This window comes from Lissotriton vulgaris, chromosome 1_1 (assembly GCF_964263255.1).
Source record: "Lissotriton vulgaris chromosome 1_1, aLisVul1.2, whole genome shotgun sequence".
NCBI classification, from domain to species: Eukaryota; Metazoa; Chordata; class Amphibia; order Caudata; family Salamandridae; genus Lissotriton; species Lissotriton vulgaris.
The window spans coordinates 1,574,575,214-1,574,719,392 of record NC_141685.1 but is presented as its reverse complement, the minus strand read 5'-3'; positions in this window follow the sequence as shown (position 1 = coordinate 1,574,719,392).

Below are 144,179 nucleotides of genomic sequence, written 5' to 3'. Positions count from 1 at the left end.
ATCTTCAATGCACGTAATCAGGCAGTTCGTAATGCAAGAATAATGCAATCCTCAATGCACGTAATCAGGCAGTTCGTAATGCAAATATAATATGGCTGAGATACCCGCCACCCCCTCTCAACACAATCCCCAAGGATGGGAAACCGGAAACGGTTCTGAACTTTTGGAAGACGGGAGGGAGTGACCCTCCCGGCCGTATTTATTAAAATATGAAACAAAATTAAAACATTAAAATAACAGTTTCATATTATGTACAATTTCATTTCCACATTTGCGATGTTTGGCTAACCTTAACATATTCTCTAATACAAAGGTTCACCTAGCCGATCTAACATCCTACAAGACATTTAACTTGAAATTGTACATCCTAACGTTTAAGGGCCAACGGCAAGGTCGTAACCGGTGTCAGATCCCTAAACCAGAAATATCCCCCTCACTTGTGAGGGGCGACCGCACAGAGGTGTACCTCAAGTGCATCTACCAATTTCCCTTGACTTGACGGGGGCCCCAATAAACTCGACGCCATTTACAGGTCGTCCGAGGACTCGTGTGAGGTGTCTAGAAGGTAGCGTAAACCCCCTCCCAAACCCCACACAACTTACCACATCTGCCGTCGCAGATGTCCTGGCCCCGGGAAATTCCCCAGGAGGGGGCTGTAGCCCCTCCTACCCAGGAAGGGGCCTTGACCGCCTTTCCTTTCCTTTCGGCGGCCCATCCTTAGAAGGGACCGCCTCCCCGTTGAGGGGCCAATGGCCACCTCCCCCGAGCGCTCCCATCCGTAATGGGTGACGCCCACCCATAGGGATCTTCCAATTACTGCTCACCCATCATGACCTTACCGCCCGACCAAAAATAAATACGACAATTCTAACTAAATTCTGAATAACTACATTACTACATGACAGTAACAATTACCACTTATTAAAAAGGCATGATTACCTATCAACACTGGTGCAGAATTACTTTATTTGCAAAAGAAACTAAATTTGACCATTCTTTATTGCATACTCAAAGTTATCACGTTAGTCATCACAACCTGCAAGAAATAGAGTTACCACATCAAAACTTTATTCGTAAACCACTTGCTGTCCTCAGGGGCTGGTGGGTGGGTCAAAATTGGCTCTTCGTTCCGTCTCGAGCTCACGTGCAGCGAGGAGGTGCAGCTTCAGAGCACAGGAACAAGAGGATGCTTCCTTGGCTTGTTGCTCCCTTTATCCGTCTTCAGGGCGGGCGTAAACCCACCCCTGCCTGCCCCAAGGGCGTGGCCGGTCGCGTCCGTGTCTAGGCCAGCCCACTCCAGGGCGGGAAAAGGCGCGCCCCGGCTACGCCGCTTCGGGCATACCAGCCGAGCCGCGCCTCCCGCCCAAGATGGCTTCCCGGGGGGATCGTGGTACTCCACCATACGTTCGGGGGGACCGAATGGTCGCCCCTTTCCATATGGCTGAGATACCCGCCACCCCCTCTCAACACAATCCCCAAGGATGGGAAACCGGAAACGGTTCTGAACTTTTGGAAGACGGGAGGGAGTGACCCTCCCGGCCGTATTTATTAAAATATGAAACAAAATTAAAACATTAAAATAACAGTTTCATATTATGTACAATTTCATTTCCACATTTGCGATGTTTGGCTAACCTTAACATATTCTCTAATACAAAGGTTCACCTAGCCGATCTAACATCCTACAAGACATTTAACTTGAAATTGTACATCCTAACGTTTAAGGGCCAACGGCAAGGTCGTAACCGGTGTCAGATCCCTAAACCAGAAATATCCCCCTCACTTGTGAGGGGCGACCGCACAGAGGTGTACCTCAAGTGCATCTACCAATTTCCCTTGACTTGACGGGGGCCCCAATAAACTCGACGCCATTTACAGGTCGTCCGAGGACTCGTGTGAGGTGTCTAGAAGGTAGCGTAAACCCCCTCCCAAACCCCACACAACTTACCACATCTGCCGTTGCAGATGTCCTGGCCCCGGGAAATTCCCCAGGAGGGGGCTGTAGCCCCTCCTACCCAGGAAGGGGCCTTGACCGCCTTTCCTTTCCTTCGGCGGCCCATCCTTAGAAGGGACCGCCTCCCCGTTGAGGGGCCAATGGCCACCTCCCCCGAGCGCTCCCATCCGTAATGGGTGACGCCCACCCATAGGGATCTTCCAATTACTGCTCACCGATCATGACCTTACCGCCACAGGCCGGATAGTTGACCGGCTATCCGGACCCCCCCACAACACTCCTGCCTAAAGGTCATGTCATAAAGTCTTTAGCCAAGCTATCAGGTCGCCTATGAGTAACTCGTTCCCCATCCGGGACAAATGAACACCATCCCCCAAATACATATTGTCCCCTTTAATACAACCATGCGAAATAGAATGCAGTGTACTTGAACGGAACAATCTACTCACTTTATTATTAATTTTCCTTACTGAATGATTCAGAGCAGAAACCGAAATAGCCCCCCGCCACACTTTCCGTGGGATCATATGGGACCATGCAATTGTGCACCCTGGAACTCTTCTCGCTAACCAACTTACAGTGGACAGCATCGCCTCAAGAAGAAGTCGTCTACCAGTGGTCACCAGATCGTTGCCCCCAAGATGTACTATAACTACAGACGGCGGTGACCTTGTCCGCCCTAACAAACCCTCGAAAAATGATTGAAACTGGTCAATACAGAGTCCGCCCTTTCCGTAGAAGGACACCCTGTACCCGTATTCCCCAGCCACGTGAATCATGTCACCTGCTTTGAATACGTCCGCGGCACGCCTCACGTATGAGTGGCCCACGACCCACACCTCCTTTTTCACAGCCGGTGATGTATGACCGCTGGCCCCCCGGTGTCGGGTCGACTGCACAGTCCGCCCCGCCTCGCCGGCTTGCGTAACTGAAAACCAAACAAAAACAAGAAGCGTGAGTACATCATTATAGCTTCACAACATATGCAACCGCACATACCTCTTAAAACAGTTCGAGGACCAACGCCCCACACGTTTTACTTGTTCTACATTCAGACCCCTGGCCGTAGCCTCTGTAGCAGCCCCTATCCGAAAGGAATGGGTCCCAAACTCGCCGGGGTTCAAGCCCGCGGCTGAAATCGACATCGCAAGCACCCGCTGGAACTGAAACCTCGTCAGTGGGGTGGCGTCAGCGTGTTTCAACAAGGTTCCCCCCCATGATGCCACTCTTTGCGCCAAATATTCCTCTACGCACACTACAGGGCACATGGAAGACCCGGGCAACCTTTGTATGATTATGTGGTCCCCAACCGCACCCTGATCGGTCTTGGACTTGACAAACGAGACAGTCATTGTCTCCCCCCTGACTTGAACGTGCTCCCGGCACAGTCCCCCCATGGCATCCAGCTTGTTCTTCGCCACTAGTTCGCTCACCCGCATAGCCCCATGGAATGCCAGCGAAAAAGCGGCTCGAAATAACACCGTTTCATACTGGGATGAACATGTTGCAGGAAGTACAGATAATAACAGGGCCAACCTATCCAGACCTATCGGGCGCCTTTCATCTACTCTGCGACCCTCAAGGCGTTGCCACCCACGTAGCGCTTTTTGCACAACGAAAGACGCAGTCGGGTCCTGGATCCCATGAGCCCTTGCCATAAATGAAATGGCTGCCCGGTGCCTCTGGGCCGTAGCCACTGATTTGCCTGCCCGATGCAAAGACAGCAAAAATTTTACTACCAACTCCTCTTGGCCCCAAAGCTCCCCCCTGGCAACCCCCAAAAAGGCCCAATAGGAACGGAACGCCCCTTCATATGCCTTCCTCGTCCTGGGTGCTAAACTCTCTCCCACGAGGTTTTGTAGTTCGGGGCACCGAGAGACCAGAGAGCTTCGTGAAAGGGTGCCGCCACCGGGTCCGCTGTGGGCAGAAAACCCCAGAAGGCCTGCATATGAAAACGAGAAAGCGCATCAGCCGCTTTGTTCATTACCCCCGGCACATGTCTTGCTTTAAATAGCACATTCAATTGCATACACAATAACACGATTTCTTTGAGCAATCTCAGAATCCATTTGCATCGTGCTGCCTGGCTATTGATACACTCAACTACGGTCATGTTATCAAACCAGAACACCACCGAGTGATCTCTGAATCCCTCGGGCCAAGTTTGCAGGGCCACCAGAATGGGGAAAAGTTCAAGAAAAGCAATGTTACTTGTCAGTCCACACTCATGCCACCACGACGGCCATCTTTGAGCCGACCATTGTGTGCCGAATATGGCACCAAAACCAATGCTCCCGGCCGAATCTGTCCACAGCCCCAGCTCCTCGGAGGACACCGCCGGTTTGTTCCAAACAATTCGACCATTGAAATCCGCCAGAAATGCCAACCAAATGCGCATGTCCTGGCGGACCTCTGCCGATAGCCTCGTGCGATGATGACCCTCCTTCAAGCCGACCATGGCTTGAGCGATCGAGCGGGAAAAGGGGCGGGCCATCGGCATTACTCTCAGCGCAAAATTCAACTGGCCCACCAATTGTTGTAATTGATGCAGTTTAACCTTAGACTCACTAATACACATTTCAAGGGATGCCCTGAATTTTAACACTTTTACTCTAGGTAATCGGAAACAGCCTTCCTCTGAGTCGAGCTCGATCCCCAGAAACTCGAGGCAAGTCGAGGGACCCACAGTCTTACCCGGTGCCAATGGCACACCAAAATGATTCATTAAGACACAAAATTCGTTCAAAGCCCGTCCACATTCTGGATCCCCGGCTGCCCCCAGGAACAAAAAGTCATCGAGATAATGCATAACATGTTGAAAACCCGTCCTCTTTGTGAAGACCCATTGTAGAAAACAACTGAACTTTTCAAAATAGGCACAAGATATAGAGCATCCCATTGGCATACATCTATCCATGTAGTAGTGACCCTGAAACATGAAACCAAGGAGACGCTGATCGTCTGGATGTACCGGGAGCAACCGGAACGCTGACTCAATATCTGACTTTGCCATCAGCGCACCGGGCCCTAAGCGATTCAACATGGCGACGGCCTCATCGAAAGATGCGTACCGCACCGAACACACTTCCGGGTCTATCGCATCATTCACGGAAAGACCACGTGGGGCTGATAAATTATGTATCAGCCGAAACTCACCCAGGTCCTTCTTGGGGACCACCCCTAAAGGGGAACAAACAAAGTTAGGCATTGGTGGCACATCAAATGGACCGGCGACTCGACCTCGAGTAACCTCCTTCCCAATCTTTTCCTGTACCACGGTCGTATGTTGCAAGACCGACAGTTGGTTCTTACACTTTGCTACACCCTGAAAATCCCCCACTGGGATGCGAAAACCATATGAAAACCCGTTCCGCAACACCCCAGCGGAAGCATTATCCGGGTATTCGTTGAGCCAAGGAATCATTGCCATGGTATCAATCGGAGTAGGTAAAGGCGCCCCTCGGACTATTTCAGACCTGTTTGGCGCTTCCCCTACCACCGTTATCACCCGTTTTGGCTCTACACATGGACTCAGGATGGGATGGCTGCCCACACCCTCCACATTCGTGTCTAAACTTGCATGACCCCTGGGGCCTCGTACATTTACCCCTGTTGAAATTCCAACAAATCCCCCTTTTACCTGCACCGCCATTTGGCTTTGAGTGATAGTCGTTACCTGCACCCGACCGAAAGGGTGTCCCAGCGTATTGGCGGGAGGATTCACCCCCGCTACTACCTAACAATGGTACTTTTAACATTCCTGTACTCTCCATTTTTGACCATGAAACGGAGTCATAACAGTCCCAAGTCAAGTTTTTGTCGTGCTCCTTCGCTTTTCTAAAAATATTATCATAGCAGAACCACTGGTTGCCCCCGTATGATACATAATACTCCATGATCCGTGACTGATAAATAGGCAATTCGGTCAGCAACTCGGGCCTACGTTCGCCCATGATGGAGGTAAAGATTCCCCATGCCCTGCCCCAATTGCCAATGTTCTCATCGACCTTAAAGGCGGCCATTTTTGCGCGCCAAACACTCGGATGCATGAGCTCCTTCTGGCTCTTAACATGCTCCATCTCATAATGGTCGGTAAGCAAAGAAAAAATGTTTACATACTCATCCGCCCACATCTTTTCCTTAATTGCCAGAGGAACATGCTGACCCACCTTCGCCCTACGTGAAGGTGCAGACCCCTCCCTCGCAATCGGCAATGGCCGCTTACCTGAACCAGAAGCTGCATCTGCCGCCGGACCTGGGCCTGTTGCTTTTTCTGCCGCCGGAGACAGCGGGGTAACTGACAATGGTGCCTTCACCGCCTCCCTAGTTTCACGCAGTTGTCTCATTAACACCCGGGCGTCGTCAGCCGTGGCGCCCTCGCTATCTTTCCCCAACCACGCTGCCAATTGTGCTGCCAACTCGGGAGGCATATCCTCCCCGGATACGGGAGTGACCACCACGGGAATCGGATTCCCCTCCTTCGGCACTGGAGTTGGCTCTTCAAGTGGGATATCGGGAACCGGGGTTCCCCCCCCAGCTGCCCCCCTTCTGGGCCTCTTGCCTTTCCCTCCGGGGGCTGCTCCCGACAAAGGTCGTTTCGGTCCCCCTTCCCCGTCCTTAGCCGCCATCTGCTTCTTCAGATCGGTTACTTCTTTCATGAGCATGCGGAGCATCTGATCGGTACTGACCCGCTTTCCGACTTTCTTGGGCATTCTCAGACAGAGTATCTGTAAGACAAAAAGAAAGATTACCACGCTCAAAATTGGCTCTTCGTTCCGTCTCGAGCTCACGTGCAGCGAGGAGGTGCAGCTTCAGAGCACAGGAACAAGAGGATGCTTCCTTGGCTTGTTGCTCCCTTTATCCGTCTTCAGGGCGGGCGTAAACCCGCCCCTGCCTGCCCCAAGGGCGTGGCCGGTCGCGTCCGTGTCTAGGCCAGCCCACTCCAGGGCGGGAAAAGGCGCGCCCCGGCTACGCCGCTTCGGGCATACCAGCCGAGCCGCGCCTCCCGCCCAAGATGGCTTCCCGGGGGGATCGTGGTACTCCACCATACGTTCGGGGGGACCGAATGGTCGCCCCTTTCCACGCACTCCTTAATGCAAAAAGCGCTCCGATACCCTCGGGTCTGGCCAGCGCTATAGAAAACTCCAAAAATAAAATAAATAAATATTAATAAAGTTCGTAATGCGAGAGTAATTTAATCTTCAATGCACATAATCAGGCAGTTCGTAATGCAAGTATAATGCACTCCTTAATGCAAGTAATAAGGCAGTTCGTAATGCACAAATATATCAATCCTCAGTGCACATAATCAGGCAGTTCATAATGCAAGTAATAAAGCAGTTCGTAGTGCAGGAATAATACCAGGCCAATCGAAGCAATTAGCTTGGGCACCACTAGGCCCCAACTACAGACAATAGTCCTGAACTTCCGAGGGTGGCCCCAGTACTGCCGGGCAGGTCCAGGCCGCTCAAGGACTAAGCGCGTCTAACGCTATGCAGCGGGAGGGAGACAGGAGCACTCCTTCCCAGGCCACACACGCTTGCGGCTCCTAAATGGAGTCCAAACCTAACCTGGGGTTGCGCTACCTCGCTCACTCGCTCTCCCTGCTCATCGGACATCCTGCTGGGCACTCCAGATGACGAAGCAGCTCCAATGCAAGGCGACGCTGTAGCTGGACAGGTTATGGCACTGCCTCCTCCGTTGCCGATGATCTTGGGCAGAATCCTCTAGCGAACAATGAACAATGATCACTATTACCCCACGACTTCCTTAGCCTTACGAAATCCTTCAGCACGTTGCGGCTTGGGCCGGCGGCGGCGATCTCGATCCGGCTGGACACGCACAATGCGTCGCTAAGACTCGGTTGAGTTTCGGGCCACAGAGTCCCGGGGCAATGCTTACAAAGGTCTCAGGTTGCAAAAAACACACGCACACAGTGTCGCTGAAACACATTTGGAATATTTGATGTTCCTGAGTTTCCACAACAGGGAGCCAGCTCTTCTCGGGCTTAGAGACAAGTTACTCCGTTACACAGCACACAGCAATGTCCTTTTAAGCAGGGGGACACAGTACATAGCAAAGTCCCTTAGCCTCTCCTTAGGTAAATCAGCAAACTGCAGACCAGCTCCAGAACACACAGCAAGGGTCAGTCCTTCTGTTCAGTCTCTTCAGCTGTACTTCTTTGGTAGAGGTTCCTCTTGACCACAAAGTAGGTTTAATCCCTTTCAGGCTTGATCAGTCGAACATTCAGGTGTTTCAGCTCTCATAGTTATAACCCTAAATGTCTTTGAAGTCTTTGTGTTCAGGGGACACTGACCCCTGTCCAAAGCAGTTCTGGGTGTCTCCCTGCCAGTGACACCTTCTTCCTTTGATAGTGGGGATGTGGGTCATATTATCAAGGGAGTTTATCTCCGCTTTTTTGGCTTTATAAGCCAAGAAAGCGGAGATAAAATTATCTCCCTATGACCTAGCTGTCGCTAACACCAGTTAGCGACAGCTAGTAGGAGATAGCGACCATCTTGGGCCCCACTTTGCATGTCAGTGAAATTTATCACTAATGACATGCAAAGTGGGCGTGCCAAGATGTTAGCGACTGGAAACAGTTGTTAACATCGCTATCTCCTATTACCAACTTTTGGAGATATTCGCGCTAAGCGCAAATATCTCCAAAAGCTAACACCTGCCCTGAGCAGTTCTTAGCCATGTTATCCAATGGGAGGTGGATAACATGGCTAAGAGCATTAGTTCGGTAATGCATGAATATCGCTGACTTTACAGCGATGTTCATGCATTGCGGCCGATTTTTATCGCATTTGCGATAAACCTTGGTAATACCAAAGTTTATCTGCGATAAAAATTGCCGCAGCTCTGCGGTAAATTTTTGTCTCTAACCAAGCAATAGCGATAATTATCGCTATTGCTTGGTAATATGCCCCCTGGTTCCTCCATCACTCAGCAGGAGGTGGAGCCATTCTTCTATGGCAGCAACCCAGGCCTCTTCACATCCAGGGGGCTACTCCTCCCCCCTACACTCCAGATGCAGGTCAGCCTGTTGCTGTCTCACCTACTCCTCCCCTGGGTCAAGACGTTTCCCAGATCCTATCACCTTTAAATCCAGACAGCCAATCCACAACCAGGCAGAGACACACAGAATTGTTAGAACAAAAAAACAGCCACTTCTAAAAGCAAGGTTTCTAAACACACAATTCAAAAACCACCTTCACAAAAAGATGTGTTATTAAATTGTGAGTTCAGGTACACTAAACTTCACTTCTCCATCTTAAGCCTATGTGAAGATAGGCTGGAAACATATTACACAGCTTTCCCCATTCTGTCCTATGTGCAAGATGGCCTTGCTAGAGTGAAAACAAAATGGAGAGTATTTCACTGTTAGGACATGCTACATACCGCAGTACATGTCCTACCTTTTACAGACACTGCACCCTACCCAGGGGGCTACCTTGGGCCTAGTATAGGGATGTCTGATTTTCATGGAAAGGGAAGGGTAAGGCCTGGCAAGTGGGTGCACTTGTCAGGACAACATGGCAATTAGCAAACTGCACGCAGGCACTGCAGTGGCAGGCCTGAGTTCCCTCTTTAGGGCTATTGTGTGCGTGGCACAATTAGTGCTGCAGGCCCACTGGTAGCATTTGCATTACCAGCTTTGGCACACATGGTGCACTTTACTAGGGACTGTACTAATAAGTCAAACATACCAATTATTGAGAACAATTACCATAACACTTTATACAGGGAGCACTTGCACTTTGACACTGATCAGCAGTGGCAAAGTGCTCAAAGCATCTAAGTCGGCAACATAGGGGTCCATTAGGATGACGGGGGGACTTCAGTCTGCCTGCGACCCTAGCTGTGCTGTGACCGGCTGCCAGTGGTGAGGTGGTCCCGCACCGCCAATTAGGATGTGACCGCCACCCTGGCGGTTGCATCCCGCATATTCAACATTGAGGCGGGTGCTGCTCACAGCGCTGCCCGCCTCAATGTTGAAAATTCATGGTGTGCAGTGGCATGCACAACATGACAGGCACCGCGAGGTGCCTGCCACCTTGTGTATGCCTAGTGCGGCCCCCCACCCACTCGGGGGCCCACAATGGGGCCCCAAAGAGAATCCTGCATGCCTTTACATGACAAAGTCTCCACCATGGAAAGGCATAACACTGCCCACATCATTATATGGTTGGCGGCGCCTGCAAGGCACCGCCACCATATTGTAGGCCTTTTCTGACCGGCAGGTAATCGTGATGATTGCCTACTGGCGGAAAAGCGGTGGACGGTCTTTCAGTCCGCCGCGGTACCACCCGCCATGCTAATATGGCAGGGGGTAAAAGGCCATTGGAGGGGGTGTTTTGGCAGGCAGGTCGCCATGCTAATGGGTCCTTACATGTCAGAAAAAGGTCTAGGAGGAATACAAAAAGTTTAAGGAACTTTTGACACCAAGGGCCATGTCCAACAGGCATCGTCAGCCATGGCGAGAGTGCATATCTTCAATCACCTGAAACACATGATGGAAAGATGTGTCCATTGGTATTTGTGCCTGCTGTGTTTGCAGAGTGCCTTTTTATAAATGTGTGCAGTGTGCAACTTTAACTTTCTGGTATGTCATGTGGAGCTTCAGACAATTAACCTGCATCACTGAAATTAACTTGCCTATAATTGAGAGCCTACACATTACCATGTTGTCATTGTCCGGGTCCTATGTATTACCTCCATGTTGTGACTTTCAGGGTGTATGAGTCACTGAAAAGAGATTAGAGTTTCTTTACAGGCCCGCTGAACAAACTGGAAGTTTCCTGTGCACATATTTTATTGGGTGCACCTTTGGCACATGTGACTGCTGAAGGATCCACCTTGATTTTTTGATGATTACTATGTTGGAACATCAGCTAGATACCTCATTGGGAGTGATTGTGCTGAGGGTAGCTGAGAGCGAAAATCCTTGTCTGTTAAATGTTGAACATATTGTGGGCTCTTTACAGCCAGCTTTCCCCCAAGGTGGGTTATTGTTTAAGTGACAGTGGCACTGCTACCTGGTGCACTTGACTTACTGGGGCATGTGAAGACAACATACATAGGCATTGATATCCTTGTGCATGAGTTGACTTTGACTCTGAATGTCTGCATTTTGGGGTAATACACATCACGCATTATCATTTCTGAATTTGTGCATCAGATTGCTACACCTCACCAGGGGAGTCATGTGGATGCACAACATGTAGTGAGATTGTGATTTGAATTGTTTATATGCTCTTCCTATGCATGCTCCATTATGCAATGGCACTAACTGATGTTTATTCAACTTTGGTGATTATTTGTGTGCTGTTGGTTCTCCCTTCATGGAGCATTACTTGCAAACCTATGATTCAGTAACACTCGCTGCATGGTGGATGGCTGACTATGGTTTTGCATGTCAGCTAATTGTGCACCATCACATGTGAGAGCAGGGTGATCTGTCATCTTGTTGTACACATGGCACATGTGTTTATTTCAAGATGTATGTAGCACAGCAGAACCATATATGTGCTGTGTCATGTGCTGCATTGATTATTTAAAAATGTTGTCTGATGAGTTCTGCAAAATCTATATTCTAAGGGCGCCATAGTGGTTTGTGTGAGATTTTCTAGGTTAAACCCTTGTTGGGTTGTCTAACATAGATGTTGTATACTTTGCATTGGGTGCTTGTGTATATTGTTTGGACCTGTGCCAAGGTATGTTGTATTATATTGGCTACATGTGCATTCTCACACATTTGAGCAACATGATTGTGTACTGGAGGTGTGTGCTGTGTTCAATTTGTACTTACCAACAAACAGTCCATTTCAATATGTGCCATTCTCAAACTGCTGGTTGTTGATCGATTGGCAAAAGATGTAGGAGTCATGCACACTCCCAGGAAACTTAGCAACAACATTGATGAACAGACCCAGGTGGTCCACAACTGCCTGAACATTCATTGAGTGTGTGTGCTTCCTGTTCCTGTATATATGTGTAGTGTTTGCAGGAGGCACAAGTAGAACATGGGTGCAGTCAATTGCCCCTATACATCCGGAAACCCAGCAATTTCATAGAAGCCCTGCTTTGTGTCAAATTGTTCCTGCGCAGTGTTTGGGAAGAGAAGGTGCTGTGGTGTCAGGCTCATAATGGCATCAAAGACAGTAGGGGGAACCTGGAGAAGACTGACTGTGAGACTACACCCCCTCAGGCAGTGGTTGGTTGGAAGTTACCAGAGGCCAACATGCAGCACTGCAAGTACTGTGTCTGCAGACGGATGTTCGTGCAGCGCTGTAATGGAGCCTGCAGCCTTGGCACTATCTGGGTGAGTATGTGTAGGATGGAGATCCTTTTTAGCTTGTAGTGGGCTATCACATCCTCTGGCCGGAGGTCTATCAGGGCGATGTGCTGGCGGTAGACGCATTCTCTTCTGCGGCGCTGCCTCTTTACTGGTGCTGGTGTCGGTGGTGGTGGTGGTTGTGGTCGTCTTGGAGCTCCAAGCTGCAAGAGTAGCACCTCCATGGCGTCATTAGGTAAGCAAATGAGGGTCTGGGTTAGTCTCCCTTCTGTACAGCTTTTTTCTGGTCTTAATTACCAGCTGCTAACTGGCCTTAGCAGCAGTTATTTTTTATTATCTCTGTGCTGTAAATTCGTTTTAACCCCTTCAGCGCTGCACAAATTTTCGCGCTGTGCTGAAGGTTCTAATGAGCATATCGGCTCATGACGGAACGGTTCCGTCATGAGCTCAGCTCAACCGACGCTCATGACGGAACCGTTCCGTCATGAGCATGGAAGGGGTTAAATATCGTGAAGTGGGGTTAGTGGCAATTTTTACACCGAAACGCCCACCTTGCATATCATTTTTGTTAAGTGCCACTAACAGAAGTGGCAATCCTAAAAATGTAAGTTTACACTGGAAAGCAGCCGCTAACTGTAGTTAGCGGCAACTTGTAAGTACGGCAATTAAAAAAAGCTGCTGTAATGCCATAAAATTGGTGCTACGGTGGCGTTAACTCCTTCTACATATGCTCCTATGTTTATAATTTGATTGAAGCAAGGAGCGTGTTTGCTGGACCTTTATTGCTCCTGGTTCCTCTTCTTTATAGACATTATCAGTTTGAGCCACCTATAAGTCATATCCTTTACCCTATAGTAGAGGGGCCGTTGGAGTCTCCTGTCCCCCCTTTGTGATCTGCCATAAGCGCACTCAATAGGTATCCACTTCTACCCCATGTCTTTCGAGAACACTTCTCCTAATGTCAATGTAAGGGGTAGTTACCTGAGGATCAGCGGCCTGCTATGCCATTTATAAGTCCCCATAAGTAAAGGTCCTAGATATTGGCCCCATCAGTCTGCAAACCATGCTGCTGCTTGGGCCATGAGTTCAACATTTTTAAAGAAAGAATCAAGACCCCCCCCCTTTGTACTTCTGAAGCGCCACTGATGGCAGGGTGGTGTGACTCCTATGTTGGCCCAGTAAATCAGCCAGCTTCCCTAGGGCAGTAGCTTGTATTTGTCCCTGAATAGTTAAGGCTTTGTGAAAGTTTTCTCTGTTCTCTGCAGCCGCAGTAAGGTACGTTTCCATGACTGTTTCCAATTTCTGTTGGTTTTCCACCATATGATTTACCCCAGTCTCTATATTTCCAGATCTCACTTCTGACACCACAAGTAATAGGAATGGGTGTATATCAGGAGGACTCAGAGGATGGTTTGATATACTAATCTTGTTGTTTGAATTGTAGCACAGTACTGAAGTAACATGTATGGATGAGATCACAGGTAGTCTTCTAGGTAAACGATAGGAAACACTGCTATTGATGTGGTTTTTCTCTTCTTCTCTGTAGGTTCTTCCAGGAGACTGTTGCCACCAGTAACGTCAGGGAAAGAATAGGGTGTTAAATATGTTGCCCTTCAATAGTTTGATTCACCAATCACCAGCACCCGTAAAGGTCTTCCTGGTTTCCTAAGGATCAGTGTTAGGGATTTCCCGGTAATCAGTGGAGAGAAAAAAAACTTTACCCACCTCTTACACCATAAATCTCCTTAAAATTAGGAAGAGATCAGAAGCGTTTTTTCCTCTAACAGTAAAAACAACACAGCAGAACCCATGATTAAACATAGGATGGTGGAACATAGTGTAAAAAAGGCATCACATCCAAAAGAAAAGGTGCCCCCCTCCTGTCTTATCACACTGCTGACAGTCTGTCTCAGTGTTTTAAATCCCAGCACTTTCAACTCTCAGACCTATTAACTAACCCTTGATGAGTCACTCGCCATGGAGCCATAACTCTCCTGAGGTGTGGCAAGTGGATTTGCATCCTCCAGCAGCGTACACCACTCCTTGGTTCACATCTCTGGAGGCTCCTCAAGGGCGTCATTGTATTTTGTCTGGACTCCTGACTCTCCTTCTCTGCTCTCCAAGTAGCCTCATTGTCCAGCACTTCCTCAGAACACTCCACCAGTCTTCTCCTTACTCGTTCAACACCCATCGCCTTCTACCTGCTACACTCCCTGTCCTTCTTTCAGTCGACGCTTTTGAGCTGTAGGCCCGCCCCCTGTGAAGAACCAAAAGTCCTTACTCTGTGTTTGTGTTCTTACGTGTGGTTCTGCGCCTTCTTACAGTCTGTTTTTCCTTTCTCCCTCCCGGTCTGCTGTTGATTCTGGATGACGGAGGATTGGCCCCCAGTGCGCTCCTCAGCTAATTGGTAGGGGTTGGGGAGTGTTCCCCCCACAATGGCTTAGGCCTTTTGACAGGGAGACCTGGGTGTGAGGTATGTCACACGTAACAGCTCACGAAGAGCAGGTGGGAGGGTTCAGGAACGTCATTACCTTGAAAGGGATCAGGAGGCCTGCCCAGTCATAGGTAAGTGTAAAGGGATACCAGGGGAAAAGAAGCATTTGATTCCTGGACTCTCTGTGGCGAGCTTGGCACCAGTCCAGTGGGATAAAGAAGTTGGTCTCAGAACCAGTTTGTTGTATCTGAGAAGGAAGGAACTGCTTGTTGTTATAAACACAACCGCAGCTGGCACACAAGTCACCTCCAAGGACTGGCAGGGAGTGCCAACTTGGATTTTACTTAAATCAATGAATTGTGGGATAAATGTAAGGAAGACAAATGGGATGTGCTGCAAAATTGAAATGAGTTGCCCTTTGGAACATATTCTCATTGGTTATGAAGTGTCGAGGAGTCCCCCCCTGCCCACTGACCAGTACTTCCTACAAAAGTGCTACCAGAAACATAGCTCATCAGAACGCTATCTGTGGAATACCAGAAGAAGACTGGACTTACCATTTGAAATCTGTGGAGACCTGAAGGGTTGGACCTGCTCCCTCCTGCTTGTGCCCTGGACTACACATTTTAATAAGTTAAGCCTGTCTGCTCTGTGAAAACTCTCTAGGAGGTTAAGACCAGGTTTAAATGATTAAAGCTGTGTTTTACCATGACAAATTTGTAGTCTTATTCCTTGTGATAGAGTCAGTGGCGGCTGGCATGTACTGAGGGTGATGAGCGGGCGACAATAAAAATGAATTAATAAACGCACCTTTCTCTGCGATGCGATGTGGTCTCCTTCGGTCTTCTCTGATGGCAGGATCCAACAAGTGACCAAGCCAACTCCCCTAACCAAACCTGGCGCTGCTCTCACCAGCATGAGGGCAGTGCCAGGATTTGAAGTGAGCGGCCTCACTCAGCATTCTCTAGAGCACTGGAGGCCTTCACATTCTGTAACGCAGCTGTCTAATATATCTAGGTTAGAGAATTTTAAAATGTGTATGTCTGTCTGGCTGTCGCAAACTGAGGAGCCGACCCTAGATAGACTCACATCCACCGCAATTAATAACCCATGTTTTTACGCAAAAAGAAATAGCAAATATTCAAATGTGTTGAAATATCCAACATTGCAAATTAGCAACAACTAAAATATAGCACCCGCTGAATGTTCACGCATTTTGACATACATTTTAATAAAATGCTATCCATGAATATTCAACATACTATAAAAGAAGCTTCATACAATGTGTCTGCAAGTCTTTCAAATTTCTTTCCATTCAATAAACGGGGACTACGAGTAGACCAACTGTCCCTCCCCGCACAGGCAAGAAGTTGCATGGGATGAACATGTATAAACCAATTCACCAAAGTACTGGAGGTAGCACACGTTTCATCACACACCCATTGACCTAAGTTACATCAAAGGAAGTGATGTCATTTGACATTTGACCCTGTATCTCACCTATGACTAATATCAACTGACCATAAAATCATCATAATAATTGACATTTCAATTCCATAAAAACTGCTTTATTAATATAACAAAGGAACCCACGTACAGGTTTATTTTACATAGTACCTTTTAATTATTGTGCGGACATGATATGCTGTGGAACACTTTTTATTTCTCTTCGTCTTACCTACAAAAATATGTGTTCATTTGTAGAGGATATTGTGACACCAAATACAGAACATTAATGGGAACCTGCATTATTTATGCCGCTAATGGTCATGATTTTATGAGTTCCCTGGTGTATACCTTAGTGATGTTAGAAAAGTGTTGATAAATAACGGGCAGAGGGAAAAGAGATTACAAAATTAACCAATATTAGTTATGTCCACTGGTTCAATTGATATGGACATAGGATCTATTCACAAAAGTAAATACAGTGGTAAACATAATGGGCCTTATTTACAGGTACACAGTCAAAATATCGAGTCTTAAATATCGACCTACCAAAATATCGTGTTTGATATTTCGAAGGTGTAGAATATCGATGTCAAGAATATCGTTGGACAGAATATCGACCCTAAGGTAAGTAATATTGAAATTCTATATATCAATGTAAGTATTATCGAAGTTAGTAATATCGATAGCATATATATCAATGTTACTAATTTCGATGACACTAATATCGATATATTTTTTTTTGTTTTTTATTATGTATGTGTTGTATGTTTTACTAAAGTATTTAAAATAATTAATATTATATATGTATTAATTTTATATATTAATACATTTATTTATAAGCTAATTATATGTTTTAGTACTGGAGCGGGTTGTGGGTTTATAGGGGAATAGGGTGGGAAGTAATTTAATAATGTTCAATTGATTATTAATTAGTAGGATTTATTAATAACATTTAATTAATTGGTAATTATTTTTAAATATTTGGAAATTAATTTTAATTAATTGATTAATTGATAAATATGTTCTGTAGCCGGTTATGGGTTTATAGGGAAATAGGGTGGGAAGTAATATAATTAGGTTAAATTAATTAATAATTAGTAGTTATTATTAATTAATTTTAAATAATTGGTAATTACATTTAATTAATTGGTAATTTAATTTAATTAATTGATTAATTGATAAAAATGTTCTGTAGCGGGTTGTGGGTTTATAGGGGAATAGGGTGGGAAGTAATTTAATTATGTTAAATTAAAAATTAGGCAGTAATTATTATTTAATAATTTAAAATAATTTCTAAATACATTTAATTATTGGTATTTTATATTTATAAATTGATTAATTGATGTATATGTTCTGTAGCGGGTTGTGGCTTATAGGGGAATAGGGTGGGAAGTAATTTAATTATGTTTAATGAATTAATAATTAGTAGGAATTATGAATACAATATAATTAATTGATAATTATTTTTAATTAATTGGTAATTAATTTTAATTGATTGGTAAATAATTTTAATTAATTCATAAATAGATAAATGTGTTATGTTGTGGGTAGTGGGTTTATAGGGGAATATGGTGGTAAGTAATTTTAATTTAATTAAGTAATAATGTTTTTAAATTAATTGTTTAGTTAATATAATTGGTAATTAATTATTATTTGGTAATTAAATATTATAAAATGGTATTTTTTAAGATTAATCTTTGGTTAAATATATTTAGCTAATCATGTATTTTATAATTATGTATAGGTATTGTATATGGTTTATATTTATTTAATAGTTTATATTTTTATAATTAAAAAAAGCTTTTATTTATAAGTATGTTATTTTAACCCTTACGCTATCCAACACTTTCCCTACTGTTGCACTCTCTGGAGTTGGAATAGTAATTTGTACCCCTACGCTATCCAATGCTTTCCCTACTGTTGCACTCTCTGGAGTGGGAATAGTAATTTTTACCCCTACGCTATCCAACGCTTTCCCTACTGTTGCACTCTCTGGAGTGGAAATAGTAATTTTTACTCCTACGCTATCCAACGCTTTCCCTACTGTTGCACTCTCTGGAGTGGGAATAGTAATTTTAACTCCTACGCTATGCAACGCTTTCCCTGCTATTGCACTCTCTGGAGTGGGAATAGTAATTTTAACTCCTACGCTATCCAACCCTTTCCCTACTGTTGCACTCTCTGGAGTGGGAATAGTAATTTATACTCCTACGCTATCCAATGCTTTCCCTACTGTTGCACTCTCTGGAGTGGGAATAGTAATTTATACTACTACGCTATCCAACGCTTTCCCTACTGTTGCACTCTCTGGAGTGGGAATAGTAATTTTTACACCTACGCTATCCAACGCTTTCCCTACTGTTGCACTCTCTGGAGTGGGAATAGTAATTTTTACCCCTACGCTATCCAACGCTTTCCCTACTGTTGCACTCTCTGGAGTGGGATTAGTGATTTTTACTCTTACGCTATCCAAAGCTTTCCCTACTGTTGCACTCTCTGGAGTGGGAATAGTAATTTTTACCCCTACGCTATCCAACGCTTTCCCTACTGTTGCACTCTCTGGAGTGGGAATAGTAATTTTTACTCCTACTCTATCCAACACTTTCCCTACTGTTGCACTCTCTGGAGTGGGAATAGTAATTTTAACTCCTACGCTATCCAACGCTTTCCCTACTGTTGCACTCTCTGGAGTGGGAATAGTAGTTTTAACTCGTACGCTATCCAATGCTTTCCCTACTGTTGCACTCTCTGGAGTGGGAATAGTAATTTATACTCCTACGCTATCCAATGCTTTCCCTACTGTTGCACTCTCTGGAGTGGGAATAGTAATTTTTACCCCTACGCTATCCAACACTTTCCCTACTGTTGCACTCTCTGGAGTGGGAATAGTAATTTTTACTCGTACGCCATCCAACGCTTTCCCTACTGTTGCACTCTCTGGAGTTAGAATAGTAATTTGTACCCCTACGCTATCCAATGCTTTCCCTACTGTTGCACTCTCTGGAGTGGGAATAGTAATTTTTACCCCTACGCTATCCAACGCTTTCCCTACTGTTGCACTCTCTGGAGTGGGAATAGTAATTTTTACTCCTACGCTATCAAAAGCTTTCCCTACTGTTGCACTCTCTGGAGTGGGAATAGTAATTTTTACCCCTACGCTATCCAACGCTTTCCCTACTGTTGCACTCTCTGGAGTGGGAATAGTAATTTTTACTCCTACGCTATCCAACGCTTTCCCTACTGTTGCACTCTCTGGAGTGGGAATAGTAATTTTAACTCCTACGCTATGCACCGCTTTCCCTACTGTTGCACTCTCTGGAGTGGGAATAGTAATTTTAACTCCTACGCTATCCAACCCTTTCCCTACTGTTGCACTCTCTGGAGTGGGAATAGTAATTTATACTCCTACGCTATCCAATGCTTTCCCTACTGTTGCACTCTCTGGAGTGGGAATAGTAATTTCTACTACTACGCTATCCAACGCTTTCCCTACTGTTGCACTCTCTGGAGTGGTAATAGTAATTTTTACACCTACGCTATCCAACGCTTTCCCTACTGTTGCACTCTCTGGAGTGGGAATAGTCATTTTTACCCCTACGCTATCCAACGCTTTCCCTACTGTTGCACTCTCTGGAGTGGGATTAGTGATTTTTACTCTTACGCTATCCAAAGCTTTCCCTACTGTTGAACTCTCTGGAGTGGGAATAGTAATTTTTACCCCTACGCTATCCAACGCTTTCCCTACTGTTGCACTCTCTGGAGTGGGAATAGTAATTTTTACTCCTACTCTATCCAACGCTTTCCCTACTGTTGCACTCTCTGGAGTGGGAATAGTAATTTTAACTCCTACGCTATCCAACGCTTTCCCTACTGTTGCACTCTCTGGAGTGGGAATAGTAGTTTTTACTCGTACGCTATCCAATGCTTTCCCTACTGTTGCACTCTCTGGAGTGGGAATAGTAATTTATACTCCTACGCTATCCAATGCTTTCCCTACTGTTGCACTCTCTGGAGTGGGAATAGTAATTTTTACCCCTACGCTATCCAACACTTTCCCTACTGTTGCACTCTCTGGAGTGGGAATAGTAATTTTTACTCGTACGCCATCCAACGCTTTCCCTACTTTTGCACTCTCTGGAGTTAGAATAGTAATTTGTACCCCTACGCTATCCAATGCTTTCCCTACTGTTGCACTCTCTGGAGTGGGAATAGTAATTTTTACCCCTGCGCTATCCAACGCTTTCCCTACTGTTGCACTCTCTGGAGTGGGAATAGTAATTTTTACCCCTAAGCTATCCAACGCTTTCCCTACGGTTGCACTCTCTGGAGTGGGAATAGTAATTTTTACTCCTACGCTATCCAAAGCTTTCCCTACTGTTGCACTCTCTGGAGTGGGAATAGTAATTTTTACTCCTACGCTATCCAACGCTTTCCCTACTGTTGCACTCTCTGGAGTGGGAATAGTAATTTTTACTCCTACGCTATCCAACGCTTTCCCTACTGTTGCACTCTCTGGAGTGGGAATAGTAATTTTAACTCCTACGCTATCCAACGCTTTCCCTACTGTTGCACTCTCTGGAGTGGGAATAATAATTTTTACTCGTACGCTATCCAACGCTTTCCCTACTGTTGCACTCTCTGGAGTGGGAATAGTAGTTTTTACCCTTACGCTATCCAACGTTTTATATAATTAATTGTATAAATATTAAACATTTATTTAATTTTTTACATTTGTTACATTTAATTTATGTTATTGTTTTATGTTTGTAAATGTATTAGTCATTTAGAATATATGTTATTAATTTATAAATTAGTAAAATAATTATTAATACTTATTGTTCAGTACATATATATTAAATATTTACTGTATATATTTAATTAATGTATTATTAATATATATGTATTATTTATTAATTTTAAACATTATTAGATACTTTTAACTATGTAGATTTTATTTATTAGTGATATATACTTTATTTTACATTTATATTTTAAAAGAAAAAAAAACGATATTTTTAACATCGATATTTTTAACATCTATATTATTTTTTCGATATTTTTGTACTTACCATGTTGTAGATAGGATGTCGATATTCTTGCCCTCTGTATTTTTGACTCGATATTCCTGTAGGTCGATATTTTGGAGGTCGATATTCTGTCAGTGATCCTATTTATGCGCTGCCAGTGTGTCACTTTTAACATGGGAATAAGTCACACACGGACGGCGCACAGGGCTTGTAAATAAGCCCCAATCTTACAAACAAATTTCCCTCAATTACACCTACTCATAACTAATTACGTTATTCCTAGTAGCCCCTTGGGAAGTTCTTTGCACCCACAAATCCTGCTCATGGGCTGGGAATATGGGTGTTGCTGTGCGCTCTAAGATGTGATTTGCCATGGAAGTTTACTAAAGCCTTCAAACTTGTATGTTTGTGTGAATTTACAAGCTCCATTCATTCCAATTTCCAGTTTGCAAAAGGTTGTGTTTTTACATCAGCCTAATGCTAGAATATCCCTTTTCAGGGTGGTACAAGCAAAAGATGACTGCAAAATTTGGTGTGGTATGGATGAAGGATGTTTTTCATCAGAAAGTATATTTTCACAGTGGGGAAAAAAACTTGTATTTGCACCTTGGAAATCATTTCCACTGTGTGGTGTTCTCTGCCACGGATTATTCCGTACAGTGAAAACGAATATTAAACTTGGATAAAATGTGATTTTCTGAAGATTCTGCATAAAAAATGCAGTAGAGGCAGCTTTGCATGCGGATTTCAAATGGCATTAATGAACTTCAAAAGTGGGGGCGTGGCTTGGACGGCAGAGCTAATGGCCGCCTGATCCAGCCGATGCGCCGAATGGATACAAACGAGATGGAAAACTAACCCTAAAGACCCCCAGTATACGTGAAGAACAAAGGCTTTAGGGCATCGGAACCTCAGCTCCACCCAAGGAGCAGAGTTGCGAGAGATGAGACGCTGACTGAAAGTAAGGAGAGCTAATAACAAAATCGGTGCTGAGACGCCCAGGAGAAAATATGGCGCCCTGCAGTGCAGTACTGAAAGGGGGAAGCTGATGGAGATGAACCTTCGCCAACCGTGCCAAACAGCACAGCTCCGACCCCCTCAGCAGCATTGAGTCCAGAGGGTCTCTTAAATAAGCGGCGGTTAGTGGCGGGCAGCGTGAAAAACCCAAAGGGTTTGCTTTCGGCACGACCGCAGACTTCACCAAGATTGTGCCCGCGAAGCATTGATAAGGCCGGGCTCGGTGGCGGGGGGGGAGGTAATGGAGCGATTTCGGTCCCCTCAGGAAACCACAGAGTCCTGGGGGAAGCAAGTGCAGAGCGAGCAAAGTAACTGGGGCAGTACCCTCCCTAAGCGGGGAAAATACAAGTAACAGAACGAAACTGAAACTACCAAAGGGCGGGCAGACCCAGCAAGGAAACAAGGAAACAAACGGCAGACTAATGGGGGACTAACGGTGCACCCAACACTTCTCGGCAACACATAGCACTGCAGTGATAAGGCCAAGCTCGGAGATGGCAGGGGGAAATAAAGGAGAGAGCTCAGTCCCCTCAGGAAAGCACTGAGACCAGGGGGCACCCGGACAGAGCGTGGCTAGGAGTGTGGTGTAGCACACAGCCTAAGTAGGTAAAATAGAAGGATACAGATAACGAAAATGAAACTGAAATGCCCAAAGGGCGGAGCTGATCCAGCAAGGCAGCAAGGAAGCAAGGAAACAAACGGTGGACCAACATGGGGATAAATGCTGCACCCAACACTGCCCCGCAACACAAAGCCAGAGAGCGATGGGGAGCCCATCCAGGTGCGAAATGCAAGAGCACTCCAGCAGCCCCACAAGTCACCGTTGATACAGCGCACCAGCAAAAGAACTGTGTAGGCCCACGCAGGAGACACCGGGTAACCACGAACGGTGGACGGTACAGGAGGTGCCCAACCTGTAACTCCTGAACGTATCAGCGCTGTCACACAGAACAAGGTAACAAGAGCGCTTGCAATAACAGTGAGCTCTGGGAGAAGAGAAATGACGCAATCTGGGTCAGTGAGAGAGGGCAAATCATGCAGGCAGGCGGGGGTCACAATGCTGAAAGCACCCGCACACCGCTGATGCAAACCAGGATAGTGTACCAGCAAAGCCCGGTGGTGGCCCCGGAAAGCAAAAGTGTAATGAGGGAACAAGCAAGGAGTGAGAAGGCCTGCCGCAAGGAACACAGCTAGCGATACAACGCTGCAAACCGGTCAGTGAGTGAGGGCAAATCAGAAGCGAAGGAGGGGGTCCTCCAAGTGGTCCCACCACGAGTCTGCAACATGTTCGCCACTGGTCCTATCTGCCCTCACAAAATCTCACTCCCTAGTTATTCTAAGAGAGCGAAGAGAACTCTGAGAGAAGATCTGAGACAACAAAAGGAAGATGCTAATGATCCGACCGAGCTTACCTGGAAACCCACAACGCCGACGCAGCGATGCAGTGACCCAACGCAGCCATAGTACCTCAGTGACCCACCGAGCACCAAAACTCCGCAAAAGCAGTACCCAAGACCACCAAAGAGGTACACAGCCAAACCCTACGCTTAAATTGCAAAGTCGATTGGGGTCACCACGCTCACCAGCACTGAGGGATATCAATCCAGGCCTCCTACACTAACGCACATGAAAATCTCACCAAAATGTCTGGAATTGAAATGCGGATCCAACTAAAGAAGAGCAAGAACGAACCAGGGCCTGCTGACTCCCAGATGAAACAAAAGCAAGACATAACCAGCACTCTGGAAATGATCCTAAAGAAACTTGCAGAACTGCATGACCTGTCAAAAACCACAAAACTCACCACGTACACAATACAACTTGAAATCGTGTGGTAAGAGCAGACCTAAATGCGGTAAACATCATGCTCACAATGGCAGAACAGAGGATCAGCGATCTGGAAGAAAACTCCAATAAAGTGGGCAGAGAGCTGACGATGATAAAAGTAACCATGGGGGGCCTACTAAGGCAGAAGGCTGAAATGGAAGACAGGAACCGCAGGGTAAACATCCACATCTTGGTGGTCCCCGAGGGTGCTGAGGAAACAGCGGAATCATGCGCAGCATTCCTGGAGGATCTTATCCCAAAGAACACCCACTTAACTCCTTGGCTGCTAACGATATTCATCCCCTGTGCTGGAAGTCAATGAAGATGGGTGTGGTCATGACGAGCTCAGCTCGTCTTGAGCACACAAGCACTGTGCCTCATGCCGAGCTGAGCTGGTCATGAGCACCAAAGGGGTTAAAATTCCACCGCCAGTTTGAAATAGACAAGGCTTTCAGAGTCCCTGCCTTCAAAAACCCGGCGTCAAACTTCACCTGTCCCATTATATGCAAACCACTGAGATCGCAGCATACAGAAGACATATTCAACTATGCCAGGAAAAACCACCAGATAAATTGGAAAGGCAACAAAATCATCCTCACCCAGGACTACTCTAAGCCCACGGTGGACACCAGGAAAGGCTACCTGGCCATTTGGCAAAGGCTAAAAGACAATACAATTCAATTCTCCTTCGTAGGTCCTGCAAAATTCAAAATACCCAACAGAGAGAGGAGCCACTTCTTCACAGAACCAAGTGAGCTGACAAGATATCTGAACGGACCCTCTACAAAGAGTATGGATATCTCACAACAGGTCTCGGCAAAGCGAGGCCCCTCTCCTGACCCATCAAACAGAGAGGACAACAGGAACAACGGACAATGAAACATGCCAGCCCTTTTAGCTCTACCTCAAAAGAATACTCTACCTCAAAGCGGCAACATCCTACCTCAACTAAACCAAGTCAGGGAAACAGAAGGCCCAGCACAAGACAGAATCTCCTGCACAAACCCAGATGGAACAGACTTCCGAATGAAGGAACTCTCTGAACTGTGGAACTTTAGGAGCTTTTGGAGCTCTTTAGAGACGGTAATGTAAATGAACATGTCTCGGGGAGACTGAACGGCGATCCTGCCGTCGCACCTCCTACAAGCAAGTGGGGGGAGGGGAGGGGGAAGGAGGGGGAGGAGTGGGAGACCGGGGGGTGCTCTGGGATGTTCTTTTTTTGTTGCTCTTTCTCTATCCACTCTATTTTCCCAACTCTCTTCTTATCACCTGCTACTCATATATAAACCCACTACAGAGTATCCACACACACCAAGGTACACTACAAAGCACACAGGAAAACAGGCCCTACTAGGAAGCCACACCGAACTCCAGAACACCCATGAACCCGGGAGCAGAAGTCTAACGCAAAATGCAACACAGTATGACAGGTAACAAGACACTCAACCTGGCCACCAGTCTTAGCATAGTCTCCCTAAATGTCAAAGGCCTGAACAACCCTATCAAACGTAGGAAGATAGTACAATACCTGGAAAAGACCAAAAGCGATAAAGCCCTAATACAAGAAACTAAACTTGATGCAGAGGATTTAAAACTTATCAGAGCCAACTGGATAGCACACACAGCCGGCTCGCCGGCGGTCAAAAAGAAACGCGGGGTGGCCACAGTAGTGTCCAGAAAATCAAAGATCAAGATAGTATCACACTCCCTAGACAAAGAGGGTAATCACAAACATGGCAAGAGGGGAAGAAAGGATCCAAATTGCAAATATATACGGTCGCAACACTGACGACCCGTTCTTTTGGGAGTCCGTAGCAGAGGCATTAGACAAGCTCCCCCTGGACGATCTCATAATCGTGGCAGGAGACCTAAACATCCCAATCAAACTTACCCTGGATAGACAGTCGGCGAGTCCATACCACCACACATGACTGCACGCTATACTACAAAACATTTGCAGCAGTTTTAACCTCAAAGATGTATGGAGACTGTAACACCCTGACACAAGGGACTACACCTTCTACTCCAGCTTTCACAACTCCTACACCGGAATAGACTATATCTTAATATCAGGGGGACACACATACCTGATTGACCACTCAGAGATAGCTCCCAGACTAATATCAGACCACTCGTCCATTAGCCTAAAACTAAGCGGTCACCACAACAAAGACTCCCCTAGAAGATGGCGCTTTAACAAAGAAACCATCTCAAATCCAGAGAACAGAAAGGAAATAGAGGCAGCCATAGCTGAATACCTGTACCACAATGACACCTCTGAGACTGTCACAGACAGTCTATGGGAGGGCTTGAGGGCAACAATCAGGGAAAAACTAATAGGAATCAAGGCAAGAATATACAAGAATATGAACACGAGAACAAACCTGCTGGAAGTGGAAATAAAAAAACTAGAACTAGAGCACTCACAAGATCCAAAGAACGGTACCCTCCTTAACAATCTCACAGAACATAAGTACATAAGTAGGAATACAATAACATTCTGAGCGAGAGGGCAGGGTACTGGTTCCTCACATGTAAAGCTCGCAGCCTGTGGGAAGCCAACAAAGCAGGGAAACTACTTGCATCGTACCTGAAGCACAAACGCAACCAAGGAACTCTTCCATAACAGACTCCAGGAACAAAACACACACAACACACAAGGAGATCCTCAACACTTTCCAGGAGTTCTACGCTGACCTATACAACTCAGACCAGACCTTTAACCAGCACGATTGCACCAGATACCTAGAGAGCTTAAACTTACCCAAACTAGTCCCCTTAACAGACCTCAACATTGGGCCAGCCCATCACCGCCCGCGAAATAGAGAGAGCTATCAATTCCCTCAAATTGGAATGAGGCTCCTGGGCCAGATGGTTACTTGTTACTCGGTGGACTTTTACAAGTCTTTCCAGCATCAGCTAACACCTACCATGAAAAGAGTTTTCAACCAAACAGCAGAGACAGGGAAAGTACCCCCTTCGATGACTGAGGCAAACATTATAGTCATCCCCAAGGAAGGCAAGGATCACACACACTCAAAAAACTACAGACTTATTTCCCTAATTAATGTGGATTGTGAAATCTACGCCAAGATTCTTGCGGTTAGGCTAAACTCACTCCTCCCCAAGCTAATCAGTAACGCCCAAGTGGGGTTCATTCGCAACCGCTTGGCAAGCGACAACACTCGCCTTTACTGCCGCATTCTTGAGCAGTCTTCCACTAGAACAGAGTCAGCTGTGGCAATTGCCCTTGACGCAGAGAAAGTTTTCGACAAATTTTCAAGGGCTTTCCTGGAAGAATGCATGAGAACTTTCAACCTGGGCGAGGACTACATTAAGATGACAATGGCCCTCTACCAATGCCCTTCAGCACGCATTGCGATCAGCGGCTCACTGTCAAGACCCTTCAATCTAAAGCAGGGAACCAGACAGGGATGCCCTCTTTTGCCCTCACTGTTCCTCTTGGCCACGGAACCCCTCATCCAGGGGATTAAACTAAACAAAGACATCAAGGGGGTACATATCAAGGACACAGTGGTAAAGCTAGCTGCATACGCAGACGACATTCTAATATTAACCGAACAACCGAAAACTTCCATTAATGGGCTTCTGAGCACAATCGCTCACTACTCTAACCAATAAGGCTACCAACTAAATAAGGACAAATCAGAGTGCAAGCCCCTAAACATACATTGTACTAGGGACTCCCTGGGGGAATCCGGGCTGACCTGGCAGAAGGTAACATCAAATACCTAGGCATACTCTTCGGGACTGACCTATACAGCTTCTTCCACCACAATGAAAAAGCACTGCTAGAAAAGGTAAAAAAACTTCTAGTGTGGAGCCCGAAATACATCATGTGGTGGGGAGAATGGAAACTATAAAAATGATGATCACCCCAATGATCAACTATCTGTCAAGCATGCTCCCCCTCCTTCTCACAGACGATTTCCACCAGACAATTGACAAAATAATCACAAAATGAATATGGCAGGACAAGAAAGCAGGGATCAGCATCAGGAAGCTGAGACTTCCCAAAGCACAAGGGGGCCTAAACCTGAAGGATTTCCAAACCTACCAACTCGCGTTCCTGGATAAACAGGGAACGCAGTGGGTGTCCCCATTGCAGGACTACTCCCCAGTATGGCTACATGTAGAGAGGGCCATTTTAAACAACAGGCACCCCCTTACCCTGCTCACGACTAACACCTACCCTGTCAAGTCCAAGCAGATCTTCAAAAACACCAAGAGAGCAATACAAAAAGTGCACAGGAAAATGGAGACAAGTATCAGGGGTTCCAAATCGGAGTTGCTTTGGGAAAACTGTAGAATCAAATATAGGGGGAAGTGCCTCAACTTTCAGACATGGATAGAGAAGGGCATCTGCTTCCTGCACCAACTAGACAAGGGTCCGGGTCCTATTACGTTCAATGAACTGAAAAGCAGCTACCAGCTAGAAGACATAGACCTATACAGATTTCTAAAAGTTAGGGCAGCCCTATCAAAGGTCAAGCTGCACACCACAATCCCCTCAATCTACCAATACATGGCAAGCATCAACAAACTAGGACACCAAGTATCACACATACATAAACTACTACGCCCAAACAACACCTAAATTAACGCCAAGCTAACCGATTTCTGGTCCAATCAGCTAAACACCCAGTTAAGCGAGCTCGAGTGGGGGAAGATGTGGGCCTGAGCTACACAAAAGAAGATCACCCCTGTCCTAGCACAAACTAAGTTTTGGCTCCTCCACAAAGCATACTGGACCACCGACCGCCTACACACACATTCAGACGTGGTTACTACCTGCAGTGTATGAGTGCTATGCCAGCAATGGTTGCAGCTTTCGCCTTTATCTGCACTTAAGGAACATCTGTCTCTCCATTCTGATAACAAGAGCTCATAAGATTTCTTGCTGGGTCCTAGGTCACCATGTTCTAAATGCTTCATATATGCAATACAGAATGAACTTTGAAAAGTTTTAGGCAGCAAACTGATGAACTTTTAAGAGAACTTGCAAATTTGGAAAAGGCACTGGCTGTTGTGGAAAATGGCATGAATTAATTATCAACTTGCATGTATTCTTTAAACAATATTGTATCATCTGCATTTGAGATAAATATACAGAATGACATGTCTTTCGTCCAGCATGGGTAAAGTCAGGTGATATTAATTATGGAACTGAGTTAGACATTGCAGGTTTTAAAATCAAACTGTGTGCCCTGGAGATATCTGAATGCAAAAGAGTTGTTTATGCCTTATAATCTGACATGCACACAAAGACTAATGGCAAAATAGATGCAACTTACACAGTGCTAAATATAAACCATTTAGAGAAGCTTCCCTTTACAATAGCAGAAACACCATCAGCTGTCTGGTTAATTCGTGGGTATCTCTCATAGCCCATATCAAAGTTTCATTTTACATCTTGTTTGAAACACTTTCAAGTAGGTAGATATGAAGCTTTAGGAGAGAGTTTTTTACACAAGACCTGGTTTTTGCCTGTCAATTACAGGTGTCTGAGGGCGGAGCTAGCCGGCGTCGATGGCGGACGCGTGAGCCTTCGGCTCCTCGCATAGCCCCGGAATAATCCTGTTAAACTATCCTTAATTGTGCCGAACATGTCATAGAGTGCTCTCGAACGCCTACTGGCATCCCCGGCTGCCTTTGGAGAACTTTTGGACCGGCTGTGTGTGAGCCTTCCCGACCATTTGAGGGTGCTGCTCCCGGCGACGCGGCAGTGACGGACTAGGCCGGCAGCCGCGCACTATCCTGGAGAGGTGGCCGGGCGACGTCATCGGACGTGCGGCCTCGACGCCGAGAGTGATCGGACTGGGTGCGGACCGGACCGAAAATTGGACTTATCACTGCTTGAGGAGTTCTCTCCCTCCTTTTCGGCGACTGCTCATAAGTGAAGGGCCCGGAGGCTTCGCGACAGGGGGAAGCATACAACTCTGACCGTCTGCGCCACGAGGCGGAGCGCCCACTAACTTGGTGCCATAACCGATCTGGTTCTCCGCTGCGGCGAACCGCTATCCCGCTGCCCCCTGGGGAGAGGTAAACCGGGGCAGGAACTGTGGTCCTGACTGCCTTCTAAGCCGTGAGGGTGAGAGACTTGCTGCAGCGCGGGGAAGGGCTTCGTCCGCCATTACCGACGCCATCTTGGTCGCGTCGGAAACCCGGAGATTGGAGGCAGTGCTTCGCTTGCTTACAAAGATCCCAGGGTTGCATACTTTGCCTGCTGCCGCAGAGGGGCTCCCCCGCTCTACACCTCAACACATTTGGGACTGCGATGGGGAAGAATGACTCGGCCCAGGGGAAGCTCTCCTTTGAACGGCGCCGTCCGAAGGGGTCGGAGGTGGCGGCGCCGGAGACATCGCCGAAGGGGGCCACGGCGGCAGCCCCGGCACCCACGGAACTCAGAGACATGTTAGCTGCAATGGAGAAAGGCATCCAAGATAGCATGGCATCTGTGGGTACCAAGATAGACGCTCTGTCCTACCGCATGGATCGTATGGCGGAGCGTGTGGATAAACATGCGGAGCGCCTAGACATGGTGGAGCGCCGTCTCACTGAAGCGGAGGAGGCTCAAACAGAGTGGGACAAAGAGAGAAAGCAGTTCGATAGGCTTCTTCATGTTATCAGGGTCCAAGACAGAGGACTTGGAGGCGCGCTCCCGCAGATCCAACCTCCGCATCACAGGCGTAGCGGAAACTACACAAACGGGGAAGATGGAGCTGTACGTAGAGAAACTGCTGAAGCTTCTACTGGGTGAGGAAGTGTTTTCCCCCATGTTCATTGTGGAACGGGCGCACCGCACGTTGGGCCCACAACCTCAGCCTGGCGCGCCTCCTCGCCCCATTATCGCGAAGTTACTTAACTACCGCGACAGAGACACGGCCCTTCGAATGGCGAGGGAGAAGGGCAAACTACAACATGAGGGTATGGATATCTCCATATACCCGGACTTCACAGCCAAGGTGCAGGAAGAGAGGCGACAGTTTGCGCCATACAAGAAACAACTCAGAACTTTGGGCCTGGACTATGCGATGTTGTATCCCGCCAAGCTCCGCATAAACACCTGTGGGAGGTCGTATTACTTCACGGACCCTAAGGAACTTCACAAGTCCCTGAAAACTTGGCCGCGGGAGCGGAAGGAGGCCCGGCGAGGCCAGGACGACGACGCCGGCTCGGCATCGAACCTGGAAGAGCAGGACTAGAGGTCACTGTAGAGAGGCTCGGTGCTCTTCCATGGAGGCGCCCACCTGACCCTGGCACCACAAGGACTCTATGTTTGCAGAGGCCCGAGAGGTCTACATTCGCTACACAGGGGTCGCTTTGTTTGGGTGTGGTGATGCTGATCGGACATAGGTCCCACGCACTGTTGGTAAGGTGGCGGATGCAACTTGGGAAGGTTTCATGGACAAATGCTGCAGAACTGGGGGGATCAGTTTGGGTGGGGGAGGGAGGTTATACTTGCTATCAGAGGGGCACTGTTACATAAGAGGGGCCGGTCTGAGGCGCTGATCACACATTTCTTCGGAACAGTTGGTGGTGAACTATTTTGGCGCGCTCTGCCCTGGTGCCTTTGGTTGAGATACTCTCTGAGGGGTTAGTGTTGAACTGTTGAACACTACACTTGTGGAGGGTTGATGGGGGGGGTTTTTGGGTGCTGTCTGACCAGGTTGGGGGAGGTCGGCTGTGGGTGGGTTGGTGCTCGAGGGGTGGGGGCTAGGATTTGGTCTGTTGGGGTGAAATGTTGCCTGGGGTTGTTTGTGGGGTTTAACTGTATGGAGTGTGTACTGCGGTGTGGTGCTGTCCCTGTTCGGAGACGCTGGCTGGCGTCTTTGAAATTGCGTGAACTGCTGTGTCCTTATTCGCCTATACCTGATACACATACACGAGTGAATCCTTGTAATGGCTAACGCTGCACCGAATTTGCCTACACATGGCCCGGATACGCTGAAACTTATAACTTGGAATGTGAGGGGTCTGAACGACTTCCGTAAATTGAGGAAGGTCCTTAGCTATCTCAGTAGACATCATGTGGACCTAGCCCTATTACAGGAAACGCACTTACCACACTCCAGCAGGATGCTACAGGCTAGGGGATTGGCTGGGAACATAGTCGCCGCGGGCTTCACGACACACGCCCGTGGGGTATTGATTTGGGCCAATCCTTCCTCACAGCTGAAGCTCATCCCAGTGCACACTGATCCGGAGGGCAGGTACGTCATGGCTAGATGTGTGGGTAAGGGCATAGATCTATTGGTGGTGAATGTTTATGGCCCCAATTATGACCACCCTGAATTCTATGCAACTCTATCAGCTCTCGCCAGGTCACACACGCAGCCTTGGACGCTATGGGGTGGGGACTTTAACTTTGTATTTGACCCAACTATGGACCGCTCCGCGGGCGTTGCTCTGCGCCCGACGGCTTTGGCCTCGTATATGAGAGCGGAAATGACTAAGTCAGACTTGGTGGATGTTTGGAGGGAGAGGCACCCCACGAAGGGCGGTTTTACACATTACTCGGCCTTCCATGATGTCCACACTAGGATAGATTACTGGTTGGCGTCCCCCCAGGTACTTGGCAGCACTAGCGCATGCGAGGTCCTCCCACGCACACTTTCGGACCACTCCCCTATCCTTCTACACCTCTTAACAGCCAGGAAAGGGATTCCGGCCTTCACCTGGAGGTTTCCCCCTTTTGCGTTGCTCGATGAGGCCTTCAGGGGGGAGATCGCGGAGGACATAGACCAATTCTTTGTGACAAACATAGGTACAGTAGACGACTTCTTTACGGTCTGGGAAGCTTTTAAGGTGTACATCAGGGGAGTGGCTATGTCCAAGCACTCAAGTGTGCTGCGCTCCATCAGACGGGACCTCACCACTTTGGAGAATAGGATAGCGGGGTTAGAAGCTAGGCAACTGCAATCCGGCGGCGATTCTGAGGGGCTGGAGATCACCCAACTCCTGTCTGAGTTTCAGGCTCTGGCAGACAGAGAGATTCTATATATGGGTAAATATGCCACCGCCAGAGTGTACGGGGAAGGGAAAAGACCTGGTGCGTTACTGGCACGCATGGTACGGAGCTCTAGATGCCCATTGGTTGTCGAGGAGCTGAGAACTCCGGAGGGAGACACGGTCACAGACGAAGAGCAGATACTTGAGACCTTCAGAAATTATTACGCAGGGTTATATCAATCCAAGACGCAGGGAGTGGAGGACGAAATGGAGGACTATTTAGATCATATATCTATGCCGTTCCTCAAGAACTCAGATAGGGAATTCTTAATGGCCCCCTTCCACCAGGACGAAATACTGGAAGCTCTAGCAAGTATGAGATCGGGCAGTGCCCCGGGCTCGGATGGCCTCACGGTTAGTTTTTACAAAGCCTTTAAGGACCTACTGCTGCCACACTTGGTTACCCTCTTTGATGCAGTTTGTGAGAACGGTGAAATGCCACCTACTATGCGTGAAGCACTGCTCATCACTATCCCTAAACCGGGGAAACCGCCTGACCTTTGCGGCTCGTACAGACCGCTCAGCTTGCTGAATGTCGATGCTAAGATTTATGCTAAGGTAATAGCCACTCGTCTGGCCTTATTGGTCCCTGGACTGGTCGCCCCGGAGCAGTCCGGGTTTGTCCCGTGCAGAAATTTGACCTACAATATACGCACGGTACTGGGCACCATGCAGCATGTCAAGCAGGAGAACAGCGCGCTGGCAATCTTCCTTGACATGGAAAAGGCATTCGACTCGGTTGAGTGGCCCTTCATGGTACGTGTATTGCGGAAGTTGGGTTTGGACAAGCCATTCATGCAGCGGATTGGGGCGCTGTACCACCGTCCCTCTGCCAGACTGTGTTTGGGTGATAGAGTGACGCAGCCGATCTATATTGGAAGGGGCACGCGACAGGGTTGCCCCCTGTCGCCGTTGCTCTATGCATTGGTGGCGGAACCCCTGGCATGTGCAATTCGGGAATACCACAGCCTGGAGGGCATCAGTTTCCCCACCTATAAAATAGGGATATCAACCTATGCAGATGTTACACTGCTGTATGTTAGGGACCCGGAGGCTAACTTGGCTGCGGTTCTTCGTGAGGTGGTCCGCTTGGGCTCGCTTTCGGGCCTGAAGGTGAACTGGGATAAGTCAATCGCTTTTCCGCTCACCCCGGTGACACGGCCGTTTGCTATGGAATACCCGCTTCAGTGGTCCTCCGACTCAGTTCGCTATCTGGGCATTCGCCTTCATACAGATCCCGAGATTCTCATTCGGGACAATTACGGGGTGGCATATAGCAAATTGGTCGATGACGTCGATACCTGGATCAGGCTTCCGCTCTCCCTTTCGGGTAGAATCGCTTTAATGAAAATGGTGGTGCTCCCCCGATTCCTGCTCCTCTTCCTGAATTTGCCTGTGGTATTGTCGAAGGTCTTCTTTAAACAGCTTACCAAAGTCATGATAAGACTGGCCTGGGGGGGCAAACAGCCCAGAGTTCGATGGACGACCCTGATACTCCCTTGCGAGATGGGAGGACTGGGAGCACCGGACCTAGAATGCTCTTATAGGGTAGCACAGGCATCGCATTTACACTCATGGATTCATGGTGATGCTCGGACTCCGCACCTTATACTGGAGCGGCTATTTGCGGATCCGCTCCCTCTGCCTGCCACTGTTTGCCTGCCCACGGACCGCACGGTTGGACAAATGGACTCGCTTAAGGCGACCAACCATGCCTGGAACCATTTGGTGAGTTCTCGTGCAGCACATTGCTATACTCCCCACTGATGCCCGTCGAGTGGGCCCTTTTGCTCGACCCGTTGGGTGAAAAAGGAGTGCTTAAAGCCCTGCGGACCCTTGGCGTGGAGAGAATGGAGGACCTATTCGCGGATGGCACGCTTAAAACCTGGGACCAGCTGACTCCCACGGAGTCGGGCCACACCCTGCTACAGAAATTCCAATATCATAGACTCCGCTCTGCGTTCCGTGAAACACTGGGCCCAGACTTGGAGGAACCGGAGGAGGTCCCGGAACTGACCTATGTTATCAAATCTACCTCGCCGGTGAAGCTCGTTTCGCAGGTTAACAAGTTGGGTGTAGCGCATCAGCGATTGCAACCCTCTAAGGCCAGGGAGGCCTGGCAGGCTGATTTTCAATCCCCAATAGACGATATTATGTGGCGATACTGCTGCTCTAGCACGCGTAAGATCTCATTGAATGGCAGGCACCGGTTGGTGCATTTTAAATATCTACAGCGGGTGTACTATACACCTGAGCGTTTGCACCGTTATGGCCTTCGCCCCACAGCTGAATGCGAGCGCTGCCGGACAATGGTGGCAGATTTTTTCCATTTGGCATGGTTATGCCCTGGGGTGCAGGCATTCTGGGGGGAGGTCTTTGCCGAACTGGACCAGATTCTGGGGGAGACCCTGCCCCGCACTCCGGCACTGGCGCTTATTGGTTATTCTAAGCCACTGGCCCCTTCTCTGCGTCGGCTGGTGGACATGGCACTGTTATTGGCGAGGAGAGTGGTGGCGGCTTGCTGGATGCGAGGGCCCCTGCCAACCAAAACAAGATGGATGCGAGACCTACAGTATTGCTGCACCCAGACAGAACTATACAGCGACCTGTTACCGCCCAGGAGTAGGCCCAAAAATTTCTGGGATCTTTATAAAGAATACCTGCAGAAGGGGGAGGAGGAAGGCTCTGACACATCCGAGGCGGTTGAACTCCTGGATGGGGTGGAGGAGTAGGCTCTGACTGTGATCTTCGCTATACTGGAGGGGGAAGGCTGGGAGGGCTCCGAGTTAGGCGAGGGAAGTTGGGACGGGGGGCTGCCGGGGGGGGGACCGTTCACTGAGGGAGGTTAGACACTGGATACAGAGTAGGTACACGTAGGTACACTGGGAGACATGTTAGTTAGGGTAGGGCTGGCGGACACACAGACACACTCTAGAGGGCGGGGTGGGAGTTTAGTTGGGGTAGTTTTTTGACCTTGTCTCAGTATTAGATCTGTTAACCGCGATTGCAGTAGTAGATTGCCAGTTGTCACACCGAATCAACACGAGACCTACCACAAAACGCTTCTACTGGCACAGTTACACAATCGATGCATTACCTCGCCGCCGGGCCCCCGGGATGCCGGCAATAAGGCTGTGTTCGTAATAATCTTTGTTGCTTATGTGATGATCATACTTTATGTGGAGATGCACTGTGCTCAAGTGTTACATTTGGTGTTGTCAATGGCTTTGCTATTAATAAAGATCTTTTTAATAAAAAAAAAAAATTACAGGTGTCTGAGTGGAGACAAAGCAATAACAAAAGTGAAACTTCGCTCATCCATTCATTAAGTTGTAAAGAGGTGACACTGGGGCATGTAATACATCCAGGACCAATTTGGCTTGTTATCTGGAGGGTTTTCCCAGCTACCTTGATTCAGCCAGTGGTCCGGTTGCTTTCAAATTAAGTTATTTGATCCTGTACAGCCATGGTTCTTGTGCGATTAAACCAGGAGTAAAATAAAAAAATTAAAAATTAAAAAGGAAGTGCCATTTGTGGTGAAGGTTTCCAGGGTCGTGACCTGTTGTAATAACATGTTATGTCCACCAACACACACAACTAGGGATGTTACCTTGTGGCCTTCAATTAACATTAACTTTGATAAGTTAAACCAACTGAAAGACTTATTATTCCAAAAGGACGTTGCTCTCACATTCTAGAGAGACATGTGTCTCCAAGTTGTAAGGTCTTCCTCTGAAATACAGTTGTTACTGTGCACAAATCTGCCACAACGTTTTGGTGAACTTGTGCACTGCATATTTAATGCTTCAAATACTGCAGGAGTGGATTTAAAGCAAATGGGTCTGGTTTTGTCAGCATGTTCCAGACTATATTCAGAGTGATTACATCCTATTGTTCCACTTGCCAACCCGCCCGCCACTGCAGGAGTCAAGAATATCCCAGTCCACTACCCTCACCTGACATCCTACACCCCACTAAATAATCAGGGTGATGGGCGACCCCGATGTAGGGAGAAGGTGGGGGAACAAAACAGGGAGTGAAGATTTCTCAGGAACAGCAGCGTAATTCCTTATTGATCACCCGACAGTACTTAAACTGACCACAGCTGTGACCTTAAAAAGAAGGGACACAATATATCACTTTTGAATTCACACACCATATTAAAGATACATTAAAAGCAGGACTAAGTGCACACAAGAACTCACAGACACCCCTGCTTGCCCAGTTCTGTGGATATAGACGCTCTTGATATGCTGAGAAGTGTGTTTTCTAAATAGTCGTGTTCGCTGGTCCTGCGTGTGTAATGAAGCACACTATAACAAAAATAGAAATAAGGGAGTTCGGGGAAAGGAAACTGCAGTAATACCAACTACAGTTTTGTCTTTCGCAGTTAAAATACACCTTCTCCATGTAAACCCAAAGAAAGGGGGAAAAGAGTCTCTTAAAGAGAACCCAAAAAAAACCCAACCCAAATGAAAAGAAGGCGCACAGAAAAATGGCCGTATTTCAGCTCCTTCGTGATTCCGCCCAAATAAACAAAACGAGGCGGACAGACTACAAAAATCCAGGAAGCCCAAAGTCAGTGAACATGGAGACACGCAGCCGCGCATCTCTGTTATTGTTTTTCAGAAGGTCCAAAAAACAAATGACTCAATCAGAGCCAAGGATCAGGAAAGAAGCAAACAAGTAGGCAAAACACAAGCCCTACTTACCGGAACCCAATAGCAAGGCACCCAGACTTCAAAACAGGAACCGGAGTCCCATGGCAAGGGACCGTGAAAGAAACCAAGCCCCGGTATCCTGGAGGTAGGTCCTTTCATGGGAGCCTAAGGGACTATCTACAAGTTCCTATGTGCACTCAGTCAGGCAGAAAATCATACAGGAAAGAGCGGAAGGGAATGAGCAGAAGGCATCCATGCCTTAATTCCCCTGAATCCCAACACCTATTTACACTCTTTGGTTTCTAGTGTGTTTGGTGGCATAACACCTATGTTATTCCTCATTTGGTTACATTTTTGTTGCTCTGCAATGGATGTTCCACCTCGAGGGCAAATGCTGATGGACTTAGCACACGTCCTGCTGTGCTGTGAACGCATGATACAGTACTCCGGAGTGGCGTTACTACAGGAACTGAAAGACAACTGGTCCTTGGACCTTTAAACCGATATGGTTATAATGTGTGCAGCCTGTGTTCCACTGTCTGTTGTGCCGTTTTAAGTTTGTACTGGACAAGGCAACTGGTTCAATCTATGGATATGGATCTGCAGGTGAGTCCATTGAGGACTCATCTACAGTGCCAGAACACCATCAGTAACATCACCAACAAAAGAGTAGCCCCACTGTGAAAGATGGACTCAGACAAGGTTATTTCTCTGCACTACAGGAATGAGAAGGCCGTGATGGTCACGCCCACAGGGGCAGGACCCTGGAATTTAAAATGTACGGAGAACGCTGTCTTGATGTTAGCAGTTCGTAAAGCCATTGAGGAAGGGAACGAGGTTCCTGAAACGAATCTGGCGGGACTTTTATGCTGATGCCTTTTCCACGCTGCTTCCTGTTGACAAGTTGTTCCCATTAAACATTTGAAATACTTACCTGCCTGCTGATTTCCTTTCAGGGGGGCTATTCCTTTGTTGGGGATGTTTAGCGGCTGAGCCCAGCCGCGATAGAAAACCCACTGCTTGTGTTCAGGCCCGTCCTGGCGGCAAGATGGTGCTAGCGCTATTGCGGGAGGCAGTTTTCAGGGCACCAACTGTAAAGCGTGGCAGGTTGTAAAGCAGGACATTGCATGCACCCACACGGGTCATAAATGGGATTTATTGTCTGCTGTGCAAGATGGACTCACACAAGATTATTTCTCTTCACTCCAGGAACCAGAAGGCGCTCCGCAAGCCCCTACGTCTCCTTCGACCACGCCACCGGACTCCACTGGACCGACCATCTCTGCGTCCACTTCACTTTCAAGAAACCTACCATGCACCACCGAACCCAAGAACTGCCCCGCCGCTGCTGGAGCAAAGTCACCGGACACCAACTGACCACCACCCTCGCCCGGAACCCACCCACCGACTCCACTGACTCAGACGCCGCTGCCCGCAACCTCAGACAGTGGACCGACAACTGCGTCAACACCCTCGTCCCGCTCAAGATACAGTCCAACAACCACAGCAACAAAAAAGCAACCTGGTTCACCGAAGAGCTCCAGACCTCCAAACAGGCATGCCGGAAACTGGAGAAGAAATGGATCCATTAACGCACACCGCACAGCCACACAGCCCACAAAGACGTCACCCACAGACACCACCAACTCATCAGACTAGCCAAGATATCCTCCTTTAAAGGCAGTTTGCATAACAATGCACATGACAGCAAAGCGCTATTCAGCATTGTGAAGGAACTCTCCAAACCAGCGCCGACACCAACGGCATCCCGCCCTCACAACAACTGTGCGACTCACTGGCCACCTCCTTCTACCGCAAGATCACTGACATCCACGACAGCTTCAACTCCACGACCACACCAACTACGCCAGACACCACCCCCCTGTGAACACCACCAGCACCAACCGCCTTACCTCCTGGTCCAACGTCACGGACGACGAGACACACAAGGTCATGAACTCCATCCACTCAGGATCTCCGTCAGACCTTTGCCCACACCACGTATTCAACAAAGCAGACACAGCCATCGCACCCCAGCTACGGAAGGTCATCAACATCTCCTTCGAGACGGCGGCATTCCCAGAAAGCTGGAAGCACCCCGAAATCAATGCCCTCCTCAAGAAGCCCTAGGCAGACCCTACGGACCTCAAGAAATTTCAACCCATCTCCCTGCTCCCGTTCCCGGCGAAGGTCATCGAGAAAATCATCAACATACAACTGACCCGCCACCTCGAAGACAACAACATCTTGGACCCGTCCCAGTCTGGAATCGACAAAACCATAGCACCGAGACAGCCCTCATCGCCACCACAGACGACATCAGACGCCAACTGGACAATGGCGAAACATCAGCCCTCATCCTCCTGGACCTGTCAGCCGCCTTCGACATGGTCTGCCACCGCACCCTAAAGACATGCCTCCAAGAAGCCCGAATCCAAGAGAAGGCCCTCAACTGGACCACGTCCTTCCTCTCCGGCAGAACCCAGTGCGTCTGCCTCCTGCCCTTCTGATCCGAAGCCACCGACATCATCTGCGGTGTTCCCCAAGGCTCATCTCTCAGCCCGACGCTGTTCAATGTCTACATGGACCCCCTCGCACAAGTGGCCCTCCAGCACAACCTCAACATCATCTCCTACGCCGACGACACCCAGCTCATCCTCTCCCTCACCAAGGACCCGCACACAGCCAAAACCAACCTCCACGAGGGAATGACGGCCATCGCCGACTGGATGAAGAGCAGCCGTCTGGAACTAAACTCGGACAAAATGGAGGTCCTCATCCTCGGACCCACCACCTCAGCCTGGGACGACTCCTGGTGGGCGACCACACTGGGAGCAGCACCGACACCTACCAAGCACGCACGCAACCTAGGATTCATCCTCGACTCCTCCCTCTCCATGTTGAAGCAGGTCAACGCCGTCTCCTTCTCGTGCTACAACATGCTCCGCAGGTTCTACAAGTGGATCCCGACTGAAACAAGAAGAACGGTGACACAGGTCCTCGTCAGCAGCAGACTGGACTACGGCAACGCACTGTATGCGGGAATCCCAGCCAAGCACCTGTGTCGACTTCAACGCATTCAAAACGCTTTCGCCCGACTGATCCTCAACATCCCCTGCCGCATTACCCCTCGCCTGAGAGACCTACACTGGCTCTCTGTCGACAAGAGGATCACCTTCAAGCTCCTCACCCACGCTCACAAAGCACTCCACAACACCGGACCAGCCTACCTGAACAGCAAACTCAGCTTCTACACCCCCACCCGCCAGCTCCGATCCGCCAGCCTTGCCCGCGCCACTGTCCGTCGCATCCAACGAATGACCTCCGGTGGCATATCCTTCTCTTACCTTGCCGCCAAGACCTGGAACTTCCTTCCTACCCACCTTCGGCAGACCCAAGACCTACTCGCCTTCAAAAGACTCCTCAAAACCTGGCTCTTCTAGCAGTAGCCTTGAGACCCTCACGGGTAAGTAGCGCACTTTACAAGTTCCTTGATTGATTGATTGATTGATGGTCACCCCACTGGGGCAGGGCCCTGGAATTTAACATGTACGGGGAATGCTGTCTTGATTTAGCAGTTCATAAAGCCATTGAGGAAGGGAACGAGATTCCCGAAACACATCTGGCGGGACTTTCATGCTGATGCCTTTTCCACGCTGCTTCCTGTTGGCAAGTTGTTCCCATTAAACAATTGAAATACTTATCTTCCTGCTGGCTTCCTTTCAGTGGAGCTACTCTTTTTTTGGTGATGTTTATTGGCTGAGCCCTGCCACAAAAGGAAGCCCACCGCTTGTGTGCAGACCCGTGCTGGTGCCAAGATGGTGCGAGCGCTATTGCGGGAGGCGGTTTTCAAGGCAGCAACTGTAAAACATGGCAGGTTGTGAAGCTGGACGTTGCATAAACCCATATAGCTCATAAATTTGATTTATTGTCTACTGTGCAAGACGGACTCACACAAGGGTATTTCTCCGCACTACTGGAACCAGAAGGCCATGATGGCCACGCCCACTGGGTCAGGACCCTGGAATTTAAAATGTACGGAGAACGCTGTCTTGATGTTAGCAGTTCATAAACCCATTGAGGTAGGGAACGAGGTTCCCGAAACGTGTCTGGCGGGACGTTCATGCTGATGCATTTTCCATGCTGCTTCCTGTTGGCAAGTTGTTCTCATTAAACAATTCAAAAAACGTACCTGCCTGCTGGCTTCTTTTCAGTGGGTCTACTCTTTTGTTGGTTATATATATATATATATATATATATATATATATATATATATATATATATATATATATATATATATATATATATATATATATATTCAGCTCACGGTTTCCACCAGACTTTCGCAGAGGAAAGAAACCACGCACTCCGGGGGTCGTTTTCGGTTAGTTTATTTTAAGTTTGCAACAGACGCGTTTCGGCGCTCCGCCTTCCTCAATGTTACAAACATTGATGGCGGGCGCCATGTTTTTAACAGCGTTCACTCGTGATTAGTGGGAGAAACAAACAAGGGACTACAAATCATTACACCATATTGGAAGTTGTTCACAGTGTACGACACGTTGTGAGTTAATGTACAATGTAAGGGCTATCCTACTTCATTAAGCCTCGGTAACTGCTGACACTGATTTCAAGCATATTACTGACATTCGTGATTTAAATAAAAACATAAATTGCGCAAAGTTAACTTTCGCATTTCATGGTGTCTCGCCGTGTATCGGCATAAGGATCTCGTTTTACTGGCAACCCATCAGCCATATTGAAGTTGCATAACATCTCACTATTAAATCACCTTGTCAGTAAATTACGAGCCATTGTACTAAGACACAACAAGTGACGAGTAGAAAACATTTCGCCGTGGATCGGCAAGTCACCCTTGATTCATTTTTTGTTTCGTCCCATTACTAGACTATAATTATCAATATCATTTCATACTTTCAAAATTCACACTGTGGAAGTTCTACAAAACAGCAAAGTTTAAACGAAAACATAATACTAGTGCATGGACCAATTACAGTTGACTTCTAATTTTCCTTTAAAAGCTGCACAAATTATTTTTATCCACACGACATTGTCATTACTTCCTAGTACCTAACTTGGAATAATGTTTCTCATGTTACTTCTACAGATATATTGAGCATCACAGATTCATTGATCGGCTTTGGTGTTCTACAGCATTCATACAGATAAACAAATTAACAGTTCTTGGTCATTCATAGATTGTGCATTTTTCAGTAACTTTTTCACTTCACTGGCCTATATGAGAAGCCAATTCCTCTCCTGCATTTAAACCATTAGGGTGTTTGGTCATTAAATCGATAATATATCGAGACTCAAGTCTCCTCAAACTGTGCAGTCTGTCGCCACCCCTGGGATTTTCCGGTATATGATCTAACCCGAAATATTGTAATTGGTGTCTGTTGCTTGAGTGTTTTTGCTGAAAGTGTCGGGCAACGGGATATGACTGGTCGTTTTTGTCAATTGCTCTCAGGTGTTCTAAAATCCTCAATTTCAGGGGTTTAATCGTGCTCCCGATGTACATTAGTCCACACGGGCATTTAAGACAGTATACTGCGTAGGAGGTGTTGCATGTGAGGTATTTATTGATTGTTTTCACTATCCCAGTGTTCGGAATCTCGTAGGTTTTGACCCTCTTACTGTGTGCACAGGCTTTGCAGTGGTGACAAGGGTGGAAGCCCTTTAGATCTGTCAATGTGTTGGTTTTCCTTTCAATTTTCTTTAGATGGCTTTGAACTAACATGTCTTTCAGAGATCTTGATTTCTTGAAAGTTACCAAGGGGTACTCTGGGATGTCATCCTTGATACAACTGTCAGTTTTTAAAATATGCCAATTCTTTCTGAGCATGCGTTTCAGATAATTTGCTTCCGCCGAATAGGGGGTTACCAGCCGGAATTTTCCCTGTTCGTTCTTTTTATCCACGGAAGAATGGTCTTTTTCAGTCAGTAGAATCGATCTATTTAATGCATTCACCTTTTGTAACGCATTTTGTAGCGTTGGCATTGCGTATCCTCTTTTTAAGAATCTACTGATGCATGCTGATGCTGCAATCTTAAAATCTGAATCTCTGGAGCTATTACGCCTGAGCCTGAGCAGCTCCCCATAGGGTATACTTTGTATTAACGCCGTCGGGTGATTGCTGGTGGCGTATAGTATTGAGTTACCCGCTGTGCTTTTGCGGAAAAGTGCTGTCTCTATGCTGTTGAAACTTGCAGGGACTCGAGCTGGATATATATATATATATATATATATATATATATATATATATATATATATATATATATATATATATATTCGGCAATCCCGCAAACAAGGCAAACCCATTTGTAGCCCAAACTGGAGAGCACACTCAGAAAGTTATTCAGGCTGGATGCTTTATTTTGCAAACCCCCCCTCGACAGACGCGTTTTGCCTTACGGCTTCCTCAATGTCAGTTTCTCTGGTCTTCACTGAAATATTTAAAATAGCAATACATCATGTGTTTTCACTGAGTATCAAAGACGGATTTATGCATCATTAGATGTACAATTCATGGCTGCAATCTTTGATCGTGCTATTTACATAGTGATATTACCAAAGTGTTTTAGTGAAATGTACATAATTTAAATACATGATTGCAATTTTTCATACGGGTTAGGAAAATTCATGTATACAAATTCTTAGATGTTTTCTAAACACTATTAAAAAGAGGTTATGAGACAGCTGAATGTCAGGGAGTGCTATGTTCCAATACGAAGAAAGGAATACATGGTATGCATTAATGCTTATCACCGATTACTGCAAGACTGGAGGGATGAAGGCATGTGGGTGCAGGATGAGAATGTGTTTCTCCATTGTGAAACACAAACTCTACCGACATTTTACCACCTGCCCAAAATACACAAATATCTGCTCAACGCCCCAGGTAGACCGATTGTGGGCTCCATTAACAGCCTTCTCGAGAACACAGCAATATATATTGATTCCTTTTTAGCACCCCTAGTCAGGGTCCTTGCCTCCTATATCCGGGACACTCAGGATTTTTTAAGACTGATCAAAGGCATTACATGAGAACAAGATATGCTCCTTAATACTCTGGACATAACAAGTTTATATACATGTATTAATCATCACGATGGACTTAAAGTTACCAAATGGTTCCTGAATAAGAGACAGTTGAAGCTAGAAACATAAAAGATGCTCCTAAACATGATCACCTTTTGCTTAAATAATAAAATCTTTATATTTGCAGGCCAACTTTATTAACAACGACGCAGTGCCACGATGGGCACGTGCTTCGCCCCCAGCTATGCGAATTTCTGTGTGGGCTGGTGGGAGAAGCACTTGGCCTGGGGGAAGCCAAAGATCCATGGATCAATAAAATAACCTTGTGGGCGAGATATATAGACAATCTTTTTGTTGTTTGGCGTGGCAGCCGTTCCTCTGCTGAGGAGTACATAGCCTCCCTGAACAACAATGATCTGAATCTTAGATTCACAAGCCACATCAGTGACACCTCTGTGACCTACTTAGATCTGGAGGTATACATTGAAAATGCCACTTTATTGACACGACTGTTCAGGAAACCCACGGTGGGAAACGCCGTTCTACACGCAGGAATCCACCACCCAAGAAGTCTTATAAAAATATACCATTCGGGGAGCTATTGCGCCTTAAGCACAATTGCACCACCGTTCAGGGCTTCAGACAAGCCAAAGAACAGGCACTGCAATGAATTAAAAAGAGAAGCTACACTAATGCTGATTTATATCAGGCATAGACCAGGGTAGAGAAGATCAATAGGGTAGGTCTACTTGTAGTAAAGGGACCCAGTAAATCCATGCAGGAGGGCCCTGTGAGGATGATAACCAGCTACAATTAACAGTTGAGTGGTATTCTACAGATCTACAAAAAGAACTGGGCTATCCTGCTAACAGATAACATCCTTTAGAACAACCTTCCTGTACGCCCACTGGTCACAAAAAATCGATGTCCTTCATTGGGAGATCATCTGATTCACAGCCACTATGGGTCAATCCCCATTGTTAAAAAGTGAATGAGCGTTCTGGGTTTCTTCCCCTATGTAAGGCCTGCAAATATAGCAGTAAAACAACCAACTTTCAAGGCAGACCGGGGATCCTAGGCATGTCAGAATGATCAAGCTGTTTCTTAACTGCAACTCTTAATTCACGGTTTACTGCCTCACATGCCCCTACTCTAAACGATACATTGGGAGCACCATCCACCCGACCAAAAAAACGCATCCTTGAGCACATGCATGCTATCATAAACAAAGATGAAAGCTATTCCGTTGCTCGTCAATTTGAAAAATTCCATCAGAGCAACCAGGACCGCCTCAAATTCTGCTGTATAGACCGGGTAGAGAAAAGTGAGAGAGCAGGAAACAGGGTGCGAAAGCTTCGGATTTTGGAGTCAAAATATATATTGACCTCCAAACCAGAGCTCCAAATGGCTCAACAATGATGAGGAGATGTGGTGCACTTAGACTAATGAGAAGAAGAACACACAAGCTTATTCCATCAGAAACTGAAATATGGAACATATTAGTTTGAGGCACCACACTTCCATAGGCTTGACATTTTGATTGCCATTTCAGAGCTCAATTATGAACACAAAGGGGTTATGATGATATTCAGTGTACAGAAACAAAAGCAAATAACTTTGTTTTTAGCATATAAATTCTGTATTTATAGATTGCTAAATAATCAAGTATTGGAAACCATCCATTAACGTGAACACATGAATTAGGCTGATATTCAGTGTATACAAACAAAAGCAAATAACTTTGTTTTTAGCATATATTTTCTGTATTTATAGAATGCTAAATAATCAAATATTGGAAAACATCTAAAAATGTATATACATGAATTTTCCTAACCCGTATATTATTGCAATCATGTCTTTAAATTATGCACATTTCACTAAAACACTTTGGTAATATCACTATTTAAAAATGACGTTGAAAGATGGCCGCCCTGAATTGTACATCTAATGATGCATAAGTCCGTCTTTGATCTTCGGTGAAAACAGGTGTAATTAATAATTTGTAAACATTCGTGACAAGAATTTTCTATTCTATAAAGGACACGGAGGCGAGGATTATGCTTTCTCGATTTCTTTACTACAAACAGCAGCCAATAGGAACACAGTAAAGAAAAAGTAGACTACAAATCCCATGAGCACTTAGGCAACCATAGAGACTACATCCTATATAAACAACCATAGAGGGCAATACTTCCTCTTTCTTTGTCCAGTATATCGAAATAGTCAAAAGTCAATTGAAGAGGTACCAAAGAACAGCCTGGAGGGAAGATCCGAAGGCAACTGCAAACGACCAACAGGAGACATTGCAACCATCCAAGGGCGAAGAGACCGTAGCAGGAAAACACTGCAGAGCCAAAATCCAAAATGCTGGAAACGAGGCAGGAGAGCGGCGACGAAGATTCACTTCTGGTCTGAACCTGAAAGAAAATCAGAGCCGTAATACATAATCTCAATACCCTGGAAGGGAACAGTACAAAGGGTAGGGAAAAAAAACAATGCAAAAACATTTCAGAGTCATAGCAAAGCCATGGTGCAAGACATAAGCAATGCAGTAGAATACATTTGGGTGGGATAATCCTCGCCTCTGTGTCCTTAATAGAATTGAAAATTCTTGTCACGAATGTTTGCAAATTTTTAATTCTATGGCAGGACAGGAGGCTCAGATTATGCTTGTTCAAAGCTGGTCCACCACAACAGATGCAATATCCACAATGGGTTTGAAATAATACGTTTTAAACACAGTAACGGAAGACCAATCAGCGGCCTTCATAATGTCTGTCAAACTCACACCAACAGTAAAAGCCTTAGAGGCCATGGCACCCCGAGCGGAATGAGCTCCGAAAATGGAGATATCAATTCCCGCCTCAGACATAAGCCAACGTACCCAACGGGCCAGTGTAGCCGGCGCCACAGGCCTAAAAGGCTTCTGCAAATCAATCAGCAAGCAACTGCCCAGACAAATCTTGTCGAAAAGGAGCAGTACTCACCTCATAATCTTTTATGCACTGGACCACACATAACTGTGGGTTCTGAGGAAAAGCTGGATAAGTCACAGAAGACATGTTACTTTTAGTGCGTCGGAAAACTGTAAAAGTGACCCCATCCGGAGAAAACGAACGTCCCGCGAGGTCTAACGCACGTACATCCGAAATGCGTTTACAAGACACCAAACACAAGAGCATCGTCAACTTCACTGAAAGTTGCTTACGAGACAGGGAAGAATTGGGAGGCCAAGCCTCCAGAAAACGTAAGACAATGGAGACATCCCAAAGAACCACATACTTTGGACAAGGCGGTTTAACCAGCCGAATGCCACAGAGTAATTTAGAAATCAAGGGATGCTCCCCAATAGGCTTCCCGTCAACAAAATTGTGGCCCGCAGAAACAGCGGAGCGAAAGGAATTGACTGTCCTATAAGCAGAACCAGAAGAAGCGATGGAGGCAAGAAAATTAACTACTAGAGTAACATCCGCTGAAGCGGGATCCAAGTTTCGTTCAGAACACCAACCACACCATCGCCACCAAGCTGATGCATAACGCTTGTGCGTGTTGGGGGCCCAAGCTTCATCGATAAATCACGTAGCGTCTCCAGATAAGCCAGGGATTTTCCAGCGTTCCCCGAAAGGCACCACACAACCAGCCGGAGCTGGCCCGACAGAACCAGAGGATTCTGGTGGAGCAGAGGATCCAACAACAAGTTCCACTTCTGTGGAAGCAGGAACGGTGTCGAGCAACTCATCTCCAGAAGATCCGGAAACCATGCCTGATCCCTCCAAAGAGGAGCTATCAGAATGACCTCCGACTGGAAGTGCTTTGCTCTGGCCAAGACTCGCGGAATCATCACGAATGGGGGAAACGCATAGCAAAGATGAGGGGGCCAAGTCTGGAGAAAGGCATCCGTGGCAAGAGCCTCTGGATCCGGACGCCAGCTGTAAAACCTGGGCAACTGAGCATTGAGGCAAGAGGCGAAAAGATCGATCCAAGGCCGACCCCAGAGGCGAGACAGGTTCCGAAATACACGGGGGTGAAGCCGCCAGTCGCTGAAATCCAGCAGATGGCGAGAGTTCCAGTCGGCCACCTGATTCTGGCGACCCGGAAGATACTCTGCAATAAGAGTGATCTTCCTCTGAAGGCAGCAGTGCCAGAAGTCCTTCGCAATTTCTGCTAAAAGTTTCGATCTTGTTCCTCCCAGTTTGTTCACATACCTCACCGCAGAGATGTTGTCCATGCGGAGCAATATGCAACAGCTGGTGGCCTGAGGAGCAAGGCAGCGGATCGCAAGCGATCCCACCAGAAGCTCCAGACAATTGATGTGAAGGCTTAGTTCGTCCTGAGACCAACGGCCGCCCCTTCGTCACATTTCCGCATCAGGCTCCCCAGTCCCAAAGACTCGCATCTGATTCCAGTACCACATCCGGAGTCGAGCCGAACAGGGCCTTCCCGTTCCAAGCCTCCATGTGGTTGAGCCACCACAGCATTTCCGACTTCGCGTCTGGTGACAGAGGAACAAGATCGGAATAGCGAAGACCCTTCTGCAAATGCCTGATCTTGAGACGCTGCAGGGCCCGATAATGCAAGGGACCTGAAAAGATCGCCTGAATGGATGAGGCCAACAGTCCGACAATCCGAGCGATCGATCGTAAGGATACACTCTGTGTGGACAACAGTAACTTCAACTCCCTCTTGATAGACCTGACTTTCTGGGAGGGCAAGAGCAGTTGGCAAGAGACTGAGTCGACTAGGAAACCCAGGAACTCGATCGACTGAGTGGGATGTAAATGAGATTTTTGAGGATTCACTAGAAATCCGAGAGACTGCACCAGGTCGACCGTCCATGTCAAATGGGACTGTAGTTGTATAGGACACTGAGCCATCAACAAAATGTCGTCCAGATACACGATCAGACGCACCCCGCGCACCCTCAACGATTCCATGACTGGTCTCAGGAGCTTCGTGAAGCACCACGGAGCGGACGAGAGACCGAACGGGAGAACCGTGTACTCGAACCACTCCCCTGACCATTGGAACTGAAGAAAGCGGCGATGAGGCGGAAAGATGGGGATGGACAAGTAAGCGTCCCTCAAATCCAGGTGAACCATCAGTCGGCCTTGCGAAGGAGATCCCTGAGAAGATGGATGCCCTCCATCTTTAAGTGGTGATAGACCACTCCGTTGTTGAACTCCTTGAGATTGAGCACTAAACGAGAACCTCCCCCCTTCTTCTCCACCAGAAACACATTGCTGACGAACCCCTGAGGATGCAGGGAAGTCCTCACAATGGCCCCTTTGAGCAGAAGAGACTCGATTTCCCTGGATATCATGTCCCGATCTAGTGGGGAAAAAACAAGGGGAGAATGGACGTGACTTTGAAGGGGAGGGTGGTAAAATTTGATGCGATATCCTTGAACTGTCTGTAATATCCAAGCATCGTTTGAGATCGTGCACCAATTTTGCAGAAAAAATTGCACCCTGCCCCCCAGAACAACACTGTCGTAGGGAATCAAGCTCACCTGTAGAGGAGAAATCCTGGCGACCTCCCTGGTTTCCACCATAGCCTCCTTTATTGCCTTGTTCACGACCTTTGCGGGAGGGATAGAAATTACATTTTGAACCTGAATAGGATGACTGCTGGTGTCCTCCTCCCTGCTGGGACTGTTGGCCACGCTGCTGGCCAGAACCACGGCCGAACGAACGTCCCCTGGAACGTTGGCCCTGCCAAAAACCGGGCCAAACGCCCTACGTAAGAAGACTGCGCCTTGTCAAGGCCGCTAAAGGTGGCCACAAACTTGGTCAACTCTTTTAGGGAAGGTTGACCAAACAGGAGACCCTGTGCAAGGGGTCCCGATTCTGACGTAGCAAGTTCAGACAGCCTGGGGTCCATCTTCCACAAGATGGAACGCCAACGCTCGGTGGATAGAGCACAGTTCGCGTTCCCTAGTTGACAAATAGCCCGTTGGGCCCAACCAATAAGTTCATCGGGGTCGATGCCAGATGCAGACCCCTGAGCCTGATAACCTAAGTCCAAAATTTTGGTCAGGGGGCCAAGAAGATCCAGCAACTTATCCTGACACAGGCGCCAAGAGCGGTCAATGCCCTTCTTGGGATCCTTGGTGAATTTCTTGAGGTAAGTCAGAATAGTGGGATCCACCTCCGGGGTGTCAGCCAAGTTATCCGCCAACTCCGGGCGAGGGCACTCGGAGCGGAGACGAGAGCGCACTTCTTGATCAAAGGGCTCACGGATGTGTGCCTGGATATATTCCGCTACCTTAGGTGCAGGGAGCCAAGACTTAGAATTTGGGTGAACTATATCAATTGGCTCAAAGGTCAGGACTGGCGGATGTGAAGAGGCATCAACAAAATGTTATTTTCTAGATTTTTTAGCAGGGGGAGGACCAGAGGGACCTGAGGAAGAGGAGGAGGAGGTGTCATCAGTGTCCGGAGGAGGTGTACGAGACTGTTTGGAAACAGTGGAGGCAGACAAAGACTTGGCCAATTTAACAAAGTCAGATCTATGCGGGTTTTTAGGTGACTTAGAGGAGTGCTTGCCAGAAGAGGACGGTATCCAGCCTTGTTGCTGTGCATAGTCGGTCAAATGACGCTTTAACGGTCCAATAGCGCGGACCAGCGCAGTATTGACCGAATGCTGGACCCCTTGGTCAAGGGCGTCGACCAATTCAGATTCAAAAGATTCCTCAGGCTCTTCATCATAGTAATACTCCTCAGAATTGTCATAACCAGCCTTGGTTGAATAAATGACAGCACAATTGAGGAAAATATGCCCACTAAACAATATAGCAAAGGTCAAATTGTAAATACAAGCGACCCTGTCAGGGGGAGTGACAGCCCCAAGCAAGCCAAAAAGGCAGAGCAACAACTCAACCTAAAGAACAGTAAATGTAAAGAGTGGAGGGACAGGCTTGCAATAGTCAGCCACTCTAGGCAACGCCTCTATGAATTATACAGCCCAAAACTCTATATTGAGGTAAAGGGCGTCACCAGGGACTCTCCGGCAGGCAGTGGGCGGAGGATGTGAAGAAAACGCCGCCTCTCAGCGTGTCCGGGCTCAGTGAGGAACACGGAGCGTCAACAAAGCCAACACGCATGCGCGGTGGCTCGCCTGCAATACCCGGAAGAGGAGCAACGCGCGACAATAGCGCACGAGCCTCCGAGTCCCGGTCCTACTCCACAAAGAAAAAACACTGGCACGAAGCGCCCGATATGAAAAGAGAGGCGACCCGCGCTAGAGAGGCGACCCGCGCTCTCTACAGCAGAAAGAAAACCGGAAACCGGGACAATTTAACGGGATAGAAACGCCTAAGGCAGCGCGGCAAAGCAATACAGTGAAGCGTCAGGAGATGGCAATTAAGCAGCAGATAAGCGGCGTTACAATGCAAGTAAGCAAAATACACAATAACATGCAAATAGCACAAGAAGCATAGAAATGGACTTAACTGGCTGCGAAGCAGCAAAGAAAGAGGAAGTATTGCCCTCTATGGTTGTTTATATAGGATGTAGTCTCTATGGTTGCCTAAGTGCTCATGGGATTTGTAGTCTACTTTTTCTTTACTGTGTTCCTACTGGCTGCTGTTTGTAGTAAAGAAATCGAGAAAGCATAATCTGAGCCTCCTGTCCTGCCATAGAATTCTGTACTTCAGTGAAGCACAGAGAAACTGACATTGAGGAAGCCGTAAGACGAAATGCGTCTGTCAGGGGGGATCTGCACAATAAAGCATCCATCTTGAATAACTTTCCGGGTCTGCTCTCCACTTTTGCTAAAAATGAGTTTGCCTTGTTTGCTGAATCGATAAGCGGCTCACCACTGCTGGAGCGAGCACCTGGGAGAGGAAGGAGCAGGGCGGGTGACGTTCTGTTGTGAAAAAAAATTATATATATATATATATATATATATAGAGAGAGAGAGAGAGAGAGAGAGAGAGAGAGAGAGAGAGAGAGAGAGAGAGAGAGAGTTTAATATAGCATTTTTGGCGTTTCTAACCGCTGCAGGTGTCACTGCTTTCTAACTTAGAAGTGCTCAACTTACTGAACTCAAGGTATGGCAAGCAGATCTGGCCCAATCAGGGTTCGACCTCGTGATATGCATATCCAAACATTTGTTTGAGATGAATGTGAGAGAGCGCAAATTTGAATAAAAAATATGCATGAGCCATATTTACAAGCACATCGTATAAACGTAGGAATGAAATGTATATCGTAACGTGAAGTTGACACTTATAGCATAAAGTTAACCGATGTAATTGAAGTAATATAGGAAATGTAACTGTATTCACTTTAGAACATGTATTAGATTTGGAAGGCCCGTATACGTAGTGGGCTAATGTAGAAATGTGTAGAAATGCTTACGAAATGTAGCACGTGCAAAATAGAATTCATGTACGTGTGTAGCTTTAAATGGAGAAACCGCGTGAAATGTAACATGAAGAAATGTGCAGAGAACATATACGGCGATGTAACAAATGAGAATATAAAGTTATACTTTATGTAGTTTGTATTCTATGTACCATATATTCACTTATACGTAAAGGATTTGCTAAATACGAATATATATATATATGTGTGTTAAAGGTTATACTGTGTAGAAAGCTTCTTGTAAGAATGTTAGAAGGGTTTAGGTCATTTGTGATTTTAACCTGACTGACCAAGGGTTCGCAGGAGTGTAGTCCGCTGTATGTAATTTAGTGGGCTCACAGGAGTCGTGAATAGCCTTGCTGTGAACGTGCGAGCCAAGGAGTCTAGCGCTTGCTAGATTTAGGGTGACAACGCTGGACAGAGTTTATGGCCTAAACGTGATAAGAAGCGCTTGGAATTTGAGAGTTGTTTTGAGAAGTCCATTCACAGGACCAAGAAAGGTTATATACATAACTATAAATATTAAAGTTCTGTTGAGGTTGTTGACTTGTGCTCAGAAAATGTCAATTGTAATATTGAATGAGGTCACCAACGAGAAGACGAAGATGACATCTAAGGAGAAAGGTCAACTTAACGGACGACGCGAAGAGATGAAGCAAGGAAAAGGCTAGAAGATTACCTCACGGGGAAAGTCCGTGGTGGGCGTCGAAGGGGCGTTCCACCCACACTGTGATTGTGTATTTTAGGGACAGCACCCCGGGGTGAAGAGGGCAATTGGCAATTAGCGAAGGGAACAGCGAAGCGAATTGCTCAGAGGGAGCTCAGAGCGAAGGGCGAAGGGTAGATGACTTGAGCAGATGCGCTGAGAGAGATCAGAGCGCAAGAGAGCAGTAGGCCGAGGACCCTTAGAGAGCGGATGGGTAGGCAGAGAGGGTACTGCTTCTTAAACTTAAGTTACCTTTAGAGGCTAAGAGAGTTTGAACTTCTTTGGGAGTCAAACTGCTGACACCTTTTTAGGTTAGGAACTTGCGAAGTAGGGATGTCACTTAGTATAGAGTAGGGACAGATTTAACTTGATACTTTTCTCTTTCTGTAGATGACGCAAAGGAACCACTTCATATCGATGCTTTAATTGCTGATTCTGCAATTGATTTTGTATTCTTTTGTAAACTTTTGAGATTTATCCTGAGAGGATTGTATTTGCATTCAAATTTGACTTTTATATAAAACTTTCAAACTTTATCAGTTGTAAGTGGTTCTTCAGAGTGGCGTCAGTTTATGGGGTTTATCTAACCTATGCGGGGTTTGTCTTTTACTCAATGACAGAAAAAAACCGATCCAAAATTTTCGAATGAGATAAGTTATTAAATTGATCATAAATTGATATCAAAATCTCATTCCCCGCAGTTGGTAGCAGAGAAAGATGGTTTTCTTCTTGAGGAAGACAACCTAGGTCAGGTTTAGTTTACCCCAAGGTCCCTAGTCATCGACGACCAGAAGAAGAATCGCAGCCGAAGACGGTGCTGACGGTGTGTCGAGAGAAAAGCAGCAGAGTCGGTCGAGAGTGAGTATAAGGGTCATGCGTTGTAAGATTGCGGTGTTTTATGTTCTTGTGTTGTAATGTCAAGCGGAGTTGAATGCCTGTAGTGTGATTGAGGGAAGGTTGTGAGCGCGCGCAACCGGATGAAATCTTAAGCTCCAGGGAAGGACTTAAGTGGTTCGGGTGTATCGAACACCCAGAGTAATTTGTCTACCATTGAAAGGGGGTCATGAGGTACCATTGATCGCCCGACAGACCGATGATAGGGGGAGCGTAAGAGTGAGTGAATGAGTAGCGGACGCTGGTCGTACGTTTACTGTGTGTAAGTAACCTATCAGTTGAGGCGATCGTCCGACCGTCAGAGGGAAGACGTTTCGCCAGTTGAGGTAGCAATTACAGTTAGACTGTGGCCGTACAGTCAGAGAAAAGTGATCGCTTGGACGGAAGTAGTCATTTTTCAGTGTATGAATGAAAACGCATGCGAAATCGTGAGACAAGTTGAGAAAGAAGGAGAACTGCTGCTAAGGGAACGAGTGACGTCAGCATAGAACCGCGCTGAGATTGGTTAGTTTGTCAGACGTCAGCGAAGAGTCACGCTGAGATTGGTCGGTCAGCGTAGAGTCGCGCTGAAATAGGCCGATTAGCGAGAGCCGCGTAGGGATTGGTTGGTTCGTCATCGGGACATAAACAAGGAAGAGAAAGAGGAAAATAGTAGAGTAGCGAAAATGAAGTGTTTTAAGAGTTTGAGAGCAATCTTTAGGAGGAATAGAAGAAACTTATATGCCGGAGAGGAAGCTCCACCAGAAGGCACACCAGCTTATCATATGGCAGTAAATGTAGGCTTACACTCGATACTATGGATCTCCGAGTGGAATAAGCTAACGGAAGGGAATAAGGAACTGACGTTTCCGAGATTCGGAACGTTTAAGCTAGACGTGTTGAACGAACTAAAAGCGGTAATGCTTGCAACAAGACCTCTACCGAGGCCAACACAGTTTGAAGCCCTTAGCGCATGGTTTAGAGCAGCACACGAAAAGAGCGTAAAGAGGCGCCAAGAAAGAGTGAGACGATCAGTAAAGGCGGTACAGGATGCCAAATGGGATGAGGAAGCTAAGAAATGGAGGGTGCAGAAGATAGAAGCAGACAAACTGTACCCGATGCTAGAAGTTACGGGAGAAAAGAAACCTCTAGAGGAAGATGAGGAAAGCGAGACAGAAGAGGATCTGATAGAGAGGCTATTAACAGATAGACCACCTCCGTACAGCGGAGGGGCCGCAAGTCCCATATTACAACAGGAAGACGGAGCTAGATGGGGGGAATATAAATCGATCCCAGTAACAGAGTGGGATCCCAAGAAAGATGAGGAAGTACCTCAATCTGGTTCCGAACAGAGAGTAGTGGGAAGACTAGTGGTCCAGAAGGTGCCAGAAACGCAACATGCAAGGTCCTACCAAATGCCAGACGCTTTACAGGTACCTGTTACCATAGGCCCTATTGTGTCAATCTATAACCCAGAAGGGGTCCAGCAGGAGGAACAGGCACGATGGGATAGGGAAAGGGCAGAGATGGAGAATAGGAATACCATGATGAATCCTCAGAGACAGATACTAGCACCGATGAGTCGGAGTACCCCATTAGATGCTGCAACAGGTCCCTGGGTAGAACAAGGGGGTCAAAGAGGGCCAATGGACTTAAGAGGACCAAAACCGAAATCCCATAAGGAATTAAGGGAATACCTGAAAGAATGGGATACTGCCGAAGAGATTCGGAGTAAAAGTTTAGAAACAGGAGCAGAGTGGAGAGACCAGGATAACCGGATCCTCTCTCATTGTGGAACTGGCGAAAGCAGCCCGGAGTGGGAGAGAGGGAGCCAGGAAAGCAGAGGAAATAATTGTCCTACTATCAGCGGCAATAGGCAAATGTGCGATGACAGGAGTGCAGGGTGTGGCGAAGTGCCTCGCGTCACCTTTAGTGAGGGGGAACGAAGGACGCAGGAGTACCGAAATACTTTCAGATGCACTCACCATACCCCGGGGTAAACGGTGCAACATTGGAATCACGGGAACATGGAGAGTCGTGAAGGGTCTCGCCATGCATCCGGTGACCGCGAGCGAAGTCACGAGAATATAGGGAGTCGCGAAACGTCTCGCCATACTTCTGGTGATCAGGATCGAGATCGCGGGAGCACGGAGGGCCATGAAGGACCTTATCGTTTATTGAGCGACACCAGACAGCAAGCGAGTTACGGTGGTTTTGAACAGAACGGTGGATCCTATCTCATATCTGGAGAAACTGAGCCGAAAAGGCGCAATGTAGGGATGGGGGATGGAGTAATGTTCCACCACACCCCACGGGAAGATGGAAAGGCTTGGGATCTAGAGAGGTGGGAACAAAGAGATGGAAGGAAAACTCCTCATAACTCACCCGTGTTTAGGCGTAGGGCGCATAGTGGAGGTGAGAGGGGTATGAGCGAACCACCTAGGACTGACATACTGAGAGCTGAAATAAAAGCAAGACGGATTGATGTAATGAGTTTGAAATCAGACTTAGATGAAATAATTGATGGCACAGTGGCAATAGAGAGGTTAGAGTTGTACGCACCAGATGAAATATTGTTCTTATCCAAGGATGTTACTCGGAAAGCAAGGGCAGCTCATGAAAAACTATCCGAATTAGCAGAAAAATATATGATAGACATGTCACGAACCAAAGCTTTACAGCCCAATCATAGGCTAAATTGCACAGATCTAGATTTGGATGAACGTAGAACGATTGGACTAAGAGTACACATAAGGGAACTAGTCATGTGTATTAGAATATGGAGAGATCTGGATAGATGGGAGGAAAAATGGTCTAAGAGGGGATCTGTCAGAAGAAGTACAATTGTGAAGTCCCAGGATGCAGACCTAATGCGAATGGAAGCTTTCCCTTTGCGAGAAATCGCGAACGGAAACTACGTTCATGTACCTTGGAGTAGGGGGGATTTAGCGGCATTCACTAATTCTTTCCCCAAGTTAAGAGAAAACCCTGTAGAGTGGTACAAGCAGGTAGAGAGGTTCGTGAAGATCTCTAAGGTGCTGTGGATCGATTTGAACACATTGTTTGATATCGTAGTACCCGGAGATCTGTGGACGGCATGCAAGCTTAATGTTGAATGGCCTACTTGTGAGCCTCCGAGAGATAACCGGACAAATGGTCCATCAGATAGAGTCATGGAAAAATACGAAAGAGTAATAACATGGCTAAAAGAGAAAGTGCCGGTGCAAGACATAGACTGGGTTAAGATAGATCGAACAACTCAGGAGCCTAAAGAAATGGTTCACGAGTTCTATGAGAGGCTATTGAAAGCATTTAAACAATATAGTGGGTTAGACGTGATGGATCCTAAGGACATAGGACAGTTTGTGTCAAAGTTTGTTTTAGGATTGAGACCAGACATAAGCCTGATGATACAGCAGCATTTGATCTGTTGGCAGAACAAACCTTTAGATGAGATTCTGAGGTATGCAAGGTACTGTAGCGATGAAATAGATTCGAAGGCAAAGAAACTCAAGGAAAAATTAATGCTGGTACAAATGCAAGCAGCTGGAAAGGGTGGACAGCGGCAACAAGGAACAGGAACGCAAGCAAAGAAACAGAATAATCAGAGCAGAGATGAGGAGGAAAGACCAAGACCGAGAATGGATATCGCGACACTGAAAAAGACAACGAGGTGCCATCAGTGTAACGAAGTGGGACATTGGCGACGCGAGTGTCCTTACAATGTTGAGACAGGGGAATTAGAACAAGAGGAGGAAGAGGTACAGAATAACGTGGTTAAGGGAGCCGCAGCCCCGAAGGGAAAGTTTATCAAAGGGGGGACTCAGACTCCTCGAGCCCCGTTTCCTCAACCACCTCGCATCACAAACGGAGGGAAAACCTATAGACAAATGCCATTGTTTGTAGGAGGAGAAGAATGCTACTACGTTGATCCTCTTACAGGGCAACGAGTAAATAGGGAGGAAGATTGTACTCTAGGAGCAGCCCTGGAAGTAGATCAGAGAGGACCATACGTAGAGGCTGAAGTAGCTGGATGTCCTACAACCTTTTTGGTGGATACGGGGGCCACTCGATCCACGTTGAGATCAGCGGTAGTCCCAGGTCTGCCAATATCGGGAGAGACGATTCAGGTGGTAGGAGTCGCGAACAAGAGGATGACGAATCCTTTGACCGAACCAGTATCAGTAAAGATAGGGAATTACAGTGACGAACATCAGTTTGTGATCTGTGATTCTAGCCCTGTGTGTTGGCTAGGAAGAGATCTGTTGTGTAAACTGAATTGCACAATACATTGTACACCTGAAGGAGTAGAAGTACAGACCAATGATGAGGATGCCGATTTTAAGGTTGTAAACTCGCAGGAGTGCGTGGAACTATATCCTACCTTAACACTGGAAGAGCTTCCACAGGATTTGAGGGAGAAAGTGTCAGCTGAGGTGTGGGATTTTACTGGAGAATAAATAGGACTGATCAAAGGAGTAGAACCAGTAAAGATCTTGGTAAGACCCAATGCTGAGTATCCAAGAACTCCACAATACAAGTTGACTCCAGAGACGATTGCAGGAATAAAGCCTGTGATCGAATACATGATTAAACAGGGAATACTGAAGGAGATCGTGGTTAGTCCATGTAACTCCCCGATTATGGGTTTGCAGAAGCCTAGTGGAAAATACAGGATAGTACAGGATCTTCGAAAGATTAATAATATTGTTGTCTCATGTTGTCCAGTGGTACCGAATCCATCAGTGATATTATTTCAGATACCGTTCCAAGCTGAATGGTTTACTGTGATAGATTTGTGCCAGGCTTTCTTTTCGATTCCTTTAGATGAAGAGAGTCAGTATCTTTTCGCTTTTAAGCTGGAAGATCGCGTCTTAACATGGTGTCGTATCCCTCAGGGGTATACAGAAAGCCCATCGATCTTTAACCAGCTATTAAAAAGAAATCTTGAAAGTCTAGTACTGCCCAAGAATTCGGTTCTAGTCCAGTACATAGACGACCTCCTAGTTGCGTCAGAAACTGAGGAAGCTTGCAGAGTAGACACCATAACCTTGTTAAATCACTTGGCCGAGAACGGACACAAGGTGTCTCCAAGTAAATTGCAGTATTGTAAGACTGAAGTGCAATACTTGGGCCATAGGATTGAAAAGGGAAAGCGGAAGGTGTCTCCAGACAGAATAGAGGCGATTATGAAAATGAACGCGCCTACAACACAAAGAGAAGTCAGGATGTTTCTAGGCATGGTCGGTTATTGTCGGCAGTGGATAGCCAACTTCTCACTGAAGGCAAAACCGTTATTACAACTGACGCACAAAGGAGTAAGTGATCCGGTACCATGGGACAAAGATTGTTTGATGGCGTTTTTGCAGCTGAGGGAGGACTTATGTCGTGCCCCGGCTTTAGGAATGCCTGATTACACAAAACCATTTTTGCTTTACTGCTGCGAAAGAGAGGGATGCGCGTTAGCAGTTTTGGCCCAGATACACGGAGATGCGCGCAGGCCAGTGGCGTATTTTTCGGCTACATTAGATCCAGTAGCCGCAGCGTTGCCCGGATGTCTCAAATCCGTAGCTGCAACGGGTGTCAGCATTGAACGTTCTGAAAGCGTGGTAATGGGACATCAGTTAGTGGTGTACGTACCGCATTCTGTAGAATTGTTAATGACCAGGACTAAGACTCAGCATCTGACACATAGCAGGCTCACACGCTACGAGCAAGTCATACTGGCTGCCGAGAATGTGACCCTAAAAAGATGCTCCGTCTTGAATCCTGCAACTTTGATGCCACTTCCAAATGAGATAGATGATGAAATTTGTACAGATCATGATTGCCTTGATGTGACTGAACTATGCACCAAACCGAGACCCGATATCGTAGACGAGCCATTGACTGACCCCGATGAAATATTCTTTGTCGATGGTTCATGTGTAAGAGACGATATCGGTCAGCTGAGAGCAGCTTATGCAGTTTGCACAATTACGAGAGTAATAGAAGCCGCTTGCCTGGAAGGAGTACACTCCGCTCAGGTAGCTGAAATTGTTGCTTTGACGCGTGCTTGTCTAGCAGGCGACAAACTTCGAGTCACCATATACACCGATAGCCAGTATGGTTTCGGGGTAGTTCACGATTACGGGCAGTTATGGTCTCAAAGAGGTTACATGACCTCCTCGGGTTCTCCCATTAGGAATGGAGAAATCGTGAGACTTTTGTTAGAGGCATTGCAAGGCCCAACAGCTATTGCAGTGGTCAAATGCGCAGCGCATACAAAAAATGTAGATTTTGTGTCACAAGGTAACCGCTATGCGGATGAAGTCGCGCGTTACTGCGCAGAACAGGGATATTCTCACACTGATGTAAAAGTGGGGGGAATCCAAGAAAGAACTGAATTGACAATGTTGTTGGATACTGTAGATACGTGGGATGAGCTAAGGAGTGTTCAGGAAAATGCACCAGAAGATGAGAAAAAGAGTTGGGAAACAGCTGGTTGTTCTAGAAGTGAGATGAATTTCTGGATATCTGAAGATGGGAGAGCAGTTTTACCAAATGAACTTGTTAATCCAATGGCAAGGAAATTGCATGGATCAGCACACATAGGTAGAGATGCTATGGTGAGAGTGTTCAGACAAACGTGGTTTAACCCGAAGTTTAGAGTAGCGGCAGAAGCAGTGTGTCAGCGATGTACGATTTGTCAGCAGCTAAACGTGGGAAAGAGAACACCAGTCACATTGAGTCACATTGGGAGGTCTGGGGGGCCTTTCAACAGAATGCAGCTTGACTTCATAGAAATGCTTAAATGCAATAGACTCAGATACGTTTTAGTGATTGTTTGCATATTTTCTAGATGGGTTGAGGCTTACCCTACACGTAGGTGCGATACACTTACGGTAGCAAAATTGTTACTTAGAGAGTTAATACCAAGGTTTGGGGTGCCATCCTCTTTGGAATCGGACAGAGGAACTCATTTTAACAGCGAAATAGTGAAGATGCTATGTTCAGCTTTGGGTATCGATCAGAAACTTCATTGCAGCTATCGACCAGAAGCTTCAGGGATTGTAGAGCAAATCAACAGTACAATCAAGTCCAGACTTGCCAAAGTTTGTTCCGCAACATCCCTGAGTTGGCCAGACGCACTTCCAGTGGTTCTTATGAGCATACGTAGCACACCAGATAGGAAAACAGGTCTCTCTCCTCATGAAGTGCTAATGGGGAGAGCCATGAGATTGCCATCGGTTCCGACTGCAGCTCTAGTGAACATCACAGACGATTTGATCTTGGACTACTGTAAGGGACTATCTGATGCCGTTAATTCTGTGTCCCTCCAGGTCCAGGCTGCAGAGGTTCCATCAGCACAAGATTTGTGCCATGACCTGAGTCCAGGGGACTGGGTCCTGGTGAAAAAACACGTCAGGAAGAACTGCTTAGACGTGCGCTGGAGAGGACCGTTTCAAGTCATACTTGTGACGAATACTGCAGTAAAGTGTGGAGGCCTGCCAAATTGGATACATGCCTCACACACCCGAAGAGTGCCAACACCTCTAGAAGAAACAGCTCCTCTCTCGGATGAGAATCCAGCGGAAAGCGGAGAAGCCATAGAGGGGGAAAGCCAAGCTGTGGAGGTGATCGAAGAGGCTGAGACTGTGACGGAACAGGTCGACGAAGGTCAGGACACCAGTGAGACCGAAGTCGCCTCAGGAGAAGAGAGTAATTGGGAGATTGAATCAGATACTGAACAAGCAGAGAGTGACCAAGAGACAAGTCCAAGAACAAGGAGCGGGAGGACAAGGAGTGATGAAGCTAGTTGGCCGGAGAGAAAGAGAAGGCCAAGCTTAAAAGCAGATCAAGGAAGAGCACTTGTCCCGATCGCTGAAGAATCGGATCAGGAAGAGGAAACTACAGACTCAGGAACTGAAAGTCCAAGAAGATCGAGGAGGGTACGTGTGCCCTGCAGAAGGTACGCCACCCCAGAGTGGACTTATCTAGCAGATGTCTTGGGGACAGAAATCTGGGAGAGTGAAGAAAGTGAAAGTAATCGATCACGATCCATTTGTGGCAGTGGAGATATGGATGTTGACGCCTGGACTCTAGACTGAGGGGTTACTGACTTTCACACTTCCCATACCCCCATATTTGAGTCAAATTCAAGATCTAGTGCTAAATAGATTACAGTTTCCGACTTTTGGTCATCAAATTCCAGAGGAAGAAGAAAAAGTCATTCGTTTTGAATTATTGGAAATTGTTGTGAAAGCTGCAGGTCCAAGAATAATTGTTGATGCATAAAAAACTTTTGTATATAAGCTAAACAGAAGAAGATAACTTAGTGCCGAGTGGAAAGAAGAATAAAATTAGGGATTACATTTAGAGGACGGAGAAGGGTTAGGGTTGTCTGTTGCTAAAAGAGAAAAAGACATTGTTGCGAAAAAGAGACTTTGTTGATAAAGAGCACTTTACAGACTGAGAAAGCAAATAAAGCAAACCAAGACTGGAAAAGAAAAACTTTTTCGCGAAAGAAGGAGCTAAGCTGTTTGATGACATGGAGAACGGCAACCCAAACCGAAAAGCTAAATGTATAGTAGGTACACTGATAGCAGTAGTAATTTTTCTCATAATTACAGTAGTGACAATATCATACATAATAGGACATGAAAGTGATAAAGAAACAGCAGATGTAAAGCCTGTAACAACTTTGAGACCTGCTCTTGTGGAGAAGAAGGAGGAGAGCAATGTAATACGTGAAAAGGCGTTACTGGCAGATGAAGCTCGTAGGTTACACGTAGACGAGTCACAGGGAAACTTTAGGTCAAACGCATATGCTAAACTATTGTACGAGTATATCGATGCCATGGAGGCCAAAGATTGCTATGTTTGTATGCAATTGCCGGCTTCTGTAGACGAAGGCATTAGATATCATCATCTCCCACTGACTTATGGGATAACATGTAGTTTACTGCTTAGTATATTTTATGGTAGGGAAGGATTTGAGTACTACTTTTCAAATTATGATTCGGTACTGCCTGAAGTTCCGAATTTTAAACAAATGAATACGTGGGACTATTACAAAAAGGAGGATAGACTAGCCAAATTCTTTCTTCCTTGGGATACCCTAGATACTTCATATGCACGCAGAAATAATCTAACTTGCAAAGTGTCAGAGGTAGAGAAAAGGTTTATAGGACAAGTAGATGATAGATACAGAAGGCAGAAGATTCTAAAAATGTCAGGACAGTGGAAAACGGATTGGACCGAAGAAGAGAAGGCACATAAAAAGAAAGGTAGCAATGGTCCAATAGCATTGGATAGAACGCAGAAAGGAAAGTTATGTTTAACTCGAAGCAAGACATATTATGAGAGTGTATTTGTAGGTGAAGTAAATTGCGAACATGCTTTTAGATTAGAGTACTATACGAAAGATTTTATGAAAGGAATGCAAGCTATTCCGAATGTGTATTTTGTACGTGGAAGAAATGCCTATGTAAAACTACCTGACAATTGGTATGGTTCGTGTTACTTGGCAATTGTCTTCCCCAAAATATATCATGCCAAGGATATAGCGATTATAGAAGGAAAGGCTTCGACGAGAGCGAAACGGGAAGTAGGAGATGCAGAAGTAGTAGGAGATGTATTTGGAGCGATGTTTCCTATGTTAGGTTTAATACTTAACGATGTTAAGATCAGGAGACTAGCTACAGTTGTAGATAGATTATCTGCAAGTACTGCAAGGTCATTAATGTTAGTAGAAGGCGAGATGCAGTCGATTAGAGCAATGGTTCTCCAGAACCGACTTGCTTTAGATGTACTGCTAGCAAAAGAAGGCGGAGTTTGTAAGGCTTTGAAGGTTCAGGAATGTTGTACTTATATTCCTGATAATTCAAAACCACTTGAGAAAGTCATACAGAACATTACACAGATTCATAAAGAAATCGAAGATTTATCAAAAATAAATGTTTGGGAAAAAGTAGGTCATGGAGTAGGAAAGGTTGGGAGTTGGTTTGCTAATCTTGGTAAAAGCATAGTATGGTACATATTAAAACCTGTATTAATAGTATTAATTTGCATAATCACATTGTTAGGTTTAGTAAAATTTTATAAATGGTATAGGTCGAATCGGTTACAAAGATCCATGAGAGAGCAAGAAAGGAGATTAGCTGCGTTACAAGATCAACAGTACAAAAGCTTAAGAGCTCTCGAAACGATGAAAAGAGGGAATATTGTAACTAGTTCTGTGTAGAGATGTTATTCAAATTGCATTTAGTGATGACTCCTAGAAGTCATCAAAGGGGGGACTGAGAGAGCGCAAATTTGAATAAAAAATATGCATGAGCCATATTTACAAGCACATCGTATAAACGTAGGAATGAAATGTATATCGTAACGTGAAGTTGACACTTATAGCATAAAGTTAACCGATGTAATTGAAGTAATATAGGAAATGTAACTGTATTCACTTTAGAACATGTATTAGATTTGGAAGGCCCGTATACGTAGTGGGCTAATGTAGAAATGTGTAGAAATGCTTACGAAATGTAGCACGTGCAAAATAGAATTCATGTACGTGTGTAGCTTTAAATGGAGAAACCGCGTGAAATGTAACATGAAGAAATGTGCAGAGAACATATACGGCGATGTAACAAATGAGAATATAAAGTTATACTTTATGTAGTTTGTATTCTATGTACCATATATTCACTTATACGTAAAGGATTTGCTAAATACGAATATATATATAAATGTGTGTTAAAGGTTATACTGTGTAGAAAGCTTCTTGTAAGAATGTTAGAAGGGTTTAGGTCATTTGTGATTTTAACCTGACTGACCAAGGGTTCGCAGGAGTGTAGTTCGCTGTATGTAATTTAGTGGGCTCACAGGAGTCGTGAATAGCCTTGCTGTGAACGTGCGAGCCAAGGAGTCTAGCGCTTGCTAGATTTAGGGTGACAACGCTGGACAGAGTTTATGGCCTAAACGTGATAAGAAGCGCTTGGAATTTGAGAGTTGTTTTGAGAAGTCCATTCACAGGACCAAGAAAGGTTATATACATAACTATAAAGATTAAAGTTCTGTTGAGGTTGTTGACTTGTGCTCAGAAAATGTCAATTGTAATATTGAATGAGGTCACCAACGAGAAGACGAAGATGACATCTAAGGAGAAAGGTCAACTTAACGGACGACGCGAAGAGACGAAGCAAGGAAAAGGCTAGAAGATTACCTCACGGGGAAAGTCCGTGGTGGGCGTCGAAGGGGCGTTCCACCCACACTGTGATTGTGTATTTTAGGGACAGCACCCCGGGGTGAAGAGGGCAATTGGCAATTAGCGAAGGGAACAGCGAAGCGAATTGCTCAGAGGGAGCTCAGAGCGAAGGGCGAAGGGTAGATGACTTGAGCAGATGCGCTGAGAGAGATCAGAGCGCAAGAGAGCAGTAGGCCGAGGACCCTTAGAGAGCGGATGGGTAGGCAGAGAGGGTACTGCTTCTTAAACTTAAGTTACCTTTAGAGGCTAAGAGAGTTTGAACTTCTTTGGGAGTCAAACTGCTGACACCTTTTTAGGTTAGGAACTTGCGAAGTAGGGATGTCACTTAGTATAGAGTAGGGACAGATTTAACTTGATACTTTTCTCTTTCTGTAGATGACGCAAAGGAACCACTTCATATCGATGCTTTAATTGCTGATTCTGCAATTGATTTTGTATTCTTTTGTAAACTTTTGAGATTTATCCTGAGAGGATTGTATTTGCATTCAAATTTGACTTTTATATAAAACTTTCAAACTTTATCAGTTGTAAGTGGTTCTTCAGAGTGGCGTCAGTTTATGGGGTTTATCTAACCTATGCGGGGTTTGTCTTTTACTCAATGACAGAAAAAAACCGATCCAAAATTTTCGAATGAGATAAGTTATTAAATTGATCATAAATTGATATCAAAATCTCATTCCCCGCAAATGTGTAACAAACTGTGCCATCCGATTTATCCAGCTCCCTTTCAAAGAATACGAGTGATCACATATCCAGATTTCCCATCACTGGGTATTAAATGGTTTAGCACAGCATGCGTGTTCAAGCACGCAGAAACTAACGATTTTTTAAAGCTTTGATAACATCTTGAGTGTGACATTCTTCTCAATTTGCAGCGCTCGAAAATTGGTGGAGCAAATTACAATTAACACCTTCGAGGTTCTGGGCATGCACAGCTGAAAATGATGAAGTCACCAGGCGTTCTGTTTTTAGGCAGTGGCAAAGAAGTACAAAAGCAGCAGTAACATAAACTGGCAGCAGACGTGTGATTTGCATGCACCTCCACGTTGTGGCAGGCAGAGAGGAGAGCGTTGAGGGAGAAAGTAAATCAGTAACGACGGGTGGGACCTGGATTCAAATCAGGGCAAATAAAATATCGTGACGGCGATGGTTTGCACCATTTAGAGAACTTCAAAAGCCCTCCTCTCATGTGTCACAAAGCCACTTCTGTGCCTACGTTTAACTAAGGTCTGCATATGCACAACACGGGAATATACAAAAGTCCATCCATTTAATCCTGGTAACCCATTGTCAATGTTTTGTATTTTACACTATTTAATGTATATCACATATAATCACCACTATCTTATATCTGAGTGTGGTTTTATATTTAGGCTGACTGTAATTAGTGGTTTTGCATGTACAAATAACCATATAGAGTGTGTTCATTTTAAGTTGGCCATAGTCACTGTAGGCCTCGATTTTAAAGGCTCCAAGTAAAAAGAAAATGTTATGTTTCTGCTTGCTGTGTATTGTTTAGTTTGGTGTGAAGGCCATTGAACGTATCTTTTTAACGAGCTGAACAGTAAATCTTAACATCGGTGCATGAGATGGACAGGTCGAGATGAATTCTCCCTTGTGAGGTATCTGTGAAGGCTACGATGCTGAAAATCCCTCATTCTTGATTCATGGGAAGAGGTCCGACACCGGGAGTTTGTGAGAGCTTACCTTTGATAGGTTCCCTCTTTGTGGAAACAGTAATGAGTGAGTGTCTAGGTTCTTGAATTCGATGTTTTAATTGTACATCAATATGTTAGCGAGTTAGACTAGCTCCTGTCCCTTTTTCAAGGCAAATGCCCCACTGTCTCTCTTGAGACCTTATGCCTATTTTATTTCTGAACATAAAGTTAATCTCTCGAGCCAGCATATTTCTCCTCTAACTTGTTGGAACCTTCATTAGATTTGTCCTTAGATGCTATATTTATTGACACCTGGTGCTTACATTTCCCTACCTTTACTAATTAACTTTTAGCTTAGCATTAGGGAGTTTTCCTTCAGGTGAGTTAATGTTAATAATGTTAATACATTTATGAAGCACACGAATAGCATAGAAGGCGTCTTGGCGTTACTTCGGAAACAATTAACTGAATCTTTTATGATTTTTCTACAAAATTCCTTAAATAACATGTCCTTGCATTTTCTGTTCAGCCTTATATTGACTTATGCTGTAGCCATGTATTAAACCTGACATCTTAAGTATAGTATTCCACTAACCGTTTTGTTTTAATCTCTCCTGTTTTGTAAAGTTGGTTTTTGTTAGCATTAAGACTCTGTGGGCCTCATTTATGAGAAATGACGCATCGCTGCGTGAAAGCAGCGATGCGTCACTTCTCAGTGCACACTCCTTGCGACATTCCTGATGCGTCATATTTAATGTATGACGCATCATGTTGCAAGGAGTTACAGATACGTCAGTATTTCTGACGTATCTGTAAGCGCAAAAGTGACGCATTGCTGGAGTGTGTCACAAAAGTGACGCAACTCCAGCAATGCGTCCTTTCACATGGGGCAAGCCCCATGTGAAAGGGCCTGCGTCAGTCTTACGCCTGCTATGAGGCAGGCGCTGGATTTTGACGCAACAGTGTCCTAAAAGTGACGCAGTGAAATCTCATAGATTTCACTGCGTCACTTCTACAACCCTTCCTTGCGTTAAAACGCCCCCCTTGCATACATTATACCTGGCACAGGTATAATGTGGCGCAGGGGTTTACAAAGTGACGCATCTACCTAGATGCGTCACTTTGTAAATATGACGCAACAAGGCAGATTTTTTACGTCACTGGTGCGTGACAAAAAGTGACGCACCGGCGGCGTAAAAGTGACGCAAAGGCTCATAAATGAGGCCCTGTAAACTTTACCACTGCCGATCAGTGCTTAAGAAATTTTGCTCTTTCATTCAAATACGGTAACATTGAACTAAACCAAATTAGCAAATTTAATTTACTGGTAAGTCCCTAGTAAATGGTTCAACTTGTACCCAGGGCCTGTAAATTAAATTCTACTAATGTGCCTGCAGCACTCATTGTGACATCCACATAAAGTAGCCTATATCGCAGGCATACCAGTGCAGCCAGTAAAGCACTAATAAGCTGGCATATTAAACATTTTACAATACATAAACCGTCCCTTCTCTTATAAGCCACTCCTAAAGCAAACCCTAAAGGGTCATAGGGCAGAGTGTATATTGTATTTAAAAAGTAGAACATGGGTATTTAAGTTTGACATGTTCTGGCAGTGAAAAACTCCTAACACCGTTTTGCACAGTTGTAAGGCATATGTTTCCCATTGACTAACACTGGGTTACTCTATTACATTTAGGAAACTGCCAACTTTGGATTGGGAGAAGGCAGAAACATGCAGTTTACACTGAAATGTATTGTAATTTAAAAATCCTCTTTAATAGCAAATTCAGATTTTAGGTCACAATTCTGAAAATGCCACTTTCAGAAAGTCAGCATATTCTTTTCTCAACAATTTGTGCCTCTTGCCAGTGTCCTGTGTCACCATGACTGTGAATGGTTCTGCTGGGTGTTTCTGTATTTCTTCCAGACAGTGACACAAAGGGGCCGTTGTTGAGGACAAGATGGTCCATCCTGACAGGATGACTAGGGAAGGACTGCACCCACTTGCACTTCACAACAAATTTGTCTCCTACCCACACAAAGTAATGACACCATGCCTGTCTCCCTCTTGACAGGGCAAGAGGAAAACTTTCCAGAACCAGATGTGAGGGTAGAACAAAAAGCCCCCCACACACAAAGACAAGCACCAGGTATAAATATTGGACCTCTAGAGTCACTTCTCAGAACACTCATGAATGTATGGAAGTTACAGAAGAACCCCTGCTTTCATCCTAGGCTAGCCATAGTGACTCCAAGAGTCTGACCTTCTCAGTAGGCTACATTGACACAACAAGCTCCTGACTCCACCATGCCTAGTTGACCTGCCGCAACTTGACCTGCCTGACCCTGCAACTGGACCTGCCTGAGTCGTGCTTCCCTCTGCTGGAGTGAGTCCCTGTTCCCCAAGAGGCGTTCCCCATGACCTGGACCCTTTGCTGGCATCAGAGTATACTTCTCCTGAAGAGAGAGTGAAAATCTCGAAGTCTGGTCGACGCGCCTCAGCTCCAAGCTTGGTCATGCCAAGACTCTACCACTCTTGACTATCGCCAACGGAAAGCTCTGGTGAGAGCAGCTCTTCGCGTTGACGGTGACCCCCAGTGACAACTGCCAATGTGAGACCTGCACTTCACGTAACAGCAACAACAGACCATGACAAAAAACAATGCAAAGCTAAAGCAACAACCCTTTGCGATGCCCAAGCGGCTCTTTGTGCTACAGCAATGACCATCACTGATACCCAAGCCGTTCTACGAATTACAGAGACAAAAGTCTGTGATTCTCAGTTTGCGCCTCATGGCCTCCTCCAATATGAAGAGAACTCTTTGTGCCAAAATTGGAAGGTAGAATTTCAGTGGAACTAACTTGGTCTGTGTATCCAACCTGCGCCCATTACGGCTGGCCTCAACTTGTGAGATTACTGTTTGTGTGCTCTAATAATAATTTATACAATCCCTCTACCTTAAGACTGACTGCATGATGCCAAGCTCCCAGAAAGTTAAGCACAGGCTAATTTATTGACTTTGATGGCTCAGTCAACAAGCATTGTGGTTGTTGCCTGAGTGGGGTTCCCTCCACTCTCAACCAATAACCCCATTTCTTATACCAGGTGTTTATTAACTTACAGCTAATCTGACTGAAGTTTATAACTTTGTTAGTTTGCTAATAACCCTTTATGGTATGCAAAAGAACCACATTCTGTTACTCTTGTGGGGCAGAATGCTCTTCACAGTTGTTGACGTACTGTTGAAATATTGATGTCAATTCTCTGTTCAAGACTAACAGCCTTATTCATCAAGGCCTAATCGGCTTGCAAAGGGCCAGATTCTGAGAATCTGGCCCTTTGCGAGTGCGATTTTTGCATTTGGGATTCAACATCCCAAAAGCAAAAATCGCTATTTGCTAATTCGCATATTTGCGAGGATTTACATTTAAGGAATCTCTATTTGAGATTCCTTAAATGGAATTCATCATCCATTATACAATTGCGAAATCGCAATTTCGGGCCGCAATTTACCGCGAGGTCAAACCTCGTGGTAAATTGCGAAAACTCAGAAAAATGCATTTAAATGCATTTTTCTGAGTTGCACGTTACACACACACATGTCCTTTGGACATGTGTGTGTGCAACACCTGTGTTCATTTCCATTGCAGGGGTGCTACAGGGTGTCCTTTGGACACCCCTGGCACCCTTGTACTCGCAATCTCATTTGCGATTAGCTAATTGCTATTCGCAAATGAGGAATGACTCCCCATGCATTCCTATGGGCCTTTTGGCCCATAGGAATGCATGGGGAGTTATTCCTTATTTGCGATTAGCAATTAGCTAATCGCAAATAAGGAATCAGTGGGAATCGCAATTAATATTGCGATTCCTACATGATTACCGTTTTGCGAGTCTCAAATAGCGATTCCTTATGATTCGCTATTTGAGCCTCGCAAAACGGCCCGATCATGAATAAGGCTGTAAGATCCATCCACTCAAGTACAGCTGACATCTGAAATTTGTACCAAGATTTGATGGTGCAAACTCCATCCTGTTGGTCTTTCCATCCCACATAAATATACATCAGCATGTGAGAGTAAATCTGTTCTGGTGAAGGGCTGGGGTGGTGTGTGAGTGGGTAGAGGAAGAGACATGTGCCTTCAAGAGGAAGGCTGCCATGCAAAGTTGGTGCACACTCATCTGAGTTTGTGGGTATTCAGAAATGTTTTCACAGGCCATACCCACCCTTGATAAGGTGAAGGAATTACACCAGTCAAAGGTTCGAGGTGATAATGGTGATGGAATGCTGCTAAAAATGGAGAAAGTATAGTGGAAGCAATTGCCACTACCGTACCCATATGCATACTCATTTGTTAACCTTTTACCAAGCATAAGTGTACATGATGTATATTCACACCAATTAAATCCTTACACATGTGCACTCCTGGAACTGTTTGACTGTTAGAATTTAACAGAAGCATTCCTGGAATTCTAAAACAAAATTCCCAAAAAAGAATGTCAACATATTCCAAACATAGGTGTAAACCAAAGGGAGAAAATGTATTTACTTTTGTTGACAATGAGTGCTCTTCATCTACAATTTCAAAAATAGGCATACTATTTAACACGTAGGCATCAGTTGTCAGTAGTCAAATGCTGTATTAGCACACATAAAAATTGACAAACATCATTTGTTTAATGATGGTTTATGTGCAGGAAGGGAAACCTTCCAGTACATAAGCAATCACCAGAGGTGATTTTCTTGTTCTATGTGAGCTGCAGAATGCAGCACGCATAGAAAGAGGAAAAAATGAGCAGACATGAAAACATTTCTCCTCGTTGCACCTCCCTACACCTCCCCTAGAGAGGCCTACCATTTAGACGCATTTCCAGGTTAATGATTTTTTTTGTAAATCTGGAAATGTGGCCGGTTCGATGGGAGTTGTGTGGGAAAACCCAGAGCAAAACCCCTGGAACTCCCCTTTCACGCAAAGTGCTGCATGTAAAGGGGCATTATTTACAAGGACAGGAAAAGCACACAGGGTGTCTTTTCATTTCCTTGTAGATATGAGGCAGTAAAATGCGCCACAAAAAGTGACGCACAGGTGGCACAAGGGGCCTGTAAATCTGCCCCTATGTGTTTTAGTATGGCCTTAGGATGCTGGACAGTTTACTCCTGCTAACCATGGGAAAGTGTATATACCAAGTAATGACTTATACATGTATGACTCCCCTCTTTCATCTAATGTATCTAATGTAGGAGATAGTAAGGTTAACTGGTAATACCACAATCTAAAGGTAAGAAAGAGAAGGAAAAGAAAGTGAGTAGTAATCAAACAATACTTTTAATATTGCCTAAGCTATAGAGTGTACAGTGATCGCAGCCTACCCTAAGCGCTAATTAAGTCCTCTTAAGTTAAACTGGTTTTGGGACTTGAGTAGCTGGAAACAAACAAAAAAAGGGAACAATGTATATATACATCTATATGTTCAGTGTATTGCTTCATGCACACAGTATTCAGCCATTTCACTAAGGCCAACAACACAAATAAAAATAAGCCTAAACAAAAGTAGTTATGCTGAGAATTCAAAGTGGCGTCTGTTCAGTATAATCAATAATACTGTTTGTATTTTTGTGTTTCTTCTAGAGAAGCAAATCAGGTGCTTGTTTCTGAATGACAGCATGCTAGCACGTTACCAGAAAATGCTCATATTGTCTTGATTTTTGTTTTATTCCTTTTTCTTTGCAGGAGTATCAATACTGATTATCCAGAGACATAGATGAGGATCCCCAAAGAAGCATCCATGACGAAGCACTATGAAATCAGCCCAAGCTGAGGAGCCAGTGCAGGACGCAGCAAACAGCAAGGTATAACCCAGAAGCAAGGTAGGTGACGCAATGGCAGGAAGCTGCTGACTGAAAACAACTACAATGACAAGCAGCTTCCTTCCCACCGATGCCACATTTATTCTTGACACGCTCCACCCTGCGTGACAATTTAGTGACTGCAACCTGTTCCTGGATCACATGACTAGGTGCAGTTGGCTCTGTATATTCCTCCCATACAGTACCACATTAGAGGATCTTGGTGTTGGCAGGATGGGCCATCTCTGGTAGAATGGGGTGATGGCTCCGCTCATACACAAAAGACTTAACATTAGACGATTGTATCTCCAGACAGACTGAGACCATGGCAGGGAGCAGGAATTTCAGACAACTCTGTAGGGGGATACTCCAGAAGCTTCTCCCACAACTTGGGCACCAATTGTAAAAAGGAGACACTCATGCCCACTCTTCAGGTCACACCTAGACATGTTCATACCACACAAGAAGGACTGTGTGTTATCTGCTCTGCTCTTCTCTGGGGCTCATGTGTTAGGTCATGGTATTCTGCATTCTGTATTCCATGTGGGGATCTGTTATGATTAGAAGAGAGGCAGTTGGGACTAGATCCTGTGGGTGGAGTTTGCAGTCCTTGCCGATGGAATGAACTCACTTTTGTGTACCTACTTGTGTAGTCTTGGATTACTGTCATCTTGGATTATACCACAGACGCCATGCTGCTTCGGCCCTGCCCTGCTTGCTGAGAAGGAAGTCTGATCCTGCATCCTTCATCCTAGGATGAAGGTGACTCGAAAGGTCAGCTGACTGACCTCCTGTCTGAACTACTGATTGGCTGATTGGTGCCATCGAGCCCACCAGCGGATTGACAGAATTCTCTACTGGGAACCGTATCCCTTGGACACCCTCGTGACGGCATTCCCCTCCGAGACGTCCAAACTAAATCATCTGCATAAATTCTTTATCCACCGCCACAACGGGCTGCGGCAAGAACACAGACTGACTGCGCCCTCAGTCCCTCCACCTGGTAACCAGACCAGGCCCATTATCCAGCTTCCTACAACCTACTAAGGAGGCTCACATTATCTTGGTATCCCAACCAAGTTCTGCCACGTTCATTCTACGGGATCGTAGAATCACCTTCCAGTGCTGCTAAGGCTTGCAAATTCAGGCAATACATTTCTAGTCCTGATGATGATCCTTTATTGCTAATGGGATCGAAACGCCGTCGAAAGTCTATGTAGTAACCAGTTTTTCCATTGTGTTACCCCACTGGTTTGCTACATGAGTACAGCTAGACCAATGTCTCACTTGCTACTAGCGTCTCTCTATTATACAAATTGCCTGCAAATACCCCTTCCTTCTAAATCCTTTGGTTATGTCCTGTTTGTGTTATATGTATTCGATACAGGATTGTATCCCACTGTATATATGCTCACCTTATCTGTTTAAATTTGTTGAATTAATTAAATCAGTGTCCGGCTGGACACCTAATTCATTATAGTACAGATTGTTGGCTATAATTCATTGATTTGTTCTGTTTATTGCATTAAGTTAAGGACCGCTGTTGCTTGTTTATACTATTACCCCAGGTCCGTGATTACCTAGAGGGTTCCCTTGTCTTTTTGAACTGTAACTATGGTATGATTAAAAGCAGATGTTTTTTGAGTGTCAAGTAAAATGTACATATTACCACACTCTAATAATCAGTTGACATGTTTCAGCCCTTTGAGGTTTGGCCACTATTGGTCTGGGGGGTTTATCAGGACTAATGTATAGAGGTTCTGTGATATTCATTTCTAAAAGTCAAGTCCTGTTTGGTCAAATTCACTGTAAACATAAACAGCATTAAACATTAAATATTCACAACGGGCCTGCTTGCCTTAGTTTCCTGTTGAGGCACTTATTAATGCCTGTATTGAAAGAAATGAAAGGACAGCATAAGAAAATATTGCTATTTTAAAATTGTTTGTGATTCATTGTTCATGTGGTGGAAAATATAGAACATAACATGTATTTCTTACACTTGCATCCAAGTGTTACATAGATGAAGCAATGCTGGTTGGGTCAATGTGCATATAATGTGTTCCCACATACATTGAGACTACAGGGTGCATTTGTTGTACATCACTGAAAATTAGCATGATGGCTGTGAAGGGATGCAAGTCCCACATTGGTAGACAATCGTCCCTTACCCATATTCGGTATACTTCAATAATCCACTGGAGCAGGCCTATAGTCAAATTCGGTAGAAGAGACGTTGAGATGATTTCTGATAGCATATGCCCCATAGCCATGTTACCTGGTAACCTTCTTTAAGTCCATTCAATGTTCACCACTCCATGCCACTCATAATAACCTGTTTTCTCCTCAGCTGTATCCCCAACTCTTGGCCTTTCACATTGATAAGCCCTCTCTCTATATTGTAATTTATCTTGCTTCTGCAGTTTCCTCTTCACAGCTGCTGGGGGCAGGACTTTCCATACAGTGTCCGTGTGACATCAGGGATTCGACGCATACTGTTTTGTCATTAGGACTCATGAGAACTGAAGTCTGCTTATTGCCGGCTGGGAGACATGTATTTATCTTTCTGCATCATTCCTCTCCTTATTGGTATTTTTGTAATCGGTGAATAATTGGCTGTGGAACACTGGTGTAACTATAGCAACAATATATTAAAGAGGAAATTGTTTATTAATTTAGTATGTAAGTCCAGTCACCGAATGTGTTATGCGTCTGTTAATGAGGTCCAGATAGGGGTGGTTGCTCTTTAATGGCGAAGGAGCATTGTCCTACTTGTCAAAGGCAGGCAGCGGAAAAAAGGTGATAGTAAAACATTATAATATATTTTTTTTCCACTGACTTTCTGACCCGATGCCAGTGTCGAGTGGGACGGGGCACAACCATGGCAGGGGTTGAAGTGATGGGCACTTCAAGTGCGCATTTTTGTTTGGCTGGCCGTCTTAGGCCAGCCAAACAGACATGTGCACTTAGGTTTCCCCAACCTAGCTGTGTTGCAATGCCAGGTTGGAGAAACAGCGCAGACTCCCAGACACTGAGTGGCAAACCAGACCACTCAGACCAATTCTGACTCTACTCTTGTGCTAGGTATAGCATGAGAGCAGCGCTGGTATTGGGTGGGGAGCCTGTGACCCAGTGACTGCTGGGAGGAGGGCCAGAGAAGAGCACTGAGGCAGCTCACATCAACAAGTACGCGTTTTTATTATTTATTATTGCCCTAATACCCTGCCACCCTCACCCTGCCCCCCACTTTATCTAGGGGGCAGGGTGAGGACCCAGAATAGTTATGAAGCTAAGTTGATCAATCTTAGCCCCTGCGAACTAAAGTTTAGAAGATAATTATGTATCTGTTGAAAAAGAAATGTGAGAAGATCAGGTCTATCTGGGATTGGCTGGTTCACAGTGATATTAAATACAAAGACCGGAATAGGGGTGTGGGACTCCATGGACCTCATTTACTACTTAGTGGAGAAGGGCAGTGTCGCAAGTCTCCTTGTTGCGCTGCCCTGCATCAAAAGGAAAGAGCAGGAATGCACAGTATTAATAAAATATGGTGCATTCCTGTGATCTCTGCCTGCGTAGAAATTGATTTCTAGCCCCAATGCAGGCATCCTTGTACCATTGTGCAAAGGTGTCTGTATTGTTGGCACAATTGTTTTTGTGCAGGAAGTGACACCTTCCTGCACAAAAACAATCCATGGAGGCGTTTTCCTATTTGTATGTGTGCTGCAGAATGTAGCACACATAGAAAGAGGAAAAAACTAGGAGAAATAAAGTTACTTCAACTCATTACGCCTCCCCTGGGGAGGCACACAGTGTTGATGCATTCTCATGTTCACAAAACTTTGCAAATCTGGGAATGTGTCAAAACCCATGGGTGTTGCATGGGAAAACAAACAGTAACGCCCATGGAACTCCTTCTTGAAATAGAGTAGTGCCAAGCACTGTTTTAACAATAAACTCCATGTAACCTTTGTTTTATTCAGTGAATTTTTACGTTTTTTTTTCTATTTCCTAACTATAACAGTCCTGTAATCTTTGTTTTTTTTGTGTGAATTTCTAAGGTTTAAAAAAATTCTATTTCTTAATAGTAACATCAATTTTTTTAAGTGAGCCTCCAAGTTGTTCGTATTTCCTTTCTATAATTGGAGATTGTATATTATATCTATATAATATATCACTCATTTTTTGATTTAGTATGTGTTTATCAGAAAGTCCATCAATAACTGGTTTTATTTTTTGAGTCGGCACACCATTGTGGAGAATCTGTGATCAGGAAATATATTTCACATACTGAAAATAAAAAGACAATTTTTAAATAACGTTTTTTTCTAAATATTTAGTAAGATATTCTTTTAGCTTTTCTTTCTATGATCAATTTAGGAGAAAACCACCTTCACAAAAAAAATGATATTATCGACTGCCAATTTGCACCAAATAACAAAAAGCACACACCCATACAGTCGCTCACACAGCCACTCATAGACTAACAGTTACACACAGAGACTCATTTACCCACTCACAGTCGCATTTAGAGACATGCACAGTCTGAGTGGGTTTGTGAGTGGATGAATGATTGTCTGAGTGGATCTATGAGTGGGTGTATATGAGTGTCTCAATTGGTCTGTAAGTGAGAGCATACGTTTCTGAGTGGGTTAATGAATGGGTGCATGCAGGAGTGGGTCTGTGACGGGGGGCAAGAGTCTGGTTGGGTCTGTACGTGCATGTATGAGCCTTAACTGGGTGAGTGAGTGGGTGTGTGCATATCTGACTGCGTTTCTGAGTGGGTGTGTATGTTTCTGAGTGAATGAGTATCTGACTAAGTTCATACGTCTCTGAGAGAGTCTGACTGAGTGTGGGAGTGACTGTATGGGTGTTGAGTGGGTGTATGAGGGTCTAAGTGGATCTGTAAGTGGTGTATGAGTGTCTAAGTGGGTCTATGTAAACATACATAAGTGCGTGAGTGAGTCTGTAAATGGGTACATGAGTATTTGAGTGGGTCTGTGACTGGGTGTATGAGCGCCCAGGTGGGTCTGTGAGTGGGTTTAAGAGTCTCTAAGTGGGTATGGGACTGTATGCATGAGTCTATGAGTGGGTCTCTAAGTATGTGCATGAGTAATGACTGGGTCTGTACATGGGTATGTGACTCTCAAAGTGAGTCTGTATGTGTGTGTATGATTATCTGAGTGGGTCTGTGAGAGGTTGCGTGAGTCTGTGACTGAGTGTGGGAGTGACTTTATGGGTGTTTGAGTGGGTGTATGAGTGTCTAGGTGGATCTGAAAGTGGGTGTATGAGTGTCTCAGTGGGTCTGTGAGAACATACATGAGTGCGTGAGTAGGTCTGTAGGTGGGTGTGTAAGTCTCTGAGTGGGTCTGTACATGGGTGTGTGACTCTGAGTGAGTCTGTAAATGGGTAAATGAGTATCTGAGTGGGTCTTTGAGTGGGCGCATGAGTGCCCAGGTGTGTTTGTGAGTGGGTTTAAGAGTCTCTAAGTGGGTATGAAACTGTACACATGAGTCTATGAGTGGGTCTCTAAGTGCATGCATGAGTCAATGACTGGGTCTGTACATGGGTGCATGACTCTCCAAGTGAGTCTGTAGGTGTGTGCATGATTAACTGAGTGGGTCTGTGAGAGGGTGCATGAGTCTGTGACGGAGTGTGGGAGTGACTGTGTTTGAGTGGGTATATGAGTGTCTAAGTGGATCTATAAGTGGGTAAATGAGTGTGTCGGCGGGTCTGTGAGAACATATGTGAGTGTGTGAGTACGTCTGTAAGTGGGTGTGTGAGTCTCTGAATGGCTCTGTACATTGGTGTGTAAATTGGTGTGTCACTCTCCAAGTGAGTCTGTAAGTGGGTGCATGAGTATCTGAGTGGGTCTGTGAGGGTTGAATGAGTGTCCAGGTGGGTCTGTGAGTGGGTGTAGGAGTCTCTAAGTGGGCATGAGACTACACATGAGTCTATGACTGGGTCTCGAAGTAGGTGTATGAGTCTATGAAAGGGTCTGTACATTGGTGTGTGACTCTCCGAGTGAGTCTGTAGTTGGGTGCATGAGTGTCTGAGTGGGTCTGTGAGTGGGGCATGAGTGCCCAGGTAGGTCTTGGGGTTGGTGTAAGAGTCTCTAAGTAGGTATGAGACTGTATGCATGAATCTATGACTGAGGCTCTAACCAGGTGCATGGGTCTCTGAGTGTGTCTGTACATGGGTGTGTAACTCACCGAGTGAGTCTGTAAGTGGGTGTATAATTACCTGAATGGGTATTTGAGTGAGTACATTAATATCAGAGTGGGTATGTCACTGACGTATAAGTGTGTGAGTGAGTATGTGAATGGTTGTATAAGTGTCTACCTGAGTTTGTGAGTGCACACATGAGTGTATGATAGTGACGGGCGAGTGTGTACAACTATATATATTTAAAAAAATATTTTCACCAATTTTCGGGATGACGTTGTGATAAATTTCAATGTCCCCGTGATGGTAAATGGGGGGCTGCGCTGGCAATCAACACAAATATCGCACATCTTTCAAACATGGGGTTAGAGATTCTCCAGCCTGACCCCTTCTTTTACCTTTCACACACATTTTCAGCCCCGGGAACCATTAACATATGATAAAATGGTGGCCGCAACTTTCTGTTCAGGTTGGGTCCAGCTAATCATAGCATTCCCGTAGGCGCGGGTATCTGTGATTAATCGCAAAATCACCACAAAATATCTGTGGCCAGAGATATATCTATAAATTGTGCGAGAGAGAGAGAGAGATATATCTAGATATATCTAGATATATTTATCTATATATATATTTATAGATATGAAACACAAGTCCCGATCCTCCAATTGCCAGGAGGGATGCATCAGGTCCGGATCACAAACAGGCAGACTCTCCAAAAACAAAATCCAGGTATGCGGGCTCACAGAAGCATAGTGCAGTTTATTCTTCCATAAAGTGTGTAGACAAGTATCCGCCCCAGACATGTTTCGATCGCCTCCATGATCTTGCTCACAACTATATTTATAGATTTATATAGATAGTTATATAAAACTATGTATGTGTGTTCATCTTTGCAACAAAGCAGATGGACAGACACGGACTCCGTGCTACAAAAAGTACACTTATTTATATGAGTGGACTATGTTCACAGTAAACTTGGATCATTTCCCAGTAGTTAGCTATAGTTTGGACCTAATTCCCATAGACAACACATTTTTTGTTTTGCTAACAATTTTAGAAAAGCTAGTTTGCTAACTTCTGCTGCTGCCTTGAAAGTTTTGGGGTGATTCGTCAAGTGGGGGTCGAGAAAAGGGATCCCAATACTAATTTTCCACATGCAATTTCCTTCAGGGATTTTAGACGCAACTACAGCCCAAACCACTGGATGCAATTATTCAAAATTTGGCAGAAGTCTAGCCTTGGTCTGGAAAGATCCCTCACTGTCATTTGGTATAAATCCATTCAGTAGTTTTCGAGGTATTAAAGGAAAAAGACATTTGGATATCTAGGAACGTGAATCCTCAGCAGATCTGAGAGCTCTCATGCTGAGATCTGATTGGATGCCAACACTTCAACCAGGAAATTTTGGCAGCAATCTTGGTTCTCTGACTTATCCAAGTCCCAAGAAAAATGGTCAAGAAAAGAAGAAGGGTGCATGAAAAGAATACCCTGACCCCTAGGCTTAGTTTTGAGGTCCCACAGGCCAAATCTGCTGCAAAATTGAAAAACAAAGCAAGGACAGTTGCCCGTCCTTGCTCTTCTCTGGCCGGGTGGGCCAGGTCCAAGGGGAAATACATTTCATTTTAAAGGGGAGGTGTGCACGTGCCCTCCCCAAGTCTGAGCCCAGCCCCGGGAATCCAATTCTCCAGGGCCTAGATGATTTTATAAATGAGGAGGAGGACGCACAAAATTGAAGATGTTAGGGGTGATGTCATATCTGGGCTAATTAGCAGTGCATGGTGAGGGTGCAAGTTAGTTACATAAGAGCACTAGTTACATTTACTCAAGATAACTATAACTGCTACATTTCTATGCTTCTGAGTGTGTAAAATCTGAACCTAACTATAATGTTCCTGTAACCATTGTTTTTCTTCAGTGAGTTTCTAAGGTTGTGTTAAATTTTATTTCCTAACTATAATGTCCATGTATCCTTTGATTTTTTTCTGTGAATTTCTAAAATGTTTTATGCTATTTCCTAACTATACCATCCCTGTAACATTTTGTCTTGGTGAGTTCCCCTTTTTTAATATAAAGCATTAGAACATTTGACCAGTAAGTTCAATTTACTGATATACATTTTCACAAGTTTATAAACTTTCCAGACAGCTGCATATGTGACCGCCAGACTAGTTTTAAAAGTTTTATGATTTTTCGTTAAACTACGCCAGAGTTATTACCAAATCAATAATTGTTTTTCTTATGGAAATTAGGTCCTAACTAAAACTGCCTACTGGCGACTACATACACACACTTTTTTCAACATATTTTATTAATTTCCTACTTTTTAGCCAAAAGTACAGTTACACAGCAGGAATATGCATGTGAACATTCAAGCAACACATAGTGATTGTTACAAAACAATGTATCCATAATATGCTGTTTGGGTCAGAATAAATCGTTGTAGTGCTTGTCCACACAATTCTCGTACTGACAGTTGTTGTTAAAACTGCTTTTACAATCATAGGATTACAGTACATAGAAATAATTATATAACAATCAAACATTTCAAGCTATCCCCCCACACTCCCTGCTGATGGCTCCGTGATAATGAAAAGAAGAGAGTAATGACTAGGCCTGGGCAAAGCACTATGCTATGCTCACGTAGTTTGCGAAGTTTGGGCTACTTCGCACTACGCAAACTGCACGTAGCACAGTGCACACACACGTAGAGCAGCAGTCATTTTTTGTTTGCTCGCGGTCCTCAACGTCAAGTTGGTGAACGCGAGCAAGCAAAATGACATCCCGGCTAGACTTTTTCTCATTCGCGATCAGCAACATCAAGTTGCTGATCGCGAGCTTGGAAAATAAACCTCCCAGCAAGATTCTCAACACTGGTAGGTCAGGTTTCTCATTGCGAGTGGTCACGTATGCTCGCGACCGCTCGCGGTGAGAAACTACCAGTCCGCGTTGAGGAAGCTGCTCCTCAAGTAAAAATCTACTTGAGCGGCAGAAAACTACAGATCGCACTGTGCAAAATGCGGTTTTCAATGATTGCTCAGTGCCGGATGCTTGTCCGCACTGTGCAATCATTGAAAATGGCATCTTGCACTGTGCGAACAGGCTACTACGCAGTTCGCATAGTGCTACACGTAGCTCGCGTAGTGAGAAGTGCACTTTGCTTAGCTTCGCGAAGCGCTACTTCGCAAACTACGCCCAGCCCTAGATATGACACAATGGAAAAGGCGTAAATTGTTAAGATTGCTGCTCGTATATTCGGTACCATATAATAATTCTTGTTGTAGGGTACTGTGTAGATTCATATGGAATACTCTGGTACCTGTACTTTGGAGAGTTGCTAAGTTCTGAGATCACATCTATTATCTACAAGGTGTATTACTTTCCAGGGTTGAGGGCACTAGTTGCTTTAAAAGATGTCAGTATAATGTCCCAACACATGGCCATAGGATTTTTCCATAGTCCTCTGCTTTCTTCTCTACGAATGGCTACACTTTCTGCTAGTCCCGATTTTTCTACTTCATCCTACCAGTTGTGTAATGTAGGGGCTGTTAGTGATTTTTATCTCCTACTTATTACACACTTGGCTAGAAATAGGGCCATGTCTGCAAATTTCGCTTGCACCTCCTGGCCTTTTCGTCATTTATACAGCCCTAAAATACAACCTTCAACTGTATGAAATCCTCCATTGCCCAATGTTTCTCCTAATACAGTGGATATCCCTTCCCAGTACCCTTGCAGTTTATCACAGGTCCATATTATGTGAATATGGTCTGCTTCTTGTTCAACACATCTGGGACATGATATTGTGGCATTTGGATTGAGCATGGGCGTAAAATCTGATCCGCTCACGGAATTTGCGGATTATTAGCAAATTCGCAATCCGCAAACTCTCGCGAAATTGCCGAAAATTCACAAATTCGCACGCTGCGGATTTTTTTGCTTCGTGATACAATATTGCAGCGCGCAGCAATCACTTACCGTCATTCAGCGTTTGCAGAGTTGTTTTTCTCCATATTTTGTGTGTGCTGTGCCATTTTGGACCTTGCTGCGGGATCCCGTGGGAGTTTGTCGACCGCGATTACATCATCGCGGCTTGCCACCTTGCACAGCACGCATCGCGAGAGTTCTCAATTGCGAACACGTAGATGCGGCGGGCAGCAACAATCTCTCACTTGCGAAATTGCAAAATTTGCAATTCTGCACAAGAAATCCACCAGCAAGCAGCATAAACCTTCTGAAAATGATGATTTTTATCAGAATAACTCCTCAGGTTGACATTTGCCTGCACTTTTTTTGCAAGGAGTCCATTTTGGGGGGGGGGGGGAGGAAGTGCCCCACAGTCTCCAACTTCCTGTTCCTGTCCAGCAGGCTCCTCCCAGTGCTTTCTTCATGTGCTGGTCACTTTGATTTGGATCTTGACCTGGAAGGATTACTTTTTGTGGATGCTGCTGGATATTTGGATTTGAGGGCTTTTTGACTTTCTGTGGATCACTTTTGGATTAGAAATTTCACAAGTAAGTTTGTTTGGGGCATTACAGTTGCTGCAACTACAATTTTGGAATTTTCAATTTTTGGGCTGTTGTTGGGGCCTTTTGCCCAGGGGTACTCAGTGGTGGATGGACTGAGTCTTTCTGTGGGGTGTCTTTAATGTAAACATCATGGAGGGCATGGATCGCATTGGATTGTGGTGATTTGTGTGTGTTTTTCGACTTTTTGGGGTGGTGATGGTGCCTGTCCATGTGGGTGGGGGCCATTTTGAGCAGGCAGGGCCTGGCCACGTCGTGGGGGTCTAGGGGCCATTTTGAAGCCAGGCAGTGTGCTTTGTTGTGCCATAGGCCTGCACCCAATCTGCCATGCTTTCATCCATTATGCCCAGGGGTACTCAGTGGTGCATGGGCCTAGTCTTTCTGTGGGGTGTCTTGAATTTGAACATGATTGAGGGCATGGATGGCGTTGATTGTGGTGATTTTTGTGTGTTTTTGGACTTTTTGGGGTGTGATGGGGCCTGTCCATGCGGGTGGGGGCCATTTTGAGGACTGGTACAGGCAGGGCCTGGCCATGTGGTGGGGGTCTAGGGGCCATTTTAAAGCCAGGCAGTGTGCTTTGTTGTGCCATAGGCGTGCACCCAGTCTGCCATGCTTTCATCCATTATGCCCAGGGGTGGCTGCAGGGGTCTGGGGCCATTGCTGGGAATGTCTAAAGTGGTTTGGAGAAAATCCATGCTGAAAAGCGTTTTGGCACATTAACTTAGGGCTCCTTAGGGTTAGCACTAGCAGCAGGATTGCATGTGTTTCGGGGTGTTCTAGATTTTTGCAACTGAGTTCTGGGGTCTTAGAGCTCTCGTGGGAATGTGTAATTTTGGTTGCAAGTGGTTTGAAGAAAATCCATGGTGGGAAAGGGGAGATTTGGCCTAGTTAAAGAAAGCGTTTTCCACTATTCTTAACTTAGGGCTCGTTAGGGTTAGCAGTATTGTATTGCATGTGTTTGGGCGGGGGCTGTTTGTGGGGGGCTTTGCGAGTCTTGGAGCGATGCTGGGTAAGCATGGGCGAATTTTGCGAATTTGCAATCCGCGAATTTGCAAATTCGCGATCCGCAAAATTCGCGAATTTGTGCGGATTTGCGGATTTTTATTTTTTGCGTGTTCGCGTTTTTTTTTGCGTGTTCGCGGGGTTGTTTGCGTGTTCGCAGGGCTTTTTGTGTCTTTGTGAGCCGCTTGCATAGCGAAGTTACACATGCAGTCGTTTATGGGAGAGGGAGAGATAGATAGATAGATAGATAGATAGATAGATAGATAGATAGATAGATAGATAGATAGATAGATAGATAGATAGATAGATAGATAGATAGATAGAGAGAGAAAGAGAGGGAAAGAGAGAGGGAGAGAGAACGAGAGAAAGAAAGAGAGGCCGGATCTCTGAAGGGCCAGATTCCTGAGCTGCCCCTACAGAACATACAGCTTTTTATTTTTAGCAAAATGAATATGAAAATTGTGCTGTAAAGGTCTCTTTTAGTTTAACCCCTCCTGACAACTCAAAATGGGTGCATTTGCCATTCTCTCCCTTCTTCCTGTTTTTTATATCTGTGAGTGCTTCCTGATGAGGTTTAATTCCTTGGACAGGTGTCTCGTTGCCTACTTGTAACTATTCTCTGACCCTGCTTCAAGGGTCAGAGCAGGGTCAGAGAATAGTTGCAAGTAGGCAACGAGGCGCCAGGAAGCAATTAGCAGCAGGTGTCCAAGTTGAAGTTAATTTGTTTGTAACCCTTTTGTAAAAGGTTACAAAGAAATTAGGTTCAACTTTTGCACCTGCTGCTGTAACCCTTGCATGGCTGAAAATTCGCCCCGCTGATTCGCGGGTTTTACCGCGATTTCGCGAAATTCGCGGATCGCAAAATCAAGGAAAATCTGCAAATTTGCCCGCGAAACGGATTTTACGCCCACCCTTAATGCTGGGTATGGAAACCTTTGCTTGCTTGCAAGTGGTTTTAATACAATCCATGGTGGGTAAGGGGGGTTTGGGCCTACTTTACTTTCAAAGTACGTTTTGTCACCATTTTCTACTAGGCCTCATTTTTGGGGATCTGATTGGGGGGTCTTCTACATTTTTGCGACTGGGTTTAGTATGGGTCTGGAAGCACTGCTGGGAAGGTCTAATTTTGTTCTAAAACACATTTTACAGTACACCTAGCTTGAGGGGAAAGATCCGCTAAATTATTTCGCCCATACTTATTTATCCTTCAAAAGGAGACTCAGACAGAGTACGCACTTTCAAAAATATTGTACTGTCTATAAGGAAACTCAAAGTGTGACTTTTTGCACTACACAGCGTACATACCGTATATTTATTTGTCAGTGGTGTTCTAATATCACTTCCTGTTTTTCCATCAATAATTACAGGCCGGGTTTCAGTCTGTGCAATGGGAAAAAAAGGATGAAGTCAGTCTTCACATTAGCGAGCCGCAATTCAACATCCGCCAGGCAGGCAGTGGACAGGGTGTCTTCTGGTCACCAACATTGAGGGACGGAGCGTCAGATGGAATGGAGGAGTCCCGCTAATAAGAGGAATGATTTGATGCATGCAACTTACCAAATTCAACGGGACAACTACAACAACATACAGATACAATATCCGTTCTTTTCTAATTATCTTTTTAGTAATGTTATTGCTGTGAACTTCTATGAGTGTAACTCTGCATTTCTTTGATCTCTGCTTCTAAATTCATCCCTACAGCCATTCTATAGGTTTTACATCTGCTATTTTTTAAACCTATTTTAATGTAAGAAGTGTTTCTCTGAGTGCAGAGATAGGCAAGTGAAAACGCATAATTATTACTGCAGCCCTGTTCTGTCGCATTCTTTCATTCACGGTTGTCGAAAGTACTACTTACTTTTCAGTAACCATGCATGCAGTAGTGCATGCACTTCCTTTATATCACTTAAACGATTTATACTTAGCTTTGTACCCAAAGATTTGTTTATCTTCAATTATTGTTTGTCCATGCTGTGCTTTTTTTTTCTTCTCTCAACAAAACTTTCCCAAAAAACCCCATTCCCATCCATTTTCCAAACCCTAACCCTCTTCCCCCGGGCTGTGTGGTTTTGATTGATGTGTGACTAAATGACAGCAATAATTCCACACACTTGCTGGGGAGGATAAGGTCATAGTAACAGGCTTGTGAAGGAATCCGAGGATATATTCTTACTCAGCTTGACACTGAGTCACTATTGGCAAATGAAAGCAGATTTTCATGTGCGCCATCAACTTGATTGGTCATCAAGAACATCCTCCTCTTAGACGTGGCAAATTATTACGCTGCTGTGTCCTTCACCTTCAGTACTATTTCTTGTAGTAGTAGCCAATGTCAAAGAAATTCAACGCAAGTACTAGTTATACTTTCAATACTTTACCATTTGTTAGGCTACATTGTGGCACTGTTCTAGTGTACTGTCACCTGCAATATTCTCTATCGTACCGTTCTAATGCCTCAGTAAGGACAAACACGGTTTCATTTTCTTTTTTTTCAGATGCTGCAACTGCCACTGTGTAACACCACAAGTACCACCGCAATGATGACATTTCATCCGCCCAGGATTGCCAACTTTAATCGCCATTTCCCGTGCAGCCAGCCCTGTGCCTAGCCCTATTTCCAAACACAAATTACAGGTAAGATAAGCGTTTGGGGGGAGGTAGTATAATGGAGTATTAGGAGAGACGAGAGACTGACGGTACTAGGACTATTGAATTCACTTACTCTGTGACAGGCACTTAGTTTTGAAAACATTTGGGCAATTACTTACTAGTACTTACACAACTTGAATCAAGATGCCACCTAAGTTTCAGGAAAACAAACTTACTGTTAAACCCCCACCCACCAGCCTCAAAAGCAGTAAAAAAAACGTATGCTAAGATAAAGTTTAAAGTATATTTATATATCCCTAACATAAATAATCTCCCACAAGACCCAACCCACCCCCCCTCCCGAACCCCAACGAATGTCCGTGAAAACTAAGTCCAAAAAAGTAGAAAACCCAACTTCCAATTCCCACCCCCCCAGAAGTCTTTAAAAAAGGGGCAAGGGACAGTCTCCTCCTACTACTGGCTGCTGTTGACTTTCGGGCCAGGTCGGCATGCTCCTTGCGGAGGGTCTCGAGCAGGGTTTTGGTGTTGAGGAGCTCCTGCTCGAGGTAGGACACCCTGAGTGAAAGGTGGTGCATCTTTTTTTGCAACTGCTGTGGGGGCAGCTGATTTCTTTGCTGCTCGGTGGTGGCGGGTGGCTGCGGTACCCCAGCTCCGTACCGCTGGAGACCTGTTGCGCTGACTGGCTGACCCAGGGAGTGCGGAGGAGGATACAGGTGTCGTCGTGGATGTTGTTGACGTACTCTGCGTTTCCTCCTCCTCCTGGGCCACCAGCCGCCGATATTCGGCGACAGTGGCCTCCAACCTCCGTTGCCGGGACCTTTAAGCCAGCTCCTTCCGTGTTGGTTTAGAAGGAGCATCTATATGAAGAAAGAAAGACATAGTCTGTAACCAATGCTCTTTAAGATTAGCACAAAATGATTCAGCAGAAAGTTGTGTTACAGTAGAACTAGCAACTTGCAAGATCAGTACATAACTATTGTTGCAAGTATCTATCTAACCTCCCACTTCTTCATCCTTGCTCTAACATTAGTGGGAGTTTAAGGAATAAATTCTACGAGCACTATGAACTCACTCCATTAGAGTCGACTATGACAGTACACCAGTCTTATTCTTCTTCTTCTCTCTTGTTTAGCAAAATTGGTACGTTAACTTCTGCAAGCCGGCATAATGCCAGCGCAGTCAACTTGACCCGAGAAAAACAGACGCCCGCCATGATGAGTGAGACAGGCTTGCGTTACTGTACCAGTCCAGTACATGCAGGTGGTGATGCTCTTACTTTTCTATTACGGGTGGCACTGAGAATACTCTGTTACAAGGGCTACTGCTTAATTAATTTAACTTTCACCCTACAGTGCCAATGAATACTAGAAAAGGGCAATGAAGAAGATAAATAATCTGATTATCTGTCACTGCACATGGTATGTATTTGCTTACATATGGGATGACTTTAGGTGCTTTGCTTTTTATTGAGTAAACAGTGATACATCCACACATGAATGACCGAGTTCTACTAATCTTATTAACAGAGGTAGTGAGGGGCCATAGTAATAGCCGGATATATGCTGTGCTTGCAATACAAACTACTGCTACTATTCATGGTAGTATTCGGACAAAATTACAACTTCTTTTCCTTGCCTTTCCTACACTTGGACGGACGTGCGGGTGCGATGTTACATGCTCTTCAAAGTAACACTTAGTTCATCCAGTGACCGTCTACTCTCTCTAGATACACGTATGCTATCTAAGAGTCAGATAGTACCATGATCCAGGCATCCATCCATTCAAACTATATGTCAATCATTCTTCTTCATGTCTCTCATCTGGACAAACCTAACGTTTTCTCACATGGAGCACACTATGCAGTCTGCAATCTCAATAAGTAAGGAATATAAGAGCTTACCACTGCCCCCCACTACCGTGGCAACCCGCACAGCAGTTGGGTCCGGCACTTGCACCGCCTCCTCCCCAGAACTTTCCTCCTCCACCTCCGCGCTGGGCCCAGCACCAGATGTTCCACCTACAAAGTACATTTAAGAATGTTAGATGTCATAGACATACACCAATCACTAGTATTTTGTCTACGAATGAACAAATGTGAATACAGAAACCAATCTAATAATTTGTGACTGTCTACTCTAAAGTAAAAATGTCCCTTTTCCAGGGAAGGGTGTTGTCTTGCTGCATTTTTTGTCACAACTGATGAATGCTTGCTTTTTAACACACACCATTTTTCTCATAACAGACAGAAGCTTCACTTCTAAGAACAAATCATCATCACTAGGATGGAGGGACCAACGATTCAGCACCAAAAAGAAAAATTAATGTTCAAACCAGGTGAGGGCTCAGCTGGCCCACAATAAATGTGTGAAATAAATCACTATAAGCACTTTTCCATTTTTAATCAACCGTTTATGTTTTATGACAAGCTTGATTTTAATAAACATTTTTACTTTTAATAAAGCTATAAAACTTAAATAGACTCTGTGTTTTTTGGTCAAGAGTGAATGAGCAAAAGGTTTTGCAATTTGCAAGCGTGAGTCCGTGCCTCTGACCCTTCTGGACTCTGACTCCGTACTCTTGTCCTGCGTTGGATAATCATCATTGGGGATCAATCATCGATGAATTCGGGAGCTAAATGACTCTGCCACACTATCTAGTCAGTAAGGAGATTGGGGGTTCTTCAAAGTCTGATATCACTGAGGTATGTGGAAAGTCCACCTGCGCCTATTATAATTGATAAACAATGCACTATTTAGTGTCCATAGTTCTGTTTCTGCAGATTTGTCCCTGCAAAAGTAGTAGTATGAATAGAAAGTAAAGTAGTATCTTATTCTTTCTTGGTGGTCATTCACCTTTTTATTGTTGGTAATTGTCAAAGCATAAACATTTAGAAGACTTGAAAAGACATTATGGACAATCCCAGAGGACTGCACTCAGTGCATAGAGCTATTGCTGATTAGAATGGGAGTTTCTTTTAACACCTTTTGCCAAATGTGCAATCTTAGTTAGCTACACAGACAGACTAATAAGAATAATCTAGTAATACCACAGGGAGTCATAGTCGAGGCAGGATAAGAATTTAGATACAGTCTACAAGAAGATCAAAGACGATTTAGAAAAAATTGAACGAGGAACGCTAGGAAAAAATGGGTACTCTATATTAAAATTAAAACTTACCAGGGCCAGCAAAGGAGCCCTCGCCTGACCGATCCTGGCCTTGTTCAGCAGCAGCAGCCTCCTCCAATGTATTCTTGCCCCTGGGGGGAGCTGATGTACAACATGAAAGAAAGAAATACCCGAAAACAAGGATGATTGTTGTCAACCAAATCAAACATTTCAAAAGAACAATAACAAAATAATTTGGCGAAATAGCAAATAGACAACTATTCCACGGGATATATTGACCTATCTCATGTGGTCTACTACGAAATTAGTATTGCTTGATTTGTGGACCGTCGACTTGGAAAGTTATGTAACTCACTAAACAAACTACTAAAAAGGTTCGCCTAGGACTGGCAGGCAGCAGTCCGCAGCACGCGAAGTGACAGACAAACTCCATTGTGATTGCAGATCAGCGACAACACTAAAAAGTTTCCTACTACATTAACCAGTCATTAAAATACTCAAACTATCAATCCACCACCACTATTTCTTCTTATTGCCAGGTGTACAAAGAAAGGACTGGACTTGAGTCTGTAGGGGCAGATTTACAAGCCCCTTGCGGCTCTTTTGCTCCGTTGTTGCGTGACTTTTGTGACGCAGCGGCAGAACAAAAGAGGAGCCATGGTGCGGCGTATATTAACAATGTGACGCATATGGGAGATGCATCACGTTGTAAAGCCCAGCGCCATCAGGGAGCGTTCCGGCGCAAGGGAGGGCGTTCCTGCGCAGGAATGCATCCTAAAAGTGGCTGAGGGAAATCTACAAGATTTCAATCAGTCACTTTTAGGACAATGATGCATGACTCAAACCCTGCGCCTGCTTGAAGCAGACGTACGGCTTGATGCAGCATTGGGGAGATAGGGCACCCCAGAGCATTGCTGGAGCTGCGCCATCGTTGCGACGCAACTCCAGCAATGCACCACCTTTACGGCACAGATGCATAACGCTTCGGTGACGTTTTGGGCCCATGGTGCGCCGCATTGTAAATACGGCGCACCATGGGTGGTGGTGGCGTGGCGCACAATTACTGGCGCATCCCTGGTACTTTGCAGGGATGCGCCGCTAATTTAAAATCTGACCCTTAGTGTCTAGCATTACGCAGTTCTTTAAACTACACTCATACATAATTTCTCAGGCCAATGAAATGAACACAAAATCGAAAACAAATAAGCATAGCAGCAACGCTACTGAGAAGGAGAGCAGTGCACCCGAAATGCACAGAAGATTTTGAAATATAATTTACCTACAATGTAATCAGCAGCATTATTGCTCTTGGTAAAAAACAAAAATTTGCAATATAATAACACACAGAGCAGGAGAAAACAGAGTAGTGAAGAAATAGCTACTACTACTCACCAAGCCCGGGGATCTCGAGGCCGAGCAGGTCGATCAAGTCGCATTCCCGGTCCAGGAGATCCGTCCAACGGTGGGTGGCCTGGTTGTATGTGCGCCGGTCCCGAGAGTGTTGGTACATGGCCCGGCACACCTTCTCCCACTGCTTCCGGCGCTCCCGGATCCCGTAGCTGCTAGCGATCTTGCCGCCTGCCATTATGGTCCTGGGGAGGCATCGCTGGACATAAAACACTAGTGCGGCCACCTCCTCCGCGCTAAAGATCTCCCGGGCTGTGACTTGCTCCCCCCTCAAACGCCCACACGGGAGCCGGGCACAGGGTGCGGGACCCTTCCCCTTCTCAGACTGCTTCCCAGCTCCCTTTACCATGGTCTGGGCAGAAAGGAAGGTAAATAATAATTAAGAAATAGAATAGGGAAGAAGAAAAGAAAAGAGTTTAAAAAAGTAGTTTAAAATTAACCAAAAGTAGCAGAAAACACAAAAATATAGAGCTAGAAAAAAAGAGGGATAGATAATAAGTAAAATAGATCAAAAACAACTTCAAAGAAGCAAAGGATGGCAGAGATTGACAGAGGATACAGAAAGCATGCCCAGAACCATAGCAATGAATGAAAAGCAAGATGGCCGCGTCCGTTCATGACCGCGTGGGTAAGTTCACGCGAGATTTTCCTCGCGATCACACGCGAACTTGTACTAGCGAGCCACACACTTTGCGAGATTACACATAGCGCCCGGAAATGGAAATACGTCAAGCAAACAAGATGGCTGCGCCCATATACGACCGCGAGGGTAACTTCGCCTCATTCCGCTACCAGCGGCTCGCTAAAACGCACAAAACCACGTGCACTAACACGCCGAAAAAACAAATCGCATATTCGCACAAATTCGCGGCTTCGGAATTCGATCTCGCACAAATTCACGCCCCGCAAATCCCGCGAAATTGCAGAAAAACGATTTTTGCAAAACTGAAAGCACTCAGCAGGTGCAAAAGTTCAACCTCATCATTAGTAACCATTCCCTGTAGTGCTTCCTGAGGGTCCCCTCCTGAGTTCAGTTGCCTACTTGCAACTATTCTATGACCCTGCTTTGACCCTCACAGCAGGCTCAGAGAATAGCTACAAGTAGGCCACAAAGGTCCTGTGAAAAAAAAATTGCACTGCAACAGAAAGCAATTACAGATAAGGAAGCAGGTGCCAGACTCAGTGACACATTAATCAACCCCAAATTAATTCATGTCAGTTGAAGCAGGGCAGGTGTGCTTTTCCCCCCATAATCTACAGTGATGAACCAGAGGGTGGCAGTGATGTACCAGAGGGTGGCATGGGTGAACCAGAGGGTGGCAGTGATCTACCAGAGGGTGGCAGTGGTGAAACAGAGGATGCTGTGATGAACCAGACGTCAAAACAACATAGTCGCGAACGTTGCGACCCGACAAGTAAGTTCGCGTTTGCGAACTGGTACAAAACCCTTGCGAACTGGCAGAAACCCTTGCAAACACACAAAAAAGAAAAATTCCGCAATTCGCGAGAGTTCGGGGATTTTGCGGATTGCGAATTCGTGAATATGCAAATTCGCGAACCGCGAATTCGCAAAATTTGCCCATGCTTAATTTGGATATATGGAATTAATTTTGTGTGGTGTTAAATATGCCCTTTGGGTTATCATATATTGGATACATTTAAAATGAGTATTGCGGATACTCGTTTTACATATTCAAGTACAGTATTCCACTCCTTGTCCAGTACCAGTCTATTTATATCTCGTTCCCATTTACTGCGCACTGAATTTAGCGGAGATGGTTGGTGTGTATGTAACCCTTGGTAAAACCATCATGTAAGGTGACTTCATGTTCCCATAAGGTACATTAAATGAACTAGTTCATTTGTTGCGGGTTCCGTTCCATGAGGAGCCCATTTTCTCTTAATATAAGCTACTAGGCTTCCGTGAGTTAAGAACAGTGTTTCTGGTACTCCTCGTTCATTAGTGAAATCGGTATGTGTTAATAGTTTCCCTCTCTAAAGAGATCGCCTATTGTATTCACCCTGGCTTGTGTCCAGGGTTCCAGCTGTCGATTGTTTAACGTTCCGGTGTTAGTGGGGATGCCTAATAATGGCATGTTGGGCACGTATCCTGGGGTATCTGCTGTGTACTTTAATGCCCGTTTCCAGTAATCTATTACAATTCTTAGCAACATTTGGGGCTAGTTGGAGGCCTGGCATTGGAGCATAGCAAACCTTGCTCAAGCATTTGTGAAGTGTATGCTATTTCATGTAAATTTCAATCTGCTACTCAATATGAGGCAATTATAGTTGTGCAGCAAGGCAGTGTGCATAAAAGTCATAAAAGTGTCATTAAGGGTAATGTCCCATCCGACTGATTCTGCTCGTATCTTGTGAGCTAATGGCTCTAGAGCTAGAGCGAACAACATAGGCGAGGGGGACAGCCTTGTCTTGTGCCTCTTTGAATATCAAGTTGGAAGGTGATATTGTATTTGTATCCACTTAATATATTCCCGGGGGATTCCAAATTTCTGCAGCGCTGCTAACATGTTCTCCCAGCTTAATGTGTCAAATGCTTGGGTTATGTCAAGTATAATACACCCTGCCTCTGGTAGGTCCCTAGTGCAGGAAAACATTATATTGCAGAGTCTGCGTATATAAAGGGATGTATTACGTGTTGGGACAAATCCACAATTATGCCTGTTAGAAGGGGTTGTAGTTGGTTTGCAAAAATGTTACTAAGGATTTTATATTCAGTATTCAATAATGATGGTGGGCTTTATGCATTCAGTTTAGGAGTCCAGGCTTAGGTAACAAAGTTATTAGGGCCTGCGCAGTTGAGGGAGGTAAAGTACCAGTTTCATATATTGCTGTATATAATTTCTAAAATTGAGGAGTCAATTGTTGCATGTAGGCAACATAGAACTCCGCTGGTAGGCCATCTAATCCTGGAGTCTTATTTTTGGGAAGACCTTTTATTGCTGCATTTATTTCCCCTGCCGCAATGGAGCTAGCTAGGTTTTTCCAGGCATCTTCAGTAATTTGGGGCAGTTTCACTGTCCCTAAAAATGAGTGGAGTTATTGCGAGTCTGCTCATCGTGGAGCCGGGTATAGCGCTTGATATTGATTATAAAAGTCTTCATTAATGTCTTCCTGTGTAGTTGCTTGAATATGGTCTAGTGTTATCATTTCTACTATGGGTGTTGGAGTCGGAGCATCTCTAATGATTCGAGCCAGCAGTGCACCAGGTCTGATTCTGTGTGTATTCTTTGTGTATAGGAACGATATCTATGACTCACAATTGTTCTAATAATTCTGCGTATTGAATGGGGGCATCTTGTAGTGTTGGTTTGCAGCGGGGTCAAGGGCTTTTGCGTCCAGTGTGCCTAAGTTATCTCCACAACTTGTTTCAAGTCCCTATTGGTCTGTTGAGGTACTCCTTGTAGTTGTGTTGGTGGCAGTGCCACGCAGCACCACTTTACTTGCCTCACATTCTGTTTCAGTTGAAGTGCCATGCCTTAATTTTCAGTAAAATAATTTAGAATGGTATAAGTTATCATATCTTTGAACACCCCGTCCTCCAGCTGTTGTTGATTCAATCTCCATGTGGGTACTGGGGGTGGGACATGTCCCCATACAAATGGATTTCCTAATGGACTGTGATCTGAGATTGTTTTGCCCACATATGCAGTGTGTGTGGTTTGCATTGTCAGCGATGTGCTGAAAAATATATAGTCTATCTTGGTATGTAAATCCCGTACAGGTAAGTAATACAAATATTTCTGCATTCCCTGATTAAGACTTTGCCATATCTCACTGAGGGACCAGCCCTGTGCCCAATTTTGCAGTAAATTAGAAAATAATTTTGTGTGGGCCCTGACCAGGGGAGGGTGGGATCGGTCCAGTGTGATATCTAAGACTGCGTTATAATCACCTCCCAAGATCCAGGGGTATTCCCTCCATCCTGCAAGCACAGAATTCACCTGAATGTAAAAGGGTTCTTGGTCTGAATTAGGGGCATATAAGCTTCCTGTCACTAGGGGACTACCGTCCAGTATGCCTCACGGTAAAATATATCTGCCCTCTTTGTCTATTTGTTTTTCTTGTAATACAAAGGGCACTCCTGACCGTATCCACACTGCCACTCCTCGTGCAAAAGCTGAATAAGCCGTACTATATATTTGTCCTCTCCACTTTTTTTTTGTAATTTGGTAATTTCTGCTGTATTTAAATGTGTCTCTTGTAACAGCACTATTTGTGCCTTACGTCTAGTCAATTGGGCATGTATTCTGTGTTTTTTGTGTGGTGATTCCATTCCCCTTATATTCCAGGGGAGACAGTTACAGTGTTGTATTGAGTTCATGTGCATTGTTGTTGTACCATAATGATGACTTTTCCAGCCTATAAATAAAACAATTAGTGCTCGTCAGCTTCCCTGTTAAACTAAATACTTGGTCCAACTTCAAAACTTTGTTCAACCAAACTGTAGAAACAAAATCCTAACAATTCTATAATCAAACATTTTGCTATTGCATTAGGGTTCATAGTGATGTCATGGTATGCTGGGTTCTCAAAAATTCCCATAGGCTCGTTTTTTAGTAGTGTCAGCCCCCGATACGGGTACCCGCCTGGTTCCAGCCATTTGTCAGAGTTCAAATCTATAGACCCTGGGTTACAGTTTATCCCTCAAATGGCCTGTGTAATGTTCCTTATTAGTTGGTTTCCTGCGACCTGTATTGGCAACAGTCTTACTTCTGTCTGTGATGAGCATCTGATTTATCCCAGTTTGTCTTGTTGCACAGCCCGACTGGGCATTTCACTTTCTCCGCATCAGTAAGTGAGTGCTTAGTAGCATGATCGATGGCTGCTGATGTCTTGGGCAGTCACCTGTTCCTGTGCTTCCAAAGTGAAGTCACCAGAGATGACTGTTGAGGTCACAAAGATTTGTAGTCTCCCAGTCCTCAATTAAGCAAATCAGTAATTGTTTGTGAAGATATGGATGAAATGAGCAGTTGGCTGTTGTCTGGCTCCGAGTGTACAGTGTCAGCTGTGGAAACTTCCTCATCTGATATTGCTCTGTCCTCATTGAATGTGGCTGCAGATATTATTACTTGCGTTGTCCTTCCATTACCTGTGCAGCTGTTGGTGTTGGGTCCTCTTCTGACTTTTTGGTTCTACTGCATCGGTGTTGGTGCTCCCGTCTTCTGGGCAGTGAATCTTCATTTGGTCGATGCACTGAGTCAATAGGAAGGTCAGGGAATGTGTGTTCCAGCCATTCCCATGCTTTGTCCGATGTGTCAAAGAAATTACTTTTTTGATCATGTAAAATTATGATTTTGGCAGGATATAGTAGAGCATATTTCAGATTTATGCATTCACCAGTGTTTCTTAACCCTTGGTATGATGCCCTTTGTTTTCAAACTTGGAGTGTATAATCTGGGAACAGTGATATCTGCACAGTGTCTTTCATTATTGGGGCTTTCTCACATGCCACCTGTAGGATTAGATCTTGATCTCTATAATTGAGCAAAAATTGGGCATGGTGGTGCACCGGGTATTTTCCGCCTGGTGGGAATTCTGTTAACCATCTCAATGCAAAAGGTGTTCGTCATTGTAACCGGCGGGACAGGGATAGGTAGGAGACGTGTTTTGGTGATTAAACCACTTGGTTTTATTTGAGTCAAAAGAAAGTCTGTGCAAGTTTTTCTTGGTACTGTTTTCCTAGGGGAGCGGCTTCGTTCTCTTCCGCTCTTTGTGATCACCCCTTCTTCTCGTCTCCTTGTCAGCGTCCGCCTTCTCACGATACTTTCGGGCTCCGTCTTGGCCTTGGCTCCACCGGTGGGGAAAATAAGAGAGGTATATATCAGGTTCGCTGCCGATTATGCTAGTGCAACCCAAAAAGGGAGGGGAGAGAGGAGAACCCGGTGCTCAACACACAATAGTGAAAGTGAGGGATTTGTGAACTCTGTGTTATTTTACAACACTAACAAAGGGGTCAGGGGTGGCTTTTGCGTTTAACCTTCCTCCCCACCCAACCCGCTATACGAGCACGCACCTCTGTGAGCCACACCCCTCAAAGGGAGCGGCTGGGCGGCTTGTGGAATCGGTGGCCTCCTGGCTTCTGTGCGCCGTCCTCTCTCGGTCCGGCGTCCGCCTCGGCTCTCTCTCGATCCACTTGCTCCCGGGGTTGGCTTCTGGTGTTCCTCCTTCCCCGCCTGCCTCCGGTGTTGGTCTCGCCTCTCCTGATGCCACAGGCTCTCTTGTCACGTCTCCGAATCTCCGGACTTCTCTCCTCTCCTCCTCCTCTGTAGTCGATGCTTCCCGCCTTTCTCTTCCTTCCAGCGAAGTCTCCAGCACCTCGTCTTCTTCCCACGTTTCGTTGCTGTCTTCCCACTTTCTCCACGCCGCACCTCTCCTTCCGCTGACCGCTCCGCCGTTGTATAGACACACCTGTACCTGTTCTCCTTCCTCCTTTAAGGTGGAGTCGGGCCCCGCCTCCGTAGAACCGCCATACCAGTTAAAGGGGCCGCAGTCAGTCTCTTCCTCATCACAGCTGTAGCGCTCCTCGAACTGGTTCCACGAGGGAGGAAGCGGGGGCTGTAAAAACAAGAGGGAGGGGTCAAAGGTTACTGTCTCACCTGGGGGCACCAGGGGTACCCCCTTACAGTCATTTTTCCCATTGGCATCAGTAAGCTTAACCATGTTTCAATAAATGACGTAGTATTTTGTCCTTCAACATTTTCAGGCATTTATATAATGCAAATGTTATTGTGGTGCAATCACCCCTCTTTGTCTTCTACGCATTCTTGTAGATTTGCGATTTAGTGCTGTAGGCGCTCTAAATCAGCAGAATGCTCCTTCTGCTTCGGAATCCGTTCTTGCCGGTCTGCTTTATTGGTATTTACTTTATCTGAGAGTTTTCTGTGGTCGTCTCTGATTAAAGCTACTTCTGCTGCGAGTGCATCTAGTTATTGCTCCATTGATGTACGGGATTGCTGTATTTCTTGAAAAATAATGTCCAGTTTATCTGGCTGTGTATTTTCTATTTTGGGGGGACCGTGTTTGTGGGTGCTGTTCTTGAGGAGGAGCTGGTGTCTTCACTTTCTCGATTTTTCCTCCCTTTTGGTTGTCCCAATATGATTTTGCACTTGCGCTCTGTTGTAGTGCAAATTGTAAGCAGATATTTTTAGGGTGGTGGGATCTGCTGTTTGGTAATTGTTCTCCGGAGGGAGTGATGCTTTCGCATTCGCACCAAAGCACTTGCGATGTGCAGGTGGGTTCTTGTTGTGTAAAGCATCTTTTTGTTTTTGTTATAAGAGTCTGCCACAGCTCATCCCCTCTCCTACCTCAGCAGTGTGCCTTATTCGCGTTGTCCCCATTGCACCTGACACTGCTGTGTAGTTACATTGACTGATGCGCAGTCTTTATTCCATGTGCTGGGGTAGTGGATTTTAGACTGTGTATTATATCTGGGCCGCGCTTCCAGGTTCCAGATGATATCTTGATGTACAGGGGTGTCACAAAGATTTTGCTTTCTTATTTTCTGGTTGGAGTCGCGGCCTTCAGTCAGTGTTCATGGGAACCCCACCCGCTTACGGCTTCATTTGGAATGCTGGTGATAGGTGTGATGACCTGTCTCTGTGTGGTGGTCTGGTTCCATGCTAGAACTTAGAGCTTGGAACCATCTGTCACCAATGTTCATCTAATGTGAAAGTTCCATATTTGTCAGTTGTTAGCTGACTGTTGGTTGGGGCTGAATAAATACTACATATCAACCTTATCCTGGATGAATCCTACTTTGTTACACTGGCGACGAACCACAATTTTGTTCTGGGAAAGTTGAGGATTATCTCAGTAGGTGTGGTATAGTTCACAAGAGGATTTCTTTGTATCATCCTGAGGCAAATGGTGCTTTTGAGAGACTTAACAAGACTTTGAAGGAAAGCATTCAGTTGGCAAGGGTTAACAATTTGGACTGGAGAAGGGAGTTACAGAACAGAATTTCTGCTTATCGATTCTCTCCACACTCAACTACAGGAAAGACTCCGTTTGAACTCTTCAAGGGTAGGGCGCCAAATACGTGTTTATGTCCTGCCTGGATGGCAGCAGACAAGGGTGTAAAAAATAATGATGTGAGTGCATGGAGAGAAAGGGAATTGAAACTACAGAGGCAAAGGAAGATTTATGTAGATAGGAGGAACTCTGCAAAAGAATCTAAATTCAAGGTGGGGGAAGAGATAAAGATTAGGGCTCCAGTGGGTTGTCAAAATTGGTCAAAGTTTTCTGTTCCTAGAACCATTGTAAAGATTTTCAAAAATACTGTAAAGACGGAGGATGGTCGTATCTGGAACAATAGTCGTCTTTCTCATTTTGGGGGAAAAGGGAAATGTGAAGATAATATTGTTGTTCCAGATTTGTATACAGATTCTTCTCGTAAGAGTGTGAGAGTACGCAGGCCTCCTGTTCACTTGCGTGATTACGTATAGGAACCCTTTCCATTGTTTCTTCATATGTTTCTGTTGCTTATTTTATTGCTGGACATGTAAACCTGTTTAGGGTTTAAGAGGGAGAAGTGTGATGACCTGTCTATGTGTGGTGGTCTGGTTCCATGCTAGAACTTAGAGCTTGGAACCATCTGTCACCAATGTTCATCTAATGTGAAAGTTCCATATTTGTCAGTTGTTAGCTGACTGTTGGTTGGGGCTGAATAAATACTACATATCAACCTTATCCTGGATGAATCCTACTTTGTTACAATAGGCCGTGTGACGCAGGCCCCCGCAATGGTGTTCAGCCATTCATTTGTCTGCTCGGACCACTCCCTCTTGCGTAGTACCTCCAGGCTGGTCTGAGTCGCGATAGCCCTCGGAGGAATTTCACTGCCTCCAGTGGCAGCGCAGGTCCAGCAGCACAACGTTCCCTCCGCTCAAGCACATGGGCGCTCCTGTTGGATCCTCCGCACAGCCAAACCAACAGTAGTTTGCCGCGAGGGGCCCACCACCCGCTCCATGACATCGCGCCACAGCGGCACGTGCGGTGAGTAGTTTGTTGTGTTTTGTGGGTCCTATGGGTGCCTCGATGCAGTGCCTCTACTTCTTGCATTTCAGGAGACGTAGGGGTCCGCCATTTTGCTGCCTCCTCGTCCTCAACTCCATGCTGCAGAATCGGGTGCGGATATGGATGTTGGGTGCCAGTGGTGATCCCACACAGTCTTTTGCCTGGATGATTTTGGCAGGAATTACGGGTTCCGGTCTTAGAGCTCCGTAACTATACGTCCGCTATTCTCTGGGGGTAGCCATGCCCTACAGACATACACACACACATATCAATCAGTCAGTCAAGAAAACTTTATTCCAGCACAAAAAACAATAAAAGCACAATACAGTACATAAATATATATATATTAGGTTGTTATAGTTAGGACCTAGTTTCCATAGAATCATTTTTTTTATTTGTCAATAACTTTGGCATTGCTTAATGAATCCTTGAGAAATGTTCAAAACTAATTTGCCCCTCACTTCAGCTGCTGTCTTAAAACTTTCAAGTTGATCCGTCGAATGGGCTGAAAAAAAAGGGGGGTCCCTAAAATGCTGTTAATTTCCATAGCAACTTAGATGCCGCTACAGCTCAAACTGTTGAACGGATTTACACTAAATTTGACAGAAAGGTAGATGTTGGTCAAGGAAAGTAACTTTTTGTGATTTGTTGTAGATCCATTCACTAGTTGCATAGTTATTAAAAGAAATGTTCAGTTGTATATATAAGGACCTGAAACATCTGCGACCCGTCCCATTCTCGTGCTGAGATCTGATTGGCTGCCAACACTCTAAACCCGGAATGTTGGCAGCCATCTTGAGAATCGGCTTCAGCCTGACCGCCCTGCTCCTCGCAGAAGAGGTCGCTCCAAACGCTGCTCCCTGCTGCTCCCTGCATCGCTGCACCGCCAGACTGCTAAGTGTTGAACTTGCCTTGCTCGCATTAACCGGATTAATTATTTAATGATTGCACATAGATCGTAGCGCTAGACTGCCTCGCCTTGTTTTTCATTATAAAATCACTGCTTGCGCTAGACTGCCTCGCCTTGTTTCTCATAATTATATCACTGCTTATGACAATATTTGTAGCGCTTGTCTGCCAAGTTGCGCTTTAACTATAACAATTATCTGTGCTGCCTGTAGAATCGTGCCTGATTGTGCCAGCGCCATTACCGTCAGCTTAGCGCTATTCACGAGTGGTCAGCCCCAATCCTGAAACAAGAATCCTTGCGGCCATTTTAGTTGTTCTTGTTGTGCCTCCCTGACCTGAGCTCCACCCCGCTCCCGCCTCCCAGCTGACCCCCCCTCCCATGGATACTGCTTTCCTCTCTCCACCGCCCTAGCGCTGTGACCGCCCTGCTCCTCGCAGAAGAGGTCACTCCAAACGCTGCTCCCTGCTGCTCCCTGCATTGCTGCACCACCAGACTGCTAAGTGTTGAACTTGCCTTGCTCGCATTAACCGGATTAATTATTTAATGATTGCACATAGATCGTAGCGCTAGACTGCCTCGCCTTGTTTTTCATTATAATATCACTGCTTGCGCTAGACTGCCTCGCCTTGTTTCTCATAATTATATCACTGCTTATGAAAATATTCGTAGCGCTTGTCTGCCAAGGTGTGCTTTAACTATAACAATTATCTGTTCTGCCTGTAGAATCGTGCCTGATTGTGCCAGCGCCATTACCGTCAGCTTAGCGCTATTCACGAGTGGTCAGCCCCAATCCTGAAACAAGAATCCTTGCGGCCATTTTAGTTGCTCCCGCCTCCCAGCTTACCCCCCCTCGCCCCTCCCCTTCCACTGTCCACATATGACAGATGCTCCAGCATGCAGCGTTGACACGCAGCGGTCGCGCCCCATGCGTGCCGAAGTTGCGCCAAAGGTAAGCCCGTCTGCGCCCGTCCACGCCTGGACCGCGCCCAGCGCCAGACCCCTGGCACCCGTGGCCCCCGCCGCTCCCAACCCTCCAGAATCACATACGACGCCGCTACTCTCCTCGCCCTCAATCCCGGACGTACACCACATTGCTGCGAAGTCACCCAGGACGTATCCACGGCCCATTCGCCTGCCTCCCCTGCAAGTTCAACTGCTTCAGGACCCTCACCAAACCCACTTTGTCCACACACAGTTCCGACTCTAACCGCCTGAAGTGCATCCTGCTCAACACTCGCTCGGTCCACAGACACGCAACTGAAATCTGGGACCTACTCGACACTGCGTCACCGGACGTCGCCTTCCTTACAGAAACATGGATGAACACATCATCAGCTCCCGACATCGCCATAGCCTTACCGGACGCTTACAAGATTATCCGAAAAGACCGTACCAACCAAACCTGAGGAGGCATCGCCATCATCCACAGGAACACCATCAAAATCACGACCAGCTCCGACGATAATCTTGCAAACGCAGAACATCTCCACTTTCAGATCCACACCGACCCCAGGACCACACTTAGAGGCACCCTCATCTACAGGCCTCCAGGTACCCGCACTCAATTCAGCGATGACATCACGGACTTCGTCAGCCCACATGCCCTCGCCACTGAGAACTACATTCTTTTAGGAGACCTCAACTACCACTTTGAAAACAAACACAACAGCAACACCACCACCCTTCTGGACAACCTGGCCAATCTCGGACTCAAACAACTTGTTGACAACCCCACCCATGCAGCCGGACACACGCTCGACCCCATCTTCACCTCCAGCAAGCATATCTTCTTCGATCGCACCACATCTCTCCATTGGACGGACCACAGCTGTGTTCACTTCAGCTACAAAACCACCCTGATCCACAACCGCCCACAACCTATTCCTCGGAGAAACTGGAACAAAATCACCCCCGACCAACTCCTCACATCACTCAACCAAAACCCTTTCACCCTCTCTTTGGACACAAACCAAGCAGCCTCTAATCTCAAGCAATGGATCACCCACAGTGCTAACGAATTAGCACCCCTGAAAAAACACCAGATCAAGTCAGCCAACAAAAAGGCTCCCTGGTTCAATGATGACCTTAAAAAATCCAAGAAGCTATGCCGCATCCTGGAGAAAACATGGAGAAAAAACTCAACCACCGACAACATGGCCACCCTCAAGGCAGCCACCCGCAAGCACCACCAACTGATTCGATCCGCAAAGAAATGAGCATTCAAGGATCGTCTCGACAACAACACTCACAACAGCAAGGAACTCTTCAACATCGTCAAAGAATTCACCAACCCCACCTCCGCATCTAACGACATCACTCCCTCCCAAGACCTCTGCGATGCGCTATCCGCCTTCTTCTTCAACAAAATTGCCGACATCCACAACAGCTTCAAGAATACTCCCTACGAACAACCCTCCCCACCCCCCTCAGATCCTACTCCGCCAACTAACAACCTTAGTGCCTGGAACCCAATCACCACTGAAGACACCACCCGCCTAATGAACTCTATCCACTCTGGCTCGCCAACCGACCCCTGCCCCCACCACATCTTCAACAAAGCTGACTCCATCATCGCACCCCATCTCCGTGATGTCATCAACTGCTCGTTCAACTCTGCGACCTTCCCAGAAAGCTGGAAACACGCCAAACTCAGTGCTCTTCTGAAGAAACCCACAGCAGACACCTCTGAACTTAAAAATTACCGACCCATATCCCTCCTCCCATTCCCGGCCAAAGTCATTGAGAAAGCTGTCAACAGCCAGCTCGCCGCCTTCCTTGAATCCAACAACTCCCTTGATCCATCTCAATCCGGGTTCCGCGCCAAACACAGCACCGAAACCGCCCTCATTGCTGCGACTGACGACATCCGAACACTACTGGACAACGGAGAAACAGTGGCCCTCATTCTACTCGACCTCTCTGCCGCTTTCGACACAGTCTGCCACAGCACCCTTATACAACGCCTCAGCAACATCGGCATACAAGGAAAAGCCTTGGACTGGATCATCTCATTCCTCACTGGGAGAACTCAAAGAGTCTGTCTTCCCCCATTCAACTCGGAGGCCACTGAAGTCATCTGTGGCGTACCACAAGGATCTTCACTCAGTCCAACCCTCTTCAACGTTTACATGAGTCCACTCACCTCCATCGCGCGTCAACACAACCTCAACATCATCTCCTACGCCGACGACACCCAGTTAATCCTTTCCCTCACCAAAGACCCCAACATCGCCAAAACCAATCTTCACGAATGCATGAAAGAAGTAGCCGAATGGATGAAGGATAGCCGCCTAAAGCTCAACTCAGACAAAACGGAGGTGCTCATCCTAGGATCTTCCCCCTCGGCCTGGGACGACTCTTGGTGGCCTTCCGCTTTGGGCACAGCTCCCACACCCACAGACCATGCACGTAACCTCGGCTTCATCCTAGACTCCTCTCTCTCGATGTCCAGACAAGTCAACGCAGTCTCATCCTCCTGCTTCAACGTACTCTGCATTCTCAAAAAGATCTTCCGCTGGATCCCCCTCGAGACAAGAAAGACTGTCACCCACGCACTGGTCACGAGTCGACTGGATTATGGTAACACACTATACGCCGGAATCACAGCAAAATTACAGAAAAAACTCCAACGCATCCAAAACCCATCAGCGAGACTCATACTAGACATCCCTCGCCATGATCACATCACCGGACACCTAAAAGACCTCCACTGGCTTCCCGTCAACAAAAGAATTACTTTCCGCCTTCTCACCCACGCACACAAGGCCCTCTACAAGCTAGGACCCGAATGCCTCAACAATCGTCTGTCCTTCTACAAACCCACTCGCCAACTAAGATCGTCCAATCAAGCCCTCGCCGCAGTCCCGCACATCCGAAAATCCACCATGGGTGGTACATCCTTCTCCTTCTTTGCTGCCAAGACCTGAAACTCACTCCCCACTCACCTCCGCCTTACTCAAAACCACATCTCCTTCAGAAAAGAACTTAAAACCTGGCTATTCGACAAATAATGAACCCCTTCCCCAAGCGCCTTGAGACCCTCTGGGTGAGTAGTGCGCTTTATAAATGCCCGAACTTGAATTTGAACTTGAGCCTATTAACAGAATTTTTTTTTAAAGAATAGGGGCAGGTGAGGAATACAGTTACTCCTTAGGCCTCTTGGGAGGGCAGAGGTCCTCGGCCAGGTAAAAATAACTTCTTTTTGAGAAAAATTTCAGCGGGAACTGCTTTGGATCTGCAACTACTGGCCAATTTTTTATTAAAGGATAGGCTTCTATTCTCCTTTACCTAATGGCCCCTGGGTGGACTAGGTCCCGGGAGAATTTGCAAATAAAGGAGGGGGTTTGTGGCTTCCCTCCTGAGGCTTATGAATGTCCCAGGGATCACAGCCTCCCCGGGGTGTTATTCAATTTTATGAGGGGGTCTCATGGACCCACTCCTGGTGATAATCAATTTACAATGAGGAGTCTCAGGGACCTCCATAGGGCAGGCCCTACATTCAAGAAAGGAGGGACAATGTGGCCCCCCTCCGGGAGCCATAGAAGGCCCTGGGGACCGCCATCCCCAGGGCTGGCTCCTGCTATGTCTTCACCCTCGGACATAGCTGTGTGCTGTGGCTTGGCAGGAGCTTTACTGCTTCAACCAAGCCACAGAAAATGCTCCACTTCTAGCTAGTGAGTACTCAGAAATGCTCTCACTTGCTGTGGCCCCAGTAGAGAGTTGGTGACCTGGGGGCATGCACAAAAAGATGGGCAGGCCCTTTCCGCTTGACCACCTCCCCCACCTCCCCCAGCTTCAGCCTGGGGGACCCCTGTGAATGGGGTATCCCTGGCTGAAATTGGCCCAGGAACATATATCATATCATAGATTCAAGAAAGACACTCTGTAGTTACAGTTAAAATGATCTGAGGTAGTGATTATTCAGATTTTTGTCCATTAATAACTTTGCACCTGTTTGATAAATGTGCCTGAAACTTTGCAGACCCGCTGCCCCTGATTCATTTTGGGAGCACTAAAAGGTTTGCTGTGTTTGGTCAAGGAGGGCAACAAAAAAAGGGGGGTGCCGAAACGGGGTTGAAATCCAATGCATTTCCATAGACTTTTGCATTTTCCTTAGCCCGAAAACCATCACCTTGCGTTTTACGAGATTTGGCAGTATTACATATTAGGGGGCGCAGATAATTTTGTGGATTAGTGCAGGTGAGTAGAGTAAGTATCTATAAGGTTTTTCTATTCAGTGATATCTTGTAGAGTAATACTATTAAAAGTAGCAATGAAGCTCTAAAATTGAACTAGACTGCACATGTATATTTTCAGATTCACTACATGAACAATTGAAAGACCCATTTATAGTCTCATGCTAATGGAAATCTATAAACAAAAACAAACAGAATACACCTTAATCGACACAAGTGTTCTTTGCATGCTTTCTGGTACACAAAACAAACTGGCCCAACAAGCAAAACCAATGCTCTTTAAGATTAGCACAAAATGATTCAGCAGAAAGTTGTGCCACAGTAGAACTTGCAACAGTGTATCCAGTATCTATCTAACCTCCCACTTCTTCATCCTTGCTCTAACATTAGTGGGAGTTTAAGGAATCAATTCTACGAGCACTATGGACTCACTCCATTAGAGTCGACTATGGCAGTTCACCAGTCTTATTTTTCTTCTTCTTTCTTGTTTAGCAAAATTGGTATGTTAACTTCTGCAAGCCGGCATAATGCCAGCGCAGTCAACTTGTACCCGAGAAAAACAGATGCCCGCCATGATGAGTGAGACAGACTTGCGTTACTGTGAGGAAATATAAAATTTATGGTCAAATAATGTTCCCTAACGTGTACCCCACCGTCTCCATGTACCAGCTTAAAGTGCATGTAACTTCTCTCCTGTGCCAGCTATGAAGACGCAAATACATTTGCGTTCAACGTTAACATGTCCTCTTTCAGACCCACCCTGAATGGGTTGAATATTCCGTTTCTAAGTATGCTATGCCAACATCTTTTTGTGGTGTACTTTACACGTTTTTCAGCTCTGGCGAAGTAGGCCCTGAATTCTGCCATCGAGCCTTTTTTCCTGTTTTCTGACTCCGAAAGCCTCAGCCCAGGCTGTCTCTGTACCCGTGACCTCTGCCTTACTCCCTGTGCGGCTCACGGCGCTTAGCTCAGCCTGCTGCCTGCCAAGACTGTATTCAACCTTCAAATTATCTGTTCCGCTCCTCGAAAATGCATTCCTGCCTACTAGTTTAAGTAAACATCCCCCCAGCTGCAGAGCAAAGGGCCCGGCCTCACTGTCTCCGTGCAAGTAATTCATAGCCTCTGTTACCATGGTAGGCCCATGCCCCTCGCATTCTCATGTAGACATTTAGGCGCTTATACACGCACTCACCGTCAGTATAGAATAGCTTCTGCCCCAGAGACCTTTTCCGTTTAGATAATATGGTTCCCAAACATCAGATATCAGATATGATAGAGGTACGAGTTGATCTGACATGCCAGACTTCTGTCTCTTTCCGCCAGTGTAAATGTCAAGTCCCCTGCACCCTCCAGTTTCACGTCAATCACACGTCATGCAGCTGCGCGCGCATCCAGGCCTCAGATTTCTGCTGACATTACAAGATTCTGCTTTGTTGCCACCCACTTGTGACACCTACCTGTGACGTTTCTAGCACACACCTCTATGCTCACGCCTAGTTCACGCCTTCTAAATACGTATCACTACCACGTGTGTGTTTTATCTTGTTTCTCTCAGCTGTTACGCCTACTGTATTGGTTTCTATAATGTGACTTAAGTATATAAGCTATGTATTGTCAATAAAATATGGCTCTATCCCTTCCTGCACCCCAGTGGTGGCAGGAACAAGATATCCGGTCATGACCATTCCTTTTTAAGGAATAAAACCCCTAAGAACTCTAACACCACGGACTCTGCCTCTTTCTTTCCGATTGAGTTATTATTGATTAAGTACTTACCTGCATAGAAATTAGGACGGTAAATCAAATATTTACCACATTATTCTGGCGCCCGAACAGGGACCCCTCCCCCACCCCACGCGCCGGTTGGTGCGTTGCAGACTCTGTCCCCTGCCATCAGTTAGACGGAACTACGCGTACTGGCAGGATTTCCTGTATCTCCCTCTGGCCCACGGAGGTGACGAAGACTGCGATCAGCACCCAGACGAGGCGGTGAGGAGTGCGGAGGATCCCGACCAGAGCCTAGCCGAAAGAAGCAAGGTCCGAGGTGTCAAGAGGCCCACCAGTTTCCGAAGTATCCACGTGTCGAGTCGAGTCGAGTCCGGTCCAGTCCAGTCGAGTTTTCCGAGGCCTTCTGTTTCCGTGCTTCCCGGTGAGTACCATTGCTGGGACGTATCTAGACGGGTGCGTTATTATGTATCCGGTAAAGACGGGTTTGGGTACACAAATTCGGTCTGCACTGTTTTAGACAGTGTATCTGTACTGTTTAGCAGTATATCAGTTATTCTAGTTCTTGCACTGTTCTCAGCAGTGTATCTGTGCTGTTTAGCAGTACATCCAGTATAGGGGGGTAGTCATATATATCTCAAATGTCTTTCATGTGATTAATGTCGTGGTATGAGTGACTGTTTTTAATGTGCATTATTGTGTTTTTGTGTAACTAGTTGTGTTCAGAATTAAGTAGCAAGGATTGAGCATTCAGTACTAAGTAAACAAGATGCCGTTTTTCAATAAGTTAAAGCAGATAGGAACTAGGAAAGGGATACTAGAGGAAGAAATTCCTATCCCCCCTAGGGACACTCCTGGAAATTTCATGTATCAGAAACATGGCATAGACGCCATATTGTATCTAGATTTATGGGCCGATTATACTAAGCATCTAGACGAGAGACACAGGTGGCCTGTTACCGGAACATGGGATGCCGAGTGCATCATGAAGGTAGAAGAAGCACTGTGGAAAAAGAAAGCCAGACAATCTCAGAAAGACGCCATAGAATTTTGGTGTAAAGAATCACATAAACGTGCTGAAAAAGCACTCTGTAGAGAAGACAGACATAGAGAAGAATCAGATAAAGCCCGAGAAAACGAATTAGTTACTGAAGGGATTTGAGTAAAATCAGAACAAGTAGACCGCGCACGAAACAACCTTGTAAATGGTATGTATCTTGTGGCCGAGGGTTCGCCTGAAGCCACTTCAGAAATACCGAAAGACCTGCCGCCACCATTGGTTCCAACTAAAGTAAATCACAGGACTACTAAAGACATATTTCTGAATTCCTATCTAAACGATGTAGCACCCGCTTACACCAACCCACATGCCCACGTCCCGCCTACTGACGGTGACGGAGATGGCAACCCGCCTCCAGACCATATCCCGCCATTACCGCAACAAGGTTTCCCCGTTCGACAGCCCGTCGTTCCTCCACCTCCACCACTTCCCGCACCTAAAATTAATATACCAAATCCGCTTCTACCTGATCCTACTAAAAGACAAGTTCAAGTACACATACAGACTCCACAGAGGGATAATGCCCAAGCCTCTGCCTCAGGAGGTGCGACCGGGGGTTACCAGACCCCGCCAGCAACACACAGATTACACCTTAGGGACATGCAGAACCACCTTACGCCCCAATCACCCCGTCTCGACAGACTCAAAGGACCGCTTTCAGTTTGCAGATATGATCCAGTACCCGGCAAAGACGATAGAATGCTGATAGCATCGCTACGCTTACGACAAGCTACAGATTACCTAATATTATTCTCAGGAATGAAAGAGCACCTAGATAGAATATATCATTTTGTCCAGACTGGGGAAGACCCTGAAAGTATTAAGGAGGCCATGGCACATCAGAAAGTTGACACCCAAGCATATATACTACGTTTTTTCATAAATTGTTTAATAAGAGAACGAGACAGGCCTGAGACAGAACAGGATGAATTAGAGGCACTAAACAAGTGGGGTCAAAATATATCCGAAGGAAAACATGATAAAGGGGGTTGCATAGCCAGTATGTACAGGAAAATAAGAAAAGCAGTGATAGAAATACACGAAAAAGAGAAAGAAAATGCTTCCTCCGAGGAGGAGGAAGAACCTGAAGAACCAGAAAAGACTACAGATACGATAGCGTATGTAGGTAAGGGAACTTACCTTAGGAAAGGCATTCGTCCAGAAAGCAAGAGAGTTTTTCTCTCTGGCATATCAAAACCGAATTCTCCTGAACATCAGTTCCAAGAGACTGATAAAATGCTTCGAGAACGAATGGGGTACCATGTACTCAATTCTATGGATGAACAAGAACTAGCCCGGTCATCAGTACTATGGGCTGACAATCCGAACATATGCAATGATGACACAGTAGCGCAGACATTTCTGAACCTTTCCCCAGACGAGCAGAAATTAGCAGGTGTATACATGATTCAGCACCTCCTCACGTTATACAGAAACCAACATTCTGATCCAGGTCCCTTACACGATACATTAGAAGCACTACTCATGGACAGATGGAGAGGTCTAAGTACCAAGTTAATACAAATAATTCTGGAACAACGGCACAGATACAACACTTTCTTAAGCTCCGAATATGTTCCCGCTCCGCCCCCAGAAAGAAAAATGTACCATATGGAGCGTCTGCATGGTATTGAAAGTCAGAACCCCTTACGAGAAGTACATCCAGTTATGGGTACCGATAATACCTTGAAACGTGTGTATGTACACACACCTCTGACCAAGTTAGAACTATTGGAAATGAAGAAACTAGTACCCTGTCACGATAAAGACCCTGCAGGTTTTCATAGAGAACTTAAAGACATGTTACTGATGGGAGATTACACATATGCAGATATCATGAAAATGTTAAAGGTATTGTTGCCCACAGGCATCTACGAGAAACTAAAGGAAAGAGAATGGGAGGTAGGAGACAAAAAGATTGCATGGGCAGAAATAGAAGACGAGGAAAAACTTCATACCCCAGGGCTAGGCCTTGGGGAGAAAACTAAAGCATTACCAGGTTTGATAGTACAGGTTTTGCCAAGATTACTGACAACTAGAAAGGAAGACTGGGACGCTATCTCAGCCTGTAAACAGAAACACGATGAAGATACTAGTGACTTCTATTCAAGATTCGAGAAATGTTTCCTTATTAATAGCGGCCTTAAACCAAGTAGCGAATCGTACCCGCACCTTTTTGTATCAAAGTTAGTCGAGAATTCCCTGGCAGCAGTTAAAACCCGTGTATACAAAGTTGAAAGTACATGGCAAGCAAATACGCCATCCCAGATGTTACAAATGTTACAATACCATCAGAATAGAATAAGAGAAGAACAGGATCATGAACAGAAACGTATGAAAGACACGAAAATGAAAATGTTAGTGGCCCAGTCGGTTCCAGCCGACGGCCAGAGAAAGGGTACGACCCAGACCCAGAATTCAGCAGCTCCCGTTAAAGGAACATGCAACTATTGCAAGCAGCCAGGCCACTACGTACATGAATGCCCAGTCTTGAAACATAATATATCAACAGGTAAAACTAAAGAAAGACCGCGTCCACCTAGACAAGACCAGGTCCAGCAACAGACTTCGCAGAATATACAGCCTATGCAGAATACACAGCCTATGCATGTTTCATCACATACAGCACAGACGGTAGCGGTACCACAGCCACAGCCCATTGCTGCAACTCAGCAAGTTTCACAACAGATGTACCAGTATGCCCAATCTGATTACCCCGATTATCCACGATACACATGAAACAGCCTAGAGAGGGAGTTTGGCTTGCCTCTTATTGAGATTCCTGTAGATCAAGAGGGTCCTTATGTACACAGTCAAGTATTGGGAAAAGACAGAAAGTTTTTAATTGACACAGGGGCAAGCCGCACAACAATCAGCCATGACGAAGTCCCAGGGGCACCCCTCTCAGGCTCACAGAATGTTTCCCTTGGTTTTTCAGGACAGCCTATTGTAAATGAGGTATCAGAACCCGTCCCCCTGGCTGTGGGTCCATTATCACGTGTTACAGACTTGTTACTTACAAAATCATATCCAGAAAATCTGTTAGGTATCAAAACATTGAAGGCTCTAGGAGCAGTGATATGTTGTTCTCCGGAGGGAGTTAGACTCTTTTTGCAAGATTTCAAGGGTCACTATGTATTACGAGAGTTTGATGTCAGATTGAAAAATGTACCGGATCACTTGTGGGCACAAGGCCCAACCGATGTAGGCTGCATGCACATTACACCATACCGTGTTACACTGAAACCAGGGGTTGTTTTACCACGAATCAGACAATACAAGTTACCACCCGATGCTGTAGTGGCTTTACTGGAAATCATTGAAGAGCTCATTGTCCAAGGAGTGGTCGTAGAGACCGACTCCAATATCTGTAATTCCCCTATCATTCCGATTCTTAAACGTACTGATCCCAATGCACCGCCAGTATATCGGCTGGTGATTGATTTACGAGAACTGAATAAATGCATTGTACCACAGTACCCTGTGGTTCCCGACATCTCTTCCCTATTGACTGCCATTGATTCAGAAGCAACGTTCTTTACTGTAATTGACCTCAAGAACGCCTTCTTCAGTGTGCCTATTGACCCAGAAAGCCAATACCTCTTCGGATTCAGTTTAAATGGACGAAGTTTCAAATTTTCACGCGCACCTCAAGGATTCACAGAAAGCCCCAGCATCTATAGTCAAGCACTGAAAAGACAACTAGATTGTATTCAAATGCCAGTTAACACCGCCTTACTGCAATACGTCGATGATTTGTTGATCACCGCACGAAGTGAACCCGAATGTGAACAAGCATCACTGACAGTTTTACATTTTCTGGCCGACAAGGGACACAAGGTGTCCCCTTCGAAGCTACAATTCTGTGTTCAGCAAGTTGTGTACTTGGGTCACTTGCTGTCCAAAGTGGGGAGACAGCTCACTCCTGATCGCATCCAGTTAATTGTAAATATGCCACAACCCCAGACACAAAAGGAAGTGCGAGCCTTTATAGGCCTCACCTCGTACTGCAGACAATGGATCCCTCAGTATGCATTTCTAGCTAAACCACTCATTCAGTTGACAACACAGGAGGCAGCGACTTCGACTGCCCTTCCTTGGACTCAGGAACATACACAAGCCTTTGAAGAATTAAAGAAAGCTTTATGCCAAGCACCAGTTTTAGCGACACCATGTTACAGCGAACCTTTTACACTTTTTGTTACAGAACGTGATGGTACAGCGTTGTCTGTCCTCACTCAAGACCAAGCAGGTTCACACAAGCCTTGCGCTTATTTTTCAAGTACATTGGATTCAGTAGCCCAGGCACTCCCTGCGTGCTTAAAGTCAGTAGCAGCAACAGCACTAGCAATAAGACAGAGCGACTCAATTGTTTTAGGACATCAATTAACAGTACAAGTTCCACATTCTGTAGAGGTTCTTTTAAACAGAACTCAGACTCAACACTTGACTATAGCACGACTGACAGGTTATGAATTAACGCTATTCCAGCCACACATAGAAATCAGACGCTGCAGCATTCTGAATCCTGCAACATTGTTACCTTCGAGTATGACAGATCCAGCCCCGCATGATTGTATAGAGATCATTAATGCAGTAACAAAGCCCTGACGAGACTTAACAGATGTTCCATTGACAAATCCAGACCTGACACTTTACGTGGATGGTTCATGTATGAGAACAAGTACAGGAGAATTAGTGGCCGCATATGCAGTGACCACTGAAACTGAAGTTAAAGAAACATATCGTATTGATACACTGTCTGCTCAAGCGGCGGAGCTTATTGCTCTGACCCGAGTCTGTATACTAGCCAAGAACAGAAATGTTAACATATACACTGATTCCCGTTATGCGTTCGGAGTTGCACACGACTTCGGAATGTTATGGCAAGAACGAGGTTTCTTGACCTCTCACGGTACCAAGATCCAACACGGTCCCCTCATTCAAGCACTGTTAGAAGCAATACATCTGCCTTCAGGCATATCCGTCATGAAGTGTAAAGCACATACTAAAGTTACAGATTCTGTTTCCCAGGGTAACGACCTGGCAGACCAGACAGCAAAACATACAGCATTGACTCACACTCAGACAACTGACGTGACAAAGACAATAGTACCGACACATTGTATGACAGTCAGGGATCCCACACTAGATGTAATCGATATTCAGACACATGCTACTACAGATGAAATAAAGAAATGGACTGAACTAGGAGGGATCCAGACAGATCAAGGTTGGATGACGAAGGGAAAATCTACATGGTTTCTCCCCGACTCTATGGTTCAAGTCATAATCAATACAGCACATAGCCCAGCACATCTAGGAGAGAAAGCGATGTTAGACAGTTTACAGAATCTCTGGTACAACAAACACTTACGAGCAGCAGCAAAGCAGAAAGTGCGTACTTGCATGATCTGTTGTCAGTTCAATCCAGGTAAAAGCGTCCCTATAGAGCAAGGTGGATTTCATCCTCCCGATCACCCTTTTGAAGTCCTCCAGATAGATTATATCCAGATGGACCGTTGTCGAGGATTCAAATATGTCCTCGTAATTGTTTGTGCACTTTCCCGTTGGACCGAAGCATATCCAGTCCCAGATTACACTGCTCCGACCACTGCCAGGCAGCTGGTTCGAGAATTCTTCCCACGATACGGCTTGCCTCGTGTCGTGTACTCAGATAACGGACAGCCATTCTCATCCGAACTCATGAAACAGGTTTCCCTGCTGCTAGGATATCAGTGGAGATTCCATTGTGTCCGACATCCCGAAGCCGCTGGCCTTGTAGAGAGGCATAACCAGACACTAAAGACCCGCCTTGCTAAAATCTGTAAAGAGAAAGGGGTCGACTGGATAGTCGCCCTGCCAGTTGCATTGTTCTATATGAGAATGGTCGCCCATTCGAGATCAGGACTATCACCGTATGAAGTGGTCTTTGGCAGACCACAGAATATGTGGGGGACGCCCATACCTAAGAAAATTACCGATGTTGATTGTAATATGCTGACAGATTACCTTGCCTCCTTGATGTCTGCACTCCAATCATGTCGTTCACAGGTTGCCGCAGCCTTTCCTGACAACACTGATGTAAAGCCGCATGATGTCCGTCCCGGTGACACAGTCCTAATTAGGAACTTCGACAGGAAAAGTCCGCTGGAGCCCCGCTGGAAAGAGCCGAAGACCGTCCTTCTCACGACACGGACCGCTATCAAGGTGGAAGGCCGAAAGGGGTGGATCCATACGAGTCATATAAAAAAATGTAACGAACTGATGCCAGAAACAGACTCGTCCACCCCCTCCAAAGACTGCATCGAACCTAGAGACTTTAAAGTTACCAAACAAGAGAAAACTCCCCAAGAGGAGTACAGATTGAAACTTCGATCTAGCAAGTCAGACAGTTTAATTGTTTAAGTCCTCCCCTAGGTGAATCGGTTAAATAGTTTGAGACATGTATCCCCTAGATCGAGATAGAGAGAGAGAGAGACAACTCAAGAAACGTACATATTGCAAATCACTCCGTAGTCACTGTATAGTGACATTATTGATTATGTTTTTTCTAAGTCTTCTGATTATTGTTGCTAGTATATTGCTTCCCATATACTACCCTATCTTCAAACGTGAACAATCTGCTTACAATGTCACTGCTGAACATTCTTTTAGTGAATTACCTCCCCACGAACTTTCTTACAGACTCGCGCTGCGCAACAACACATTCATTAGTATGTTACATCATTCCCATCAGACTAACAACGCTACAAACTGCTGGATATGTGGCCGACTCCCTCCCTATCAGAAATACAAGGGAGTTCTGCCCCTGTTTCCGTACCCGTTCACTCACAATGGCTCCTGTGGTGCATGGTTTAGAATAATCAATTCCTTAGATCCTGATGTCGCTGTTTTTAAAGGGAGCTGGGTTTGGGGAAACTTGAACTTAGTTCTGCTTAATGCCTGTTACCCTGACAAGAAGGGACTCCCCACTAGAGTAGGAACTGATCTAGAAAATGAAGTATATGGATTAGGTAATTATACAATTAACCTTATGATTCTTACTGTTGAATCCGAAGCCGCACCAGTTCTCCCTGCTATGTCAGTATTACCAGTCACTGGTGATTTATGTGTCAGTAAGAAGGGTTCTGTACACTTAGGTCATAGTAAATGTACTACTGTGGTCGAATTCAGTGACCAAGGCAAATCTTCCTTTAGAGCTACTCGTCATTCCTACTTTGTTTGTGGCCATACCGCATACATACGCTTGCCTCCAGATTGGGATGGTGCCTGCTACATTGCATTCCTTCTGCCCCCTGTTTTTCTAGCTCCTCCTGATTATCACAGAAATACAAATCTAGTAAAGAATAGACTCCGAAGAGATCTCCCGATTGTCGACTATACTGAAACGGCATGGGAGCAATACACAGATTTCAATAAAGGATTCTTTTTCTTCACAGGTCCCGTCCAAAATAGTAAACTAATACGCAGATTAACTAGAACACTTGAAGCAGTAGTGAATGAAACTGCCTCCGCCCTAGGTAACTTAACAGAGGAGCAGTCCGCCATGCGGGTTGTTGTTCTTCAGAATCGTCTTGTTATTGACGTCATCTTGGCAGACAGAGGCGGAGCTTGTAAGGTCATCGGGTCAAGTTGCTGTGTTTTCATTCCAGAAAACGCGCCAACGGTATACCAAGCTATTACACGTCTTCATAAAATTGCAAATCAGATACATCAGAATCCAGGCACCTGGACTTGGTCCGGTTGGTTCTGGACAACGTTAACCGCTTGGGGATGGAAGATCCTATCCTTCCTAGGCATTGCCCTTGTCATAGTATTCAGTTGCTGCCTGTGCCTACAGTGTGGGCCAGCGATTTGTGGACTGTGTGCCACATCGTGCATTGAACATTCCAGTTTTCTCTCAAAACGTGAAAGAAAGAAAGAAGAACAAATGATGTTACAAGAACAGACTGATCGATTCATGAGGATCGATATATCATGAAGGGTCCGTAGGGAACAAGGAGGGAATGAGGAAATATAAAATTTATGGTCAAATAATGTTCCCTAACGTGTACCCCACCGTCTCCATGTACCAGCTTAAAGTGCATGTAACTTCTCTCCTGTGCCAGCTATGAAGACGCAAATACATTTGCGTCCAACGTTAACATGTCCTCTTTCAGACCCACCCTGAATGGGTTGAATATTCCGTTTCTAAGTATGCTATGCCAACGTCTTTTTGTGGTGTACTTTACACGTTTTTCAGCTCTGGCGAAGTAGGCCCTGAATTCTGCCATCGAGCCTTTTTTCCTGTTTTCTGACTCCGAAAGCCTCAGCCCAGGCTGTCTCTGTACCCGTGACCTCTGCCTTACTCCCTGTGCGGCTCACGGTGCTTAGCTCAGCCTGCTGCCTGCCAAGACTGTATTCAACCTTCGAATTATCTGTTCCGCTCCTCGAAAATGCATTCCTGCCTACTAGTTTAAGTAAACATCCCCCCAGCTGCAGAGCAAAGGGCCCGGCCTCACTGTCTCCGTGCAAGTAATTCATAGCCTCTGTTACCATGGTAGGCCCATGCCCCTCGCATTCTCATGTAGACATTTAGGCGCTTATACACGCACTCACCGTCAGTATAGAATAGCTTCTGCCCCAGAGACCTTTTCCGTTTAGATAATATGGTTCCCAAACATCAGATATCAGATATGATAGAGGTACGAGTTGATCTGACATGCCAGACTTCTGTCTCTTTCCGCCAGTGTAAATGTCAAGTCCCCTGCACCCTCCAGTTTCACGTCAATCACACGTCATGCAGCTGCGCGCGCATCCAGGCCTCAGGTTTCTGCTGACATTACAAGATTCTGCTTTGTTGCCACCCACTTGTGACACCTACCTGTGACGTTTCTAGCACACACCTCTATGCTCACGCCTAGTTCACGCCTTCTAAATACGTATCACTACCACGTGTGTGTTTTATCTTGTTTCTCTCAGCTGTTACGCCTACTGTATTGGTTTCTATAATGTGACTTAAGTATATAAGCTATGTATTGTCAATAAAATATGGCTCTATCCCTTCCTGCACCCCAGTGGTGGCAGGAACAAGATATCCGGCCATGACCATTCCTTTTTAAGGAATAAAACCCCTAAGAACTCTAACACCACGGACTCTGCCTCTTTCTTTCCGATTGAGTTATTATTGATTAAGTACTTACCTGCATAGAAATTAGGACGGTAAATCAAATATTTACCACAACTGTACCAGTCCAGTACATGCAGGTGGTGATGCTCTTACTTATCTTTTACGGGTGGCACTGAGAATACTCTGTTACAAGGGCTACTGCTTAATTAAATTAACTTTCACCCTACAGTGCCAATGAATATTAGAAACGGAAAATGAAGAAGATAAATATTCTGATTATCTATCACTGCACATGGTATGTATTTGCTTACATATGGGATGACTTTAGGTGCTTTGCTTTTTATTGAGTAAACAGTGATACATCCACACATGAATGACCGAGTTCTACTAAACTTATTAACAGAGGTAGTGAGTGGCCATCGTAATAGCCGGATATATGCTGTGCTTGCAATACAAACTACTGCTACTATTCATGGTAGTATTCGGACAAAATTACAACTTCTTTTCCTTGCTTTTCCTACACTGGGACGGACGTGCGGGTGCGGTGTTACATGCTCTCCAAAGTAACACTTAGTTCATCCAGTGACCGTCTACTCTCTCTAGATACACATATGCTATCTAAGAGTCAGATAGTATCATGAACCAGGCATCCATCCATTCAAACTATATGTCAATCATTCTTCTTCATGTCTCTCATCTGGAAAAACCTTACGTTTTCTCACAGGGAGCACACTATGCAGTCTGCAATCTCAATAAGTAAGGAATATAAGAGCTTACCACTGCCCGCCACTACCGTGGCAACCCGCACAGCAGTTTGATCCGGCACTTGCACCCCCTCCTCCCCAGAACTTTCCTTCTCTGCCTCCGCGCTGGGCCCAGCACCAGATGTTCCACCTACAAAGTACTTTTAAGAATGTTAGATGGCATAGACATACACCACTCACTAGTATTTTGTCTAGGAATGAAGAAATGTGAATACAGAAACCAATCTAATAATTTGTGACTGTCTACTCTAAAGTAAAAACTGATGAATGCTTGCTTTTTAACACGCACCATTTTTCTCATAACAGACAGTAGCTTCACTTCTAAGAACAAATCATCATCACTAGGACGGAGGGACCAATGATTCAGCACCAAAAAGAAAAATTTAAGTTTAAATCAGGTGAGGGCTCGGCTCGCCCACAATAAATGTGTGAAATAAATCACTATAAGCACTTTTCTATTTTTAATCAACCGTTTATGTTTTATGACAAGCTTGATTTTATTAATATTGTTACTTTTAATAAAGCTTTAAAACTTGATTAGACTCTGTGGTTTTTGGTCAAGAGTGAATGAGCAAAAGTTTTTGCAATTTGCAAGCATGAGTCCGTGTCTTTGACACTTCTGGACTCTGACTCCGTACTCTTGTCCTGCGTTGGATAATCATCATTGGGGATTAATCATTGATGAATTCGGGAGCTGAATGACCCTGCCACACTATCTAGTCAGTAAGGAGATTGGGAGTTCTTCAAAGTCTGATATCACTGAGGTATGTGCAAAGTCTACCTGTGCCTATTATAATTGATAAACAATGCACTATTTGGTGTCCATAGCTCTGTTTGTGCAGATTTGTCCCTGCAACAGTAGTAGTATGGATTGTCCTCCTATCCAAACCAAAAGTAAAGTAGTATCTTATTCTTTCTTGGTGGTCATTCACCTTTTATTGTTGGTAATTGTCAAAGCATAAACATTTAGAAGACTTGAAAAGACATTATGGACAATCCCAAAGGACTGCACTCAGTGCATAGAGCTATTGCTGACTAGAATGGGAGTTTCGTTTAACACCTTTTGCCAAATGTGCAATCTTAGTTAGCTACACAGACAGAATAATAAGATTAATCTAGTAATACCACAGGGAGTCATAGTCGAGGCAGGATAAGAATTTAGATACAGTCTACAAGAAGATCAAAGACGATTTAGAAAAAATTGAATGAGGAACGCTAGGAAAAAATAGGTACTCTATATTAAAATTAAAACTTACCGGGGCCAGCAAAGGAGCCCTCGCCTGACCAATCCTGGCCTTGTTCAGCAGCAGCAGCCTCCTTCAATGTCCTCTTGCCCCTGGGGGGAGCTGATGTACAACATGAAAGAAAGAAAGACCCAAAAACATGGATGATTGTTGTCAACCGAATCAAACATTTCAAAAGAACAATAACAAAATATTTTGGCGAAATAGCAAATAGACAACTATTCCACGGGATATATTGACCTATCTCATGTGGTCTACTACGATATTAGTATTGCTTGATTTGCGGACCGTCGACTTGAAAAGTTATGTAACTCACTAAACAAACTACTAAAAAGGTTCGCCTAGGACTGGCAGGCAGCAGTCCGCAGCACGCGAAGTGACAGACAAACTCCATCGTCATTGCAGATCAGCAACAACACTAAAAAGTTTCCTACTACATTAACCAGTCATTAAAATACTCAAACTATCAATCCACCACCACTATTTCTTCTTATTGCCAGGTGTACAAAGGAAGGACTGAACTTGAGTCTGTAGGGGCAGATTTACAAGCCCCTTGCGGCTCTTTTGCTCCGTTGTTGCGTGACTTTTGTAACGCAGCGGCAGAACAAAAGAGGAGCCATGGTGCGGCGTATATTAACAACGTGACGCATATGGGAGATGCATCAAGTTGTAAAGCCCTGCGCCATCAGGGGGCGTTTAGGCGCAAGGGAGGGCGTTCCTGCGCAGGAACGCATCCTAAAAGTGGCTGAGGGAAATCTACAAGATTTCAATCAGTCACTTTTAGGACAATGATGCGTGACTCAAACCCTGCGCCTGCTTGAAGCAGACGTACGGCTTGACGCAGCTTGGGGAGATAGGGCACCCCAGAGCATTGCTGGAGCTGCGCCATCGTTGCGACGCAACTCCAGCAATGCACCGCCTTTACGGCACAGATGCGTAACGCTTCGGTGACGTTTTGGGCCCACGGTGCGCCTCATTTTAAATGCGGCGCACCATGGGTGGTGGTGGCGTGGCGCACAATTACTGGCACATCCCTGCTACTTTGCAGGGATGCGCCGGTAATTAAAAATCTGACCCTTAGTGTCTAGCATTACACAGTTCTTTAAACTACACTCATACATAATTTCTCAGGCCAATGAAATGAACACAAAATCGAAAACAAATAAGCTCAGTAGCAACCCTATTGAGAAGGAGAGCAGAGCACCTGAAATGCACAGAAGATTTTGAAATATAATTTACCTACAATGTAATCAGCAGCATTATTGCTCTTGGTAAAGAACAAAAATGTGCAATATAATAACACACAGAGCAGGAGAAAACAGAGTAGTGAAGAAATAGCTACTACTGATCACCAAGCCCGGGGATCTCGAGGCCGAGCAGGTCGATCAAGTCACATTCCCGGTCCAGGTGATCCGTCCAACGGTGGGTGGCCTGGTTGTAGGTGCGCCGGACCCGAGAGTGTTGGTACAAGGCCAGGCACACCTTCTCCCACCGCTTCCGGCGCTCCAGGATCCCGTAGCCGATAGCGTTCTTGCCGCCTGCCATGATGGTCCTGGGGAGGCGGCGCTGGACATTAAACACTAGTGCGGCCACCTCCTCCGCGCTAAAGATCTCTCGGGCTGTGACTTGCTCCCCCCTCAAACGCCCGCACGGGAGCCGGGCACGGGGTGCGGGACCCTTCCCCTTCTCAGGCTGCTTCCTGGCTCCCTTAACCATGGTCTGGGTAGGAAGGAAGGTAAATAATAAATAAGAAATAGAATAGGGCAGAAGAAAAGAAAAGAGTTTAAAAAAGTAGTTTAAAATTAACAAAAAGTAGCAGAAAACACCAAAAATATAGAGCTAGAAAAATAGAGGGATAGATAATAAGTAAAATAGATCAAAAACAACTTCAAACAAGCAAAGGATGGCAGAGATTGACAGAGGATACAGAAAGCATGCCCAGAACCATAGCAATGAATGAAAAACAAGATGGCCGCGCCCGTTCACGACCGCGCGGGTAAGTTCGCGCGAGATTTTCCTCGCGATCACACGCGAACTTGTACTAGCGAGCCGCACACTTTGCGAGATTACACATAGCGCCGGAAATGGAAATACGTCAAGCAAACAAGATGGCTGCGCCCATGTACGACCGCGAGGGTAACTTCGCCTCGTGGCGCTACCAGCGGCTCGCTAAAACGCACAAAACCACGCGAACTAACACTCCGCAAAAAAACAAATCGCATATCCGCACGAATTTGCAGCTTCCGAATTCGATCTCGCGCAAATTCGCACTCCGCGAATCCCGCGAAATTGCAGAAAAACGATTTTTGCAAAACTGAAAGCACTCAGCAGGTGCAAAAGTTCAACCTCATCATTAGTAACCATTCCCTGTAGTGCTTCCTGAGGGCCCCCTGCAGAGTTCCTTTGCCTACTTGCAACTATTCTATGACCCGTCTCTGACCCTCACAGCAGGCTCAGAGAATAGCTACAAGTAGGCCACAAAGGTCCTGTGAAAAAAAACTTGCACTGCAACAGAAAAGCAATTACAGATAAGGAAGCAGGTGCCAGACTCAGTGACATAATAATCAAACCCAAATTAATTCATGTCAGTTGAAGCAGGGCAGGTGTGCTTTTCCCCCCATAATCTACAGTGATGAACCAGAGGGTGGCAGTGATGTACCAGAGGGTGGCATGGGTGAACCAGAGGGTGGCAGTGATGTACCAGAGGGTGGCATGGGTTAACCAGAGGGTGGCAGTGGTGAAACAGAGGGTGCTGTGATGAACCTGACGTAGAAACAACATAGTCGCGTCTGTTGCCACCCGACATGTTAGTTGGCGTTTGCGAACTGGTACACAACCCTTGCGAACTGGCAGAAACCCTTGTGAACACAAAAAAAAGAAAAAATCCGCAAATTCGCAAGAGTTCATGGATTTTGCGGATTGCGAATTCGTGAATACGCAAATTTGCGAACCGCGAATTCGCAAAATTCACCCATGCTTAATTTGGATATATGGAATTAATTTTTTGTGGTGTTAAATATGCCCTTTGGGTTATCATATATTGAATACATTTAAAATGAGTAATGCGGATACTCGTTTTGCATATTCAAGTACAGTATTCCACTCCTTGTCCAGTAGCAGTCTATTTATATCTCTTTCCCATTTACTGCGCACTGAATCTAGCGGGGATGGTTGGTGTTTATGTAACCCTTGGTAAAACCATCATGTAAGCTGACTTCATGTTCCCATAAGGTAAATTAAATGAACTGGTTCATTTGTTGCGGGTTCCGTTCCTTGAGGAGCCAATTTTCTCTTAATATAAGCTACTAGACTTCCGTGAGTTACGAACAGTGTTTCTGGTACTCCTCGTTCATTAGTGAAATCGGTATGTGTTAATAGTGTTCCCTCCCTAAAGAGATCGCCTATTGTATTCACCCTGGCTTGTGTCCAGGGTTCCAGCTGTTGATTGTTTAACGTTCCGGTGTTAGTGGGGATGCCTAATAATGGCATGTTGGGCACATATGCTGGGGTATCTGCTGTGTACTTTAATGCCCGCTTCCAGTAATCTATTACAATTCTTAGCAACATTTGAGGCAAGTTGGAGGCCTGGCATTGGAGCATAGCAAACCTTGCTCAAGCATTTGTGAAGTGTATGCTATTTCATGTAAATTTCAATCTGCTACTCAATATGAGGCCATTATAGTTGTGCAGAAAGACAGGGTGCATAAAAGTCATAAAAGTGTCATTAAGGGTAATGTCCCATCCGACTGATTCTGCTCGTATCTTGTAAGCTAATGGCTCTAGTGCTAGAGCGAACAACATAGGCGAGGGGGACAGCCTTGTCTTGTGCCTCTTTGAATTTCATGGGGCTTTGATATATTTAATCTGGTGGTTGGAAGGTAATAAAGTATTTGTATCCACTTAATATATTCCCGGGGGATTCCAAATTTCTGTAGCTCTGCTAACATGTACTCCCAGCTTAACGTGTCAAATGCTTGGGTTATGTCAAGTAGAATACACCCTGCCTCCGGTAGGTCCCTAGTGCAGGAAAACATTATATTGCAGAGTCTGCGTATATCAAGGGATGTATTACGTGTTGGGAAAAATCCACATTGATGGACATGAATTATGCCTGTTAGAAGGGGTTGTAGTTGGTTTGCAAAAATGTTACTAAGGATTTTATATTCAATATTCAATAATGATGGTGGGCTTTATGCATTCAGTTTAGGAGTCCAGGTTTAGGTAACAAAGTTAGTAGGGCCTGCGCAGTTGAGGGAGGTAAAGTACCAGTTTCATATATTGCTGTATATAATTTCTAAAATTGAGGAGTCAATTGTTGCATGTAGGCAACATAGAACTCCGCTGGTAGGCCATCTAATCCTGGAGTCTTATTTTTGGGAAGACCTTTTATTGCTGCATTTATTTTCCCTGCCACAATGGAGCTAGCTAGGTTTTTCCAGGCATCTTCAGTAATTTGGGGCAGTTTCACTGTCCCTAAAAATTAGTGGAGTTATTGCGAGTCTGCTCATCGTGGAGCCGGGTATAGCGCTTGATATTGATTATAAAAGGCCTCATTAATGTCTTCCTGTGTAGTTGCTTGAATATGGTCTAGTGTTATCATTTCTACTATGGGTGTTGGAGTCGGAGCATCTCTAATGATTCGAGCCATCAGTGCACCAGGTCTGCTTCTGTGTGTATTCTTTGTGTATATGAACGATATCTATGACTCACAATTGTTCTAATATTTCTGCGTATTGTATGGGGGCGTCTTGTAGTGTTGGTTTGCAGCGGGGTCAAGGGCTTTTGCGTCCAGTGTGCCTAAGTTATCCCCACAACTTGTTTCAAGTCCCTATTGGTCTGTTGAGGTACTCCTTGTAGTGGTGTTGGTGGTAGTGCCACGCAGCCCCACTTTACTTGCCTCACATTCTGTTTCAGTTGAAGTGCCATGCCTGAATTTTCAGTAAAATAATTTAGGATGGTAGAAGTTATCATATCTTTGAACACGCCGTCCTCCAGCTGTTGTTGATTCAATCTCCATGTGGGTACTGGGGGTGGGACTTGTCCCCATGCAAATGGATTTCCTAATGGGCTTTGATCTGAGATTGTTTTGCCCACATATGCAGTGTGTGTGGTTTGCATTGTCAGCGATGTGCTGAAAAATATATAGTCTATCCTGGTATGTAAATCGCATACAGGTAAGTAATAAAAAAAAATGTGCATTCCCTTATTAAGACTTTGCCATATCTCACTGAGGGACCAGCCCTGTGCCCAATTTTGCAGTAAATTAGAAAATAATTTTGTGTGGGCCCTGACCAGGGGAGGGTGGGATCAGTCCAGTGTGATATCTAGGACTGCGTTATAATCACCTCGCAAGATCCAGGGGTATTCCCTCCATCCTGCGAGCACAGAATTCACCTGAGTGTAAAAGGGTTCTTGGTCTGAATTAGGGGCATATAAGCTTCCCATCACTAGGGGACTACCGTCCAGTATGACTCACGGTAAAATACATCTGCCCTCTTTGTCTATTTGTTTTTCTTGTAATACAAAGGGCACTCCTGACCGTATCCACACTGCCACTCCTCGTGCAAAAGCTGAATAAGCCGTACTATATATTTGTCCTCTCCACTTTTTTTTGTAATTTGGTAACTTCTGCTGTATTTAAATGTGTCTCTTGTAACGGCACTATTTGTGCCTTACGTCTAGTCAATTGGGCATGTATTCTGTGTTTTTTTGTGTGGTGATCCCATTCCCCTTATATTCCAAGGGAGACAGTTACAGTGTTGTATTGAGTTCATGTGTATTGTTGTTGTACCATAATGATGACTTATCCAGCCTATATATAAAACAATTAGTGCTCGTCAGCTTCCCTGTTAAACTATATACTTGGTCCAACTTCAAAACTTTGTTCAACCAAACTGTAGAAACAAAATCCTAACAATTCTATAATCAAACATGTTGCTATTGCATTAGAGTTCATAGTGATGTCATGGTATGCTGGGTTCTCAAAAAGTCCCATTGGCTCGTTTTTTAGGAGTGTCAGCCCCCGATTTGGGCACCCGCCTGGTTCCAGACATTTGTCAGAGTTCAAATCTATAGACCCTGGGTTACAGTTTATCCCTCAAATGGCTTGTGTAATGTTCCTAATTAGTTGGTTTCCTGCGACCTGTATTAGCAACAGTCTTACCTCTGTCTGTGATGAGCATCTGGTTAATCCCAGTTTGTCTTGTTGCACAGCCTGACTGGGCATTTCACTTTCTCCTCATCAGTAAGTGAGTGCTTAGTAGCATGATCGATGGCTGCTGATGTCTTGGGCAGTCACCTGTTCCTGTGCTTCCAAAGTGCAGTCACCAGAGATGACTGTTGAGGTCATAAAGATTTGTGGTCTCCCAGTCCTCAATTAAGCAAATCAGTAATTGTTTGTGAAGATATGGATGAAATGAGCAGTTGCCTGGCTGTCTGGCTCCGAGTGTACAGTGTCAGCTGTGGAAACTTCCTCATCTGATATTGCTCTGTCCTCATTGAATGTGGCTGCAGATATTATTACTTGCGTTGTCCTTCCATTACCTGTGCAGCTGTTGGTGTTGGGTCCTCTTCTGACTTTTTGGTTCTACTGCATCGGTGTTGGTGCTCCCGTCTTCTGGGCAGTGAATCTTCATTTGGTCGATGCACTGAGTCAATAGGAAGGTCAGGGAATGTGTGTTCCAGCCATTCCCATGCTTTGTCCGATGTGTCAAAGAAATTACTTTTTTGATCATGTAACATTATGATTTTGGCAGGATATAGTAGAGCATATTTCAGATTTATTCTTCACAAGTGTTTCTTTACCCTTGGTACGATGCCCTTTGTTTTCAAACTTGGAGTGTATAATCTGGGAACAGTGATATCTGCACATTGTCTTTCATTATCGGGGCTTTCTCACATGCCACCTGTAGGATTAGATCTTGATCTCTATAATTGAGCAAAAATTGGTGGTGCACCGGATATTTTCTGCCTGGTGGGAATTCTGTTAGCCATCTCAACGCAAAAGGTGTTCGTCATTCTTCCTGTTAGCATCAGTGAGCTTAACCATGTTTCAATAAATGACCTAGTATTTTGTCCTTTAACATTTTCAGGCATTCCTATAATGCATATGTTATTGTGGTGCAATCACCCCTCTGCGTCTTCTACGCAGTCTTGTAGAATTGCAATGTGGTGCTGTAGTCGCTCTAAATCAGCAGAATGCTCCTTCTGCTTCGGAATCCGTTCTTGCCGGTCCGCTTTATTGGTATTTACTTTATCTGAGAGTTTTCTGTGGTCGTCTCTGATTAAAGCTACTTCTGCTGCGAGTGCATCTAGTTATTGCTCCATTGATGTACGGGATTGCTGCATTTCTTGAAAAATAATGTCCAGTTTATCTGGCTGTGTATTTTCTATTATGGTGGGACCGTATTTGTGGGTGCTGTTCTTGAGGAGAAGCTGGTGTCTTCACTTTCTTGATTTTTCCTCCCTTTTGGTTGTCCCAATGTGATTTTGCACTTGCGCTCTGTTGCAGTGCAAATTGTAGGCAGATATTTTTAGGGTGGTGGGATCTGCTGTTTGGTAATTGTTCTCCATAGGGAGCGATGCTTTCGCATTCGCACCAAAGCACTTGCGGTGTGCAGGCAGGTTCTTGTTGTGGAAATCACCTTTTTGTTTTTGTTATAAGAGTCTGCCACAGCTCATCCCCTCTCCTACCTCAGCAGTGTGCCTTATTCGCGTTGTCCCCATTGCACCTGACACTGCTGTGTAGTTATATTGACTGATGCGCAGTCTTTATTCCATGTGCTGGGGTAGTGGATTTTAGAATGTGTATTATATCTTGGCCGCGCTTCCTGGTTCCAGATGATATCTTGATGTACAGGGGTGTCACAAAGCTTTTGCTTTCTTATTTTCTGGTTGGAGTCGCGGCCTTCAGTCAGTGTTCATGGGAACCCCACCCGCTTAAGGCTTCATTGGGAATGCTGGTGATAGGCCGTGTGACGCAGGCCCCCGCAATGGTGTTCAGCCGTTCATTTGTCTGCTTGGACCACTCCTTCTTGCGTAGTACCTCCAGGCCGGTCTGAGTCGCGATAGCCCTCGCAGGAGTTTCACTGCCTCCAGTGGCAGCGCAGGTCCAGCAGCACAACGTTCCCTCCGCTCAAGTACATGGGCGCTCCTGTTGGATTCCCCGCACAGCCAAACCAACAGTAGTTTGCAGCGAGGGGCCACCACCCGCTCCATGAAATCGCGCCACAGCGGCACGTGCGGTGAGTAGTTTGTTGTGTTTTATGGGTCCTATGGGTGCCTCGGTGCAGTGCCTCTACTTCTTGCATTTCAGGAGATGAAGGGGTCCGCCACGTTGCTGCCTCCTTGTCCTCAAGGCCAAGCTGCAGAATCAGGTGTGGATATGGATGTTGAGTGCCAGTGGTGATTCCACACAGTCTTTTGCCTGGATGATTTTGGCAGGAATTATGGGCTCCGGGCTTGGAGCTCCGTAACTATACGTCCGCTATTCTCTGTGGTTAGCCATGCCCTACAGACATACACACATACATATCAATTAGTCAGTCAAGAAAACTTTATTTCAGCACAAAAAAAACAATAAAAGCACAATACAGTACATAAATATATATATATATATATATATATATATATATATATATATATATATATATATATATATATATATATATATATATATATTAGGTTTTTTATAGTTAGGACCTAGTTTCCATAGAAGCTTTTTTTTTTTGTCAATAATTTTGGCATTGCTTAATGAATCCTTGAGAAATTTTCAAAACTAATTTGCCCCTCACTTCAGCTGCTGTCTTAGAACTTTCAAGTTGATCCGTCGAATGGGCTGAAAAAAAAGGGGAGTCCCTAAAATGCTGTTAATTTCCATAGCAACTTAGATGCAGCTACAGCTCGAACTGTTGAACGGATTTACACAAAATTTGACAGAAAGGTAGATGTTGGTCAAGGAAAGTAACTTTTTGTGATTTGTTGTAGATCCATTCACTAGTTGCATAGTTATTAAAAGAAATGTTCAGTTGTATATATAAGGACGTGAAACATCCGCGATCCATCCCATTCTCGTGCTGAGATCTGATTGGCTGCCAACACTCTAAACCAGCCATCTTGAGAATCGGCTTCAGCCTATTAACAGAATCTTTTTTTTTTAAAGAATAGGGGCAGGTTAGGAATACAGTTACTCCTTAGGCCTCTTGGGGGGGCAGAGGTCCTCCGCCAGGTAAAAATAACTTCTTTTTAAGAAAAATTTCAGCGGGAACTGCTTTGGATCTGCAACTACTGCCCAATTTTTTTTTTAATGGATAGGCTTCTATTCTCCTTTACCTAATGGCCCCTGGGTGGACTAGGTCCAGGGGGAATTTGCAAATAAAGGAGGGGGGTTGTGGCTTCCCTCCTGAGGCTTATAAATGTCCCAGGGATCACAGCCGACCCGGGGTGTTATTCAATGGTATGAGGGGGTCTCATGGACCCACTCCTGGTGATAATCAATTTACAATGAGTAGTCTCAGGGACCTCCATAGGGCAGGCCCTACATTCAAGGAAGGAGGGACAATGTGGCCCCCCTCCGGGAGCCATAGAAGGCCCTGGGGACCGCCACCCCCAGGGCTGGCTCCTGCTATGTCTTCACCCTGGGACATAGTTGTGTGCTGTGGATTGGCAGGAGCTTTACTGCTTCAACCAAGCTACAGAAAATGCTCCACTTCTAGCTAGTGAGTACCCAGAAATGCTCTCACTTGCTGGAAGAAGAGCACAATTGCTTTCAGACACAGGTAGCTTAATGTTTAGCAGCTCCCTATGTCTAAAAGCAATGCCGGCTTCTGCAGAAGGCAGGGAGCTGAGAGGGACTGCTAGGCCCCCCTGTGGCACCAGTAGAGAGTTGGTGAACTAGGGGCATGCACAGAAAGATGGGCAGGCCCTGGCCGCTTGACCACCTCCCCCAGCTTCAGCCTGGAGGACCCCTGTGAATGGGGTACCCCTGGCTGAAATTGGCCCAGGAACATATATCATATCATAGATTCAAGAAAGACACTCTGTAGTTACAGTTAGGATGATCTGAGGTAGTGAATATTCAGATTTTTGTCCATTAATAACTTTGCACCTGTGCCTGAAGCTTTGCAGACCCGCTGCCCTTGATTCATTTTGGGAGCACTAAAAGGTTTGCTGTGTTTGGTCAAGGAGGGCAACAAAAAAAGTAGGGTGCCGAAACGGGGTGGAAATTCAATGCATTTTCAATAGACTTTTGCATTTTGCTTAGCCGGAAAACCATCACCTTGAGTTTTACGAGATTTGGCAGTATTACATATTAGGGGGCGCAGATGATTTTGTGGATTAGTGCAGGTGAGCCGAGTAAGTATCTATAAGGTTTTTCAATTCAGTGATATCTTGTAGAATAATACTATTAAAAGTAGCAATGAAGCCCTAAAATTGAACTAGACTGCACATGTAAAATTTCAGATTCACTACATGAACAATTGAAAGACCCATTTATAGTCTCATGCTAATGGAAATCTAAAAACAAAAAACAAACAGAATACACCTTAATCAACACAAGTGCTCTTTGCATGCTTCCTGGTACACAAAACAAACTGGCCCAACAAGCAAAACAAAAACATCTTTCTTATGTACCCCTGTGCAACAAAAAGAAAAATTGCCCTAGTGGTGATCCTGAAAAACTACTATTTGGAGGACATGATAATTGGTCACCACGAAAAAAGAACTATCTTAATTTGTATAACATTACTAATGCTTGCTTTTCATTCACTTTTGCCTTAACATATAGCACAATCCTACTAAAATTAGCAAGTAAGCCCAAAGAATAAATTAAACTGATTAGGATTCACTACATGATTAATTGAAAGATTAATTGAAAGACCCATTTGTAGTTACCTGCTAATGGAAACCTATAAACAATTACATAGCAAATATAATACATCTTAATCTACATAAGATTCCTTTACATGCTCTGTGGCTCACAAAATAAAACTGTGCACAACATGCCAAAAAGAAACCATCTTCCTTATGTTCTCCTATGGATCCAAATAAACAAGTGAGCTACACAAACTACTAAATGGAGCACATGATAATCGGCCATTAGGAAAAAAAATAAACTTACTTTTTAGAACACCAATGATTGGTTTTCATTAACATAGGGCGTCATATATAGCACAATCCATATAAAAGTAGCAAGGAAGCCTAAATAATAAACTAGGCTGTATATATGAAGTTTCAAAATTATTACACAATCAACTAAGAGAGACATTTATGGTAACATGATTATGTAAACCAATCAACAAATACATAAAAAAATCAATAGATAAAAGGAAAGAAATCACATTAGATCTGATTGTCACTCTGTAGATATTCCCAAAGATAGGAATTCCTCAGATATTAGCTCCCTAATAACTTTCTACTGTTTTCTGAATCACCACAAAACTGTCCAAACCTATAGCATTTTCTACATTTTGAGATGATGTACATTTTGTAGTGAATCGTCATGGCAGAGCAAAGATAATAGGGGGTACAGAATGTTTTTCCACCAATGCATTTTCATAGACCATTGTATTTGATGTTGCGTGAAAACGGCCAAATGGATTTACTTGAAATTTTATTGGATTATACAATAGGGTGCAAAGAAGATGTTTTTTGGGTACAGCAGTTAAGTATGGTATGTATTTCTTTAACTTATATGGCATTGAAACGTAGCAATATCTGTCACTCTGGTACGTTTGCGAAATGTAAATCATTTTGTGAATCTAGTGCAGCACATGGCAGCATACATATGTAGAAGCATAGAAAAATATATAAATACATTCCCCTCCTTAATACCACTTTAATAAAGTGGCAATAGACTGGGACCTTCTGTTACCTAAATGAAAAGCTCTAATACTGAACCCAGCCAAAGTGTTATAAAAACAACAAGGTTGCTTTTTAATTCCCTTAAAACAGCCATTAACCAATCATATACTGACTTGTAATCGCCATGTACCACAGTATACTGCAAAGTTATCACAGTGTACAATGACCAAAAAGGAAACTAAGGTGTAGCTGAATTATTGGATTGAGGGACTCTTGCATTACTCATTGTGTTGCATGAGCAATGCAATACTTAAGTCAGATTTACAAAGTAACGCAAGGCATCCATGTGCGGCCCTGCATTGATTGGTAAATCTGGAGAAAATAATGCAGCGCAATTCTCTGTTTTACGTTACTCTACACACCATGATATACATTGCTGCTAAATTTCACTTGCATTCATGTGCTATGCCACTGTAGCAACTGCACTATATGATCCACTCCACTCTACTCCACACTACTCTATGCTATTCTACTGTACAGAGTGCCACTATACGGCAATTCTGTCTTCGTCAAGCCACTGTACGCCACTCAACTGGACACTACTCCACTATATGCCATTTCATTCTACGCCATTCTACTGTACTCCACTCCACTCAGCTCTATTCCATTTTACTCTACAACACTCCACTGTCCGGCAATCCACTCTACGCCACTCTAGTGTATGGCTGTCCACTCTACCCCACATCATTCTTTGCTATTTGTTTGGACCCCACGCCAATGTACGCCACTCAACTGTATGCTATTACTCTCTACCCCACGCCACTGTATGACACTCCAGTATACACCACTCCATTACTTGCCACTCCACTCTACGCTACTTCACTATACACCATTTCACTCTATGCCAATACACTGTACAACACTCCACTCTACTCTATTACACTGTACACAACTTCACTCTATGTCAGTCCACTCTATGCAATTACAATATATGCAATTCCACTCGGCACCTCTTTAGTGTACGCCACTCTACTATATGCCACTCCGCTGTATGCCACTCCAGTATATGCTAATACACTTTACGCATTCCACTGTATGCCACTCCACTCCATGCTACTCCAAGCCACTCGAGTGTATGCCCCTCCACTCTACTCCACTCCGCTATTCCGTTTGACTTCACTCCGATTCACGGCACCCCACGGTATGTTATTACACTCTACCCCATTTCAGTGTATGCCAAACCAGTCCACACAATTTCACTGCTCCCCACTGCATTATATGCTACCCCACTCTTTGCTAATATACTTTACACCACTCCACTGTCTGCTACTACACTACTACACTAAATGCTTTAGCAATCTATGCCACTCTATACATGTACTATCCCCTGTCCAACTCTATACTTCACTCTAAGCCAATACACTCCAATGTACAACACTGCATTCCACAATACAAAACTTTTCTATATGACACATCACTCTACTCTACTGTACTGTACAAGACCCCATTCCACTTTATAACAGTTTACTACCTATGGTTTGCCTGTGCACTCCACTTAATGCCACTGTACTCTACTGCACACCAATACACTCTGTTGTACTTTACTCCACATTGTTTTACTCCACTCGACTCTACTCCACTGTACGAGACTTTGCCTCACTCTACACTACTATACAACAATCCACTCTTTGCAGCTCCACTGTTTCGCACATTACATTACTCTACGTAACTCCACTCTACAACACTCTACTACACAGTATGGCACTCTCTGACACTTTTTTTCAGTTTATACCCCTTCAGTTCACTGTACAACAGTATACTCTACTGTATTGCACTGTACAATACTCTACTAGACAATACTCTAGTTCACTATACCTCACTGAACGCAACTCTTTGTATGCCACGCACCCCACTTTACTCCACTCTACTCTTTCACAGTACCCCACTCTACTCCACTAGTCCACTGTACACTACTCCACTCCACTCCACTCAATGCCATTGTACTCTTTAACATTATATACCAATCCACCGCACCACGCTGTCCAACACTGTACTGTACACCAGTCCAGTCTACAAAAATCAGCTACACTGTATGCCACTCTACTCTACTGTAGTCTACATCTTTTCCAATGCTGTATGACATTCCACTACACTCTACTGTACAACATGGTACTCCAATTTATGACACTTTTTTTAAGTGTATGCTACGCCACTCCACTATAGTGTACGACATCCCACTCCACTCTGCCCTTCCCAACTCCAGTGTACTCCATCCACTCTGATCCACCCTGCTAGACGTTATCCCACTCTAAGTGACTGTACTATACTCCTCACTATGCTGCTTCTCTGTCTGAGACTCTACTCCACTGTATGCAACTCCACTCTACAACACTGTACTACATTCTATGCCACTGTATGACAATTGACTCTACTCTATGCCCATCTACTTTACAACACTGTACTACTCTGTATGATACTTGACGACATGTCACTCTTTTCTCTATGATGCGCCACTCCACTATATGACACAGCACTCCATTCTACAACACCCTATTCCACTTTACTCTATGACACTCCACTTGACAATACCACACTCTAAGACAATCTACTTTACCCTACTCCACTCTAAAACATTATTCTGTCCTCCATGACAGTCTATGATGCCCTACTCTACTATTTGACACACCATTCTGTGAAAAAAATAGAAACCTTCTCAGGGGTCCCACTGATACTTGGTCCTTTTAAACCAACAGAGAAGAAAAGTGGCACAGAAGCTGAAATATAAAACAGCATCTTTATTGACCTCAAATGAGTGAGACTACATCACACAGAAGCCTTAGCAACTGAATGAGGCAGTCTGAGGAGTGCAGAAAACAGAGACCTTATATATGCTTAGGGGTACATAGTCATCATAATACCAAGGGGCAGTCCTGGCTCATGTAAGTATGAACAATGACTGAGATGGACATACAAGATCTGCTTGCTCAAAAAAGTGGGAGGAGAGTTACTTCTCCATACAGCAGCAAAAATATCCTGACAGTTATACTAGAGAAGCAGGTGCATTCTACTAGCTAGGCTCTTCTGGGCATGTGCAAAGGTGGAAGTTGCTAAATATAGTTAATTTCTAAGCAGATTACAAGAGCAGTCAACACTGAGGGAGGACAGAGCACATGGCGAGCACGTGGCAGCACATGGCAAACAAAATGGCTGCCAGAAATACAAAATGGCTTTCAGCTCATTATAACAAATCCCTCAAATATTTAACAGATGGTCCTTTTAGCATGAGCTAAAGACATTCCTATGATCCAGTAGGAACATAGAAAATATTTAAACATTAATTTTCATAAATTTATCAATATCCTAATTCATTGCTTGGTGGGCATTTTCCATTCTCAACATTTCATTAAGCAGGTACATTTAAGGTATAAGCAGGAATACAAGGAGAATGAAGCATTGGGTCATAATTAACATACTTAGAAAGTAATGACCACTATCACAAACAGAATTATCATTTTTCTAACCCTAAGCAAAAGCAAATCCTAAAATCATTGCGTAAACATTTTCAGGGCTCCTATGCATTTCAGTGACTATTCATTTTAAGTTCAGAATAGCCAACAGCACATATCTAATAAAAACATTTTCCAATTGACTGTTACATTTTCCTTTTATGAGGGCTAGAACATAAATCATATCTGGAACCAGGAGGACCAAACAGGGCCATAGGAATTAAAACGAAGAACTGCAAAGGGCTGTTCCTCTTCAAAAGTGGGACGACTAAAAGGGTATATTATTGACAAAAAGAAGAAGTCCTTGGGGAAATTGAAGCTGCTGTACAACCAAGCCAGATGGGAAGTCTTCTCCCTGTGTCCGTTTGAGCCTCATAGGCAGGCTCGCAACTCGCAACTCAAGAATCACAGCCCAGTTTCATAGAAAAAAGTCGCTTCTTGCAGGATAGGCCAGTCACCCACCAGGCAAATGCTCTTAGTGATCCTGTCCAGTGTCTTAGGCAGTGCACCAGTTTTCTTCACTTCAATCTAACAGGCACCAGAGACACAGCACTTGTACCCTAATCTCAAGTCCTTCCCTAACTCCTGTATTGCTCTGCTGGCGCACTGCTCATTCGTTGGGGCCACACATTGCACCCAGTGTACCCAGGTATCTCTTGACCAACAAACAAAGGAGCAAACTTGCATTCACTTTAGGACCAGGATTCAGAGGCGTGATGCTAGGATCTCTGAAGCAACCCTTGTTTCAAAAGGGGTCACCTCAAGCAAAGCCTCCTCGCCATTCTGGTCGGTTTGTGACACTTAGCTGGGCATCAACCACAATTTCTCCTTTCTGATTTGTGACCCCGTCTTTCGCCCAAGACAGTGGTAGGGGTACACACTTGATCACAGGGTTTCCGCCTTCACTGAGGTCATAGTTGCCAGCAATGCCTTTGCTGGTTACCTTCACTTTAGCTTCAAGCTGGACTGGTGCTGACGCTGACTCTCCAGGCTGAATCTGATGTCCGGGCCCCTCTGGCAATGGTTGTAAGGCAGCAAATATCTATTGGTGGACAGAACAAAAGGTCTTAAGACAAGGCACAGAAACAGTCTAACAAAGGAGAGGATAGTCTTAGAATACTTCCTAGTCTTGGAATGCGCCCATATATTAGCAAGGCACCCAAGAACCACTTTATTCTATCTATGAGAGAGAAAAAAACAACAGCCTGGACCTATTGGCAAGTATAAAAGGAACTCTTTGGTGAACAAGAGTAATACATCACTCGATCCCAAGCAGCCAAGGAAGTCTGTATTCATTTACTAAACTCAGAGGAAAAGAGAAAAACTACACAGACATACCCTAAATCCTTACATTGGTGTATTCCTGTGTAATAATCTGAAAACCCTCAACAATGAAAATGTTCTACACTTTTGCTCATAAACTTTACATTACTTGTACATGACTGCAGATACTTTTAAAATGATTCTTCTTAATAAAACCACCTACATTGTACGCTTTAGGACCATGCTGTCATGTTATAGGAGCAGCAGAAAAATCTAAAACTGCTAATTTAACAGGGTTCTTATCTATAAAACAATATTTCATTCAAAAAAATTTTTGCTAAGGATCACATGGGCATCTTCCCTGCGTGCTACTTTTCATGATCCAAACTATGCAACATCAGCTCTAATAAGGACTGTCAGTTTATTTACACAGACCTAGCAATGCCCTTGCAAAACTATGTAGCATGGAATAACATACAATAATGGTGTTATCACCTAAGAATTTTAGAACAAAAACTACCCACATCTGGCTCCCCATAAAGGTCAAAATAAGGGAAAAACAATCTAGACTACTGAACCTGCCATAATGTCATCAAACAGGATGGGCAGTAACATAACATATACATTTTTATACATTTTATCAATGCTAACAATGTTTAAAACAGTATTACTAAATAGACAATTAAGTGTCTCATTGCTATTTCACAGACAGCTTAGACAGGCTAAAAAGAATTGAGAAAAGGACAGAGCAACATACATATTACCTAGCCTTAATTTGTAGAGGAGCTAGCCTCTTTCCCCCATTTTCAGAGGAGGAAACCTGAAACAGGTTTCACATCTGTCAACACTATCAACCCCTATTTGTAGCAACTGTCCATAAACAAAGTTATAGGAGGTACATAGCACTTTTGAGGAGGTAAAAAATATGAATACCCAAACCCCAATCCTTTTAGCAAATGTACAAATGTAACATGAGGGCGAATTAATTCAAACTAAATCCCATTAGCTCAGCCCTAGTTAGCACCAATTCCAAAAGACTGCAAAAAAAACAGCCCAACAAACTGTTTTATTTCCAAGAAGCCAAAATACACTCAATTCACTACCTTTGTCTGGCTGAACACCAAAAAATCACTCTGCATATCTCTATTTAAAACCGTGCACAGAATTATGCCCATATTTGAATTCCATGGGATACTGAATCACCAAGGAAGAAATATATTTTTATACCTAGACCTATCTAGCTATTCCCTCAAGGGAGCCAGCTAATTTAATTCACATCTCACTATGGCACCTCCAAAAAGCAACACATTCTTCGATGTGTGCTTGAAACTGGCATGCCAAAAATATTGCAGAATATGCAAATATTATAATCAAAGTAGCGCTTAAGGTACTCTTCGTACGTTGCGCCGTTCAAACAAATTCAAGCAGAGAAAAATCTCCTCATTACTTGCCTACACAAATTGCAATTTGTATATCTATCTCATACAAATCCAAAGTTGGCCAACACAAATTCCCAAATTCCAAAGCCACAGTAAGCGTTACTAAACTACCTTACCAATCCAAGGCATCAAACCAACAGCAAGTGCCACAGAACGACTCTTACCAAACAAATGGTTGTTCAAATTCTAACTGCAGTGCCAAGTTCTGAATGACCTAAAGGTCTTTTTAGAATACTCACGCCAAAAAGGTTCTCAGTCAGGAGTGACATCATGTGGAGGATCAAAATCAGGAAGATCAGAAATATACTGGGCTGCAGAGACAGAGAATCCCCAGAATCTCCGTGCACAGAGTACCTCCTTAGTAGAATCCTGTCCTGTCCTCCTCAGTAGATTTCTGTGTCCTGACAAGATTACTCCCTTAGATAGCCACTTCTCAGATGAGCCCAACGTTGGGCGCCATTTGTAAAAAAAAAAATAGAAAACTTCTCAGGGATCCCACTGATACTTGGTCCTTTTAAACCAACAAAGACGAAATTGGCACAGAAGCTGAATATAAAAGAGCATCTTTATTAACCTCAAATGAGTGAGACTACATCACACAGAAGCCTTAGCAACTGAATGAGGCAGTCTGAGGAGTGCAGAAAACAGAGGCCTTATATATGCTTAGGGTAACATAGTCATCATAAGGGGCAGTCCTGGCTCATGTAAGCATGCAAAATGACTAAGATGGGCATACAAGATCTGCTTGCTCAACAAAGTGGGAGGAGAGTTACTTTTCCAAACAGCTGCAAAAATAGCTTGACAGTTATACTAGAGAAGCAGCAATATTTAACAATTCCATTGCACAACTTGCTGCTCCAGTCTATGATACTTGACTCCCTATATGAGAGACCATGCCTCTATCCAATATAATACTTTACTACACTGTATGTTAAGCTACTACTGGCATGACCCTGGGTTCCTGTGCCCGGCCCTGCATGGTATGTGCATTAGACTACTGTTCAAGGAATCATGTCGCCATCCCCATGACCCATTTTGCTAATCAGCTCAGTGGTATCCCCATGGCCAGCAGGATGAATGGTACAATTAGCTACGCTGAGACTTATTCTTTATATTATTGGATCCCCCAGGGCCTACTCTTATTGTTCTCAATTTGTAATATCCCTCAGGCTCTTTTATTGTTGTAGAATATGCAGTGTTATTTTGATTTCTCTGAACCATTTTGTGCCATGTATCCTTCCAGGTGCTCAGAGAACTGTTCTGCCTCTTGCCCAGATAACTGTTTGTGCCTTGTGCCTCCTGAAGTCCTGCAAGACTTCTGAAACACATGTCGAACTCATTTGATTTTGGGTATGGTATTAAATACTGCCCCTGAACCATCAGAAAGTGTTTGATTTTGTATCTGCTTGGGAGAACCGGCCTCTCCTCCTTCCTGCTCTCCTGGAGATCTTTGCCTAGGACCAAGGACACTACCCATCATTCCCTGCTACCCAGCCCAGTTGTTCCTGCTTACCTGATATTTGTTAGGTCCTGCAACAACATCTCCCTGCGAGCCACCTTGTTTCCTCGAGCTCCACTTCCTGAACCATCATGGCTGCAAGGTACCTGTAAGAATGTCAAAAGCAAGCAAAACAAGGTTAAGTAAGAAGACTTATGTGGTTAGTGCACTAACAATTTTACAAAAGCTATCAGAGACATTCACAGAAAGGACAAGTTTGACAAAGTCAGAGACTGTGTTAGAAGTCGCATTGGTTGGTGTTCTTTGCACACTGTTACAGATGGGATGTGTGTTGTGACAAACCAATGACTGAAGGTGTAATGAGAACAATGTATCAAGTGTAAAGACTAGTTGACAACAATTCATATGGTGATAATATTGCATTAAAGGTGAAATCACGATTGCACATTGATTGGTTCTTCTTAAGGAACAGGACAATTCCCAGGTATATATCTAATAAGATTTATTCTATGCTGTAATAGAATAAGACCATATGTAAGTGAGTGCAATCATGCATGTAATATGTTATGAGAGCACAGCGCTGGACATATCATAATGGAGTGGAGTGGTGTGGCTCACTGGTTAGAGGCGGCAGACCTGGAAGCAGAGGACGGGCCGGGACCAGGGTTCAATTCCCGCCACGGCAGGGTCGTGAACCAGGGTCAGCGGACTCGATAATTCTCACCTCGGTGCCTACTCTGGGCATTAGCTTGCCTCATCTCCACAACGGCCCCCCACAAACGCCAGGTATGCCTGGTTTCACCTTGGAGATACCCAGGAGGGAACACCTCACAGGGAAAGCCAGGAGGGGTTCCCCAGCGGTCTATAGCGCCAGGATGCCTCCGGGTAGCAGTGCGCTTTACAAGACATACACATTTACATTTTACATTTACATTTACATTTTACATTTACATAATAATTCCCTCCTTGTTGTTACTTTCAGCACGCCTCATTTACCCTACTCAGAAGATGCAGCCCTATGGCCGGAAGAGCTCACTACGCATACACCCTTTTGGATCCATAGCAAAACCTGAGGATGCAAGTATCTTTTTTTATTATTTTATCCATACTCCGCTTCCGTTCTGGGGCATCCCCTGATACAAGGTTTCATTTCCTCGATCAGATGCAGCACCAGGAGTGAGTAGTGGTCCAGCATTGTCTCTGCTGAGAAGTACTCCAGGTGAGTGGCATAACAGCAACACTCTACTAAACTTAATTCCAATGTACAATACTTAAGATTATGACAATACATTTTATTGCACTCTCCTCCACTTTAGCGTATTACACTCCACATACCATTTCTCCACTTGCAACATTGTACTCTACAATTTGAAACCCCATTTATTACAAACAAATTAAAACGATTGAAACACAACGAAAAAAACAAAGTTTAAAGCTGAGCCATAGTTAGCAAACCTTACAATACAGACCTTATTACACACTCTTTTCAGCTCCCTAAGCAGCCAACACTACCTATATCTCGCCATTCTACCATACACTGTGTTCTCATAAATAATGATACTCCACTGTACAACACTATACTGTTTAACCCTTTCGATGCTGATGACGAGCTCAGCTCGTCATCACCCACGGGTGTCGTGTGCTGATGACGAGCTGAGCTCGTCATGCAAACAGCAAAATGGTAATTCCCAGCACAGGAGGGGGAAAACGCCTAGCAGCCAAGAGGTTAAGACTCTCTGCCACTCTACTGCATGACACTACACTCAACAACACGAAACTATATCACACACTGCTGCGCTGAACTCCAGTCTATGCCATTACACTCTACAACACTCTGCTACACTCTATGCCACTCTATGACACTCTATGACACTCTACTCGACCACACTCCACTTTATGACACTGCAGTAGATGACACTCAGCTCTACTCTTCGATACGCCACTACACTGCACAACACACCACTACACTCTACGATACTCCACTCCATGATACGGCACACCATGCAACTCCACTGTATAACACTTTACCCCACAGCACTCTGTGTCACTCCACTCTACTAGACTCCATTCTTTTCCACTATGCAATACTACTCCACTCTATGACACTTGGCTCTTCAAAACTATCCTTCACTGTATTTTACTACACTACACTTTATTACATTCCAATCAATATACTCCACACTCTGATTTAAAACACATTTTAATTTTTTTTAAAACAACATTCAATGAAAAAAAACAAAGGTTAAGGATAGTAATAAGGGCCTGAAGCAGAACCAAAACAGAGTGTTGCTGTAAGTAGCTCACCCAAGTACAAGACAGTGATGTACAGAGGGTGTGATTGATGCTGCTTCTACTATTATAAAAGAAACAATTGATGAACAGAATGTTAGACAATGCAAACATTCAGCCCCAGTCACAAGGATCTGGGTAAAATCCATCATTCTTTTGCTCACCCCACCACCCCAGTTTGGACCCTGCCATATGCAAATCAGTCTTGACCCTGTTCCTTGTGGGAACAGACCAGCCCGAACTGCCAAACCAGGTCCACGCTAGACCAAAAACAAGTATCCTGGGACCGGATTCAGGGCATCACCCTTCATCTGCCAGGCTAGCTTGAATTTAGTGGTGTAGTGAGCACAGGGCTCACGTCTGGGCATACTCTTCCCACTAAGGGTGAAATATGCAAAAGAAACAATTGATGGACGGAATGCTGGACAATGCAAACATTCACCCCAGGCACAATATTCTGGATAAAATCCATCAGTCTTTTGTTCACCACACCACCCCAGTTTGGACCCAGCCATATGCAAATCAGTCTTGATCCTGTTCCTTGTGGGAACAGTCCAGCCCGAACTGCCAAGCCAGGTCCTCCCTGGGACAGAAACAAGCATGCTGGGACCAGTTTCAGGGCATCACCCTTCATCAGCCAGGCTAGCTTGAATCCAGTGGTGTACTGGCCACGAGACCCACGTCTGGGCAAAACCTTCCAGCCTGAATTGCCAAGTGCAGGGCCAAGAACGATTTGCATGTGGCTGGGTCCAAACTGGGATGTCATGATGAGCAAAAAAACGATGGATTTAGGCCCAGATCTCTGTACTGGGGTGAATGCATGATATTGTTGTGCATTCTGTCTATCAATTGTTCTTTTTGCTTCTGCTATTGTGGCATAAAGGCATTAAACAAAGAACTCGCCTGACACAAACCTAGCGGCTGAAACAGATATTAGTGTAAGTGCATTGTGCACAGTGAAATAATGTAATGTAGAGAGTGTGTGATTAGTGCTGAAACTACTGATATCTATGCTGCTTCTACCGAGAGGGTGTGATTGATGCTGCTGCTGCTGCTGGGAAGACTTACAGTGCGGTA